This window comes from Salvia splendens, chromosome 4, assembly GCF_004379255.2.
Source record: "Salvia splendens isolate huo1 chromosome 4, SspV2, whole genome shotgun sequence".
In the NCBI taxonomy this organism is placed as follows: Eukaryota; Viridiplantae; Streptophyta; class Magnoliopsida; order Lamiales; family Lamiaceae; genus Salvia; species Salvia splendens.
Genome location: NC_056035.1, coordinates 40,588,912 through 40,703,190, shown reverse-complemented (window position 1 = coordinate 40,703,190; position 114,279 = coordinate 40,588,912). Strand labels below are relative to the sequence as shown.

Genomic DNA, 114,279 nt, shown 5'->3' with positions numbered 1-114,279 from the left:
CAATTATTTTTTACTAAATTGATACACGAAATGTAACTCAAAAATTTTCAGAAATTCATTTTATTTTATTTGTTCATATTGATTTAAATATAAATTTACATGGTATTAAGTAGAAATGAGGTGATATATCCTTGTCAAAGTGCTGCTCAAACCTTTATCAAACACGTACATAGATTTATGATTGTTCAGATTCTGTAAAGAACATTAAAATATAAAAAGCTTGAACATTAAAATTATTAATACAACCAACTACTTAATTAGAAGAACAACAGTCGCAGGTACCATGAATCCAGCCCAAAACTTTCAATTAAGTTAATTTGGGATCAATAGGTAATTAATTAATTATTATGACTAAAGTTTTTTGTTTTGACTTGCTAATGATTTTAAGTTAAGAGGTTAATATTTGTGAGTTGTATATAAACAAATTTATCTCATGATACTTTCACTGATAAATTTGAGAGAAATTAATTAATTATTGTCAAATATATAGATGCTATTGCATTGACCAATATCCGTGAATATTATTTTTGTTATATTACGTTAACATTATTATATATTCTTCGTCTTTTCTTTGATTAGATTGATCAAATGATTCTAATTCAATTTATAAAAACCCCACCTTCAAAAAGCTAATTCCCACTCTCCTAGTGTACCATAAAATAATAAGAATATACTCAGTAGATGAAATTAATACTAGGCACCATAATTTCGTTCATCGACTGAATCATAAAGTCCAAACTATACCTTTTAAATTGAGACTTTTAATTAATTAAGAAATATTCACTTTTTTGACCTCATCATTTCGATTTTTTAACAAGATAACCCGAAATAATGGATAATACAATGCAAAGATTATGAAAAAAAACTTTCAATTTTATTTCCTTTAATGTTTTCGGTATCTTGATACTACTAGTTAACCAATGATTTTTCATAAGGAAAAAAAAAACCTTTCAATTTTATTCCCATTAATGTTTTCGGTATCTTGATACTAGTTAACTAATGTTTTTTTTGTAATACTATTGTATTAGATTTTTGAATTTTGGTAGGATTTTTGATTTTTTGGATTTTTGGTATTGGACTTTCCAATTATATTTTTAATGCAAATTTAGATTTTTTGGATCGGACGAATTTCATAGTTCAAATTCCAGATTTTCGAACAATTCAGATCGGACCAGATTCATTTTTCATATAATTTCAAAATTTTGGATCAAATCAGATTTTTCAAAATCCGAATGTTCACTCCTACAATCTTTTAACCAACTGTTTTGATCGCTACGAAAACCGATGGTTTAAGGTTAGGCTCGTGACATCATGTCGCTATTCACGAGCCGGTTATAGGCCAACCTCTGGTATTATGCGACAGATTTCAGCCCCGATTGTCACAGTTCCAGAACTGTAAATAAAATAGAGATGATAGAATTTCTTTTTATAGAAATATATCATTTTGAGTGAAAAAATAAAGTAGTAGTAATAGTTACTACTACTTTTCATCACTTGGCAAAGCAATTTCCTAATCAATCACTAATCACATCTTAAAATCACTTCCTATCCACCTCCATTAGTTCACTAATACATTCCCCCTAAACTGAAAAAAAGAAACAAAAACTCCTACACACACATGTATATATCATATTTGAGAAACTCATCAAATATATCCACTGCAAAATATAATGGATGAAGAAGATGAACACGTTCAATTGAAGAAGAAGCCAACGTAGTTGATGGTAAATTTTTTCAGCTTAAGAGGGATATTCTTGATGATTGTGCTGACAATATCCCTCTTGATTCTACCGCCCGCTCATTCTTCCGCCACCGCCGTTGATAATCCTCCTCCTCCCCATCGCCATCATGGCGGCGCTCGTTTTCTTGGCCTTCGAGCACTGCCCGTTGCCTGATAAAAACGTTGCCGTATGAGAATATGTGAGTCAAAGTGATACGAGCATATTCCTAAATTATCTCCATATCTTATTAGTCATTTAGCATTGATTTATCTTATCTTTTCCATAGTTAGTTATTGATTTTCCATATCTTTTGCTTAGGATATTATTATATTTGATTTACTAGATTTTGGTAGGATATTATTGTATCCCCATATATTATAAATATGTGTAGGAGACCTTCATATTATTCATTGAAGAAATACAATTTATCCTTTTTTATCGTCTTTTACTTTTCTCTGCAATTTACTTTATCAAAAACTCTAGTTGAACGATAGTTGGCTGCTCGACGGGAGGATCCCGCGAACGAACCATCATCTTCTCCGCGATCTCACAGTTATCTCTCGATACGAGTTTACTCGTATCATCTGGTGCTTTCATTGAGAGCTCATCCTCTGTATTTCCGCCATCATGTCATACACCTACACTGACTACGTCCATCGCCAGTTCAATAGACCGTTCCTCTCGCCACTGCCCATGCCGAGCCCCACATCGTGTTGGTACCTCCAGAGCCAGAACGTGCAATTTGGATACTCCTATCCAGACCCGGCGCGCCCGATTCCAGCGCCTCTCATTAGTGTGCCAAGGCCCTCTTCGGTGTCCTACCCGCGACCCGAACCTGACCCACCAGACGGGCCTCTACTATACACCGTTGCACAGTCGCCTTACCAGCCCCTCCAGCCACCATCGCCTCCCTACCAACCGCCTCACAACAGTGTCGGCCATATGGAGCCTCTCGGCGTGGCACGTGATCCGGTGACGCCGAATTTGGAACCGAACCTACAGTGGGTTGCCTTGGTTTCACAGCTTGAGCACTTGACTGCAACTGTCGAGCAATTGGTTTCTCGGATGGATGCAAACAAACGTCGTTTGAGCGATTCACACGCTGCAATGCGTCCTCCACCAGACCCAGCGTTCAGCGTCCACCAGCCCCTCCGTTCAGCGTCGCACTACTCAGCTGCACCCTACACCGTGCAACCTCACATCAACTCCGACATCGCAGGCAGCCTGCAGCAGCCACCAATGCAAAACTCCCCGCTAGCTCCTCCGTGCAGCCCCAATATCAATGGAGATGAGGGCGACGGCGATGACCCACTCCCACTAGCCGTGATCTCTCAGTCGAGCGACTCCAATACTATTCCAACATCGGTCACTCATTTTGTACTTCTTGTTTTCCCCGGTTCTATAAAATTGAAGATTTCAAAGGGTGTGAAACGCGACTGCATTAGTTGTTCTCTCGGCAAGAGTAGAGTTCCACAGACATTTCACAATTTGGATGATATAGGTTTTAATGATGACGCGAATCCAATTGATGGTGATGTTGCAAGAACGAATCATCGACCAACATCGCTTGACGGTGATACACGGTGGATTTCTCCGTGCAAGGACACGCCGTGTTTGAGCATTCTGGGACGCGTGGACAAGCTTCCCATTTTAACGATGAATTTTGGCAACCACAATGGTCATCCTTTGATGATTTTTGATGGAGGTGATGAAGGGAGATGCTCTACTGTTCGGTGTGCGTTTGATCCGGGAGGAGATACCTCGCCAAAGCTTCTGGTCGCGACACTCTTCGTTTTGTCGTGGTTTCCACCTTGAGGACAAGGTGAATTTTAACCGTGGGGGAGTTGATACGAGCATATTCCTAAATTATCTCCATATCTTATTAGTCATTTAGCATTGATTTATCTTATCTTTTCCATAGTTAGTTATTGATTTTCCATATCTTTTGCTTAGGATATTATTATATTTGATTTACTAGATTTTGGTAGGATATTATTGTATCCCCATATATTATAAATATGTGTAGGAGACCTTCATATTATTCATTCAAGAAATATCAATTCAGTTTATCCTTTATCGTTACTTTATCTTTTATTGTACTTTATTTTCCGCAAGTTCATCTCGTCAAACCCTAATTGACCGAGAACCCTAGGCTGCTCGACGGGAGGATCCCGCGAACGAACCTAGCCCTTCTCCGGCGACTTCGCGCTGCCGGAACCGATACGAGTACCCTCGTATCACAAAGAGTACGTATATAGAGCGTTTGTTTCTATTTATTCGTTAATTTCATTACTCTTTTGTCGCTATTTCTTTTTTAAAATGTTGCTCGAGATTTCTTAATTTGTAAGACGTTCATCTCCAACCTATTAGTCGGAGTAGTATATATTTTATATGAGCACTGATTATCATTTAATCAACGTTTTATTAATTCATTTTGTTTTATATATTTATTTTGATTACGATACTGGAAAAGTTATTGATGTAATTAATTTTACGATAACATAAAATCGAAGCTAGAATAATTCATTTTATTTATGCCATCAAGTAAGTTGCATAAAATAATAGAACTGATCGATCTTTGTTTTTTTAAATAATTTGTAACATTAATGATATCGTTAACAATTTTAAAAACCATAAGACTATATAAAACAATAAATAACGTTAATATGGACTAAACATAAATAATGGTCATCAATGAAGTTTACATTTATGAAATGAATATAAGTTTTTATCTCTTACTCTATTTTCAAGTTTTCTCTTGAATGTTTTGTTCCACCATTTTAGGATATAGTATTTTTATTGTAGCCTTTAGGGCAGGTGCAATGTATCATCTTTTATATTATGCCCTAATTAGATCATTAAATTAATTAATTGCACTATTTTATGTAGATGCCATTTTCATTTTCATTAGTGTCGAAACCCTATTTGTCTCGCAGGTTGATGAAAATACCCTTTGTTATTGATGATTTTGTCTCTTGTCAAAGCCATGCAAGAATAAAAATTTAATCTGACGTTGATTTACTTAGAGGTCCCTACAATTTATTTAATTTTATTTAATTAGGTAATTGTAAAGATTTTTTTCCCAATATATCTTTATACTTTCATTTTTTATTTATATAGGCTAATTTCCAAAAAAGGTAATAAGTTTTGTAAAATTCAAGTCCGTGTGCAATTTTAAAAATTAGTAAGACAAATCATAAGATTTGGACTTGTTCAATTATTTCACGGTGATAAACCACATCCCTTACGCATAACATATTGTTGATGTTTTCCAATGAAACGACGTCATTTTTCTTATGAATAGACTACATCATTTAACTCATTGTAGGCGACGTCCACGTATGTTTCATCGACTATCATATCAGATATAATTTCACAAATTTTTGTAGTTGTAAGATAATTGTGAACAAAATCCAAAACTCCATGTTTTTTCCCATTGATTTTTAAATAAATGGACCGCAATTTGACCATGGCTTTCTAGCTAGCAATTTCCATTGTTTTTGTTTGTTATGAAATTCATATTTAACGGCTACATCCAAGTATGGTTTTTCTAATGTTTTTATGATCACAATTCTTGTATATTAGGTTGTTTTTGTGGACTTTTTTCAACGATAATGTTATGAAAAAAAATCTCAATAGTGTCATTGTCGCACAGAAACTATCGAATAAATTGGTAATCACTGATCTACATGATTAAGATATGAGGAATTAAATCATAAACTATAGCTAATTAAAAGTAAAAGAAAACAATAATTTGGATCACACGACATATTACAAGAATGAACAATTCTCCCATAATCAGTAAACCCTAACAAACATTTCATTAGGTCATCCACAATCCTCGTCATCGTCTCAAACGTTTTCGGCAAACACCGACAATCCAGCCAAAATTTGAGGTTCCATTCCATCCATATGGATAATTTTTTCAGATTAAAAAAAATGTCCTAATCGACATCCAATACTTTCAAATCTTGGAAACACGATTTCGATCGAAATTTTGTAGCAATAATATTAATTAAATCATTATCAAATAGACTAAAAATCAACTCCAATGTTCCAACTCTTGTAATATGTCCAAAATTAAAATCATGAAACAAAATAAATTAACAAGTGCTAAATAAAAGTCATAGATAAGATTATACACTATTAGATGCAGTCCAAAGACAAATTAAACTAACAACAAATAAATAAACGCCATACTTAAGATATAACTAAGAAATCAACTGATGTTATATGTTCAAAATCAAAGCGTGCACGAGCTAATGCCGCTTCACGATAAGCCAAAAAGTTCACTTTTTGAAGAGACGTATTATTAATATTATTGATTCTCCAAACTACAAGAAAAATTACAAACACGTGACAAATGCATCAATATATATGTACAGAAAGGTAGTGATAAAATACAAACTCATATATTGTATTAATTCTAAACTATGATCTGGATCGTTAAAAATATCAACAAATGATAAAATAGTAGCAACAGAAAATATCAACACAATGTCAACACAATATCAACCGTTGACACTGTGTTGACATTTCTGTTGCTACTATTTTGTCATCTGTTGACATTTTCTAACGGTCAGATCATAGTTTAGAGTTCGTACAATATTTAGAGTTTGCATTTGATCACATTCCTAGAAATAATAACAATTGAAATCGTGAAATTTGCTCCTCGGTTTTACCTGCTTTCTCATTTTCCGAAGTGTTAGCTTAGTTTAATTTCCAGTCGTTCTGTAGTTAAAGTTTCGATCTTTCTACTTTTCAAATGTTCGCTGTACTGTTCTAAGTTTTAGTATTAATCGAAGTTATTTCCGTTTTCATCCTCGTGTTTACTGTTTCAGTTTCAGTTTCGTTTTTGAGCACTTGACCCAATAGTTAAAATTCTCTTGATCAAGTAGTTAATTACTTTTCTGTTTAAGGTAAAATCAGTAGTTAAAACTCTCAAAATTAAAGTGTGGCAGCAGCCAACCCCCTGTTCACTACTCACACATGCGATACACTAGCTTCTATGTGGGATCGACCCCCAACTTGCTGCTTTAATGTTAAAGAAGTGCAAAATTGAGAGTTATAAATTAATCTTTGGCGGAGACAAGCGAGAGCGAGACCGCCTTGATCAAGTAGCAACGGAATTTGCTAACTGATCTACCCGGTTCAGTTATCTTCCATATAACTTGATCCACTCGTTCCGAACTCTCGTTCCCTGTCCTTCCAATTTGCGTGCGTCCAGTCGGAACTCTTTTATATTGCCATTATGAGATTTCAAGACTTGGTCGATCATTCTAGTGTATTTTTTCAATGTTCCTCTAAAGGAGTTATATGGTGGGAAATTGAGATGGGTGAGGTAGCTATGGAGATGTCGCCAAGAAGTTGAAAGTATGCAAGTCGCATTAGATTCGCGGAGGCTCAATCGAAAGATTATAGACATCATAATATCATTAGGCAATTGGCTGATCCTATCCCTGTGCGATTCAAATCACTCTATCAAATTCAACAAAATAATATTGTATAATTACAAGAAAAGGGATTAATTGAGTACAATATAATGTGTAATGCTTACCTCCCTTTCCGTCATAGCTTTCTATTGAATAAAAACACAATAATCAAAATATGCGAGATGAGAACGAGGATGATGAGATCTGAAACAGATTTTTGGTTAATTACTCATGTTTATAAGGTTATACGAAGATATCCTATTCCTATACTAATAAATTAAAACCAATCCTAATAACAATACGACTAAATAATAATAATAATAATAATAATAATAATAATAATAATAATAATAATAATAATAATAATAATATTATTATTATTATTATCACTTTATGCCTAAAATATATATATATCTTATATGGTAATAGAGAGAGATAGAATAAGTTGCCCTATATTATTATGAATTTATTTAAATAAAAAGTTAGGTCTTGTCATCTAATAATTTAATGAGTAAATGTCAAAACTGGTCCTGAACATATGTCCATTTTACGATTTTGGTCATATACTTTATCTTTTGAATTTTTGCATCCTGAACATTTCAATTCGGATCACAATTGGTCCTACACTAACAATTCCGTCAATTTTTAAACGGTTTTAACCCGATTTTGACCGATTTTGATGGTTTTAACAGTCACATTCGGGTTAAAACCGTTTAAAAGTGAAATAGATAAAGAGAAAGTAAAGTAGATGATGAAATTAAATAAAAATAACTAGGTGTTTTTTTAGTAAAAAAAAGAAGCGACTCAACTTAGTTGGGACATCCCAAAAAGAAAACTTAGTTGGGACGGAGGGAATAGCATATTGTGATTGAGAAGAGTTAGTGAAATGTAAAGTTCACTTACTAAAATAAAAGAGTAAAATGAGATCATTATATATGGATGAAGCGAAAAGGAAATAAAATTATAATTCTTCGCTGACAAAGGAAGTATGTATATATTGTGCAGCCCCTACCACAAATTTTTTCTGAGTCGTGGAGGTCTCAAGATTTTAGTCTGTGAAGATGAAGATGATAATAGAAGCGATGCTACTATTGATGTTGTTTACAAAGAAGTTTTTCAAAACTTATGAACTATTGGTTGGTTTGTTGTTGTTTTTTAATTTTTCTCTTTAATCTCTACTCAAATAACAGGTTCTTTATTTGTGTATCTTATTCTAACTAACTCATACTCTTTGATCATTAGTCATACTTCTCTTATTTGTCATTTATTTTACTCCACTTATATCATAAATTAAAATTGTATAAAATTGATTGCCGAATATGAAATATTTCATTTATAGTTGATGAGTAAATTCTTCATTTATTATAAACGTTTTAGTTATAATCACATTTATGTTTTTGTAATTCTTTATATTATTTTTAATTCTTAGTTTCTATATTTCATTAAAATTTATATTCATTATTTAAAAATCATATGCCCCGTGCATAGCACGGGTATAAATACTAGTTTAAATAAAAAGTTAGGTCTTGTCATCTAATAAATTAATGAGTAAATGTCAAAACTGGTCCTGAACATATGTCCATTTTACGATTTTGGTCATATATTTTATCTTTTGAATTTTTGCATCCTGAACATTTCAATTCGGATCACAATTGGTTCTACACTAACAATTCCGTCAATTTTTAACAGTTTTAACCCGATTTTGACTGATTTTGATGGTTTTAACAGTCTCATTCGGGTTAAAACCGTTTAAAATGGTCAGAATTGTTAGTGTATGACCAATTGTGATCCTAGTTGAAATGTTCAGAATGCAAAAATTCAAAAGATAAAGTATATGTCCAAAATCATAAAATGAGCATATGTTCAGGACCAGTTTTGTCCTTTACTCTAGATTAATACTACCAGTGTTGTTAAAATCGCGCCCCGAGAGCGCTTGGGTCGCGGGTCGCAAGGGTCGAGACCGACGTCGCCCCATTGTGGGTGGGTGGGTCGAGATTCAGGGGTCGCCGTCGGGGCGGCTGAGGCGGCTGGGTCGAGCGGCTGGGGCGAGCGACTGGAAGAAGAAGATCCTCGGCCATGGCTGCTCAGAAATGGGTCTGTGACTCTGTGAGAATGAAGAGAGAAGAAGGGATGGGAATGAAGAGAGAAGAAGGGGGGTTTACCGAGACAAGAAATTTTAAAAGTAAAGTAGGCAGAAGCTATAGCTAGGGCTTCTAGGACCTATAAAAGTTAATAATCATTTTCTTCCACCTTCATTTTTTAATATTAGTATTAATATTGGTTGTCAAGATTCTCTATTCTTTAAATATGATTAGTTCCTATTTAAATAAAAAAATACCTTTAATTACCAATCAAAATTACATTCAAATCTAATTAAATATATTGTGATGTTCTAATTAAATTAAATATATGTTCATTTTTATTTAACTATATAACTAATTTCTTAGAGAATTGCAGCTGCGCTTTATCTATTTGTTTAATTTAAAATTGCATTTTATAAATTACTATATTAATTTGAGAATTATAATTAAATTTATTAATTTTGCATCTAAATAGTTATAAATTTAGGTTTTAATTTGTAATTTATGATTTTTTGAATATGAGTGGAGATTAATTGATTTTCATTATTTATTATTATTATTATTATTATTATTATTATTATTATTATTATTATTATTATTATTGTTATCTAAAGTCTCTAAAAGATATTAATTTAAGACAATTGTTTCAATTATTTATTGTGTTATGACTTATGAATTGTTTTGATATTTTGATCATTTCTATTTTCCATTTTATCTATATTCACATGAATTGCATCTATATTTATATTATTTGATATATTATAAACATTAGAGCAATATATTTATTTTATTTAATATTAAAAGGCAAAAAAATTAACCTAGCTTTGTGGGTCTCTCGACCCCGTCGACTCGTCGACCCGCGACCCGAATTTTCACCTCATCGACCCGATGCGCCCCGCGACCCTAACAACACTGAATACTACTATAATTTTAGTTATTTATTACTATTATTATGTATAATCACATGTTTGGGGACCCAAATAACAAAAAGAAAAGAAAGGCCATGTTAATTTTACTCGGCCCGGCCTATCTTGGTTGTGAGTTTTTATGCTGTGGCTCTCTCTTATGTTCCAGTCCAGAAAATCATTTCCCTTTCCGCTTATGATAAGTGTTACTGAACATTAAACAATGGCATGATATGTATTTCTTCAAATAAATTATCTACAAAAAATTTCTACTTTCACAACGAAAATTCAAGGCAAAATCCCTTCTCCCTCTCAAATTCAGACATTTTAGCTGGCTTTATGTTCCAACAAAAAGAATCGACTATACCTGCATAGTTAGCTCTACTGAGAGAACTCAACCACTCTCTGTTAATCCGGTGCCGTTTTTCCCCTGCATCTCACGCTTACTCTTCGACTACTGCATCACGCGTCTCCCCAAGAGTGAAACGGGCAAACCTCCTGACTTTGATGTTCTCCCCAAGCGTAGCAACGGTTTGCTTCACCAAGTCCTTCACGAGCATCGTGTCATTCTTGATGTAGGCCTGCTCGAGAAGAGCCAGCTCTCCAAGCCTCTTCGCGATCCTTCCATCGACAATCTTCTCTCGTATGCTCTCGGGTTTGGACTGAAGATCTTCTCTCTGCATCTCCAGCTCCTTCTCTTTGGCGACAATGCTTTCTGGGACGTCCTCGACTGACACGTACTGCACCTGTGGGCAGGCTGCAACTTCCATCGCCAAATCTTCGACCAATTCTTTGAAGTTTTCACTCCTGCCCACAAAGTCGGTTTCACAGTTCACTTCAATCAGAACTCCAATGCGGGAGTCGTGAATGTAGGATCCGATTCTGCCTTCAGCAGCAATCCGGCTTGACTTTTTGTCGGCTGCTGCAAGCCCCTTCTTCCTCAGGTACTCGTGCGCCTTCTCAAGGTCTCCCCCTGTTTCTGAGAGAGCTTTCTTGCAGTCCATCATTCCAGCTCCAGTTTCCTCACGTAATTGTTTAACCAGCGCGGCTGAAACTGCAGCCTTCGGAGGCCTAAAAAAACACAGCAAGATCATTTGGAATTGAACCAAGTAGTCGTGGATTTCAAACCCGTATATTTTGAAAGATTAGATGATGACATGAATACCTAACAATTTTATCAAGACTATCGATATATATGCAGCAAGAACATATACTTACTCCTGTACAGTTTCTTTCGTCTCAGCAGCAGCAGGCTCCGGGTTTGTAGAAGTTGAAACTGGTTTAGCTGCAGTCTGGGCAGCAACCTCTGCAGCAAAGTCTTGGCTTCTCTTTTCTAAACCTTCTCCGAGGTTGTAGCGGATGAACCTCTTGACTTTTATATTCTCTCCGATCGTTGCGATGGTCTGCTTAACCCAGTCCTTCACCACTACCTTGTCATCCTTAATAAACGGCTGCTCCAGTAACGCAAGCTCTTCCAACCTCTTCTTTATTCGCCCCTCGACTATCTTGGACCTAATCTGCTCTGGCTTCGACAGCAGATCATCCTTCTGCATTTCTATCTCTTTCTCCTTATCAACAAACTCTTGTGACACATCTTCGGGGCTAAGATACTGTACTTGAGGGCATGCAGCGACTTGCATGGCCAAGTCCTCAACTAGTTCTTTGAAAATGTCGCCTCGAGCAACAAAATCCGTCTCACAGTTCACCTCTATCAGGACACCGATCCTGCTATCGTGGATGTATGAACCGATTCTTCCCTCAGCCGTGGCCCTACTGGATTTCTTATCAGCACTAGCTAAACCTTTCTTGCGGAGGTACTCGTAGGCCTTTTCAATGTCTCCTCCGGCCTCGGAAAGAGCTCTTTTGCAGTCCATCATTCCTGCGCCTGTTTCCTCCCGCAACTGCTTCACCAGAGCTGGTGGTACAGCAGCTGCATTGCAGCATAAGAAGATAAATTATTAGATCGAACTAGCAAGAAATTCACTGAAAGACGACCATGATATACAAGAAGAATGATTTGGCGACATGTTATATATACAAGAATAACTTAAAAAAGGAAGAAAACCTTACCTTTTACTGCGGCTTCTTTAGGAGAATCATTACTACTCTGTTCACTTGAACTTGAAGGATCTCCATTTGGCTGAGAATCACCAGAAGTTTGGTTTTCTACACCGTTCACAGCTATATCGGCTCCAAGATTGTCACTGATGGAGACAGGACTTTCTGCACGAAAAAAATAACAATTTAAACTTAGCATTGAGATGGAAAACATTTCCAGTCCATTGATCCAAAGTATGTAAGGAGTTGACTACATACCTGCAGGTTTGGCTTCAAGTTCCCCGGACTCAGTTTCCACACTTGAGCCGTCACTTCCCACAGAATCGATGGCAGCAGTAACTTCATTATCTTGTGTGACAGAAGAGCTGTCTGTTTCTTCACTTTTCTCTTCGACTTCTGCTTTTATATCATCAGCTGCGTTTGGTGTTTCTTCGTCGGTAACATCAGGTGTAGTCTGATGAGTTAATTCACCGGATAATTGCTGTTCCGTATCAGCTACCTCATCTTCAATAGTTACATCATCAACCATACTCTCTTTAGCTTCTTCAATAATCTGGGAAGAAATAACAGATTCTTCTCCAGATACCTCACCATCGTTGTCCTCTTTAGTTCCAGTTTGAGAAAGCTCGTCCGTTACTTGGTCTTCAGTATGTGAACTTCCATCATCTGCATCCTTCGCAATTTCCTCAGCTTCCTCAGGATCGATGGCTGCTGTAACTTCATTATCTTCTGTGGTGGAGGAGCTGTCTGTTTCTTCACTTTTCTCTTCAACTTCTGCTTTTATATCATCAGCTGTGTTTGGCATTTCTTTGTCAGTAACATCATCTGTACCCTTTGCAATTTCTTCTGCTTCCTCAACTTGCTGCTTCTCACTTTCCCTTTTGTCTAAAAAGGAAGCAATGGCTTCATTGCTACGGAAAGCTAGGACAAAAGGGTTAGTCGCTGTATGCATCGTACCATGGAGCTTAGAATCCACCTCCTTAACATCTTCATCCTTTTTCATGGTTAATGTTACCTTCCCCCTAGAAAGACGCAAAACCCGGACACTGACTTCTTGCCCTATTTCCAACGAAGTGACACCCATAATGGTCCCAAACCCCCCGTCGTTTTCCTCAGACTGAGGAAGAAATCCTTCCTCACCCTCAGGAAGAGAAATAAAAGCACCAGATCTAGTTAGATTTTTTACGGTTCCCTCCAGATCTTGGCCTTTGACAAACTTTGAGAACTTCTTTGGATCTTCTCTTCTCTGATCGGAATTTTGGCCAGTCCGTCTGGGAGGTCTGGATTTATCGCTGCCACCTGGAGATTCTCTTTGCTGTTGAGCCCTGCTGGAGTCATCTGCACGCATGCTCAAGGATATTCGGCCTGTTTCCAAGTTCGCCTCTACTAATCTCACTGTCACCTCTTGCCCAACAGAAACTACGCTAGCGACATCCTTCACATAGCTATCACTTAATTGAGAGACATGAATGAGCCCATCAGTAAAAGCGCCAAAATCAACGAAAGCACCAAATGGCTGGATTGATCTAACTTTTCCAGGAAAAGTTGCTCCTACAATAAGCTCCTCATATTTCACAGGCGGCATTTCACTCTTTCTAGCAGGTCTCGAACGTTGAGACTTAACAGGACTCGGTTCAGGTACAACAGATGACTCCCCAGTAGTTTCTGAAGACACATCTGCTTCCTCCACAGCAACATCTGTACCAGAAGCATATACCGCGAAAGTCTTCTGCTTGGGCTTAAGAACACACCCAATATGAAACTGGGGAAACAATCTGATCGATGTTGAGAGAGGCAACGCGTGTTTGTTGACATTCCGCAAGATGGTGCGTCTAGACAAGATGTTGCTTTTCTTTGTTGTGAAAGCAACAGCTTGAGTGAGTGAAATGTTTGTGGAGCTCGGCGTTAAAGAAGCCATTTTGCAGTGCACGAGGGAGTGATCACCTGTAAAAACACTCATTCTCCAAATTCATCACCTGGCACACCAGAAGTAGAGCATAAAAGACCGATACACTATCTCGACCGTTGATTAAAAATCGGCAGACAGATGAATCACCAGCACAGATATCAATCCAGATGCAATCAGATACACACATATCAATAGCAAGTAACATTCATATGCAAAGATGTGTATTAGCATAAGGAAAGCCTCTACTTTCTATATTCGAACCTGCAATAGCTTTGAGAAACTAGAATATTGCTACTGTGTGTTCAACATTGAGTGGCTTCACCACCTGCAATCATTTCCCCTCTTTTCCTATCTTAATAAACCCTAAACACAATAATCTCGAAGCAATCATACACATTCAGAAGGAAAGCCTCTAATTTCTGCATTCAAACATTATATTGATTTGAGAGACAAATAGAAGTTAGAACATCGTTACTCTATATACTCAACATTGAGTAGCTCCACCTAAAACCATTTCCCCTCTTTTCCTATCTTAATAAACCCTAAACACAATAATCCCGAAGCAATCATACACATTCAGAAGGAAAGCCTCTAATTTCTGCATTCAAACATGATATTGATTTGAGAGACAAATAGATGTTAGAACATCGTTATTCTATACACTCAACATTGAGTAGCTCCACCACCAACCATTTCCCCTCTTTTCCTATCAAAATAAACCCTAAACACAATAATCCTTCCACTAAACTCAAAGAATTCAAACAAAAACACAAATTAAAAGTAGCATAACTCACAATGACCAACACATTGAAAATTCATGTTGATGAAAACAGATAAGAATAAAGGTCCCCAAAATCTGGAACTCATATGCAGTAGTTCGAGCTTGAAAAAGCGAAAATTGTCTCTAAGCAATGATAATCATAGAACCAGGAACCAATAAACAATGAAGTGAAACGACAATGGACGGCATAGTGAGTGATGGCAAGAGGAATTACCCATATGCAAAAAGGCTTTCGTGAATTAAGCCCTCGAAACAGAACTGAAGGCAATACCGGTGGCTCCACACTGTTGTTATGATGCTGTGAAGATGGAAACTGGAATCGAAAGGTGAGGCTTAAAATCCTTATCTTCAAACTTTTTTTTTATCATCCTGTTTTTGTTTTTGTTTTTGTTTTATTTTTTCAACTCTCTCCATCTTAACAAAGTTGGTACTTAGGCATCTCCAAGCGGCCCAGCCACAAACTCCTCCTGCCAAATCATTAGCACTAAAAATCCTCCTGACACATCATCAGGACAAGCAAATATCCCAGCAATAGCCTGACCACATCACCCCTAATTATATAAAACAAATAATTGACAATCACACAAAATACGGAATTAAATTTACGACACAGATACGGGAAAATCCAATTATTTTATTTAAAATTTAAAAAAAGTACATTTAAAAAAATTACATAATTAAAAAAAACTAACGCCGTGCAATCCTCCGCGCCCACAACTCTTCAATTAAATCCTTTTGGAGTCGAATATGAGCATCCGTTTGGCGCATGTCGGCATGTGCTTGGAGGAGGTCGGCTTCATCGTGCGGGACCCCATTTCGTACGTTGGGGGCGGCTATGCCATAGCTTGGACCGGCTTCATTATCGTCGTTGGCCCAACTAGTCAGTCGTACACCTTCATCTTCGACAATCATGTTGTGCATGATAATACATGCGTACATTATATCAGCAATGCAGTCAATATGCCACAAACGCGTTGGACCCCTAATTGCAGCCCATCGAGACTGGAGCACACCAAATGCGCGCTCCACGTCCTTGCGCGCCGACTCCTGGCGTTCCGTAAAGTAGGCCTTCCTCTCATCCGATGCGCATCTGATCGTCTTCACAAAGACGGACCTTCTAGGGTATATCCCATCCGCCAAGTAGTAGCCCATATCATGCTGGGTCCCGTTGGCGACAAAACTGATGGCCGGACCGACGCCCTGGCACTGCTAGTTGAAAAGGGGCGACGAGTTGAGGACGTTGAGGTCGTTGTTCGACCCGACTATCCCAAAATACGCATGCCAAATCCATAGCCGGTAGTCAGCAACGGCCTCCAGGATCATTGTGGGATTCTTTCCCTTGTAGCCGGTTGTGTAGAACCCCTTCCAGGCAGCGGGACAGTTCTTCCACTCCCAATGCATACAATCTATGCTGCCTAACATACCCGGGAACCCATGCTTCTCCCCGTGCATCTGCATCAGATACTGGCAGTCTTCGCCAGTAGGGCTTCGAAGGTACTGATCACGGAAAATTTCAATCACGCCCTGACAGAAATACTTCATACATTCAAGGGCAGTCGGCTCACCGATGTGGAGGTACTCGTCCCACATGTCTCCCGCGCCTCCGTAGGCCAACTGCCTGATTACCGCAGTGCACTTTTGAATAGGTGTGTGGCCGGGTATGCCAGCCGCATCGTGCCTGAAGCGGAAATACAGATATCGTTGCTCCAAGGCGTTAACAATACGCATAAACAGGGCTCTGCTCATCCTAAGACGGCGTCTGAAATGGTTGTCGTTGAACCGCGGCTCCTGTGCGAAGTAGTCTGCGTATAGACGCTGATGTGCAGCTACGTGATCACGTTCAATCACTGTTCGGTGGACAACTGGTCGTGGTCGAGGTCGAGGTAACGCCGGCTGCAATGCCCTCTGCAGCAGCCGATCAATCTCACGGTTCGTATAGGCGTCTAACGTTTCGTTCATTCGACGATCGTACTCCTCATCATCCCCACCACTACTACCACCAACGTTGCTCATTTCCCGTTGTTGATCTTGTACAAAAATTAAGATAAAGAGAGTATTCGTTAAAACAAGTGGTGCGAATAAAAATGACATGCAAATCGCGTATATATAGTGTTTCGAAAATTAATAAAAAAACATTAAATTCGCTCGCCGATTGCTCGTCGGTCCTGAGCCTGCAATGGCGGCGAGCAGACCGGCGAGCGCATCGGCGAGCTCTCGCGAATCGGCCAGAGCTCGCCGATTTTTTTGCCGAAATGGCGCTCGCCGGTTCCAATGGTTCGGCGAGCGGACCGGCGAGCGCCGGAAATCGGCTAGCCGGCCCGCTCGCCGCCATTGGAGATGCTCTTAGGAAAATGTGTTATAAAATATTAAATGAAAGTAAAATTCATGTTATTATTCTCAATAATTTAAAAATCAACGCAGAGTTATAAATTTGGTTAAATTAACTATCAAACCATCTTTCTCTATTGTTTTATTAGTGTAAACAAATTTAAAAATTTATTTAAAGTTTTGCTAAATCACCAATTATTAAAAAAAAATAGAAGTTTGGCACACACTAATTAGCAACAATTAGGCCAAATATATTTAGAAAAAACAACAATCAGCGTGACAATATACAACGACTGGATTGTCTTATCAATAATTGATAATATGAAGTGAGGCTCGGTAGAAAATAATTTGTAGAAAGGTTCAACAAAATAAAACAGCAATATTTTTTATTTATGAGTACTTTAAAAAGAAAAATATCATTATTTTCTTTATATACACAGTATATATTAGTAATAATTATGTAACCAATGAGATGAGATTACAATTATTTAAGTAGGCTTAATCCGAGGAAAAAAAAACAAAATTGGGCCAAAGTCTAGGTTAATTTTCGTCATCGGTCTAACTAAGTATAAAACCAACATTGATCATGAATAAGCACAATAAATCCTAATTCATCATCTCAGAAGAAAATATAGTATCTCACAAGAAAATATATTATAATCATATTATGAAACATATCTCACAAAAAATTAATTTCCCATGATGAAATAATTTAATCACATAATTAGGAAATATGTATTTCACAAGGAAATAATATATCACAAGAAAATACTACTCCATATAAATTATTTTACAGTTACATATAATAATTTAATTTCATATTATGTTGTTTAACACTGGCATAATTAATTCACAATGTTTTTTCCTAACTACTTATTTATTTTCAGGCCTGAAATAATTTTGAGGATAATTTCCTTTGGAAATTGAAGAGTAAGAGAATTAACAAAGGTCCATCAAGAAAAAAAATGCTATTTTCGGGATGCTTTGTACAAAGAGCTGAATCATGGGACTTTCTTCTTTTAGTATGTTCTAGAAATATAGGTCGAAGAAGTCAGGGAGACATGAAACCGAGGAAAATCTTTGTTTACAATGCTATCTTAATTAATCTTAACTTTATCTTAATTAATCATATGATTAGATAGGTTCTATTACAGGTTATGCTCTCGAAAAGGAATATTTTGCCTGAATTGTGTTTAGAAAAACAAAATGAAAATATATGGTATTCAAACCTTAAAAAATTTAAATATAATAAAGATAGTTTTAAAAAGATTGAGATTTATTTACTTAAATAAAGTGATAATACACACAAATATGGATATAAACCCTTATAAAAGGGACGCACATACAATTGAAAGCCGGGCGCTGTTTTTGAACTTGTCAATTCTGCCTCAGCCGTAGCGACCTTGTATCTTCTGAGCTGTTTTTTTTTCACTTTTTCTTCATATCTTTTAGACTATTTTTTTAGACCGAGGGAGTATAGTAGTAGAATCCTATTTGTAAGTAGAAAAAAGTATTCCTTTGTTTTCACTCTAAAGTAAAAATTTGGCGTAGGTCAAGGGATTGAAAGACCAAACCATTTTCATCATGGGCGCGGGTGAGTATTGTGAATTCATATTTGTTGTTAGAGTGAACTTAAAAAACCGTCTCTGGACTATGGGTTTATCTCGTACATAGTGCCTGGACTAAGGCCATTAGCAGTGGGGCACCACGTCATCAGTTTTATCCTCCTACCCCAACCTGCAGTGGGGCGCCTTAAGGCGCGCCATATGCATTTTTTTAATATTTAAATAACTACAAAAATTATGAAAAAATTTCATTTCATTTATAAAAATTAATACATTACAATACGAATTAAAAAAAATACGCAAACTCAGCGACGGTGGTTACGGGCACACACTTCTTCAACCATGTCGTTCATGAGCTGAGCATGGTCTTGTTGGTTGCGCATTGAGGCATGTCTAACTAGAACCTCATTGAAGCCCGGCGGTAATCCTCTAGCGGGGGGCTCGGTCGCCGTGCTGGACGAACTAGATGCACTGTCATCTTCGTTCCAATCGGTGATGCTTCCGCCTTCATTCTCGACTATCATGTTGTGCATGATTATGCATGCATACATGACATCGGCGATGACTTCCTTGAACCAGAAACGAGCCGGCCCTTTCACAATTGCACACCGTGTTTGGAGCACACCGGCCCTTTCACAAATGCTCGCGCTGCATTTCCACAAAGCATGCCGCCATGGCCTCTTCAACGGCTGCATCTAAGGCTTCAGATGTCGAACTACTTGATTCCGAGGAACTAGAACTATTGGTGTCGTCGCCGGGGTTCATTTTCGTATGCGAGAGAGGTAGAATCGTGAGAGATGAGCCAAATGAGAGAGACGATATGTTCGTATGCATAAGTGAATGAGAAACGAGGTTTAAATAGGAAAATAAAAAACGCATGGCATCGTCCTCGACCATCGCCCGCCGATCCCATAGTGGGGCGGATGATGGCACGGACGATAGGCCATCGTCCGCGCTATACGCCGCGGACGATCTATCGGGCGTGTGCTTCGGCCGCGCCCGATGGCAGGCACCCACAATGGTGTCATCGTCCGCGCCCGAGGACGATGGGCGCCATCGGGCGCCCCATTGTGGGTGCCCAAAGGATTTATCTCGAAAATGGTCTGTTTGGCCTTTTTTCAGCCGAAAATATCCTTTTAGGGGTTTGGGCAATTCAGTCATTTTAAAAATTTAACTTTTCAGAGTGTCAGTTCATTAATGGAAGTGTGTCATAGATGTGTGACTTTTTATATTTCTCTCTCACATTCTCTCCTCTATGTCTCTTCCCTTCTTCTTCCTCTGCTTCCCTCTGTAAAAAGTGTGAAGAATGTGGAGAAGAGGAAGAATGTTGCAAGCGATTCTTATTTTCCTCTTTTATTTACTTCTTCGATTAATTTAATGGGAGGATTGGAATTGTTGAATGGAAATTTGAGGGATCAGCTTGGAATTGAATAGTAGTTATGGGAATTAAAAGAATGACGACGAAGACGAACAATGCAGGCGACAAGGTGGCTGGTTTATGGAATGGATTTCACGCGTCATGTTTTTGTTTTTTTATTACTATTAATTAATTTACTGACTCGTTTTTTTAATTATTCCTTAATTGCAATCTTGCGTGGATTTTCTTTGCCCACCATTCTTGGTCAAATCCAGAATTCTTTCATTTCTAAATTATAAAGGCAATCTCCAATAAATTGGGGGGGGGGGATTCTATACATTTTTATTGATTTTGAATCAATTGCTAATACCGTTTATAATGTTCTTTAGACCAGTGATTTAGAGAATCACTACTACCAATAAATATTTAGGCAGACATTCTTGAACAACCCATCTTCCTTAAATGACAACTAATATATTTCAATTGCACAAAAAACAATTGATATTTGAGGAAATTGAAAAGGTATGAATTTAGAATAACTACATTTGGTAAGCTACCCGAGATTTTAAATATCGGACTGTATATAATCAGCAATATCGTGAGTAATATACATTGGTATGAACGTGTTTTCGATAGGTAAAATTGTGTCTTTGATGTGGAGTGTGACTAGGTGCGACATATGAGGGAAGCAGAGGGAAGAGAGGAAGAAGGGAAGAGAGATAGAGGAGAGAAGGTGAGAGAGAGAAATATAAAAAGTCAAACATCTATCACACACTCCCATTAATTAGCCGACATCCTGAAAATTAAATTTTTGAAATGACCGAATTGCCTTAACCCCAAAAGGGTATTTTCGGCTGAAAAAAGACAAAAAAGACCATTTTCGAGATAAATCCTTAGTCCAGGGTTGTCTGGGGATATTTTTAAAGTCCAAAGACTATGAGCGAGATAAAACCCATAGTGGGACTGTTTTTGAAGTTCACCCTTGTTGTTAATATGCTGAAAAGGGCTTTCTTTTGAAATTATTTTGTGTGATTCCTTTAGAATCTGGATTAGGGCTCTCTCATAAGAAAGATGCCAACTTCGAACAATGGTACTCTGAGGTATGTATTATGTATTATGTAACATCAACTGATTTAATTCAAATATGGAACACCAAGTGATTTAGTTTTTGTGACATAATTTGGCAGGTTGTGGTTAAAGGAGAAATGATTGAATTCTATAACATTTCTGGGTGTTACATTCTGCGACCATGGGCAACGTCCATTTGGGAGATTATGCAAGTAATAAGTCTTACATACTACAACATCATGATATGACAAATCCTATTCTCTTAATTTTGTAGGAGTCGTGAAGGACATACTGCTTTTGCAACAAAGGAGGAAGCCGATGCAGACGTAATTAACTTTTCTTGTTTACTATACTATAATAATCAGACAAGTCTTGAAAATGATCTCTTCTTGTTTTCTACTCCTATTATTTAGGTTTAGGTGCTGGACATTTTGGAACTATATAGACGCGAGCATGCCACGTTTGCTAGTGGTCTTTATACGAGTACTGTCCTTGCTGTCCGACGAGATAATTCAGCTACAAGTGATATTCCCATGGCTGACTTGGTCGAGCAAGTTAAGCGATGCTCGATAACATCCAACAAAATCTCTTCGATGCTGCCAAGCGAAAACGAGATGCTTGCATCCAAATTGTAAATACCTGGGAAGAGTTTGCAGAAGCACTTTCCCAGAAGAAGATGATTTTGGCCCCATGGTGCAATAAGGAGGTACGTTGCTTTACTTTCAACGGAAGGTACTACTAATAGATGAACATTCGTTAACTGTTTTGCCTCGCCTCAGGAGGTGGAGAAGGATGTTATGACACGCACGAAGGGAGAAATGGGTGCGGCCAAGTCTCTATGTTCTCCACTCGAACAGCCTGCACTCCCCGAAGGTGCCATCTCATACAATTATATATCATAAGAGTATCCGCGTGATTATTGTCATTCATAGTCGAATGGTCAAACCCGATTTTTATAATATCGTATTGTTATGCAGGTACATTGTTGTTGTGCTTCGCATCTGGTGAGCCTGCTACAAAGTGGACCTACTGGGGAAGAAGATACTGATTTTGGAACAACTTCCGACTTAGCATGCGGTTTTTGTTTGATAAACATGAAAGCAATTTGGTTTTTTAGGTGATTAGTCATGAAAGAGTTAATTTGGTTTTTAGGTGATTAGTCATGAAAGAGTTAATTCGGTTAATTTTACCTTGGAATGATAAATATTCAATTTTGTGTTTTATTTTAGCAAGCATTTTGACGAATTAATTGAATAGTGTCATCGCCTAAAATTAATTGTGTTATCGCCTAAAATTATCAATATTAATGAGCACAATCATTTTCCTATTCAAATTCTTCAAAATTTACATGACAATGCTAATGCTCTGATAACCTTAAATAAGTGCTCAAATCTATGAAGTGTTACCTACATTATTCAATGATAAACAACACAGACCATGTGACATATTCCAGTTCAGAAAGTGAAAAAAAAAGAAGCATTAGATTGAAAGGCTGATATATAATCATCTACTGTTAGAATTAAGCTGATGATTTGATAACACTGTAATAACACTCCAACAAGCTGCAAAGTGATCTCAACAACTGAGAACAAATGCAACAACACAACTCTTATTTCATACCAAGACAGGAATTTGAGAGCGCTACATTTTTAAGAAAGTAATTGGGAGAAGCAAATTAAAGAGCCTGGAGGATATCATCCGCGCTAGAGACGGTGAACTCACCTCCTGACTCAATATTGGCAGCCTTAACCTTAAGATCCTCGACCAAAAGGGCGAACCTCCTGGACCGAATGCCGAGCCCCTTGTCACTGAGATCGAGCTCAACGCCGAGGGCCTTAGTGTAAGTTCTCGAGCCATCGGCCAGGAACTTGACATGCTTGTTGTCGGGGTAAGTCTTAGCCCAAGCCTTCATCACAAATGGATCATTCACTGCATACAAATAACAATGTATAAACATTCAACAGTCTAATTCAATGGAAGTTATAGGCAGGGAAACTAAACAACCTACACAGTTTATTGAAGATCAGAAATTTTTTGCATGAATGTAACAATCGTATGCATCGATCCAATTTCACCAAAAACCAAGCGTTCAATCACATTTTGTAAATGCTCATAATAGATTAGGAACGTATGCAATTAACAATTGAACATTTTAAGGGGAAAACAGTATTACTAATTGAAAATAACATAAATCTGTGCGTGAATGCAACTATACATAACCATCGATCGAATTTCACCCAAAGTTAAAGTGTTCGATCACAATTTGTAAATGCTCATGATAGATTAGGAACGAATGCAATTATCAACTGAGAATTTTAAGGGGAAAACAGTACTACTAATTGAAAATATCAGGAATTTGTGTATGAATGTGACTACATATATGCATTGATCTAATTTCACCAAAAAAAAAAGCTTTCAATCACATTTTGTAAATGTTCGCAATATAGCAGGAACAAATGCAATCAACAATTGGAAATTGGAATTCAAGTTGGTCTCGTATTCATCTATCAATATTAAATCTGTACAAAACCTTAACAGATTGATCCGATTATAAATTCAATTAAGCTAGATATGTTCGTGGAACTCAAACAACAAATAAACTCACTAATCAATTTTGCAGAAATTGCGAAAATTATATTAAACCACAGAAATTGAGCGATCTCATAAGGTTTCACCCAAAAATCAAGCGTTCAATCACATTTGGCAGAAATCGCAGAAATTAGATAAACTCTATGAATTGAATATCCTGCAAAATTGCGAGAATTGAGTAATCGGACATACCACTGACGCACAAGATTTCTTCGACGCCCTTGGATTTCAATTCATCCGCCTTCTCAATGAACCCCGGCACGTGCTTCATGCTGCAAACGCACACTCAAAATCACGACTCGATAGTAATCAAAATTTAAAATTGAAAGGAAAGTAAAAGAGATTTGAGTGTGGATTACCTGCAGGTGGGAGTGAAGGCGCCGGGAACGGCGAAAAGGACGACCTTCTTGCCGGCAGCGAGCGTGTGGACGGAGACGCTCTGGAGCTGATCCTGATCGTCGAAGTATGCGAGGGTACCATCGGGGATAACGTCACCTACTGCGATCGGCGCCATTGTTATCTACTGTGTTACTGATTTGAGAGAGTGAGTGTGGTGAGACTTGAGAGAATTAGGTGAATGGACGGGTATACGTACATGTAATATGTATGTGTATATATAGTATTTTGACTCTTTTGAAGAGGCGCGGACCTCAAATTTTCAGAAGTCGATTTGGAAATTGGTTTGGGGTCCGCTTGGCTGCAGCTGTGAATTGCGATATAGTCAACCACCTTGTTTCAGACGCCAATCATTTATTTTCCACGTAGCTTTGCCATCAATTTATTAATTACTAATTACAAATAGCCACGTGGACGAAGCCGCTGGGAAATTAACAGAAATGAATTATACTCTCCTCTTCGTTCCAATTTATTTATTTGTAACGTTCTTCACTTCTTCTTCTTAATATTATTATTCACTAATCACGGAGTTTATATTACTCCTAGTATTAATTATTTAATTCATTCGTTCACTTATTCTATTTTCTTTGTACTTATATCGATTTTTCAGTCTCCATATTATTTTAGATCGAAGGGAGTAAATTAGAAACAAAAAATAGTTAACAATCACCTAACGCATGTCACACAACGGATTCTATAAGTAAGAAACGAAAAATATCGGTAGAGATATTAATAATGCCCGAGGCCAAATGTCTCAGGTTCGAGGTTCGAGTCCTTCGCATCACGACCTTTAAATTTATGTTCATTTAACTATAAAAACAAACTAAAAATATATTTAGTACGGAGTACCTAATAATGAATTTAATATTGTTGCGATGAGCCGATGACACATTCATTTTCGGGGGAAATAGAAAGAACAATAATAAGATGCTTGAAATAATTAATGATTACCAAACCATTTAACGTAGTTGAAGATGATTTATTGTTGGGAGAATAGGAAAAGAAGAATAAATAAGAAGCATAACAATCATCGACACAAGAATTAAATTTAAAAAGAACTTCAAATTTAAATAAAAATCACGACCATGGTACGTGGAAAATTCTAATTTCAAAGAAAAACCATAGCTCTTAGAGGTAATATATCAATGTATAATAAATTTCTACAATCGCACAATATTTTCTTTTCTTCTCAAGTCGGCACAAACTCTATTAAAAGCCTTTACTACATAAACTCCCAAATTTCTATCGAGTGTGGACACTCTCCCACAAGATAAAGTGAAACTAGCTAATAATAATATAATTCGACTGTAGTTAATCACAGGACTAAATTGTAGTATATGATTCAACCTGCATAATATTCTCTCTACCCAACTAATAATATTCCTAAATTATTTTTGGTTTATCCCATTTCTCAGCAATATCTTAAAAGCGAGAATAGTAACATTTTATTTATTTTTGTTTGACCAAATTTGAATTCGCTTTGGTAGAATCTGACTAATCTTGCTCAACCAAGATTCTAGATTAAGGTTGAAAGTCATCTAACGGGTGTTGGGGCTTAAATCCGTGACCTCAAGGTCACCACGGTTCCCGCTATTGGGTGAGGAGTAACATTTTATTTAGTAGACTATAATTGAGTTATTATTAAGTTATAGAATTATAGTTGGCACATCGAAGAAAACGTTGAATGCGTAGACCCAGGCCGGCTTGGGTAGAATTTGCTCTCCTAGTTGCAATTTTCCAAGGGAAAACATAATTAAAAAATTTCTACCACGTATATTTATAAACTATATTAATAAATTCAGTTTATTAATAAACCCAATATGGGTTCATTATTGAGATACCGTATTTAATAGTGTATCGTAGTTGTCTTTATATATAAAATACTGTTCCTCATGAAAAAATATATATTAAAAATAAATCCAATTCATATGACGTGTTTTGTTATTATCGAATATTCACTTAGATATGAAAGTAAGTGATATTATCAAGTTACCACTGAAAAAAACGTTAATAACTTTTTTAATATAATTAAAGACGCTAATTTATGCTTATAAATATACTATCGATGCATAAAAAATGTCTTTATTGAATGTCTTTATTGTTAAAGTCTCAACTAAAATTAAAGGACTCAAATGGAAGCATCCTACAAAATCAAAAGATTAAATTAATTTGTCCTTAATTTAGGAACGCTTTCTTTTGCATTTGAAATTATTATTGTTTTTTAAAATTTTCCAACACAAGTAATTGCGTTTTGATTTTTATGTCCTTAAATGATGTTTTTTTTAGTGTACGTTTTTTTAACATTCTATTTAGCAGACAATAGTTGAGTTATTATAGATAGTATATTATTGTGCGTTTGAAGAATACGATGAAAAAATAAGCAAAAATTTAATTAATCCACCAAATTAAATGGTAGATTAATAACTACAATTATTTTTATATGTCCATTTATCATATAAATTACGCGACCCCTTAATTTGCTTTTTTTATTATGAACTTTTAATAAAATTATGATAATAATTGACCACGTTAATTCTTTCATCAGTCAACGTTTCAAAAAAAGTAAACGATATTAATCACATGCCGCCGTTAATTATCATCATTTGAAAAAGTAAACGACACTATAATATTAATATCATCAAGTAGTTTGTGTGCATATGGCTAATATATAGAAAAAAGAAATAAATATTGAAAGATAAAGTTCTCTTTTATTAAATTCTAATCACAGGTCCGAAAGTACTGACTTAGGTAGTTATTTTTTACTCAAATTAAATTGGGCCCATGTGAAAGTTCTCTTTAATTAAACTTTTTTATTTATTACTCATTTTATTTTACTTTTACCAATCGTTATTTAGTTTTTCTAAAATTCATATAGTTTGACTAATTATAAGATATTCAATATTCATATTATATTACAGTTTTGAAATGTTTTCATTGAAAAATGAGTATCTTGATAGATTATTTTATAAGTGCGGTAGTAGTATATGTTATTCTTTAAATTTCTCCTTTTTCATACAAATATTATTACAATAATAAAATGATTAGTGAAATACCGTTGAACACAAAAAACTGTGGAAAAGATCAGGATATCATTCGAAATTTCACAATCTAACCTATATTGTCACCACTTATACTGTATAGGACTTGTTCCCTGGTCCCTATATAATCACCCTTAGTAGTAACTAGTAGAAAATAAAAAAGGTTTAGGCCATAAATAATCTCTAAGTAGAGAAATATGTAGACAAGTCGTCTTTGGGTTTGGCCTCGTCGTCATCATCATGTATCACATTTGAATCCCAAACTTTCTCCTTCTCGAAGCACTTATAGAATCGGCTGCAGAGGATGAAATACATCAAATTGACGACGCTTAAGATGGTGAGGACCCAATAGTAATAGTCATAGTGCCCTTTGTTGACGTTATCCGCAACCCAGCTTTCACGGCCGCCTCTTCGAGAAACGGAATCCACTACGCTCACTATCACACTCCCGGCCAAATTCCCCACGGCCAGGCCTAGCGTGAAGAGTGCCACCGCAATGCTCCCCATGCTCTTTGGGAACTGCGAGTAATAGAGCTCGATTTGCCCTATGGCGTTAAGGGCCTCCGACAATCCAGTCAATGCATGCTGTGGCACTAGCCACATTGCGGTCATGTCCACCTGCAAATTAAAGATCGACAATTTCACTATCCATGCTCAAAAAAAATAGAGGCTGTATTTGTAAAACTCATGTAGAGTTTCACTATTATCATGCACGCCATGAAGAAATAGACATATTCCATTCGTCCACCAAAATAATCATTATTGGGTGCAGCACACGTTTTAATAAAATTGATTGGAATAGTGCTAAGTGAAGATATATAGAGTTTCATTTGAATGTAGTTACTCTAAATGGTAAGTGCCCAATGTAGTTTCATTTTATTGGGCCGATGCTGGCCCAATAAAAATTTGCTAAGTAGGAAATATTAGTGCATTGAAGTGTGATTCAATTTCAACCTAACCTGTTCTTTAGGGTTATTTTGGAGTCCCTGGCGGAGGGCTGCGGCCCTCCGCTTCCGCTCGACCAGGGCAGCAGTGGCGGTGGCGAGGCACGAGATGAAGAGACCAAGCCCAATGCGGGCCCTGACGCCAATGCCACGAGGGTTTTTCGTGTATTTGGAGAGACGAGGGACGATGGCCCGGTCGTAGAGGACGACCCACAAAGTGAGGGCGATGACGGCGAAGATGCCGAACGAGCCCGGGGGAATCTTGAAGTTTCCAGCTAGGGTTCGGTCGAGCGTGAAGGCTTGGATCACAGGGAAGGAGTGCTGGTTTATGAGCACTGCGATCATGATCCCGGCCGACCACACCGGGACCAAGTCGATGAGTGATTTCAGCACCTCCACCTGCATCACGGTGCAGAGCCTCCATGGATCCGATGGCGAGCCGTCTGGGTTCACCTCTTTCTCAGAGTTGATTATGACGCAGGCTTTGTTAAAGAAACTGATACAAACAAAATAGATAAATTCTCCATCTATAATATCATCATCTAGATATAGAAGAAAAATGCTATCCTTTTAATTTGATTTAAGTTTTAAGAGCGATCCTTAAGGTAGGGTAAATTTAGTACTAGTAAAAAGATAAAAACAAATAAATGTTATAATAACTGGAGTAATATATAATATGTGTAAGTGTGTGACAATGTGAGGAAATTTGAGGAGTATTACTTTCCCCCCTCCTAGTTATAAGTTAGACTCGTTCCTACTATCAACAACCCTAAGAAATTCAGCAATTATAATATTCATCTATATTTATTTTCTCTTGTTTATGAATTCTATTAAATGAAAAAGTTAGTAGGAGTACATAATTAAATCCTAAAAAAATTAGTTAGTAAATGACGTGCTCTTACACGAGCATGCGTGCAAGCACATAGTGCTCAATAACATGCAACACCAGTACGTACGTGCTTAAGATGATGATAAGAGCACGCAGCTGCAATTGCTCTAAAATTTAATCGGAGCACTTCGTATCAGATTCCCAAAAGGTAAAGAAATAAAAATGTAAATCCTTTAATTTGTTTGATCAAGATACCAAAGTGGATGATTCACTTAATTATTCCACTAGAAATTAGTAGTGTTATCAAAAGGTAACAATATGTATCGCCTTTAATCTCTTTAATCAAGCTACTTTGAGTGGAGGATTCACTAAATTACTCCACTTATCCACTAAAAATTAACAATAATTACTCACAAAAGTTAGACCTAATTAGCAAAACTCACCTGAGCCTTAGCGACGGCTCAACAAGCTTCGACCCCTTCAAGTGGTAATACTTACACTCCTCCCCACCGCGGTGGCGGCGCTTCCTCCACGCGGCCGCCACCACTTGGGCCAGGCCCGTCAACAGGCTCTTGTCGGGCCTGACCTTGACATAGAGCCTGGAGCCCAAGAAGAACATGACGCAGGCGAAGAGCATGAGGCCGACGGGGACCCCGAACCCGATGACCCAGCCGAACTCGTTCTGGATGTAGACGACGACAGTGAGGGCGACCATGAGGGAGACCCCGACCGAGGCGTAGTACCAGTTGAAGAAGGTCAGGAGGACCTTCTGGTTGTTGGGGTTTCCGGGGTCGTCGTACTGGTCGGCCCCGAAGGCCAGCGAGCAAGGCCTCACCCCGCCCGCCCCGAGGGATAGGAGGGCGAAGGCCGCGAAGAGGAAGGCGTATTGGCCCGCGTCCGGCTTCGCGCAGTTCCCGAGGCGGAGGTCGCATGGGGGAGGCCGGGCCGAGTGGATTATGGCGGTTAGCCATAGTACTATTAGACCCTACATGGATTATTAGCAATTTGGTAAGGTATATAAAACTGAAAATTAGTACTAGTATTTTTTTCATAATAATGTGATAAGACTGTCAAAACGTATAAACTCACTGTATTCGCAATAAAAATTGTATTTCCACTTGCAAGATTTGAACCAAGGTGATGCATTCAAATTTCACGATCAAGGGACTAAAAATGGTTATCGATTCACAATAATTAAGGATGTTACCAATTACCAGTTAATCTATAATATGGTTTAGTAAATAGGGGAGTGTTCATATCCATAACTGAAATTATGTCAAAATTCAAAGCAAATCACAGTCATTAGATCTTGTGATATAACCGTTAGATTAATGCCACGTGTCATCTAATAATGTAGATTGTGTAGTCTAATAATGTAGCTCGGCTAATAATGTAACACATATTTGTCTAATAATACAGATTGTGTAGTCTAATAATGTAGCTTGACTAATAATGTAACGCTTTTAGTGTAATAATGTAGCTCGTATATTATTATCACAACCATCCAATCTAAGGATCCAAGGGTTGAGATTTGCTTTAATTTTTGACAGGATTACACTAGTGCAACCCCCCTAAATATTAGTGTTATTGTTTTGTTTTTATATATTTATTTTGATTCTGATAACTTTAGAATTATCGTCTATATTATCCATTTAAAAAATTATAAAAAAAATCAAAATTGGATACCGATTGTCTTTAGAACTTCAAATAAATGAAGAGAATAACAAATCGAGCTTTAATTTTTTGATAGTATATAAAATTATTGATGTCATCAATAATAATATAAAAGTATTCAAACAAAATCAATAACGCTAACAGAGACTAAACTCGAGTACTGCTAGCTAGTGCTCGATCAAATAAGGCATGCAACATAATTATCTAAATATATGACAGAAAACAAAGATATGAAGTTCAGTACTTCTATAATCACCCTGAAAAAGTTTCACGGTTTATATAGAAAAGGAGAAAAAAACAAAAAAAAAGAGAAAGTTGTAAGAATAAAAAGGCATCACAAGTTTGGAATATTGTGCGTGTTCGATTTTCAAAAGAATAAAATGCTGTAGCTGACTTGGTATTCATTTTTCTAGCATAGGCAAAAGCTTTGGTTTGTTTGTTTGTTTGTTTGTTTTATGACCACACAAAATAAGATTAAAAGGTAAACAACAAAGTGTAGGGAGAAATATGCTGACCAAGAGAACAATGACCGTCCCAACAGAAATCACGAGGAATCGGCCGAAATAGGAGTCGGAGAGAAAAGCTCCGACCACCGGCATGAAGTTGGAGGTGGCGTTCCATATAAACAAAGCGTTTGTTCCTCCGGCCACGCTGAAATGATACGATCCAACCAAATATAGAATCATGTTTGGCATGAGACCATATGCTGCAATCTTCTCAAATGCTTCATTTGCTGCACATATCAATAAATTCATCAACCATCATCATGACATATCAAAACGTGAAGAAGGGTAGATAACTCATCTGTCCAATAACACTGGAGTTCGAGACAACAAGGGGTACATAAGAAACCATTATTGATCATCTTGGAAAAACACAACATATGGAGTATAATACAATTATCTAACTAGGACAACGAGTTTTCCTCGTCATAACAAAAATGCGATGGCCAAGAACTGCAAGGGCGGATACATATATTTGTTTTGATAACAAAATTTGATTGGAGCGGACTCAGAAATTTGTGATTATACGACGATTCATGCAAAATAACGAAAATTTGATGAAAAAGAATTTTTTAGCTTCATAATGTGAGAAGAATGATAAGTACTAAGTCATCGACTCAACTTGAAGATGTGATAAAACATCAAAGCATATACATAGTATAATTTATATGTGTATATTTATGTAGAAGTAGCAAAAATTGAAACATACCTATGATAAAAGGCATGGTGATGAGGCCTCCTTTACGCCTTTCACCCTTCTCAGCTACCTCTGAATTCTCCATTTTCAACTTCCCAACTCCAAAATAATTGCAGAAGAAGTGAAGAAGAAGAAGAAGAAGAAGAAGATAGTGCTTTGAAGTTGTGAGAAATAGTTCTTATAAATAATAATTGTGACTCTATCAACGAGGAAAAGTGGAATGATTTAGGGAACTAAACTCTGTTATGCTTGGATTTTGTGGGTAATTATAATTTCTTGGGCGGCTTAAATATGTCTTAATCAATAATCCTTTATTTTAATCGGATGAAAAAGTTAAATTATATTATTCCTAGCAAAAGTCCCACTATTGTTGTTGCTAATTATTTTGCACTTAATTAATAGACCACATCAAGAATTAAATAAGTTTTATTCCCATGTAAAAATACATAACCAAATGGAAGCTTCTAATTAGGAAATTATTTAGTGGATGGACATATGTAATAGTGACAATTATGGGAATAATAATTACCCACTAGAATTGGCCACACTGCCGATTAGATGGAAATGGAATCAAGTGTAGTTTAAATAACAAATTGATAATGATCAACCTAGTTATTGGGAGGATCGGATATGCATGTTTGAAAATATTTGATAATGCAATTGATTAATGGTAAATGTTAGGAAAAATCTATGTGCACCACCGGTAAAGTTTTAGGTACCAATCAAAAATGATATAATTGGGGGTGCAATAATAGTGGTAATCTAAACAAATTTGAGTTTGACCAAAGGTAACTCTATCCGCAAACTATGATTTAGTTTATTTATGAATGTGATATAACGTACTCTCTCCGTCTCCTAAATTATTCTTATATATTTTTTAGTATAAACCTCTCATAAAATTAGTCTATTTTTACTTTTAATTATTTTTATCTCTTATAATTAAGTAGGCTTCATTCTCTACAAATAAAACCGTAAATCTGTAATTACTTTTTCTTTCTTTTCCCCTTATATTATACCAATTTCAGATTAAAACTCACGTCGTCTCCAAAATTCCTAAGTCTATCTTGAGCCGAGTAGGTTGGAGTCCGGTTCAACTTAGGCCCACTACTAAAATGGGTTGGCTTAAGTATTTTATTAATTTGGACCCAACTTAGACCCACTTGATAAATTTGCTAGACGAAAATTATTTGATACTCCCTTCCTCCCACAATAAAAGTTACATTTTACGATTTTGATCCGTTCCATAATAAGAGTCATGTTTCACTTTTACCATAAATGGTAAGTAGGTCGCACATTCCACTAACCCATTTATCACATTTTATTATAAAAATAATGTTAAAAAAGGACCTCATATTCCACTAATTTTTTCAATCCACTATACTTTATATTTCTTAAAATCTGTGTTCACACAAAATGTGACTCTTATTGTGGGACGAATGATGTAATGTATGTTTTGAATTTTGCATGTAATTTTTAAATTATTTAACAAATATAATAAATTAAAAAATAGTTACTTTTGAATTATTAAACTAGTCTGTATTTATAAGATTATATATTTTAATTTTATTTCATAAATATATTATGTTGAATGATTCAATAAAATATATCTTATTGCAATTATTTTTTAGAAAATTTAATATAAAGAGAAATGTTGAAAACTACTCCTTCCGCCCCATAAAAGTAGTTTTTTTTTTCTATTTTAGCTCATCCCATAAAAATAGTCATCTTCCATTTTGGTTAGTTTTTTTCTTTTATGATATGTATGGACCACATACTCCACTAACAATAATTCAATTACATTTTTTTTAATCTCTCTCATACTTTACTATTTTTGCGTTAACACTCATCCCGTCTCAAAAGTCCCTATTTTTATTAGACGGAGGGAATGTAAATTAATACAAAAATATAGTATAAATATACCTAAAAACATATTAAAAGCATAACAAAATTAATTAAAATATAAAATTAGTAGTTGTGGGTCTCAATTTTGCTAATCCTGGGCTTTGGGCTTGGGTTTGAAAATGACCAAATTGGAGCATGTTTTAACCATGAGTCCAACTCAGACCTGCTCCATTTCAATGGTGAGACTGGTTGTGCTGGGCTAAGCATATCGCAGTTGACAACTCTAGTTAGAGTCGATGAATATGATCAGAGTAGTACTAAAGATAAATTTCAACTTAAATAATAAAACAAAGTCGAGTCAAGGTTTTACAAGATCAGTTACGTTTCGGTCAGTGCTCTCGAACTAACGTATAATCCGCAAGCATATATTGATTTTATTCTAGCCCGTAGAAACATTTCAACCCGGTTAGACACCAGTAAATTTGACGGGGTTGCAAGAACTAAATGGACAAAATTTGTAAAGAACTTGGTTGGAGATATATTTGTGTGTGATAAGAATGCTCCAAGAGAACGATTAGGCTGGAAAAGTGTGTTGTGTCAACTCTCAGGTTTTAGTCCACTGCTTTGTATGGGCGTTATGGTATCATCAAGTCACGTCAATATCTCGTGAAAGCTATTTCCTCCGTTTCTCAAATTTTGTCACAGTTTGACTTGACACGAGATTTAAGAAATGTAATGGAAAGTGGGTTGAAAAAGTTAGAAGAATGTGACTGAGAATAAGTTAGTAGAATGTGAGTTCCACTACAAAAAATGGTAAAAAGTGAAATATGACAAATTTTGTGAGACGGACGAAAATGTAAAATTGTGACAAAATTTCATGGACGGACAGAGGGAGTACAAACTTACCTAAGGCCAAAAGCCTTTATGTATTTTACCAATATCTATATAAAGATGTGTTGAATTTATTACATAAAGACATTGCTAGTCTTGTAAAAGTGGACGCTTATTCTTTCCAGCCTTAGAGCATCCGCAATAGAGGCGAGCGCACCGGCTCGTCGATTTTTGGCCCTCGCCGGTCCGCTCGCCGAACTATTGCAGCCGGCGAGCGCCAAATCGGCGAGAATTTCGGTGAGCGCACCCCGATTCCCGGGCGCTCCCCAATCAGCTCGCCCCTATTGCAGCCTCCCGATCGGCGAGCGACCGACGAGCGCAATTATGTTTTTTGTTTTTTTTTTTAAAATTTTCGAAAGTCTATATATACGCGATTTGAACTCCATTTTCATTCGCACCACTTATTTTAACGAGTACTATCTCTATCTTAATTTCTGTACAAGAGCAACAACGAGAAATTGATCTCAACAACGAGCCTACTCCAGGGACGAGCGGGTCTCAAACTCCCACGGTCCCCGTGGGAGGTGGATGGGGTCAGATGCCCGGGTACTACAACAACATATACCCTTGGCAGCAGATGATGCCCGGGATGGCATCCGGGGGTGGTATGCCGGGATGGCAGGGGATGCGGGGGGGGGGGGGGGGGGGGGGGGTCCGGCGATGCAGGGAGGGTCGGCGGTTCTGGGCGGGCAGGGGGTACCGGGGATGCATCCCGGGATGCTGATGATGCCGGGGTGGGCACCCGGGATGCAGATGACGTCGGGCTACCCAGGGATGCAGGGGACGCCGGGGTACCCGGGGATGCAGGGGACGCTGGGGGGGGGACAACGTCTATCGTCCCAGTCTTGATTTTGCTACTGCTGCTTCGCACACATCGACCCCAGCGGAGACGCAGTTCACTGGGTGTGATACTTTCTCCTTAGAGGAGTTGGGGATAGATCTCGGGGATGCGGACACTCCCGTTCAAATGGGAGGAGTAGGGCGGGGTCGGGGCACGACCAAGAAGAAGAAGGGGAAGAGGGTGGTCGGCGAGTCTTCGTAGCCGGCTGGTGACGACAGCCAGCCACGGTGGAAGTGGACGGATGCGGAGAAAGTCGAGCTGTCCAAGGCGTGGGTGAGTGTTTGCGATGACCCCCTCGGCTCGAACAATCAGAGGATCCTCAACTTGTGGGCTAAAATAACAGCAGCCTACAAGGCATTTTGCCCGAAAGGGAGGATACGCAGCGGGAAGGAGTGCCGGAAGGCGTGGGACCGAATCCGGTCTGGGGTCTTCCGATTTTCAGGGTTGTACACCACCGCCCTCCGAATGAAGTCCAGGGGCCAAACTGACGAGGACTGCAGGAGGGAGGCGGAGAAAGGTTCCCCGTGCCCGGGCTTTACAAGGACTTCACCTACTGGAACTGCTACGAGGTGCTAATGGATTCCGAGAAGTTTCGGGCAGGTGTCGATGCGGGCTAGCCGAAGAAGCGGCGCCTGAACTATTCAGGTGATTACGCCGGCGGTAGCAGCGGCGGTTCCCACGACCTCCCCGAAGATGCTCAGGAGACCCCGTCCCCTCCCGCGTTTACTCGCCGCACTCGCCCGGTTGGTCAAAGGCGGGCTCAACGCGAGCGCCAGAGGTCCCAGGAGGTCCAGCCGGCATCCCCCCTGGTGGCAGCTCGACAGCCGACCTCATCTTCTTGGCGTGTCAACAAGCGTGGGCTCAGATGATCAAGATCATAGATCAATGGAAGAATGCAACTAACCCCGAGGAGAAGAGTTTTTTTCACACCGTGCTCGTGAGTATGCGAGAGGATATGAATCCCGGCGCGACACAGGTGGGGGGCTCTGACCCTCAGATGCCGCAGATTTGGGGGTCCCGGATAGCGGCGACGACGGCGACGGCGACGAGGAGTGAGGCGGCGGCGGAGGCGGGGGGCTCGTGCGTGGATTAGGAGTTTTTTTAAAGTAATGTAATTTTTTTATTTGACTTTTTTTAATTAATGTACTTTTTAAAATTTTAATATTATTATTGAATTTTCCCGTATATGTGTCGTAAATTTAATTCCGTATTTTGTGTGATTGTTTAATTATTTGTTTTTAGTGCTGATGATGTGGCTGAGCTATGACTGAGCTATTACTTGTCCAGTTGCTTGTCCAATTGCTTGTTTTCAACCCTAACATTGTTTTCACATTTTCCTTTTGACTTTTTATTCTTTTTTGGTTCTCCCTTTCTCTTTAATTAAATTAATTATCATTGAGAATTTAATAAATTAATAAAATTAACTAAATTTTAAAATTTATTAGTACTACTTTACATAATAACAAGAATGAGATAAATAAGAGATACTATGATCGTGGATATTAAGATACGGTGGAAAGTGGTGTTTCGCCGAGGAATTAAGTGACAAGTAAAAAATGTTGAATATTGATGAATTGAATTGATCGTTGGCATATGTTGTGCCCCAAAATCTATCCACCTATTTTGGAGTCTTTTGTCCCTCTGAATTGACACTAAATTAGTTATTAAATTTTAATTTATTTATTTTATCATTCAAGATTTTAATTTATTTTTTTATAAATTTAAAATTTCAATTATTATAAGTACTTAATTTAGTATCGATATTTGACATGAACTAGTATATCTTGTCGTTCTACAAATTCAATGTGTGTAGATGGTCTACTTATAAAATTATATCTTAATTACAATAATAATCAGTTAAGTACCATAATAATTTGTTTAATTTGATATAATTTAATACAATTAAGTTGTGTTGCTCGATATATTTTAGTGCTCTTTATTAAAATATTAGGACTACTTGAATTACTTGTTATATTTGACGAGGCAGATCATTCCGATGGGCTTAAGCCAATTTGAAATAGCTAAAAATGATAACATCAACGTTTTGTAAAATGGGTCGTTTTTAGCATAGTGTGAAACGTTGTGTGGAAACACCCATAAAGTATTATAGAAAAATTACTGTTTCGAAATTTAAAATATTCATATCAAATAAATTTTATGTAGCCTCTTATACAACTCCTCCTTCCTTCCCCCCTAGCCAAAAAACTGAGGGTTTAAGTCAACACTCATATGGTCAATGTGGGGTGAGTTCATAATATAAATTTATTATAAATTCAAAATTCACAACTATTTACATTATTTTATTTTAAACACACTTACACTAACATATGGTAAAAATTAACACCAAATACCTAATAAATTTTGTCCACACAATTATTGACTTTTTCTTAAAAAAGTATCCATTATTAGCAAGATATAAAAAACGAAAGCGCTTGCATGTCGTCGTCATTTATGGATATCAATAATAGACTCTTCAAACGGTTCAAATTCAACATAACGCCTAACAAATCCAAGAGAAAATATTTGCAAAACCTCAATAATGATAACACCAACTTAATTCATATATACGAAAAATGGAAATATGATTAACATGTGGGGAATATATACAGAGAAAAATGACAAGCAACAAAAAGGTTGGGTCTTTGCCATGGGATTAAAAATAAGGATGAGAGAGGCATGTATAATTATTTTGTAAAAAATGATATATAGGAAAAGAAAGAAGGAATATAAAACATGTGGGTTGTATAAAGACAAGAAGCCATCCGACAAAGATTTTGGCAGAAGCTCATACATTATCATTTTTTATTAATTTAATAAATTCTTTATAGTTTTGAGGGCTGTTTGCTGTTAGTAATTAAATATTGGATAGTCAGAGAATGTTGGGAATAATTAAATCGAATTAATACGTCAAAAGTGTGAACAAAGATCTCGAAATCTTGATTTCAATTTCATTGTATGGTGCCTTTTCATAATTTTAAGGTGCGTATGGGGGAGTGTTTATTATATTAAAAATGCAATAAAATTAAGAAGTTATATGATTTGTCAATATTATTTTAGTAAATATTTATAAAAATAATGATACAATTTTATTATTTTAAAAATAATTTTACATATTTACCATCTCCACCAATCGAATTGAGATTAAGACTGTTAAATTCTTTTTCATCATTTTTTCTACAAAGAATATTTAGAGATTGAAAAACAAAAACCACCATTTACTATTTTATTTTGCAAAATCAAAATCTACAAAGAGTAACCATATATTCTCAGATTTTCATTTATATTAAGATAATGATTTTTATAAATCATAGTTTATGACGGTTCAATTAAAACCATAACAGAAGTTAGGTTTAAAAATAAAATAATTAAATAAACAATTCCGTTATTTGTAGTTAGCTTAAAACTATTCAATGAAGGTAACATCAATTTCGTCCTTAATATAATAAGCTGCGGTTGGTTGGATTTAGATTTTAGATACCAAAATAATACTATTAAATTTTGGCGAAGACAGGCGTAATTATTGTAAATTAATCGTGAAAACATTCTTGTGATGTTCTATATTAATTATATAAGAAATCTTCTTTGCACGTGAATATTGGTAGGCATCTAGAAAGAATAATTTTTTTGTCATTACATGAGGATAGATGATAAGATTAGAGGTTAATTTAAGTTAATTTTTGTGGATGACATAATATTAATTAAATTAATGGTGATCATAAGAAAAAAAAAAAAAAAAGCTTTGATGTATGCTTCATGCTTGTGATGTCTTGGGATTCCAAATTAAGCCCTAAATTATTTAATCGCTTGAAATTTGTGTAGTGCCGTCCTAGCCAGTTTGTCTTTGTCTATTGCAACTTCATTTTTTCAAGTTAAAAAGCCAAATTAGTATTTTATATAGGCTATTTAGTTTGTTAGTAAATGAAATAAATAAATATTCATCTTCATATAATTTAAGGTAAAACCCTATGCATGAGCTTCTATTGTGGTATCAAAACGGGTAATTTGAGTTGAAAAAATGACTGAGATACATAGAGTAGTAGAAATAAAATAAAAAAAAATATTTTTCTCTAGTTTTGTGCAACTTAGCCACAATCCTGTATATATTTATCAAATGGGATGATACATACGGTACCAAAAGTAAAAAATTCCCCAATTTTTAAAGTTCATTATCAATAAGATCTATTTTTGAAATGACTAAATTAATACGCTGCCAAATCTTAAATAAAGGTTAGGAAGTTACATGGGCCTAAATAAAATACTTCAATCTGATGAATTGATTAAACAAATTATGAAATTAACAACAAATTATTTTGGAGTTATGGACTATAGACAAAATAGTAGGTATCTAAATACGTTTAAATTTATGTTTAATCCCAATGCCAAACAACAAATATTCCTTTTGACAACAACGTCATCATTTTATTATGTCACTTATCTGTATATGTATGGTTTCTAATTTCTTTAGTCTTTAACTAAGGCTAAACTATTCCAACCTTAAGTCTAGATCTGAGTTTTGACACACCTAATTCATAATCAACTACTACATCCTAAAAGATACACATTCCAGTAATTTTTTTAACTTATAAATTAAATCTTGAAAAAAGTGGACTCCTAATAGCAGACAGACATGAAGTAATCGCATTGACTATGCATCCTATAATGGTACAATGTCGAACAATTTTCAAATTGTGAAATAAACACTAGCTATGTATAGCTTTTCAGCCAATTATGTCATGGTAATATGCTACCACATTTATTGATATGTGCAAATAATTGTGTATGAACATAAAAGTACTATGAATCTAATTACGTGGTAGTTTAATACACTACAACTATCATTGATCATATATACACATCAATATTCCACAAGTGAAGTGCAATAAAGTCATGTATGTATATATCAAGATATTTTATGTTTACCAAAATATGTTTCACAATTTCCCCAAAAATAAAGAGAAAAGGCTAAAGTAAAGAGAAAAGGACATTAAAGGAAGAAAGAATACATAAAAGGATACCCATAATAAAAGGAGGGGCCAAAAAGCAAGGTTACTAAGATAAAGCTTTTCAAAACATTTTACATCTTACATTTTTATTTTATTATTCATCTCAATATTCTCCATCATAAATTAATAATTATTGTTAAGGGAGCATGAGAAATAAACTCAAATAATCACAAATATTAATAATAAACACATGAATCGTATCTACGTTTGGGGCGATGTTAAATCAGAAATTTCACTTTATTTTTTAATATATCGAACAGTAATTAAAAGGATAACTAAATATAGGCAATATACCGATTGAGCCATAATTCTAGTAAGACTAAGACTCGTATTAGACCTAAAATACATGTGGCTCAGGGCTTAGTTCCTTAATCCCATAATCGTCGTTTGATTCACTTCATTTTCGGATTCACATTCCAACTAGGGCATGTATCACCACAAGTGATCACAAATATAGTAGAATAAACATGGAGTACCGTATAGCTTACAATGAGAAAAGTACTATCTATAAGCAACATATGGAGTTCAATCTATGGCTCGGGGCTTCGCTTGAACCCCTTGTGATTGTGGACTGATTCACTTCTTTTTAGACTTATTAGTATTTCATATTTTTTTGTTGAATATAAGTTGTTGTTAAGAATATTAGTATTCTGTCCCACATCGGTGATGTGACATAGCCTAGCTTAGTGTTTTGTACTATATATATGTGGCATGTGTTGAGTAATAAAATACACCAAATACATTACTACTTTCTCTACTATGTCTATTTACTTTTCCGCTTATATCTATATTTTACTGTTCTACATGGTATCAGAGCGGATTCGAATCCATCTCTAGAAAATTAGGGTTTCCACAAAAAAAAATGAAATTAGGGTTTCTGCCACTGCCTGCTCTTCCGTTCCTACTCTGATCTACTCTACCCGAAATTATGAGTGTTCTATTATTCTACTCCCCGTTCCTACTCTGATCTACTCTACCTGAAATTATGAGTGTTCTATTATTCTACTCCTCTACACCTCTACAGCTACTCTGCTACAACTGTCACTACTACCCTGCATCTACTACTTCTGCTCTACAGTTGCTACTCTGCTACAACTGTCACTGCCCTGCATCTGCTACTTCTGCTACAGTTGCTACAACTGCCATACAGGTGCTACTCCTGCTACTCTGCTACAGCTGATACTAACTACCATGCATCTGCTACTTTGCTACTACTGCTCTGCATCTGCTACTTCTGCCCTATAGCTGCTACTCTGCTACAGCTACTACTACTCTACCTTGCAGCTCTACTTATGCAACAGCTGCAACTACTACTGCCCTATAGTTTCGGCTACTACTATTGCTGCCGATGTTTGAGGAAAAACATTTTTGAGAACTTTGTACCAAGCTGGACAATATAGATGTTCCAGCTTGAGGGGGAGTGTTAAGAATATTAGTATTATGTCCCACATCGGTGATGTGACATAGCGTAGCTTAGTATTTTATACTATATATATGTGGCATGTGTTGAGTAATAAAATACACCAAATACACTACTACTTTCTCTACTATGTCTATTTACTTTTCCGCTTATATCTATATTTTACTGTTCTACAGTTGTAACAACTTTTGCACTACGAGATCAAAATTTACCACAAGCTCTCTCTCTCCTTTTTCTCTCTCTCTGGATTTGGCTTATACTTAATCAAGTAGAGAGAAGAAGCTAAAAAAGTCTGTACAACGGCTATTGTCAAGAGCTCGAAAGAAGAAGAAAAAAATGGGATAAAGTGAAAGTTAAAAGACAAAAATAAAAGGCCGATAGAGAAAGTAAAATAGACGAATTGGAGAGGAGAGTGCAAACTCATTTAAATCTTTGGGATCAGAGAAAGATTCAATTCATTTTTTTTTACTTTCGCTTCTCTTTAGTTAGAGTGAAAGAGATATGAATGAAGGGATTCTTCCGCTGCAGCAAATGGCCGCCCGCGGGTTGCAAAATCACACTGCGCCGCCGCTAACTGCTCCGCTCCCGCCGTGGCTTCCCTCTCAGGAATTTCCACAGTCATGGAGCCAACTAGTCTTGTAATCCCTCTCTCTCTCTCTTTGATGCATGGATGAAGATTGATCCAATATTTCATATTCATTTGTTGTTGATTTATACAATTTTAGTATTTTTATTCAAAACCCTTGTGAAAAATTAGGTTATTTATATAGTGACATGATGAATTATTTTGATTTGATTAAATGTGTAGAGGGTTTGGTGGAGAAGAGGATAAGGTAGATGGGATTGACCCGGCTGCGAGCTACGCATACGCCTCCGGAAATCTTGAATCCACGACGGCAAAATCTTCGAGCATGTGTCCTAACATGCCCGGTTTCTCTAACAAATCATCCGAGGTTAGATGTGCACCGGATAAACCTTGTTCAAAAATCAAAATATTATAGTTAGAGTTATTGGCGAACGCAGGAAATAATATTGACAGTGGTAAAACTCTATGTTTCTTAGTTTTTTTACTGTGTCCGCCCCATGGTTCGGGCAATAATTTTGTGACAAAATTATAGATCTACTTGTAAAAGTATGAAATTAGTTAAAAGTTGGATTTTTAATGTTCTATTGAAACTAATTTAGATTTTGATGAAGGGTGCTACCAAGAAATCGAAGATGAATCCAACAACTTCAGCTCAGTCTGGCATCAAGGTAACTCAAAATCAATTAATCAATTTTAATTTGAGGCACCCTGTTTAATTTTATTTTTGTTGGTAGCTTTTGTTTTTTGATAAACTTTTCGATTTAATGGAATAATAAAGTTGTCATTTTTTGGTTGTCGTTTCTCCATATATGCATATTCCCATTGCTTGTATTAAGCATATAGTCCCACACAGAAAAAGAAATATTTTTGAATGTGATGGTGAAATATTATTAATTCTATAACTTTATATTAATTGTATTGTTGCCTTTTTCTAAATTGAGATGTTGATTTATTTCTATTTTTTTGAAATAGGTGAGGAAAGAAAAACTGGGGGACAGGATTACAGCCCTTCACCAACTAGTGTCCCCATTCGGCAAGGTAAATAAATTCTCTGGACTAAATTGAAAAATTATTGAAATATTGTATCTAATTATTCATGATATAATAGATTGTTTCTAATGATAGAAGGATCATTCAATAGATTTTTGAATCCTCTTAAGTTCATTAGGTGCAAAGTGACAATGTATCACTCTTATGAATAGTAATACTAATTACATTATGAAAACCATTCATTTCTTTATATCATATAAATATGGGCAAATAAATTGCTGGAAAAAATGGTCAAATTTTGGTACATTAAAATTCAACCGAAAGAACCATTTATTTGCAACAAATATTCACATATGTCTAATAACTTTATGAAATTCACATAAATTTTTGTATATATATGGAGAGAGATAATTTGTGAATTTTGTATGTAAATTTGTAAATCGTGTTGCAGACTGACACAGCTTCTGTGTTGCTGGAAGCAATTGGATACATTAGATTCCTTCAACGTCAAATTGAGGTGATGTTTCCATGCTCTTAATTTCATGAAATTTGGTAAATGTTTTCCAAGAAAAAATATCACTTTATTCTCCCTTGAAATATGCAGGCATTAAGCATTCCGTACTTGGCCACCCACTCACAAAATGTAAGTCTTTTCATATTTAGATGCAAAATTTGACAATCTTGTATATTTCAAAAATCTTTCCTAGTATAATATTTGTATAAGCATTACTACTATATCATATTAATAGTTTTCCTTAATTTACATAGTAATATTAGTTTTTAAAAATGAAAACCTTTTCTATTTAGATTAATGAATCCAGTTGGTATATTATTGGTTCTTAGTATTATTTTAAATGTGGTTCTCATTTGGCTATACATACAAATAATTAGTTATACCCATAATTAATTGGAAATTAACTAAGTAAGGCTAATAAGTTATAATTCCAGGTTAAAAGGGAGAGTGGAAGTTGTCTTTTCCCTGAGGACCCTGGCCAGGTACCTTATATAATTATTTACTGCCTACATTTTTTTTAATTTAATCTTTTTCCGCAATATATAAAAAAAAATATTTGTAACCATTAATTTTATCCTTTTTATGATATCCACAGCTTCTGAATGAGAGCCAGAGGAAAAGGAAAGCTGTTTCTGAAGAGGTATACATATATTAGTAATATATACCAATACAATATTTTCTGATTAGCAAGGGCTTTTTATTAATTTAAATTGCGTGGTGTTAATTAGGAATGTGAAGAAGAGGTGAAGAAGGATTTGAAGAGTAGAGGTCTGTGCTTGGTTCCATTATCATGCACAGTTGATTTTGGGAGTGAGAATGGAGCTGATTATTGGGCTCCATCATTTGCTGGGAACTTTTAATAATTAATCATTGTAATATTGATTAACATGAACCTAGGTAAAATTAATGATGTGACATCACAGGCAGTCAGTCCAATTAAATTTCATGAGATTGACTGCTTATGATGATATCCATTTTTTAGTTCAGAGTAGGTGGGATATGTCATGTGTTGCAACCTTCAGTTAATTATTAACCACAATTTAAATTATCTTTATGTATTATGAGTATTATATTCAAAAGATATTCTTTAAATATTTAATAATTATAAGACAAATAATCATCTAAAAATTTGAACATCAATAAATAAACCTTCCTATAACTACTCGATTAGTACTAAACACATAGATTCATGTTGAAGTACTAAAATTTGATAAGTGTTACAGAACATTAAACAATAGGAGTATGTATTTCTTCCAAATAAATTATCTACAAAATTTTGTACTTTCACAACGAAAATTCTAGGCAAAATCCCTTCTCCCTCTCAAATTTAAACAAAAATAATCAAGTATGCCCAATACCTGCAGTGTAGGGATAGGTAGCTCTACTGAGAGAACTCAACCACGCTCTGTTAATCCGGTGCCTTTTCTCCCCCGCATCTCATGCCTGCTCTTCGACTACTGCATCACGCGTCTCCCCAAGAGTGAAACGGGCAAACCGCCTGACTTTGATGTTCTCCCCGAGCGTAGCAACGGTTTGCTTCACCAAGTCCTTCACGAGCATCGTGTCATTCTTAATGTAGGCCTGCTCGAGAAGAGCCAGCTCTCCGAGCCTCTTCGCGATCCTTCCATCGACAATCTTCTCTCGGATGCTCTCGGGCTTGGACTGAAGATCTTCTCTCTGCATCTCCAGCTCCTTCTCTTTGGCGACAATGCTTTCAGGGACGTCCTCAACTGACACGTACTGCACCTGCGGGCAGGCTGCAACTTGCATCGCCAGATCTTCGACCAATTCTTTGAAGCTTTCACTCCTGCCCACAAAGTCAGTTTCACAGTTCACTTCAATCAGAACTCCAATGCGGGAGTCATGAATGTAGGATCCGATTCTGCCTTCAGCAGCAATCCGGCTTGACTTTTTGTCGGCTGCTGCAAGGCCCTTCTTCCTCAGGTACTCGTGCGCCTTCTCAAGGTCTCCCCCCGTTTCCGAGAGAGCTTTTTTGCAGTCCATCATTCCAGCTCCAGTTTCCTCACGTAATTGTTTAACCAGCGAGGCTGAAACTGCAGCCTTTGGAGGCCTAAAAAAACACAGCAAGATCATTTGGAATTGAACCAAGTAGTCGTGGATTTCAAACTTGTAAAATTTGAAAGATTAGATGATGACATGAATACCTAACAATGTTATCATGACTAACAATAAATATGCAGCAAGATCATATACTTACTCCTGTACAGTTTCTTTCGTCTCAGTAGCAGCAGGCTCCGGGTTTGTAGAAGTTGAAACTGGTTTAGCTGCAGTCTGGGCAGCAACCTCTGCAGCAAAGTCTTGGCTTTTCTTTTCTAAACCTTCTCCGAGGTTGTAGCGGGTGAACCTCTTGACTTTTATATTCTCTCCGATCGTTGCAATGGTCTGCTTCACCCAGTCCTTCACCACTACCTTGTCATCCTTAATAAACGGCTGCTCCAGTAACGCAAGCTCTTCCAACCTCTTCTTTATTCGCCCCTCGACAATCTTGGACCTAATCTGCTCTGGCTTCGACAGCAGATCTTCCTTCTGCATTTCTATCTCTTTCTCCTTATCAACAAACTCTTGTGACACATCTTCGGGGCTAAGATACTGTACTTGAGGGCATGCAGCGACTTGCATGGCCAAGTCCTCAACTAGTTCTTTGAAAATGTCGCCTCGAGCAACAAAATCCGTCTCACAGTTCACCTCTATCAGGACACCGATCCTGCTATCGTGGATGTATGAACCGAATCTTCCCTCAGCCGTGGCCCTACTGGATTTCTTATCAGCACTAGCTAAACCTTTCTTGCGGAGGTACTCGTAGGCCTTTTCAATGTCTCCTCCGGCCTCAGAAAGAGCTCTTTTGCAGTCCATCATTCCTGCGCCTGTTTCCTCCCGCAACTGCTTCACCAGAGCTGGTGGTACAGCAGCTGCATTGCAGCATAAGAAGATAAATTATTAGATCGAACTAGCAAGAAATTCACTGAAAGACGACCATGATATACAAGAAGAATGATTTGGCGACATGTTATATATACAAGAATAACTAAAAAAAGGAAGAAAACCTGACCTTTTACTGTGGCTTCTTTAGGAGAATCATTACTACTCTGTTCACTTGAACTTGAGGCATCTCCATTTGGCTGAGAATCACCAGAAGTTTGGTTTTCTACACCGTTCACAGCTATATCGGCTCCAAGATTGTCACTGATGGTGACAGGACTTTCTGCACGAAAAAAATAACAATTTAAACTTAGCATTGAGATGGAAAACATTTCCAGTCCATTTTATCCAAAGTATGTAAGGAGTTGACTACATACCTGCAGGTTTGGCTTCAAGTTCCCCGGACTCAGTTTCCACACTTGAGCCGTCACTTCCCACAGAATCGATGGCAGCAGTAACTTCATTATCTTGTGTGACAGAAGAGCTGTCTGTTTCTTCACTTTTCTCTTCGACTTCTGCTTTTATATCATCAGCTGCGTTTGGTGTTTCTTCGTCAGTAACATCAGCTGTAGTCTGATTAGTTAATTCACCGGATAATTGCGGTTCCGTATCAGCTAACTCATCTTTAATAGTTTCATCATCAACCATACTCTGTTTAGTTTCTTCAACAATCTGGGAAGAAATAACAGATTCTTCTCCAGATACCTCACCATCGTTGTCCTCTTTAGTCTCAGTTTGAGAGAGTTCATCCGTTACTTGGTCTTCAGTGTATGAACTTCCATCATCTGCATCCTTTGCAATTTCCTCAGGATCGATGGCTGCAGTAACTTCATTATCTTCTGTGGCAGAGGAGCTGTCTATTTCTTCACTTTTCTCTTCGACTTCTGCTTTGATATTATCAGCTGTGTTTGGTGTTTCTTCGTCAGTAACATCATCTGTATCCTTTGTAATTTCCTCAGCTTCCTCAGGATCGATAGCTGCAGTAACTTCACTATCGTCCGTGGCGGAGGAGCTGTCTGTTTCTTCACTTTTCTCTTCGACTTCTGCTTTTATATCATCAGCTGTGTTTGGTGTTTCTTTGTCAGTAACATCATCTGTACCCTTTGCAATTTCTTCTTTTTCCTCAACTTGTTGCTTCTCACTTTCCCTTTCGTCTAAAAAGGAAGCAATGGCTTCATTGCTACGGAAAGCTAGGACAAAAGGGTTAGTCGCTGTATGCATCGTACCCTGGAGCTTAGAATCCACCTCCTTAACATCTTCATCCTTTTTCATGGTTAATGTTACCTTCCCTCTAGAAAGACGCAAAACCCGGACACTGACTTCTTGCCCTATTTCCAACGAAGTGACACCCATAATGGTCCCAAACCCCCCGTCGTTTTCCTCAGACTGAGGAAGAAATCCTTCCTCACCCTCAGGAAGAGAAATAAAAGCACCAGATCTAGTTAGATTTTTTACGGTTCCCTCCAGATCTTGGCCTTTGACGAACTTTGAGAACTTCTTTGGATCTTCTCTTCTCTGATCGGAATTTTGGCCAGTCCGTCTGGGAGGTCTGGATTTATCGCTGCCACCTGGAGATTCTCTTTGCTGTTGAGATCTGCTGGAGTTATCTGCACGCATGCTCAAGGATATTCGGCCTGTTTCCAAGTTCGCCTCTACTAATCTCACTGTCACCTCCTGCCCAACAGAAACTACGCTAGCAACATCCTTCACATAGCTATCACTTAATTGAGAGACATGAATGAGCCCATCAGTAAAAGCGCCAAAATCAACGAAAGCACCAAATGGCTGGATTGATCTAACTTTTCCAGGAAAAGTTGCTCCTACAATAAGCTCCTCATTCTTCACAGGCGGCATTTCACTCTTTCTAGCAGGCCTCGAACGTTGAGACTTAACAGGACTCGGTTCAGGTACAACAGATGACTCCCCAGTAGTTTCTGAAGACACATCTGCTTCCTCCACAGCAACATCTGTACCAGAAGCATATACCGCGAGAGTCTTCTGCTTGGGCTTAAGAACACACCCAATATGAAACTGGGGAAATAATCTGATCGATGTTGAGAGAGGCAACGCGTGTTTGTTGACATTCCGCAAGATGGTGCGTCTAGACAAGATGTTGCTTTTCTTTGTTGTGAAAGCAACAGCTTGAGTGAGTGAAATGTTTGTGGAGCTCGGCGTTAAAGAAGCCATTTTGCAGTGCACGAGGGAGAGATCACCAGTAAAAACACTCATTCTCCAAATTCATCACCTGGCACACCAGAAGTAGAGCATAAAAGACCGATACACTATCTCGACCGTTGATTAAAAATCGGCAGACAGATGAATCACCAGCACAGATATCAATCCAGATGCAATCAGATACACACATATCAATAGCAAGTAACATTCATATGCAAAGATGTGTATTAGCATAAGGAAAGCCTCTACTTTCTACATTCGAACCTGAAATAGCTTTGAGAAACTAGAATATTGCTACCGTGTTCAACATTGAGTGGCTTCACCACCTGCAATCATTTCCCCTCTTTTCCTATATAAATAAACCTTAAACACAATAATCCCGAAGCAATCATAAACATTCAGAAGGAAAGCCTCTAATTTCTGCATTGAATGATTGAAACATGATATTGATTTTAGAAACTAATAGAAGTTAGAACATGTTACTCTATACTCCACATTGTGTAGCTCCACCTACAACCATTTCCCCTCTTTTCCTATCAAAATTAACCCTAAACACAATAATCCTTCCACTAAACTCAAAGAAGTCAAACAAGAACACAAATTAAAATTCAAGTTGATGAAAACAGATAAGAATAACGGTCCCCAAAATCTGGAACTCATATGCAGTAGTTCGAGCTTGAGAAAAACGAAAATTGTCCCTGAGCAATGATAATCATAGAATCAGGAACACATAATCAATGAAGTGAAACGACAATTGACGGCATAGTAGAGTGATAGTAAGAGAATTACCCAAATGCAAAAGGGCTTTGGCGAATTAAGCCCTTGAAATTGAACTGAAGGCAAAATCAGTGGCTCCACACTGTTGTTATGATGCTGTGAAGATGGAAACTGGAGACGAAAGGTGAGGCTTAAAATCCTTATCTTCAATTTTTTTTTATCATCTTAACCATACTGTTTTTATTTTTTATTTTTATTTTTTATTTTTTATTTTTTCTATTATTTTCCCTTCATTCTTGTTTCTAATTTCATTTTTACTTGTACAAGAAAAAGTTGAGGCACGCGATGCATGCTCGGCACATTGGACATGGGACGGCTGATCACGCCGTGCTTGCATACTGTCATGTAAATTCATGAAGGCGCATCCTTCTCGACTAATTAGTGCAGCTCGTGTTGTATTTGTGGTAATCGTGCTGACCATAAAAGAATTTGAAAAATATTTTATTTAAAAGAAATCTGAAAAATCAATTTTAATTAAAATAATCTCTTTATTTGCTATTGAAAACGATAAAAAAAATATATTTAGCCCTCTTTCCCTCTAATTATTTAAATTGTAGTTGTTTTATTTTATTTCGAATACGTATTTTTTCAAAAGTTTTAATGATCTTCGTATTTTTCACTCATAGAAAAGAGTTTAACTAGAATAAATATGCACGATTCACGATTATAATGAATTAAGAAAAAAAATAGTAGTACTAATATTATCACCAAGTGGATCACCTCAACCATCTATTTGGACCTCAACAGTATGGGGATCTCTTTGGGCCGTTATTCCTAATAAGGGCTTGAAACCATATTGGGCCGACAAAGTTTTGTGGGCCGTATGTTGGATTCCTTATTTTCTAAAAACCGATCGCAACTCTATTCGTAGCCCTCATTTTACTCACCATCGTTATCCTATATTTAAAAATAGTACATAGAAATAATAAAGTAATAGTATATATTACTATGAAATACTAAATGATATAATCTTCTATCCTATACTATATTTGATTGTTTCAAATCTTATTTGATCTTTGTTCTTTAAGTTATTGCATTTTATAGAAGAAAAAAAAAGTTATACAGTCACATCATAAATCTTAAAGCTTCAAACGCTTGGTGCCTTTATGCTTTTTTTTTTTCATTCAAAAGTGGGAACATTTTAGAGCTTGAGAGGCATAGTTGCCACAATCTTCAAAAATTTTGTTTTCGATGCTATAAAAAACTGTATACTACTTTAAGATCACTTATAAACTCATTTGAACAATTAAGATATGATTATATATGTACTTCAATATCTTCCACAAGTACCAAAGTCACAAAAATAGAATCAAGTAATGAAGAAGACACCACAATCATTGTGGTAGGTATAATACGGTTGATCAATCTTCTAGAAGAATCTTGGATGTATGATTGTTTAATCAAAAGTTGGGAAACAATATAATGCGATCCTCTTCCCAATCTATTTTTTTGGGGGACCAATGTACTCACCATAACAAAGAATCTCCTAAGTATATGAGGATGTGAGGATGCAATCAACACACTTGTCGTCGTTGTCGTTCCGTTGTCGTCGTCTCCGTTGGGTGCTTACGGCTACCAGGGGCACCATGGAGTCATGGTGAGATTAGTTTGATTACAAATTAAACTAGGATTTAGATGAATTGAAATTAGTGTATGCATTTCTTATGGGTAATTAATTGCTCGAAAAATCATGAAATTCAGTCAAATTCAGGTATGTCTGGAAGACTGTAAAGTGAGCCAATGGGCGTCATCGGATAATTGTGAAGAAATCTAACGTTACAAACATTTTATCCCTCATTTTGTAGTCAACCTTGGCCTAATTAGATTCATATTTTCTTTTGAGGTTTTAACCATGGACATGATGATTAGTCCACACTTTGATAACTTTATTGTTGCTTTGTCTATCAAGAATTCAAGAAGTTTTTTCTCTCGACAATTCAAAAATCTCAACTATTTCATTTCTGTAAAATATAGGACTGAAAATTATAACTATATGCTTTGGTGATATTACATGTTGAGATGAAGTAATTAATTAGGAGGAAACTAATCCTGAATCACAACAATATTTTTTGTTTTAATACAATGGCTTTTGCTACTATTTTCAGATGGGGTTGCCAATTATAGATAGGGCAAATCATGCATATGGAGATTCCCAACCCACCAATGAAGCAAGGTAATTTGCATGAAGATTCTTGCTTCTTCTTCTTTTTTTCATGTATTGTAAATGTGATCTTATTCCAAAAGACAAATTACTTGCAAAACCATGAAGTTTTGTCAAAGTTCGGTTTGTCTCACAATTTTAACAATCAATCTGAAAAATCCATGAACTTTAACATTGTTTGATAACTATAGCAATGTCAAACTTCGTGATATTTTCAACTAGTTTTTAATGTTGCGAGATACTGTTGACTAAATTTCATGGTTTTCCGACACTGGTCATATTCCAAAACATTGGAATAATGGATAGTTCGATGAACAATTTTCTGATTCATTATCAATTTGTTTTGGCTTAAACTAAGATGGAATCATCATAGCAATGAAGGCTATGAAACTCAACATTTTGTTGAGCCCAACATGACTAGATCCTTCTTCGAACTGCCTGCTCAGGTATAACCATCAAAATCGAATTAAATTCAAATAAATTTTATACATAATTCTGATTATATATTTCACTATGTCTTGATTGATTTAGGGTTCCAACAATATGAACATGAGTAGTCAGAACTCAGACTCAAGTAGCTCACAAGAGATAGATTTGGAGCTCAAACTCTCATTGTGAAATGCTTCAACATTGTATATTTTATTACAGTTTGATAGAAGATTGCTATATATGTGAGTGCAATTGATAATGAAATGAAGTTTGTCAACTTTCTTCTCTAACTTTGGACTAATTTTTGGCTACGAGTCACATAAATACACCCTTTGAAATATACATAGTGGTTTTTGTACTTGCATAAATATATATATATATATATATATAAATATATATATATATATATATATATATATATATGTGTGTGTGTGTGTGTGTGTGTGTGTGTGTAATGCCTGGATAAGTGGATATATATCTTAGAAATGGAGTAAATTAAATACTGGATTATTGGATCACAAATTATTCTTAAATCTTATGTGTGTGTGTGTGTATATTCTCTTTGTTTCTTGGAGGACAAAAGAAGAAACAAAGATTATACTATACCTTATTTAATTCACACTGAAACTAGCATAAATTAATCCACAAGTTATTTCTGCTTATTTAGAAGTACTGTTTATTTTCCTTTTTCAATTTTCCAATACTACTACTATCCTTGCACGTTCTAGGATTATTTTTCTTTTTGCCATCACTCATGAAAAGCTATAATAAGCTTCTAGAAGATGGCAAATAACTTTGATTATATATAAGAGAAAGATTTACCTTGGATACAATGCCAATAATAATATTGAAATTTATATTATTTAATTATAAATAACTAATCCACACGTGTTTAAATAAAATGCAATAACTTAAAGAACCAATTTTGAATAACTTAAAGAAATAGGACATTTCCACAATTTTGAATTTCTTTAAATAATGAATTTAACTTATGTTTTGATTTTAAGAGAAATCTTATTAATGATATTGTGTAATATTGTGGTAGGGTCAAACGTGAAATGTCTAGCTCTATCAATACTTGAAAACCGTATCAATAATATAATATAATAAAAAATTTAGTCAAAGCTGAAATACATTTTCGATTTTACTAATCTTTTTCAATTATGGATATTAAATTAGTATTCGAATTTAATTTTAATTTTTTTTATTTTTCATTTTCGATCTAAAACAGAATCTATTCATCCAGCAGAAATCCTCAACAATACAGTGAGCCGATCGATCAATGGTGGGGAGAGATGTGGAGAAGATGGTGGCAGTAGGGCTCGTTTGGGGCGCCACTAACGCCCTCATGCGCAAAGGCGCAATCTTATGGGACCAAGCGCTCAAATCAGCGCCCCAAACAAACACGCCTCTGCTCCACAAGTGGCTCAAGCTCCTCTTGATTTGGCAGTACACTCTCCCATTCGTAGTAAATCTGTCGGCCTCGGCCACTTTCTTCGCAATATTGAGCGACTCGCCGATTTCTGTAGCTGTGCCCGTCACCAACGCCACTACTTTTGCTGCCACAGCTGTTTTCGGGATCATTCTCGGCGAAGAAACCCGCGTCGGGCTCGCGCTGTTTGGTACCTGTCTCATTGTATTAGGTGTATGTATTTCGATCATGTGATTATCTTTCGAGGATTTGGGCTGTTTTAATTGCCTTTTGGACTTGTGGAGTGGTGAATGCTACGCGTTTGTTGAAATGCTTGTGTGGGTATGAGAATTGGGGGTTTTGGATTAATAGTTAAAGAGCACTGCTATTGATTATTATATGGAAGTGCTACTGTGGGAGAATCCTGCTTGACGTTAATGCTGCTTGTATTTCCCAAATTTGCAGTTATTGAAGTACATAAATCTAGTCTAGCTAATTGATTGTGCATATTGTTTGCTTGTAGAATCTTATGATTAGGAGTGGATGCAGAAATTTGTTTTGATAATGGCTATATATTACTCCATTAGATTGGAGTTTGAATTTTGAGCCAATAATTTTCATTGTGACAAGCATAACGATTCACACAAAATGCAAAATTTCGACGATGTCCACCATTGCTTATGGTATCCCTCTACAGAGTGTGGATGAACTTATGTAATTGACTCAGAGTGATGTGAATACATGAAAATATGCTCTCTTGATTTGGCCCTCTTTTGGCGGTTGGAAGCACTGGATGAAAATGTCATTAGTGAGGGATATCAACATCTACATCAGGACATTACTGAGGGATGTGAATATCTACTTCATGTTGGATGATCATTCTTGGTACGTGTTGGAATTTAGGAACCAAATAACTTTGATTATTACATGGAAGTGCTAGTGTGGGAGAATCCAGATTGACTATAATGCTGCTTGCATTTCCCAAATTTGTAGTTATTGAACCACATAAGGCTAGTCTAGCTAATTGATTTTTACATTGTTTGCTGGCAGTATCGTATGGCATCCCTCGAAAGAGTGTGTCTGTGTGGATGAACTTATGTAATTGAAACATAGAATGATGTGAAATTGTGAAAATATGCTTTTTGCGCTCTTTATTTGGGGTTGAAAAACACTAGATGAACAGGAACTTAGTAAGGTACCGCATCTACTTCATGTTGTTGGACGATCATTCTTGGTATGTGTTAGAGTTTAGGATCCAAATAGCTATTGATCATTACTTGGAAGTGCTACTGCGGGAGAATCCGGCTTGACTTTAAAGCTGCTTGCATTTTCCCAAATTCGTAGTTTTGAACCACACATGCTAGTCTAGCCAATTAATTTTGTGTACTTTGTTTGCTGGTAGTACCTTATGGTATCCCACAATGGAGAATTATGTAGTTGAAGAATAGAATGATGTGAAAACATGAAAAAATGCTTTCTTGATTTGACCCTCTTCTTTTAGGGTTGAAAACACTAGATGATCAGGACAATTAGTGAGGATATTTTTTTCAACATCAACATTAGTAAGGGATACCAACATCTACTTCATGTTGGATGATCATTCTCGGTATGTGTTAGAGTTTAGGATCCAAATAACTATTGATTATTACATGGAAGTTCTAGTGTGGGAGTGATATCGATGAATAAATGAGGAACTGATGGCAGGATTGTTGGTCAGTAATTACTCCTTTCCTTCTTTTATTTAAGTAGAGTAATTTGTGATTTAAAGGTTCTGATTGATTATGGGAGGTATCCATAAACGGCCGAGATTGTTTTGCGGTTTCTCCCATAGACCTCTTTGGAGGATTGTTTTACTTCGAGTTTTTATTTCCCCCTCTCTTTTCGCTATTTTGTGTTTAACTGCCTTTACTCCATATCAGGTAGAATCCAGCTTGACTTTAGGACTGCTTGTTTTTCCCAAATTTGCTAGTCTGGCTAATTGATTTTGTTAGGTTTACTGTGTGTCAAATCACACCTAGAAAACGATATAGGAAACCAAATAGATATGCTTGTGATCACCTCTTCGTTGAGAACTGCATCAGAATTCAGAATTACCATTACCCGGCTAGAAAATCAGATCTTCCTTCGCCTTCGGTGTTTATCCAGAACTAGATTTGCTGTGCCATTTCTCTAAACTTCCACTGAATGTAAGAAATTATAGCTTGATCTGATAAATTTGCAGAGAACTAGGCATGGTGTTAAATTTATACACCATCCGTTGTGCATTATTAGAGTCGTATTTCATTTTTAGGACGTTCCATTAGAGCCATTTTTATATTTGGCAAAAAATAGCACATTTCTATTCACTTACTACTACTCTATTTCTCTCCCACTTTATTACATCCTCACTTAAACATGTGTGCACAAAAAAAATGCCTCTATTAATGAGGATTGAGGATAGTTTTAATTTAATTTGCTGGTAACAGATCAAGTCGGGTTGTTGTTTTTTCCAATTGGGATTATGAGGGTATACAAAATGTAGTGGATATTTTTAATTTTTTAAATTGGTTTGGACCCCAGCACATTAGAAACATCATTGAGAATGAAAGATAGAGCATATGTATGAACAAACGTTTTTCTCTCCCAAACCAATATATATCCCACACCAAACACTTTGAATAAATTGCAAAACCTTAAATACTAAGTAATATATTGCCACCAAGAAATTATGGAAACTCTCACTATCAAAATCCTTTACCAAAATGAATAAGAAAGCTCAAACGTAGTAAAACTAATAAGCAACATTGCAAACTTCTAGCGCCTATATAAAGACTAGACATAGACATCCCAAATGTTGAAGCATCACTAAATCAACTAAACACATCCAAGGAGAGATGGCCTCATTGCCCAACAAGTTGATAGCCCAGGTGGCATTCAAGGCTGCCGGCGACATCTTTCATCACCTCATGTGTTACAATCCTCGCCACCTCATCAACGCCACCCCTGACAAGATTCAGGACTGTAAAATGTATCAAGGTGACTTCGGAGTCAATGGCTCCGTGATCGAGTGGAGCTACAATGTTGGTAAGCTCGACTCTCACTTGACTCGTCTCATTTCTTCAATATACATTTATGGGAAAGTCTAAAACGAATAGATGCTATGTATGATGGGATACATAGAATATACATAAATATTTAATCTTGATCAAATTAGTACGGGTATATGTGATAGATGGGAAACCTCAGACGGCGAAGCAAGTGCTTCAAGACATCGACAAGGAGAAGAAGCAAATCTCGTGGAAGATGCTCGAGGGAGACCTCTGTGAGCTCTACAAGGACATGGTCATAACTGCCCATGTTGAGACCAAAAATGGCGTTGACTTTGTCACTTGGACTGTGGAGTACGAGCTCACTGCACCTGAAAATCCGCACCCGATGTCCTTCTTGAACTTCGTCATTGGTCTCGCAAAAGATATAGAGTCTCACATCTTTGGTTGATCGATCGATCGCCTAAGTGTTGAGACTTTGATCTCACCAACCTACCCACACAATAAATTAATAATGTTGTTCTCGATTTTAATAAGTCTATATATAATGTAATTGCAATAAGTGGCGGTTTGGTCAAAGTTCTATCGACTCAATTATGAATTAAGTATAATATTAATGCTACTATCATGTATGTGCCAACGTTCTTTTTAATAAATTTTACTCCTACTTACGCAAGAAAAATTAAGTTGTTGGACTTGAAATGGAATCTTATTGATATTTGAATCCGTAACTTTTTATAAATTTTCTTATATTGAAGAATCGCATCTGTTTTTCCAAGTAGACAAAGAAAGTGATGAATCCATCAAGTGTAAGCATATAACAATATCATTCTTCCAAAGAGAGTGTGAATATATATATTTTCTACTTGAGCATCAAAATTATGTCATTTTAACGTTCTCAACTAGTATATATTTTCTCCGAACCATCTATGGAAATGACAGCTGTAAGCTTAGCGGCTTTCTTTATGCATGTATCCGAGTGCTTAGCTGCTGAGCACGGCGCTACAGCGTGTTAAACATGATGTTCCGTTTCTCGCATACGTGCAAAGCATGTGAGGAAGGCACGAATGGGTGGCCTTCCTCAACTAAATATTTTTGCATGCATATAAAAACAAATTGTTGGAGATATAGACATTGATATTATAAGTGCTCAAAATTTATGTGTTTTCTATACAAGAAATGTCATTGTCTTAAGGTGTACACGCATATCAAGGATAAATTGCCGGAAAAACTATGAATATTGGTCAAAAATGGTGTATCCCACAATTTTGACAATAGGCCATAAAATTATAAGTTTTATTAATACTTTCTCTCAATTTTCCAATGGAGTCCAATTTAGGTGATATTGTATTTAAGTTGACATTGAAAAAATTCAACAAGAACAACATCAACCATTAATTTTATCATTTCTCTTAACTTACTTAGCAAATAACTCAAATACGCCACCAATTTTTGGAATGTGCGTGCACCTAATCAACACCATATTACAATTAGGAACTCAATTTTTTGTCATGGAAAAAATGAGAAAAATATTAAAATTTATAGTTTTAAGGCTTTTTTTTAAAAAATTACTAGAATATCATAATTTGACCAAAATTTATATTTTTTTCTGACTATTTATCCTATATATATAAACAATATGTGTGATGAAAGCTCAATAAATTCATGAATATTGATATGACCGAAATTGGGCCCGGCCCGATTTTTCAATTAGTGATTGAGGGTGGCCCCTTTCGAAGGAACAATAATTTACTCACTAAATATTTTATACTAGCTGATATGACCGAAATTGGGCCCGGCCCAATTTCTCAATAAGTGATTGGGGTGGCCCCTTATGAAGAAACAATAATTTATTCACTACATATTTTATAATACTATTCTTTATAATTAGTTTTGTAGAAGTTCATATACATCCAAATGATGAATCAAATCTCTCACAAAAAGAGTAAGAGTGAAAAATGGTAAAATTTTGCCCGTAGATGAAAATGTCGCATGTCTCAACTATTCGTCTTGAGTTTTGTATGCCTAGATCATGAGTCATGAATAATTTTTTATTTCAATTATATAGTCGTAATAATTTGTATGCCCAGTTGGCATTCAAGGCCGGTGGCAATGTGTTTCATCAGCTCGTGACTTTAAATCCCCGTCACTTCATCAAAGCCACCCCTAGGCATATCCCGGACTGTAAGTTGCATCAAGACGATAATGGAGTCAATGGCTCCGTTATCGAGTGGAGCTATACCGTTGGTAAGTTTAATTTCATTCGACTTTCTCTCATTTCTCGTGTTGCATCAAGGCAATTATGGAGTCAAATAGTCCATTCATGAACTCCAACATATGACATATTAAAATGAATTTGTGCTATGAATAATGGGATAAATGAAGTATATTATATTTAATTCAAATGTGTATGTGCATATATATATATGTGTCCGAGTCCTACGGGGTAAGACGCTTCACCTCCAACTGTTAGGTCGGGGGTCCGAGTCACATCGGAGGGTAGATGGGGAACCATCGTCGATCCCAAAAAAAAAAAAAAAAAAAAAAAAAAAATATATATATATATATATATGTGTGATAGATGACAAACCTCAGACGGCGAAACAAGTGCTTCAAGGCATCGACAAAAAGAAGAAGCAAATCTCGTGGAAGATGCTCGAAGGAGACCTTTGAGTGCTCTACAAGGACTTGGTCATAACGGCCCATGTCGAGACCAAAAATGGCGTCGACTTCATCACTTGGACTATAGACTACGAGCTCATCTCACCCGAAAATCCGCACCCAGTTTCCTTCTTGAACTTCTTTATTTGTCTCACTAAAGACTTGGAGTCTCACATCTATGGATGAACCATCGCCTAAGTGTTGGGACTTTGATCTCACCAACCTACCCACATAATAAATATTGTTGAGGTTATTAAGTCTATATATATTTCTTGAAACTGCAATAAGTGAGGGTTTGGTGAAGTTTATGACTATATATGTTCTCCACTCAAAATATATGAATTCTACTATCATGTTTGTGTCAATGTTCTTTTCAATACGGATTATATTTTACTTGAGCGTTATTAATATGATGTCGTTCTTCAAAAAATTAATGTGAAAATATATATTTTTCACTCGAGCATCAGAATAAAGCTCTTTTAATGTCTTACCTATATTCCATCATTGCATGTTTTAAAAATCTAATTATATTTAGCTTTTAGAAATTTATGTACATTCAAAGTGATGAGTCATATAAAATATTGAATCTAATCTCTCGATAAAAGTCTCATTTTTCATTTGAATACACATTAAATAAATAAACAAACACGTGCATTAATTTGACTAAATATTGATTCAAATAGATCGGCGAGAAACTGTACTTTTATTTCTTAGGATGTTTTCACTTTGATTGTTGGAAAAATTGAGATATAAGAAAAAACTTACCTTTTATATGTCTTTCTTTTTATCCTAATCTAAACAATGTTCTGTTTTTCTATCCGCTCATGAAAAAACAACAAATCCTTCATTACGTATTCCATAAATCTTCTTTGTATTTAGCTTTTAGGCCATGTTTTGTTGCAATGATTCTGTCTAGGAAACTAATCTAATTCCTTAAATTTTAAATTTCTATGTTTGTTTTGGTTTTTAATCAAACTAGGAAAGTAATCAGAATCCCGAGAATAAGGAAAGTTAGTACAACTTTCCAGGATTATGAATCCTAACTTTTCTTAGGTATTATTTTTCCCAGTTTTAGGATTCTTAAATCTTTAATGCAATATATTATTATTATTATTAATTATAATGTCTTAAAAATAATTTAAAATTATAAATCATACTTTATTTCAGTATAATAAATAACTATAATTAATATTATCATAATTATAACTATGTTATTATAATATTTATATATAATTGTTATTATCATAATAATAATTAATAATTTATTAAATAATTAAAAGATAATTATATAATATAAATTATATAATAATAAATATTAATTACTATTTTATAAATTACTAATTAATTAATAAAATCGTAGAGATATTTTAAAATTTATAAAATTTATTTAATTATAATATCTGTAAATACTATAATAATAATAATAATAATAATAATAATAATAATAATAATAATAATAATAATAGTAGTATCTATTATTGTAATATTTCATGTAACTATAATTATAATTGTGTTATTATATATTGTGATGGATGATCCATATTTGAACTATCCACTGTAATAATAAATATAATTATATAATTATTATTATTTGTAATTAATAATTTATTCAAAAATTTATTATTATTCTTCTTTATAAATAAAATAATTACAAGTACATTTTCCTAGGAATCATTTTCCTTGTCAACTTTACTTTCCTGCCTACCAAACATGGCCTTAGAAGTTTCTAAACATCCAAAATGATGAAACATACAAAATCAATCAAATAAATAAACATACACACGCATTATTTGACTAAATAGACTAGTGTTATTCATATAGATAAGAGATAAGAAATAATAGTGCACTAACCTTTTATATCATTCTTTTTTTTCATTCTAACCTATAAAAAAATCACCCTTTTTATCCCTTTTTTACTTCTAAGAGGGATAATATTATCCCTTATTAGACGGTAAATACTAAAAAGGATGAGAATTTTGTCATCACTTGTTTTTTTACAACCAAAGTGAACCCTCTTAATTTATTATTATGGGATAAATTATGTTTGATTATTTAAGTATATACCCTTACAAATTTAAATTCCTGTACTAGTATAAACTATTTTCTTGATAATAAAAAAACAGAGTTTTAATTTACCACTTTAAATTCTTGGATCCACCGGAAATATTCAATTTGCTTAAAATTAACTTGTCTTAAAATTGTCGACCTTACATTGACTTGAGGTTAATGTGACATTGCACATAGAGTAAGTATAAAATTTCATTTTATCTAATCCAATAAATTCAAGGGTAACTGTCTATAAAAGTCAAATCGAATTCTGATTTGCTTCACACTTTCAAAATTTAAATAAAGTTTCAAAAAAAATTCAATTGTCCAATTTGACAACAAAATTTCTTAGGTTGAAAAACTCATTGTTTTTTGTCATTCATGTCATCACATTAATACACAATTATGTTAGTATTATTCATGCATCACAAGTATTTTATTTATCATGTATGACGTCATCAACCTCGTCGGTTACAGAATATTGTTGTACTGTTAGGTACAAATCGTCAATGCACAGAAGTCCACCTACTCAATTACGCTCTCTCTCTCCAACTGTGTCTCGAGCATTTTTGGCAGCCCTCGTGAGCGAGGTACAACTCGTCAAAGCCCTCTCTCTTTTTCTCTCTTGTCATCTTCCGCCTCTACCCAACAATTACTCCTGTGTTTGTGGCTTTCCTTTGTCGTCACCGGAAATTCAATTGCCCTTTCCCAAGCCACGAATCCGAGGATTTCGGAATCGATTTATGATAAGTGAGATTGGATTTGGGGCGCTGATCTGATGGAAAGGATAGTCGGAGGCAAATACAAGCTCGGCCGTAAGATCGGAAGTGGATCATTTGGCGATATCTTTTTGGGTGAGATTTTTATGCATCTCAAATTTGATTCAAGGTTTCGTCTTTCACTATGCTGAATTCTTTTTTGCTACTTGTGTTTGTCCAGCTACGCATATAGACACGTTTGAGATTGTTGCAGTGAAGATCGTAAGTCTCTGCAACTGTTTCTTTGTTTGCTTGTTTTCCCTTTAAAAATGCTAAATTTGTTGAATGTTTGGATTTCTGTTTTTGGAAACCTGCATGCTGAAGTATGTGGTTCGTTTTTTATTCTTTTCTGAGCTGTTTGTTTTGTTAAGATTTGAATTTTTATTTAATTCTTTTGAGGTGCTTCTGGGCTCATTTTCTTAATAGGCAATTGCTAGAAAAACCAATCCTCAACTTTGAAAATTAGCCGGAAAAATCATAGAGTTAGGATTTGCTCACAATTATCACATGATTATATTTTTGGTGAAATTGTATCGGATATGGCAGCCGGATTCATAAAGAAAATAATATCGTTTGGTATCGGATTTTGGCATTTTGCCCTTTCTTATTTGTTGTAAATGTTTGAAGCAGCAATTGCTCGTTTGTCCATGTAGACTCTCATAGATATGATAAGTGAATGGCTGATTCAAATGTTTCTAATTTTGAGAACGATGATGATGGTGTACTGTGTAGCTGACTGCTGCTAACTGTCTTTTCTGCGTCTTTGCAGGAAAACAATAAGACCAAACACCCCCAACTTCTTTACGAGGCCAAGTTATATCGTTCCCTTCAAGGGGGAAGTACGTTAGCCTGCACATAGCTGTCATTTATGCATACATGTGTTTTGTGAATGATGATAGGAGCGAGGATTAGTTTGCTTGTGTGCTGCTTGGACGCCACATCTCTTAATTTGGAAACAAAAAGTTCCCATTTGGTTTATTTATTGCTTCGAAGAAATTTAATGTGCTTGACTTCACTTTATTTGCTTTAAAACCAAATGTAAGCCACAGCTTGACATGAGTCACTTGTGACTATCACTTTTAAATCATACTACTAGTTAGTACCGACCAGGAGAAACTTTAGGTCAAGTTTGCAACATCATCATAGGGCTTGTGTTATACCTGAGTGTGTCCATTCTAGAAATATGAATTAATTCAAAAATCAGGTTGTCATACTATGTTATCTATGAAAGCATACATATCACTTTCATGATGTATGAATATCGTTTTCCTTACTTAAGTTGGTCTTTCAAGTCTGTTAAATATATATAGTAACATATATCTCATTGCAGGTGGTGTTCCTGGCATAAAGTGGTCTGGTGTCAATGGAGATGAAAATGTTCTAGTCATTGATTTGCTGGGACCGAGCCTTGAGGACCTTTTTGTGTATTGTGGTAGGAAGTTCTCGTTGAAGACTGTGTTAATGTTGGCTGATCAGATGGTAACTACATACTGGGAAAATCGGTGTTCTTTGTTTTCTTCTTGTTTCCAACATTGAAGTTGTAATTCTTATCGTTTGTTCCATGTAGATAACCAGGATAGAATTTGTGCATTCTAAAGGCCTCCTTCATCGGGATGTCAAACCTGATAACTTTCTCATGGGCCTCGGTCGGAAAGCGAATCAGGTATAAGCATTTTTTTGTGCATGTAATGTTATTATCTCGTTGTATCAATAATCTTATTCTCTCGTTGTCCCTCCCAGGTTTATATTATTGATTTTGGTTTGGCAAAAAGGTATCGTGATTCGACATCAAACCGGCATATTCCCTATAGGTGCGGTCTTAATTGATACTGTTTCCCCACTTTGCAAGATTGAAAAAGCACACGAACTCAATTTGAAAATTTTGAAATTCTGTAATCTCTTTGCTTATCATGTTCGAATTTGCTTTTATAAAATATGTCTCTATGTATAGTGGCAACAATTCGCTGCAGGCCGTATGATGACTCATAAGTATCATGCTTTCCTTTCTTATTTGTACAGGGAGAATAAGAATTTGACGGGAACCGCACGGTATGCAAGTTGTAACACCCATCTTGGAATTGGTAAGTACAGACTGAGTTCCCTTTTTGTGGGGTCATTTGAGGATAAGAATGATAACTCTTGAATTGTGATATCTATGATAGATATTATGTAATCTGTCTTTTTCCATCATATCCTATCCTCCTTTTGTAGAGCAAAGCCGAAGGGATGATCTCGAGTCCCTTGGATACGTGCTTCTATATTTTTTGAGAGGAAGGTAAGCAAGTCCTTGTTCCATCTCCTTAATTCATTTTGACATTTTTGTTTTTTGAGTGTCAATTCTTTTCCGTTTTTAACCAACTGTAAATCTGTGGATAGCCTTCCTTGGCAGGGGTTAAAAGCTGCCACCAAGAAGCAAAAGTATGACAAGATTTGCGAGAAAAAATTATCAACTCCTATTGAGGTGGTTACATGAATAATTAACTCTCTCTTCTTTTCCTCGTGTCTTCAATGTTGTGGATTGTTACGCGATATTGAATTTTTTGTGAAGGTGCTGTGCAAGTCCCACCCCGTGGAATTCGCCTCCTATTTCCACTATTGCCATTCTTTGACGTTTGACCAGCGACCTGATTATGGATTTTTGAAACGGTTATTCCGTGAACTGTTTACTCGTGAAGGTGTAGGTCTAACCAAATAACATACTGCTCTCCAGTTGCTTTTCTATCTTCGAACTTGTTTTGTGCTGCCTCGTGCAGGTTGTGAGTTTGATTATGTGTTTGACTGGACTATCTTGAAGTATCAGCAGGCCCAAACAAGTAAAACGCAAAAAAGGGTATCGATTGTTCGTTCATCTTGTTTAGTAGCTTCCTAGTTGTTTGGCAAGTTCTGTGTATGCTGATGTGCATAGCACACTGGTGAACCAATCTCATATTACCATTTGTTACTTTTCACAGCCGATTGCCGGAGAAAGCAGTGAAGTGGCTCCAGTAGAAGCAGAAAAGCATCAAGGTTATTAACGATTGTGCTTTTTCATGTCAGTAGAAAAGTCTTGCCAACCAAAAATGTGTTCTTCACTTCTAACTCCAGTGGGACTAGAAAGTTGATATTGAATTACTTTTTACCGGCCAAAAAACAGAGTTATTAACTCTTCTTTACAAAAAAATGAGTTCATCTTTTTTGTCCTTTGAAGATGCAATATTTTTTTGTGCTATGCTCAAGTATAGTTTATGATGGTTACGTGGAATCTAAATTGAAGGACAAAAATACAGTAACATAAATAGAACTATTGTTATCTCTGAAAAATACTGAGAAGAAAAGCTGAGTCTGCATATCGCATTTGTTGGTCATAGGCAGTAATGCTCCTCTTCCATCCGATTTGGGTGACCGTATGAGGCCAAACAATACCGCTGCTAGTCCCGGTGTACGCTTGCAGTTCAAATCACCAACAAGTCGAAATGTCACTCATGGCAATCCCGTTGATAGAAATGTAAGTTATTATCATCTTGTTACGCAAGAGAATATTACTGATGTCTGTCTATTTGTTGATTGGTATTTGTATATCGCAGTTGTTTGATCCGTGTGATTTGCCTTCTTGCTTAGGTGTTCAGTAACACAAATGTGCCATCCACTTCGTTCTCCCATGCCGTTGTTGGAAAGGGAAATACCTCAAAACCTATATTACCTATGGAGGCAAATGAAAACCACGCTTCTTCAAGTAGTTGGATTTCTTCCTTACGCCGCATGTCTTCATCCAAGTGAATATGCGGACAACTTCAGGTTTGCTCCTGTTCCCTTTCTTTCTCATGCAGGGTGCCGAATTCTTTCATTACTAGAAGTTTAGTTCGGGATAATAGCAATTTAAATCTCGAAGTTTGGTTGAATTTGGTAAAAATCCCACAAAGTTTGAAAATGGAATATTAAATCATGAAGTTCTATTTTTTTTCCTTAATTGTCCCATGTGTAACAATGACATCTTTGGTAATGCTCGAAAAGATTTTATTTAGTTAGAATAAGTATTTTTTTTTCATCTCTTTTCCTTCCCTCTTTTTTATTGAAACAAACATCGTTTCGGGCATCACCAAAGATGTCATTTTGTACACGAAAAAGACAATTGAGAAAAATTGAAACTTTGTGATTTATTATTTTATTTTTCAACCTTACGAGACTGGCCATAATTTGACCAAATTTCGTAATATAAAGGACTATTATCCATTTTTAGTTAAATATGCTAACTAGTATTCCTATTGACCTATCCAGACCCACCACCTAGTGGTCAAAACTTGGAATGCCATTGTATTGGACTCACCTTTCTATTTCTATTTCTCAAATAAGCAAAATTTGCAAATTTCAGGATTTGATCCTTTTGAGCTATCTGTGCTGCCATGGTAGATGAAACATGTTGCTAAAGAGGCACTGCCTGTGGGCTGGTGCAAATTGACTATTTTCTCATTGGTGACAACTGATGGAGTTACCAAATCTTTGATGCTCATTGATTTTGTGAATGGTGTGTGTATAGTATACAAATGCAAGGCATTCAATATTTTTCTCGGTCATTCGTGTCGTGGTTTGTTAGCTGAAGTTTCTGTTTACGTATTCTGCCCGCCTGCGTAATCTCCCTTCTCTAACTAGTTCACAATCAAAGGGTTACTGGAGTCGACAAGCTACATATCAATTCTGCACTCCACGAGTCGAACCAATAAGCAGGAAACAGTGAAGAAGAGGTAAAAGGACGCCTTTGCTACTGGTTTCGTTTCGTCTTGAGGCACGAAAAAAGGGACATTTGGTGCAACAAAGGGAGAACTGAAACTTCTTTCGTTCAAATACGATAAGAAAATATATAAAAAATCATCACCCTTTATTAGGTTCTTAATAAGGGTTTTTTTGGTCTTCTAATTATGTTTAGAAAATATAGTTATAAAGTTTACACACTATAAGCAAACCAAACGAGCCTTTCAATTAAATAACTTTTTCCTCAGTAGTCGAAGTAGATTTTATTGGTGGGCTTCAACTGAATAACAAATCTTTCAACCATACAATTTGCTTGTGTTGAGTTTAGATATAAACCCATCGCCTCAAAATAGGAAAGCAAAAACTGGGTAAGAAAGTTCTACAACATAATAACGGTTTTTACTAATGCTCCCAAAATTTTCTTCAACCTGGAGAGATGTTGGACTAGATTCATTTCCAGAAAGCCAGGATAGGCCTTTCAAATCCCGATTTACTACCTGATAAGCTTGAAGTTATGTTCTCTACCGTACGGAATCCAATCTGCCGTCACAAAAAATCATTCAGAACTTTTTAGTTTATTTCCATACAAGTTTTTAAACAAAACTTCCAAAGCTAAAGATGGTTTACCTTGTCTAAAAGTATGTCTTGAAAATCTTCTGGAGGTATCTGAATGTTTCTATAATTGGCAGCAGTTGTCTGTTGAAATACAAGCTACTGTTACAAACTACTCAAGAAAGTTGCTCCTGGCCTTAATAGTGACACACAAGTAGATGAGAAATGAGCATACCTCAGAAACGAGACGATTTTTGTAATACGAGGTCCAAGGTTGAGGTTCCACAATGAAAACTCCACCCTGCCACAAGAGTAAAGCTGCCCATTGTTACACTTTGTCATGCTTTAACAAATAAACAAAAATCAACAAATGTAAATATACCGGTTGGAGAAGAGTCCACACTTTTGCAAATAGTTTTATTATGCCATCATCACCCCAGTTCAAATGTATCCATTTTGTCACACTTAAACTGCAAGAAGCAAATCAATTCTCATCAAGCACAAGCACAAAATGAAGTACATTATCTCATTTTAAAGATGAATTCACGGAACTCTAGTCAGTATTAACTGCCAACATTAATAAAGCTCAAAAATAATTGCAGTCTTCCCCAACAAATACAAAATTGACAAAAGCAGGCAAGCTAAATAGTTAGGCACATGATAAGAAATGCAGCAAGTGCTATTACCAAAGGATTGCATGGTAAAATTTATTTGCTGGTGGGTGCCAGTTCAGAACAAAATTCCCTTTCTCAAAAGACACTATTTTTTGCAAATCTTTTTTCGGCAAATGAGAGGAATCTCTGGTGTTCTCATCTACTGATTTAGTTGTACTATTCTGCAAGCCATGAACCGGTTCTACATTAGCTATCCCTGGAGTCTTCGAGGTCACTTTGAGAGTATTTGTCCTTATGATTTTCCTTAGAGTCCAATTAGCATCCTCAACTCGAGCTGAAAGTGATTAGCAACTATTATAAGAAAGGCTTCATCTATTTAGTCTCCACAGATTACCGTGATGTCAGTAGGTCTAGGCAATAAACAATATCTGAGGAAAATACAGAAGATCAATCTAAAAAACCAAATTAGGGCATGAGTTTCAATCACCCAATTTGAAAATTCTGAGATTCTTTTATTATATTTTAGCCTTTGGCTTTATATGAAGAAGTTTGCTTCTCATCAGAATAATGAACTAAAGCCACTCCTATAACAAATCAAAACCTTTAGTTCTCTTCTATTTGCAGGGACTAGAACTGACATACCATTATGAAAAAAATCCACCAGCGGCATAAAGCATGCTATACATTTTAGGATCAATTACAAAGCATGCAATATACATCTTTCCTATATATTATAATACTATATTATTGACATTTATGCATAGTGAGAAAGGGATGAGCAAAGATTTTCTATATCTGATGGATTGAAACTAAAAAGAAGGCTGGAACTTGATAGTCATAATGTCATTCAAACTTAAACATGTATTATAAGCTACACCAAAAACTAAACAATGAGTACAAGTGGTTCTGCTATCAACTCAAGAATCCATTAAATATTCTCAATTCAGTAAGAAGTTCAAAACTGTAATACAGGAATAGTTAGTTACCTCCATCAATATCAACACCAACAATGCTCTGGCATCCAAACTTTTTAGCTGTACAAGAACGATAAACTACAAAATCAAGGCTTGTAAAACAACGACAAGCACATCACCTAGAATTGACTGAAATTAACAAATAAAATAAAGAAGTTCCAAACTCCTCCACAGCTATAAGAAGTTGCATTCAGGAGTTATCACCTATGGATATAGTGACCAAGCCACTATTGCATCCAATGTCAAGGCAATCTTTGCCCTCAAACCATTCTCTTTTCATCACATTTAGTCTAGGATCTTCATCTAAATCCTGCCCAACCTGTAAACACCATCACCAACCAGTCAAACACCCCCCTCCCCACACTAATGGAAAAGCAATCGATAAATAAACATTTATCTGGGCCACATTCGATAGTCCCGCGCATCAATTCACTCATAATATGTTGATTGTGACCCTTCTACAGCAATCACTAGACATCCAGATTTTGCCCTACATATATTCCAATGCCGGAACTCAACAACAATGATAAACTAGAGAAAATTGAAAAGAGATACAGCACCGACCTAAAACAAATTTATAATCCCTAACGTCACAACCAAATATAAACAAAGCAATTGCAATTACATTGATAGCAACCTACAGATTAAAGAGAAAACAAAAAATAGGAGAGAGTATTACCCTATAGCCATAATAGTGTCTGTAATTTCCAAAGATGGCAATTTCTTTCCGATTTCTCTTCTTTGACGGTTGCTGTTGAGCTGCCGGCTCCGTTTCGTTTTGATCATGGCGTTTTTTCCTCTTTCCGCCCTTGCCGTTTTCGTTTACACGATTGTCGCTGTTTTCAGCTCCCATTGTTTAGAGGTAGACTATGAGAAAACAAAACTGAAATTGAGGGGTGAGAGGCTGACGCTAGGGTTTGTTGAATTGGGGTTGATTCAAGTGGAAGAGAAGCGTCAGCTGACTGAATTCTGGTGTTGTTTCAGTATGTAGGGAAATTTGATTTCTTTTAAAATAAATCGCGAGATACCGATTAGCGCCACATTATTTTTAAAACTGAAAATTAAATTAAATTATATTTGGCTAAATATGTGATGATGTGTAGGTCGATTTTAAATTTGATTATCTACTAGAATTTATTTGGCAATTTACTCTTTTAAATTAACAACCTCAAAACTAATAACAATATGAAATTTTCTTGGATTTTTTGAATGCCTGGTATTCAACTATACATACACGAATTTTGATATTTTATTCTAGTAACTTTTTTAATAATCCATATTTTTATGGGACAGAGAGAAGTAATATTTTTGTGGACCCCATAAATATCTTGGTGTACTGTTCCCCCATGTTCCCCCTACATATATATAAATAATTAAAACTAGGGGTGAGTATTCGGGTTTTTGTCCGGTACTTTGCCCAAATCGGATCGACCCAAAAAATCGAATTTAATATTCCTGTGTTTTTAAAAATAGCAATTATTTCCATTTTGGATCGTTTTTTAAAAATTGAAACTTTAGAATCTTTCTATTTTATAACATGGACTCACAATCCACTAACTCTACTTTCATTACTTTTTCTCTTCCCCTCTCTTACTTTACTCATTTTTTATCTCTCTTACTTTACCAATTTTTCTCACTTACTTTACCAATTGTGCCTTAAAACTCATGCCGTTTCAAATGTTTCTATTTTTTTTATACGGAGGGAGTATAAAATTCAAACCTAACCAAAATTGGAAAACCGAAAATCGAACTACAAAATCGAAATATTATGAGATTTTAAAAACAAAAAATAAATCGAAAATAAAAAACAACATATAAAAACCAAAAAATATAACACTCCATTTGTCTCTAAAAATTTGTCACTTATTTCCATTTTCGTCGGTCCCTAAAAACACCCCTCTCTCTCTGCAACAATCTCTCACTCTCACACTCTCTCTATCGTCCTCATTCGCACACACACGCAACCAAAAAAGCATGACATGGTTTTAGCGCCAACCCGCATGCACGACCCGACCTGCCCAGCCCAGGCCTGCTACGCCTATATGTAGTCGGCTTTGTGTCATTTCAGCTTTACACAACTGAAAAATGGAGCAAGCTCCTGCTGCTGCCGATCGAGCTGAACGCGTCGCCGCCGCCACAATGGACGGTAAAGTGTGCGCCTCCCTCGACATCACCACCCCACAAATATCTTCGGTGTTCCCCCATGTTCCTCCTACATATATATAAATAGTTAAATCTAGAAGTGAGTATTCAGGTTTCGGTCCAGTTTTTTTGCCCAAATCGGACCGACCCAAAAAACTGAATTTAGTAGTATAAAATTCAAACCGAACCGAAATCGGAAAACCGAAAAGCGAACTACAAAACCGAAATATTATGAGATTTTAAAAGCCCAAAAAATCAAAACCCAAAAAAAACATATAAAACCATAAAATATAACACTCCCTCTGTCATTTCAAATGTCCATATTTTTATGGGACGGAGAGAGTAATATTTTTGTGGACCCCACAAATATCTCTGGTGTTTCCCCATGTTCCCCTACATATATAAAAATAGTTAAAACTAGGGGTGAGTATTCGTGTTTTGGTCTAGTTTTTTTGTCCGAATCGGACCGACCGAAAATCGAACTACATAATCGAAATAGTATGAGATTTTAAAAACAAAAAAAAAATTGAAAACCAAAAAATATAACATTCCCTTTGCCCCTAAAAATTTGTCACTTATTTCTATTTTCGTACGTCCCCAAAAAGCGTGAACATGGGTTTGGGCCAACCCGCCCGCCCAACCCAAGCCTACGCCTATATATGGGCGCATTTGGTTTCATTTCCGCGTCAGACATGAAACAAAAAAAATGGAGCAACTTAATGCCGATCAAACTGAGGTCGTCGCTGCCGCTTCTATGTGAGTGTGCGCCGCCCTCACCAGAGCCGGTGCTGCTCTGCGCGTCCGTGAGGTGGATGTGGAGCATCGCCCTGGACCTCAATTTGAGGTGAAGCCCCCTGAAAATTCAAGGATGAAGCAGAACATCAAAGAGGGGCAGGGTTGTATAGGCATGGCTAGGTCGTCGATTTATTTGCTTTTATGTCAGTTTCACTCCATTTTCTTTAGTTTTACGTCGTTCAATATTACGTTCAGTTATCTCCTGTTTTGAGTAATTGCGTGTAGAAATGTTGTACTCCCTCTGTCCCGTGTTACTTGCACTATTTTCCTTTCTGGGCGTCCCAAGTTATTTGCACTCTTTCCATTTTCAGTAAAAATTATCACATACAGCCGCAATTGTTGACTTTGCTATACACTCATTCCTTAATCTCCGTGTCGAAAAGTAAATGTGCGAGTAGCCCGGGACGGAGGGAGTATTCAGGATCTATTGAGTAAATGTTCACTTTATTGCAATTAATGTATTCGGGATCTGTTTATCAACTTGTTTGTGTGGTTTTGAGAGAAGCTAGCCGTTGCAGTTCATGCAATGGCTGAGTCTAGAAGCATGAACGTTGTGGAAGATGAAATGGGAGATCCCAGATTAGGAAAAAACGATTCAACCAAAATGAACCAGAGAGGAACATGCAATGGCTGAGTCTAGAAAAATGATTCATGAGAGAGGAGGGGGTGCAGTTGGAGAACCGAAAGTGAGAAGTGGGTGAAGAAATAAAGGAAGTGTGAAAGTGTGTCCATGCAAACTACTGGAGCTCGGCTTCTGAGCTCGGAAATGAAGCTCGGCTTTGAGTCCGGTTGTGATCGAGTGGTGGAGCCTCGGCAGCTCCGAGAAGAGATCAAGAAATAAAGCTCGGCTTTGAGCTAGCCGAGAAAGGCAGTTCGGTTGATAACCGAGAAAGGCAGTTCGGTTGATAGCCGAGAAATGCAGTTCGGTTGCTAACCAAGAATGGCAGTTCGGTTGATAGCCGAGAAATGCAGTTCGGTTGCTAACCAAGAATGGCAGTTCGGTTTTAGCCGAGCAGCGGTTATAACTAACTTTGGGAAATAGAGTTAGTTGGATTTTATTTCTTGATTGCATCTTGTATAAATAGCTCGATAGAGCTCAGTAGTGAAAGACGCAGAACACAGATTACACACACAATTAGAAGAGAATTCTTGCACTAGCTAGCGTTTGCTTAGAGTGATAGATTGTGAGTGTGAAGTTCTTGTATTGAGAGTTCCATCAATAAGATTCCGGTCATCTTCTCCGTGGACGTAGGTGGATTATCACCGAACCACGTTATATCGTTTGCGTGCTTTATTTCCTCGTTCGTGCGTGTGTGAGATCGGCGGTATCACGACCCAACAAGTGGCGCCGTCTGTGGGAAGACTTCCACGATTTGCCGATTGATTGGTTTCTGGGTGAGTTCGTGTCTAGAGGTTCCGTTGTATAAGCTGATCTTGGCGATTGCCCACCGCTCGTTTTGAGAAATGTCTACAGCCAAGTTCGAGGTGGAAAAGTTCACCGGGAGAAACGATTTTGGGCTGTGGAGGCTGAAGATGAAGGCCATCTTGATGCAGCAAGGCCTATGGGATATCTTGAAGAATGAAGGTGACGCTAAAGAAGGCAAACCTGATGCTGATGAAAAGGAGAAGCAAAGGCTTCAAGATATGCAGTATAAGGCTTATAGCACCCTGATCTTGAACCTCACGGACAGGGTGCTAAGGGAAGTTTCCAAGGAGGAGACGGCTGCAGGAGTATGGGGGAAACTTGAGTCATTGTACATGACCAAGTCTCTGGCGAACCGGTTACATTTGAAGCAAAGGCTTCTTGCTTTCAAGTTTTCAGATGGGAAGAGCATTTCTGAACAGCTCGAGGAGTTTGGGAAATGCATAGATGATCTTGAGAATATCGATGAGGTCATTAAAGATGAGGATAAGGCATTGATGTTGCTCAATTCCCTGCCTAAAAGTTATGAGCACTTCAAGGATGCAGTGCTTCTTGGAAGAGAAACCAAGGTCACCTATGAAGAGATTCATTCTGCATTGAAGATGAAGGAATCGCAGAAGGCTAATAACAAACAAACTGATCCAGTGGCTGAGAGTCTGCATGTGAAAGATAATCAGAATAAAAGGGGTTCCAAGAAGAAGTTCCAGAAGAAGGAAGAAGGTGGAGTATGGAAGGAGAAGAGAAGCTGTCACTACTGTAAGAAACCGGGCCATTTAAAGAAGCATTGTTTTGCTTGGAAGAGGAAACAAGAGCAAGAAAAGGCTGGGAACATAGAGACTGCTGATCTGGCTCAGGATGTTGAAGATAATGAAGCTTTGAATATCCACTCAGGGGCCAAGATTGAAGAATGCTGGATCATGGATTCAGGGTGCTCCTTCCACATTTGCTCACACAAATCTTGGTTCCAAGAATTATCAGCTTGGGAAGGATCAGTGATGCTAGGAAATGATCAAGTGTGCAATGTCAAGGGCATTGGGAACATCAGATTGAGGATGAAGGATGGGAGTATGAAGACTCTCACAGAAGTCAGATTCATTCCTCAAATCAAGAGAAATTTAATATCTCTTGGAATGCTAGAGTCAAAAGGGTGCAGATTCAACTCTGGTGATGGGATCCTCACAGTAACAAAAGGCACCAGAATTGTAATGGAGGCCCAGAGAAAGAACAGCCTATACTATTTGCTGGGTGAAACCGTGGTTGATGCTGTGAATCTTGCCCAGACAGAAGACCTGCATCTATGGCATGCCAGGCTTGGACATGTGGGTGAGAAAGGCATAAGAGAGCTGGCTAAACAAGGAGTGATGAAGTTAAGTGCATCAGACAGCCTAAAGAAATGTGAATCTTGCATTCTAGGAAAGGCAAAGAAGCTGCCATTTTCTGGTGGGAAACACACTTCATCAGCCCCATTTGTGTATGCCCACAGTGACTTGTGGGGGCCATCCCAAACTGAATCCATAGGTGGAGGTAAGTATTTCATCTCCATCATAGATGATTACTCAAGAAAAGTGTGGATTTACATTCTAAGAGAGAAGTCCCAAGCTTTTGAAAAATTTAGAGAATGGCATGCTAGATATGAGAATGAAAAGGGCTCAGTGCTTAAATATCTAAGGACTGATAATGGCATGGAGTTTCTGTCTGCGGAGTTTGATAGTTTCTGTAAGGTGAAAGGGATAAGAAGGCATAGGACCGTGCCAAGAAATCCTCAACAGAACGGGCTGGCAGAAAGAATGAATAGGACATTGCTAGAAAGGGTGAGGTGCATGCTATTCTACTCTGGAATGCCAAAGAGATTCTGGGCAGAGGCTGTCTCTACTGCAGCTAATCTGATCAATAAGTGTCCATCATCTGCTATATCCAATGAGACCCCAGATCAAAGATGGTATGGAAGCCTAGGTGATTACTCAGCCTTGAAGGTGTTTGGGTGTGCTGCTTATGCACACATTAAGCAGAGTAAATTGGAGCCAAGGGCAAAGAAATGTGTGTTGTTGGGATACCAAGATGGGGTAAAAGGATACAGATTGTGGAATTTGGATAGAGAAGGCAGAAATATCATTGTGAGCAGAGATGTGACATTCAATGAAGAGGAGATGCCATTTAAAGATGATGGGAAGCCCTCTGGTGGTGGCAGTAGCTCTGAAATGCAAAACCTTGAGTTTGGTGGAGAATCTGCTGGAACAGACACTGATGAGGATGTTGTGATCACAGGAAATCAAGAGGAAGGTGGAGCAACTAGCTCTCAACATACTCAGAACACAGGTGAGCAGGAGTCACCAGTGCAGCAGGCTGCTGCAGCTCAAGGGGCCAGAAGAAATCCAAGAAGAAATGCAGGCCTACCTAGCAGATTCTCAGATTATGACATGAGCTTCTTTGCTCTATGTGTAGCAGAAGTACTCATGTTTTCAGAACCCTCAACCTATGAAGAAGCCATGAGTTGCAAGGAAAGTCAGAAATGGATCAAGGCCATGGAAGAAGAAATAGAGTCCTTGCTGAAAAATGGGACTTGGATTTTGGTGACTGATCCAGGGACTCAGAAGCTGATCAGTTGCAAATGGCTGTTTAAGAAGAAAGTAGAGGTGGGGGAAGTTGAAAGCATACGGTTTAAGGCAAGGCTGGTTGCTAGAGGATTCACACAAGTAGAGGGTATTGACTACACAGAGGTGTTCTCTCCAGTGGTGAAGCACACTTCCATTCGGATCTTATTGGCCATGACTGCTCATTTCAACTGGGAGCTGCATCAACTTGATGTGAAGACAGCATTTTTGCATGGAGATCTAGAGGAAACGATCTATATGATGCAGCCTAAGGGTTTTGAGAAGCCGGGAGAAGAAAAGAAAGTTTGCTTGTTAAAGAAAAGCCTATATGGGCTCAAGCAAAGCAGCCGGCAGTGGAACAAGAAGTTTCATGAGCAGATGGAATTGATGGCATTTGAGAGATCCAGTTTTGATAGCTGCGTGTATGTCAAGAGAAGTGGAAATCTAATACTGGCCTATCTACTGCTGTATGTGGATGATATTCTGCTGGCAGGATCAAGCAAAAGTGAGCTGCTGTCTGTCAAGGAGGAGTTGAAGCAGAGATTTGATATGAAAGATCTTGGGGAAGCCAAGAGAATCTTGGGTATGGATATTGTCAGGAACAGAAAGAAGAAAGAACTGAAATTGGTTCAGGCTGATTATATCAGAAAGGTGGTAGAAAAATACCAGGTAAGGAGTGAAAAGTCAGTATCCACTCCATTGGCTAGCTGCTTCAAACTCAGTAAAGAACAGATGCCAAAGACAGCTGAAGATAGAGAAGAGATGAGCAGGATACCCTATGCAAATATAGTGGGAAGTGTGATGTACTTGATGATATGTACAAGGCCGGATGTGGCTCATGCCATAAGCGTTGCAAGCAGATATATGGCTGATCCAGGTAGGGATCACTGGGCAGCACTAAAGTGGATTCTGAAATATCTGAAAGGGTCTGTCATGGTTGGCTTGAAGTTTGGTGGTGGAGTTTGGTCTGAGGAGAGGGAAGTCCTAGAAGGATTCTGTGACTCGGATTATGCGGCTAACTTAGACAACAGAAAGTCTCAGAGTGGTTACATCTTCACACTATATGGCACAGCAATCAGCTGGAAATCAAATTTGCAGTCTGTGGTTGCACTGTCCACAACCGAAGCTGAGTATATTTCTCTGACTGAGGCTGCAAAGGAAGGAAAATGGTTGCAAGGAATCTTGGAAGATTTAGGAATGAAGCTGGGAGCAGTGAAGATTAACTGTGACAGCAACTCGGCTATATGTTTAGCAAAACATCAAATGTTCCATGAGAGGTCGAAGCATATAGATGTGAGGAGACACTTCATCAGAGATGAGATTCAAAGTGGAAAGATCAATGTGGTGAAAGTTCCTACCGAAGAAAATGCATCAGACATGTTGACAAAATCTCTGCCAACTTCGAAATTCAAACATTGTTTGAAGTTGGTTGAGATTGTGGAGTGTTGAAGCTTGTAACAAGGATTGAGAAGGGAATCCAGATATTGATGGAGTTTTGCAAGGACAAGGTGGAGATTTGTGAAAGTGTGTCCATGCAAACTACTGGAGCTCGGCTTCTGAGCTCGGAAATGAAGCTCGGCTTTGAGTCCGGTTGTGATCGAGTGGTGGAGCCTCGGCAGCTCCGAGAAGAGATCAAGAAATAAAGCTCGGCTTTGAGCTAGCCGAGAAAGGCAGTTCGGTTGATAACCGAGAAAGGCAGTTCGGTTGATAGCCGAGAAATGCAGTTCGGTTGCTAACCAAGAATGGCAGTTCGGTTGATAGCCGAGAAATGCAGTTCGGTTGCTAACCAAGAATGGCAGTTCGGTTTTAGCCGAGCAGCGGTTATAACTAACTTTGGGAAATAGAGTTAGTTGGATTTTATTTCTTGATTGCATCTTGTATAAATAGCTCGATAGAGCTCAGTAGTGAAAGACGCAGAACACAGATTACACACACAATTAGAAGAGAATTCTTGCACTAGCTAGCGTTTGCTTAGAGTGATAGATTGTGAGTGTGAAGTTCTTGTATTGAGAGTTCCATCAATAAGATTCCGGTCATCTTCTCCGTGGACGTAGGTGGATTATCACCGAACCACGTTATATCGTTTGCGTGCTTTATTTCCTCGTTCGTGCGTGTGTGAGATCGGCGGTATCACGACCCAACAGGAAGGGCATAAATGGGTTTCATGATTTGCATTATCGATATTATTCTGGGGTGAACAGTGGAATATCGGCCGGCTGAGACAGGCTTTGGACAAAACGCAGGTTGTGAGTTAAATCTTCTTGCCTTTTCAAAGGTATCAACCATGTCCTAACGTATTCATTGGAAGCATCGGTGTAATGATTTTGATCGATCAATAATACAACGACATCTTCAATACATTTTCATCTTTCCTTGTCCTGCTTCACTTTCTATATTTGAAAATAAATCTCACTCTCATTAAAATATTCAACTACTTTTTTCACTATATTTACTCTACCTAACATTTCTCCATAAAATCTCGTGTCACTCAAGAATGTGGACATCTTGAGTGAGGCAGAGTAAACAATAATTAAGTATGGAAATAGAACCATTAATATTAATATACTTCAAATTTGAAACAGAATATTGGGCATTCACTAATTTTAATTAAAGTAGTTCAGATTTTACGTATCAAGAAATTATTTTACTTTTCATTTCTATAATTTTTTTGAAAAAAATATTTATCCACTCCGCCACTCTCGTTGGTCTGGGGGCGTGGAGAGGACAGCCCACTTCTATCACTTGGCAAAGTTACACGTGGGTGGACAGCACGTCCACGGCCCCATTTCGTCCCCGAGATGGAGCCGTGGGAAGGCGTTGTGGATGCCCTTATGACCCCCAAAACATGTATACGAGGAATCTAAACTTTTGGCCACACTGAAACTTTCTTGTTCCTACAAAACTCACAAGTTCCACACATGCTTTACAATAGATCATCACCACTTCAAGAAGCCTCTAATCCTTAAAATAAGGGAAGCTCTTTCAAGGTAAATGAACTATACACCAGTCTAAATTTACTAGAAAGAAAATTGTGAGATAGTGATTGAATCACCTAAGTGGACAGAGAAAATATATGACCAATTATTCAGCAATTTGCTAACAATATATTCTAATGATGGACAGGGAAATGAACTAGAATGCATCAAATATGGGGCTTTTTAATTTATCTGATTCTATACTATTGCCCGAGCAGCTGCTTAATCTACAAAACTGAACCTAATATATGTTTTACCATAACATATCATTTTGAGTCAAAGAACTTGGAAAGTAAAGTTTGGTGTACGGGTAGCTCACTCCAGCTCCTTGAGGAAATCAATGTTATCAACGAAAACCTGCAAAGATTCACAGGATCGTAATAACTACTTAAGTTAGTTGAAATACTAACAGGCAATTCCTCTAAAAGATAGATAAACTCTACGTGCTAAGGACAGTACCGTCTTCCAGCCATCAGGATCCAGGCATGCAGTAATCTTTGTGTTGATACCAGGTAAAGGACCGGGTTCTCTGGTAACTTTACCTCCGCATAGCTTAACTGCTTCAGCAGTTTTGTAAACATCATCTGTCCCTATTGCTATCTGCAAGATAGATATAGTCACTCAGATGTTACAATGTTGTCTTTTTTACTTATATAAGTTATAGCAGAAGATCAAGAATCAGAGGAAGAAAGAACCTGGGCATAAGCATTGCCTTTGTCATATTCAGTGACACCATAATTGTATGTCAACTCCATCACAGCATTTTTATCTTCAGGACCATACCCCAGCATTGCAATTGTATACTGAAAAGACGACAAACTCTACTGAGTACATTTCGTTGTCTAAGAGCAGGTTTTTAAGATGGAAACTGATGTGACATGATTCAGTATTGTAGTATATACCACCAGCTAGATCTAACGAGAAACACAATTTTTACCTTGTATTCAGGATTGTCCTTCTTGCGAAGAAGCTCCATGCCATAAGCCTACACAATAGTGGTTCGAAATTAAAATTTTTGCAGAGATGTCCACCCAAAATGAAACACCGATATATCAATCAAGAATCCATGAATTTGCATTAGAAGAAAAGACATAACATTCAAACCTTCTCATAGAATTCAATAGCACGATCAAGATCTCCTACTCTAAGCATAACTTGACATAATGGCTCGGGTGTGGGACCTCTCTCCAAAAGTTCAAACTTGTAGCCATCGGGATCTTCAATAAATGCTATCACTGTATTGCCACCTTTGACGGGCCCAGGTTCTCGTGATACTTTACCCCCTTTGGCTTTTATCAAATCTACAGTTTTTGATACCTGCACACCAAATGCTAGTAAATAGGAATTCTTGCACTCTTGAAAATAATTATGAAAAGAAGAGACACAGTGAAATTTTGAATATCTATGAGAATTCTCAAGAGAACAAAACCTTCATCGACATTGAATCTGCTTCGGACAAAAAGAAGTTACCTTACATGACAGTTTTGGTCGTTTAAAAGATAAAATAAATGGAAACAAATAAATGATTCTACTACACATAAAAAATGAGGTGCTAAAAATATCATTTAATTCCAAATTAATATGCAGCATGGTTAGATAAATTGTGTGAAAGCTTACATCCTCCACTGCAATCCCAAAATGGCCAAAACCACTGCCAATGTCATATTTGTCAACCCCATAGTCTGAAAACATCAACAGATAAAATATAAGTAAACAAAGCGAACAATATATAACAGTGTCAGTCTGTATAGATCCAAATTTCAAAGCTTTCATATCCAGACAAACAGTTCTGATCAGTAGAAGACTAATTCAGAAATAGTGGCAATTTCTTACTGTAAGTGAGTTCAATCACAAAGTGAGAATCTTCAGGCCCATATCCAAGAAATGCATTGGTGTATCTTTCTTCTGGTATATCTCGCTTTCGCAGCAGTTTCATCCCAAGACACTCTGTGTAAAATCTGTGGACACCATGTAAATATACAAAAATAATCTCTCGTTACGGAACCAGAAAGCCAAGAAGAACACACTATTAAATGCTACATAAAACAAATATACTTTATGGTCCTGTCCATGTCCCCCACACGGTAAACAACATGGAGCATTCTTCTCTTGTCCTGTTTAACCCACTCCAAAACATTTTCATGTGTAGTAGCTGTGCTGCTTGCTTGAGTAGCATTTCCTGCAACGGTTACTGATCTGCTACGTATATCTTCTTTGAACAGCTTAGATGTTCTAAGCCCAAAAGGTTGCAGCTGTGGAATTACTGGACAAATATAGAGATCGTGAGGTGAGAAATACTTTTTAATCAGTCACCAACACAAAACAGAGTTAAATCAGGATGGATTTCTGTTTAAAATATTCTCTTTCAAATAATATTATGGATAGCATACTGGTATCATGTGTAACAAACAAAGTTGAATGTAATTCTAATAAAACTAGATGAAGTAAACCTAGAATTCATGGCATGGATAGCAGAATTTAATTGTTTATGACAAACAAGACCATTAAAAGCAAAACTTCTGCCAATTTAGTAACCAAAAAAAGGAAAAAAAGCATGATTTCAAATTGTTCCATCACTACACTAGCTACCTAACGAATCATGTAGTAGTAGATAAACTTAGATCATTCTTTCTGTCTCTCCTAAACACGACAATAATCGTTTCTACACATAACCCGACCAATATTGTTTCTTACTTTCCTATCCGAAACTGCTCCTTCCAATTCAGCAATTGCACCAAACACACTATCTTCACTGTACATATTATCATCACTATCGCGTCTAACACACAGTTATTCATACAATTTCGGAGCACGAAAATGAGTCTCGTAATTACGCAATAATCGGTGATAAAAAAAATAGGGGTAGAGAATCGGGGAAACATACCACTGGATAGGTACAAGGATGAGACCCTGCGGCATAAATTGGGGGCGGATCGAGGAAGCGCGAAGCGAGAAGTGGCAGAGAGTTTCAAAGAGGTGAGGGAGGGTTTAATTGATAATGCCATTGGAACTATCCTCGCCATGTTTTGTGTATCTGCATTAGAGAGAATCATCATCTGTTATTTATAGTATTGTTATTATTTTATTTTTATATACTAGCTATAATTTACGAATTCATTTATAAATCATCTACACAATAAATTTCATTGTTAGATTCGCTTATTAAAAATTCTAGAAAAGTATTTTAAAATTTCAAATCATTTATAACATTGGATAAGTGAAAGAAATAAAAATAATTTATTAATAGCAATTTTTTGATGACGTCACTATTATTTTTTCGACAATACCAACTCACCGGATTTATTTTAAGTTTCTGTCTCTTCTCCTCTATTAATAGCAATTTAGTGAACTCTTCTAATCTTTTTTTGTTTTTGTATCTTTTCCTCTTTTAATCTTCTCCTCTTTTAAGTTTTGTGGGAATTGATTGAGTTTTATAGATCTTAGGCTATCCACAATAGGAATAGCCCAGCAATAGTCCAGCCATAGCCTAGCCATTGCCACATCATCAGCACTAAAAATCCTCCTGCCACATCATAAATAGCCCAGCCATAGCCTAGCCACATCATAAATAGCTCAGCCACATCAATAGCCACATCACTAATAACAATTATATAAAATGACATAATTAACAATCACACAATATACGGAATTTAATTTACGAGACATATACGGGAAACATTAATAATACTATTAAAAATTTAAAAAGTACAATAATTTAAAAACATTACAATAATTAAAAAAAAGTACAATAATTAAACAAAAAGTACAATAATTCACTCCTCGTCGCCGTCGTCGTCTCCTCCGTCGCTGTCGCCACCATCGCCGTCGCCTCTACTCCCGGCAGCTTCCCTCCGTGCCGCCTCCAAATCCTCCTGCATGCTCAGGAGCAATGTTTGAAGCAAACTCTTCTCCACGGGGTCCACCGCCTCCCGCCATTCGGCCATCGTCTTGACCATCTGAGCGCGCGTTTGTTGACGCGCAAAGAATTTGAGATCCGCTGTGGATTGGCCAAGGGGGGATGCCGACTGGACCTCCTGTGAACCCCCGGCGACCCCCCTCGCCTCCCGTTGAGCCCGCCTGTGCCCAACCGGGCGAGTACGGCGAGCAAACGAACGAGGGGTCGGGACCTCATGGGCCGTCTCAGGGAGGTCGTGGGAACCACCGCTACTGCCGCTGAAATCACCGGAATAGTTCAGCCGTTGCTTCTTCGGCCAGCCAGAGTCGACACCTACTCGGAACTTCTCGGAGTCGTTCAGCACAAGATAGCAGTTCCAGTAGGTGATGTCCTTGTACACCCCCTTCAGGGGGAAGGCTTTCTCCGCTATCCTCCTGCAGTCGTCCTCAGTTTGCCCACTGCTCATCATGCGGAGGGCGTTGGTGTACAAGCCCGAAAATCGAGAGACCGCAACCCTGATTCGGTCCCACGCCTTCCGGCAATCCTCCCCATTGCGTGGCCTCTCCTCCGGGCAAAACCTCTGGTAGGCTGCTGCTATCTTGCCCCACAAGTTGACGATCCTCTGGTTGTTCGAAACGAGAGGATCGTCGCAAACACTCACCCACGTCTTGGACAGCGCGACGTTCTCCGCGTCCGTCCACCTCCTCCGTACCGAGTTGTCGTCCTCACCCGGCTGCGAGGACTCACCGACCCTTTTCCCCTTGCCTTTCTTCTTTGGGGCGCCCCGACCCCGCTCTACACCCCCCGTTTGAACAGGAGCATCCGGAACACCGGAAAGATCTAACCCCAACTCATCGAAGGAGAAAGTGTCAAACTGGGCCGGAGGCGCAGCCTCCGTTGGCGTCGATGTGTGCGACGAACCAGTCGAAAAATCAATACTGGGGCGATAGACGTCCCCCGGCGTCCCCTGTGTCGCGGGCGTCCCCTGCGTCGCCGGTACCCCCCGGGCATCATCTGCATGCCGGGTGCCCACCCCTGCATCTGGACACTGGGTGCCCACCCCGACATCGCCGGAAACGCCCCCGGCGGACTCCCCCCGCTGCCATCCCGGGCATCATCTGCTGCCACGGGTACATGTTGTAGTATGGGTGCATCTGACTCCATCCACCTCCCACGGGGATCGGGGGAGTTTGAGACGCGCTACTCCCTGAAGTAGGCTCGTTGTTGAGATCCATTTACCGTTGTTGATCTTGTATAGAAATTTAGATAGAGAGAGTACTCGTTAATACAAGTGGTGCGAATGAAAATGACAGGCAAGTCGCGTATATATAGTGTTTCGGAAAAAAAAAATTAATAATAAAAATTCGCGCTAGGCGGTGCGCTAGGCGATCCGGACGCTGCAATAGCGTCTAGCGGATCGCCTAGCGCCGCGGAACCGCCGAGCGCTAGGCGGTTGCAATAGATCGCCTAGCGCACCGCCTAGCGTCGGCGCTCGGCTAGGCGGTGCGCTAGGCGCTATTGTGGATGCTCTTACTATCAAATCATGCACAATAAAAATTGATTTTGTTGGAAAATGTGGTTTTTTAGTTTACCAATTATGAAATGGTTGAAGTTGATAGTATCCTCACTTGCCTTTAATTCACGGATTTGAGCATGTTGGTTTTCTGGGATTACAAAAGATACAACCGGGGATAATACAATCCAAATGACGGAATACAAATGAAAACTGAACTGAAATTACAACTGAAAATCGAAACAACTAAACCGTGAATTTTGTTAGCCGAGTCGAGGTGTTCTCTTTCCGCAAGACGAGATACTCCTCGGTAGTGCCCTTCGGATTGGCGTTTCGTCCCCAAAGATAAAACGGCTACGTCTCTGGTGAAGCAGCACCGCAATCAACAGAGCTCCGGCGAACTGGATAGAGGAGAGGGCAGAGCTTTCGACAAAAAAACAATACAGAGAGAGGGAGAAAGCTTATGCTGTTATGCTTGTGAATATTATATCTAATGCAGTGGAATGGCTAGCCTATTTATAGGTCAAGCCACCATGCAGGGTCAACCAAGCCATGAAGGCTCATCATGGCAGATTCGTAACCGTCGGCGGTTACAAGCGTGTGGCAGGAGTGTGCCTTTCGCGTGTGGAGCGTGTGGTTTTCTCACGTGGCAGCTTTGACTGTGCCACGCTTGACGATGTGTCAAGCCACTTGGATTGCTGACTCAGCGGTGGTCTAAAAAGATTACTACGGGTCCAGACCCGAGCCCAAAGACCAATTGCCAAGTCTAAGTCCAAGATCGAGACCCGGGCCCGCGACCACAGGCTCGGGCGAGCGGCGGCGGCGCGCGTGTGCGCGCTTGTGGGCTCTTTCACCCATCTTGGTCCACTATAATTATTAAGTAACATAAAGTCACTTAATTTAAACACATTAAAAGATGTGTCACCTCTCCAATGTGGGATAATTAACACTAGTTAATTATTCCCTAAGCTCAAACTCCAAGCTTTAATTAAAAAGCTAATTATGTCCAACTTTAATCCACTATTTCTCACTCACCGGAAATCGGATTTGAGAAAGTGAATATACTACATTTATCTACGTAAAATGTAGATCGACGTTATATCATTTAATTTCACAAAATTAGATGTCTCGTCACATTTATTATTTGGTCAAAATCCATTGACCGGGTATATTTATTCCATGATTTCTACAGAGCAAGACAAATCTTCAGAAAATTTCTTTCAATATTGTAGTAAACACGTTTATCATAATTTAAAACCAAACAAACCTATTCATCAACCCATTCATTAAGAAATGATCTATGAAAGGAAAGTAACGATTCATATAAATTTCAACCGTTTCACAATCGGAAACTTTAATGTGACAATTAAACCCATATTTTCCAACAAAATCAAACTCTTACCATGCATGACTTGATAGTAAAGTCCATAAAACCCAATCCAATCCTCACCAAAACTCAAAACAAATCAAATCCATTCAAAGCCCCAAAACAACACATCCACACTCCAAAAATGAAGCTTTATTTGTTCATTGCCACATTTCAACTAGGGCTTGCCATTTCATGCATCGTCGTCGCTGCAGAGTCCTCCACCATTTCTAATGCCGGAACTTACCAGGTCTTTACATTTTGCTAATTAATTATATTTAACGAAATGTGATGAAATAATAATGCAGATCAAGCAATGGTGTGTGGTGGCACCGGGCGCGAGTGACCAGAAGCTGCAAGCTTTTTTGAACACCGCGTGCAGTCAGCTAGTGAATTGCAAAGCAATAAGGCCAGGCGGTTCGTGCTATAAACCGGATACGTTGGCGAATCACGCATCATTCATTCTCAATCTAAGCTATCGCCGTTTCGGCCAGTGTGACACAGCCGTTGGCATATTTTCTATTGACGATCCTTGTAAGTTTTTATTTTAATTTTTATAATTTCTAGTGTATTTGGTTTAATTGGATTTTTTTTGTTGCAGCATTTGGCAGATGTCAATATCCATAAGTGAGCTCAAAGCACTTTGTTTTTGCACAAGGGAAGAAGGGCTTGTTTTTAGTTTTAGCAATAATAAAAATATCATGAATAAGTGAAATGAGATTGAATTTTTATTTATCATGTTGATTTTCCTCTCCTAAATCCAAATCATACCATATTTAACATTGTCAATTGCTGATCACAAAAGAAAATAATCAATACAAAATCAACGTATATTAGCAACAAAATCCAAGGGAGTATAATAAAGTTCATGTAGCCAATATATGTTGTATTAACAACATTTCGATTTCTTGTATGCTCTACAACATTCTACAAGCTACATTATATGCAATTAATATCATAATCACTCTTATTAAAATTCTAATTGATACATTATGTTTCTTTAGTTAATTCAAGAAAACATTATACTCTCTTATCTCAATAAATACGATTCTTTTTTTCTTTCTGAAGTTAAAAATGACTCATTCCAAAAGAATTGAACATTTTAAGCCAATGCCAATAAAAGTCTACTATGTTGATTATAAGGAAGGAGTTTTGTGCATGTCATTGATAGAAAAACTCGCGCAATCCTCTTATCATGCCATTAATAATTTTCCCTCTCCAAATTATTACTAGTATTAACTAGGAGTGGGCAAGGTAAATCAAATTGAGCAACATATGATGGCATGAACATGAAATAGCAAGTACAAATGAGAATATTTGGAAACATTATAAACTAAAATTTGACTTTCTAAACAATTATCTATTGGAGCTGAAATACGAAATATAAAAGACTAAGTAGTACTACAAGAGAAAAAGGGATTTCTCTTCCAATAAGTGCTTACTCCAAGCACATGTATGCATCGCCCCAAGCCTACCCACGTTAAAATTCTTGCACTCGCATATAAAATAAGAGAGAGAATAAACTAAATGTATATCGTTCCAAATTAATTCCATGTATTAGTACCTTACCCTACAATTTAATATTCATTCAAATCCATACATGAAAGCAAAGGCACTTTTTGATGCTAAATCAAATCCATTTATTAAAAGCAAGTAAGGATATATATCAACTTCAACCATTTCACAACCGGCAAAATCAATTTAATGTGATACACCCACATTTTCAAATAATAGCAAACTTTCATTATGCATGATTAGATGGTAAGGTCTATAAAACCCAATCAATTCTCAACTTCAATCAACACCAAAACTTAAAACAAATTGAATCAAACCCTCACGTACAACACATCCACTCCAAAGATGAAGCTTTCGTTGTTCATTGCCATGTTTCAACTAGGGCTTGTCGTTTCATGTGTGTCCTCCGCCATTTCTCATGCCGGAATTCACCAGGTATTTTCAGTTAATTCAATAACTAGTAAACCAGATCAAGAAATATATTCTAATGAAATGTGATGAAATAATACTAATACAGAGCAAGCAATGGTGTGTGGTGGCACCGGGCGCAGGAGACCAGCAGATGCAAGCTTTTTTGAACACCGCGTGTAGTCAGCTAGTCGACTGCAAAGAGATAAGGCCAGGTGGTTCGTGCTATCAACCGAACACATTGCAGAATCATGCATCATACATTCTTAACCTAAGCTATCGTCGTAACGGCCAGTGTGACAAAGCCGTTGGCATATTTTCAGTCAATGATCCTTGTAAGTTTTTTATTCATAGTATTTAATAATTAATATACCTTTACTACCAGGTTTAATTTTTATTTTTTTCTTGCAGCATTTGGCAAATGTCAATATTCATAAGCGAGCTCGATGGAGTAGTTAATGTACTCTGCAAAAAAGAACTTGTTTTTATTTTTGCAATGATTTGGAATTAATTAATAAGTGAAATGAAGTTGAATGATCATATATTGTGTTTATGTTCCTCCCTAACTCCATATTATAGCATGTTTAGCATTGTCAATAGTTGATAACTCTACAAAAACTGCAAGTGTTTTATGAAGTTACATATTATATCTATCATAATTAGTTATTTTGCTCATACTTAGTGATGCATAGTAACAAAAAGATTAGAAGAGTTCACTAAATCTAAATGAATGACGTTACCAATTTTTTTATACAAGTTTAAGTTTTAAACAACAAGGTGCATGTATGTCACTAGTATGGTTGACGTGGTAGTTCAATCCCCGGCCCATCTGAATGTAGCAAATCATTTAGCGCCCTGACTTTAGGAATGAGTAATTAGTCGTCTAGCTGTCGAATATAAGAGATATTTTGGAAAACCAAAAAAAAGAACAAGTTATGTTAACTCAAAAGTGAAAAATATGTGCTGATATTGGTAATACTATTGCACATATTAGTTCAAAAAATGCATATAAGGGAGCATATGGATAATTGTAGAAACTAAAAAACATATGGATACTCTGTCCGCCATTATTTATCATTAGTTTCTTTTTTAGTCTGTCTTACTTACTATTTTTTATAATGAACCATATATTCCATTAATTTATCTTCACTCACATGTTATTATAAAACTAATTTATAAAAGTAGAACTCACATTATACTAACTTTTTCAATCGACTCTCCATTACATTTCTTAAAACTTATGTCGAGTCAAAGTGTGTCAATTAATAGCGGACAGAAGAAGTAATAAAATGAGTTAATGGAATATGAATCAATAGTCACAAAATATAATAAAAATGAAATGGATAGATGACAAAAATCTGAAAATAATAATAAGATATTTAGTGACAGATAAATAGAGTACTTATAATACTAAGATTAATATTTGATCTTAGTTATGAATTAACAATTTATTCATATTTAAATACAACTATATCTATATTCTTAGAGTAGCCATATAAAATGATAACCATTGTCAAATTCCCAAACACATAAGTACAAATTTGGATTCTTCTCCACACAAGATAACTATTGTCATAAACCATGAAGATCACATCATTCCTCTTCCTCTTCCTCTTCCTCCGAACCAACGCCCAAAACCCCTCCGACGCCGCCCAACGATCCACTTCCGACGCCATCAGCAACTTCCAACCCAGCCTCGCCGTCGTCATCTCCATGCTCGCCGTCATGTTCTCCCTCACTCTCTTCATCCTCCTCTACGCCAAGCTCTGCCACCACCCCTCCACCACCACCACCACCACCGCCGCAGCCGCAGCCCTCCCCCTCTCCGCCCCCGGCCTCGAAAAATCCCTCATCGAATCCCTTCCCTTCTTCCGCTTCTCCTCCCTCCTCGGCTCCCGTGCGGGCCTGGAATGCGCCGTCTGCCTCGCCAAATTCGACGACGCGGACGTCCTCCGCCTCCTCCCCAAATGCAACCACGCCTTCCACATCGCCTGCATCGACCAGTGGCTCGAGAAAAACTCCACCTGCCCCCTCTGCCGCCGCCACGTCACCGCCGGCGACCTCTCCGCCAGTCTCCGATTCCTGCAGAATCCGGCGCCTGCCCCGGATTCCAATCTCGAGCTCTACGTGGAGAGAGAGGAGAGCCGCCATGGATCCTCCAGATTCTGCATTGACGAGGAGGAGGAAGAGACGCCGATGCATAGATTGAACCACAAGATTGTGGTGCTGAAGAGCCGGTGGAGCAACGTGAGCTCCTCGGACATCATGCTGCTCAACTCGGCGGAGGGGGAGGAGAGAAAATTAGGGCTTGAATCGGGCTCGCGAAATCCTGATGAAAAGAGATCCATGTCGGAAATCGTGGTTCATCCAAGATTCCATGAAGAAGTTAATGTGAGGGAGGAGACAAGGAGAAGGATTTGGCTCCCGATTGCAAGAAAAACAGTGGAGTGGTTTGCAAGTAGAGAGATAAGATCATCTCCACAGCCTCAACAATTCAGGTCATCATAATTTACCACCACTATATATACATGAAGATTCTCCTAGGATATGTTGTTTTAGTTTTACTGTTTGTTTCTCACATAAGATATACGTACCATTTTTTACATGAAAGAGTCAACGGAACCTCCAAATACATTAGCATTTTTATTTGTTAAATAGTGTTAGGCATAGCTGATTATAAAGTGGAGTATTTTCTTTTTAAGTTTATGAGACATGCATGAGAGTTTTTATATTCATTGGATAATATACTTACTTTGTCTAGCACAAACATAGTCTTACCTTCTTTTCAGTATGAATATTAACAAATGTTAGTTGAAAAAGTTAATAGAATGAATCTTAATTTTATACTATTAATTAGTATAAACTATGAAATATGAAAGTGATGAAATAAAACTACTATTGACAAACAAATCAAATTGCAAAATGATAGACTTCTGCTAGCGGACATAGGAACTACGTATCATTTATACAACGTCGTCCCCGGATTGGATGACACAACATGCTCAAGTATGTTGCTCATCGCCTTGTAGCTCTTGCGACCACAGCGTTGAGCACGTATGTTGTTGATGATCTAATATGAATGAAAAGACAAATTAAGAGTAAGAACAAATATTCAACTATTCAATAAATAAATATAGCTTGCTGTCAAAGAAGTTGCGTGTTAATATTCCTAATCGTGATGAAGTGATGCGAAATCACAACCTAACCCTAAATTATCTATTCCCTTGAATGCATTTGTCAAAAATATAAATGCCCAAAATAATTCAATAAGGACACGTCTTGTCCATGTTAGCTAATAATGTAATTATATGATTATTTTTGCTTTACTCGCCTTGATTAGAATCATTGGCAAGTGTTAATGCAAATTATATTGATTCTAGTTTCCGTGTCTAGTATTTAATTTTTTTTGAAAACTATATTTTGAAAATGCTTCTTCATCTACTTAATTAAATAATTTATTCAATTTAAGTTGAAAAAGTTAAAAATATTAGTAATAAGATTATTTTCATTTACATTTATATGATTTGTTTATTTTTTTAATTTAATAATTAATTTGGCTAGGAAAATGGGTATAACTAATTTTCTCATTTATTTAATTCGAAATTTTGGCTTGATAAAGAAAAGAAAAAGAAGTTGGAAATTGGAATGGTTGGCGTCCCGACTTAACCAAAAAAATAAATGGTCGCATTCAACTTCATACCTCTTCATTTATTACGAGTAATTTAAAAAATAAAATAACGATGATGATGTATGTGAATTGACTCTAATTATTTTCGTGGAAAAGCTTATCAGAAACAAATAAAATACATGAAGAGGTTTGATTTTTTTTAATTTAATTAGCTGACTCGTTCAATTGCAACTTTACATCATATCCAAATTCACCAATTATATTCTTCCATTCAGGAGCTAGTGGTGGAGTTGATATTTGAGGTCAAAAGTCTTAAACGATCCAAATTTATAAAGAGACAATTGATTTCACGTAACTTAAATTCGCAGCCACGAAATATTAATATATATTATAAATATTTATAATAATAGGACCCCAACTTTTTTCCGATATTTTCCTATGTTCTATTAGTTATTTTATATGTTCGATATGCATGTCAGTCTCAAGCGTCATAAAATATAAGTTTCAAAGCACAAATTGCGGTTTTATTGAACCCTATGTCATAATTACTCTTGGTTACATTGATGTTATAAATATAATAGCTAGTGTGAAAATACGAGACTCGACAATGCACGCATTTCCTACATACCAATTGTACATGGAAAAAAATTTAGATTGGTTTATTTAACTTAACTTATTCCAAAAGGTTTTGTTATTTGATCCTCTGCTGTATATACAAAATAAAATAAATAACATTAAACATTAATATATAGTACATATTGAACTAAAACATAATAAAATAAATAATTTCGAACTATATAAGAGTGTTGCACTTAAATTAATGATGCACACAAGTCACAACATAACATTTCTCCCTCCAAATGAACATGCGACACTACAATCCAAATTTTAAAGATTTCATCACAAAATAATTCTCATCATTCACAATAAAATTTCTCTAACATTCACCTTAACTCTCTCTCCATTTCCTCTCTAATCAAACCTTAACCTCGTCAAGATTCAACCGCCTTCCCAACTGGTCGAGACCAGCCTCCAAATCCCCCAACTTAATAGTCAAATGCTCATCACCCTAGGCCTCAAAACTAAGCCTAGAATCAAGACTCTCCCTCGCATTGTTGAGCATATGATCCACCAAACCCCCATTCATCCTACTCCTCATCGTCTCAGTTACGACAAATAGGGCAATTGTGTAATCGACAAACGAAAAGAACGTAAAGATGACACAGAATTTACGTGGTTCACCAACGTTGTGTTGGCTACGTCCACGGGCAAGAACGGAGAACAAATTGTATTATGACTGCAGTTACACATTTCAGATCTAGGATCACATAATTATGTGCTCTACTCACATATAAATAGACACACATGAGATCCTATCCTAATTCGGAAACATAATCATATCCCAATTAGGAAACATGATTTGAACAGATTCAAGGCATACTAACAAATCTCCACCTTGACTTGAATTATCTCTTGCAGGTGCATCATTACAATGCCAGACGAACAAATTTCTCCATTCTTGCCTCAAATTTGCCCTAGTCCGAAAACCAAACTTCTCCTTTCTTGCCTCAGATTTTCCCTAGTCCGAAAACCAGGCACTCCCAGTGAATTTGTCGACCTTCACGTTCCGAGCAGACATCTTGATCGATTACCATAGAAACCCTAACAGATGCGAAATTCAAAACCCTAGTCCGAAAACCATGCTCTGATACTAGTTTGTTATGACAAATAGGGCAATTGAGTAATCGACAAACAAAAAGAACGTAAAGATGACACAGAATTTACGTGGTTCACCAACGTTGTGTTGGCTACGTCCGCGGGCAAGAACGGAGAACAAATTGTATTATGACTGCAGTTACAGATTTCAGATCTAAGATCACAGAATTATGTGCTCTACTCACATATAAATAGGCAACATGAGATCCGATCCTAATTCGGAAACATAATCCTATCCCAATTAGGAAACATAATCTGAACAGATTCAAGGCATGCTAACAGTCTCGCTCGTCTTCCTATCTATAACCTAAGCAACAGATTCCACGCCGTAGCAAGAACCGAGCCTAAACCTGAACAGCCGGCTCCTCTCGTCCTGATTGCTCATCTTGATCATCACCATCTCCGCGAGCTCCCTGCAGCTGAAATCATCGAACTGGAAGAAGTGCGTCATGCGCCTGCAGAAGCCCGCGTTGGATGGGAAGACGCGCCTCATGGGCTCCGTGTAGCCTGCGAAGATCATGAGGAGGTCGCAGTCCTCCAACACTGACATGATCTCTTCGAGAGCTTCCACGCCGTATTCGATGGAGCTTCCGGAGTCTGTGGGGGTTAGGCGGTATGCTTCGTCCACGAACAATATCCCACCCATCGCCTCTTCGATCTACATATTCACATAAAATATCATAAAATTTGGTCGAATTCTAATATGTCCACCAACGTTAAATTAAAAAATGGTCAAGTTTTGCATTGTTTTCAATTATCACATTCACACGGTAAAATATTTTCTCAATTTGATGATGTATCTAAGTAGGTTCTAAGTGTGTTGCCAATTGTCAAAGATTCTGAATATAAAGATTTAGTAGAACCCAAATTTCGGCCGTCACATTAATTAGATACTATTTCAATCAAATCAAAGTATGTCAGACAATAGTAGACTTCAAGAATTTTCCAATCGATTATTAAAGTTGCATCATAATTTTACTAAATTTCATGATTTTCGTGTGATTTTCCTTGTAACAAATCCACAAGATTTCTAGCATCATATGTACGTAGAGAGTTATCTAAGTTATGTACCAATAACATAATCATTACCAATTCGATGTAAACAGACAAGTACCTTTTTCCTCGTCTTGGGACCGGTTTGTCCAAGAAATTCCCCAACCAAATCCGATCGTTGCACCTCGGTTACTTTGTCCGAAGACAGAACCCCTAAAGAGCAGAGTAGTTTTCCTAGGATTCTTGCAACTGTAGTCTTGCCCGTGCCAGGGTTCCCGAGGAAAGCCATGTGAGGGGCTTTCCTCGGCCCGAGGTCTACGCCCATAGCGCGACGCTTCTCGGCCAAGAGCATCCCCTTAGCCCATTTCCGAAGCTGCGCCTTCAGCTCGTCTAAGCCTAAGATCTTCGATAGCTCGAAGTTGAATTCATTCATCTTCCCCTTCATTCCACACTCGCCATAGTCCTTTGGCTCTTCCACAATTTGGCAGAGTAGCCTCAGTTCATCGTATTCGACTCCGGATGGAAGATAGTTGAATGGAATCATCCCTTCCTGCCCACAAAGTCCCTAACATTGATCATTCATGTAATGAAAGAAACATCATGTATGAATAAAAAGATAAAAAGATAACATACATCATCTTCTGCTGAGAAATCAGCGTTGTATTCATACAGCGTCTTGACAACCGAGTTGTTGCCGGACGTCAGCGCGTAACCAACCGCGAGAGTCATCGAGTTATGATTCGACAAATTCACCGGTTAGTCATAAATATACAGGGGGCATAAAACCATGAATTTTAGTCAAATTCTAGTCTATCCCGCAACTTTGAAAAACGACGCGAAAAGTCATGAAATTTTTGTAGGAAAAACATGTAACATGTGGGAAATTAGAAAGGTCTCAAAACCTTTCATTTCCTAAGTCTTTTGGCTTTTCAACGTCCATGTGTTTATAAGGTGCCTTAAACCCGAGACCTCTCGTGTGGCCACTCCTAGCCTATAAATAGGCTTGTTTTGAGAGATGGAACACAACACAACCTACAATCATTCTCTCTTCTCTCATAGCTCAAGCACTCTAGTTCGCATCTTAGGAGCATTGCATTGCTCGGTTCTCGCCTTCAATTCAAGTTCGCCGGAGCCTACGAGTTTGAGGTGCTTCAACTCGATAGGAGGAAAGTCGTTTCATCTTTGGGGACATTACGCCAATCCGTGAGCACTAGCCGGGGCGTATTTCGTCTTGCGGAGAGAGGGTCACCTCGACTCGACTTGAAGAAGACAATAGTTTGCATCTTGTTCCTTTAATTGTATCTACTTTATTATATTTACCTTCCAGTTTTGTTCTTTTGTAATAGCAAGAGTTTTCCCGTGTAAAGGCTACAATATTTCTAACAATCGCAAGACGAAATATTATACTCTTGTTGATGTCGACCGATGCCGGAGGAAACATGAAATTCAAAGCTGGAATAAAGCAACGAACGGTCGCAATGTCGATGCGCTATGGAGTGGTTAATTCCTTGAGATCTATTCTCTTGAGAATGATGTTTATCGTTTGTCTTTTGACAAGCAAGACCAATTTAGATTTGGTAGTAGTAATTGGGATGCATGGGTTGATGAATATGCCAATGCACATTTGGTTCAATATAATTGTGTACTTATTGTTGGAAACAATACTGTACAAATTATTTGAACGTGTTGTTATAAACAACAAAGATCACGAGGTGATCGCAATGGTCTCCGACGTGGACCATGGTAATAATCCAAATGAATGGTTTGTTGATACGGGTGCCACATGTCATGTGTGCTCAGAGAGAAGCGTTTTTTCTACTTACAAATCTGTTGGAGGTAGAAAAGTACGTATGGGTAACCAAGCCTCCTCCGAGGTGGTTGGTGTGGGTAATGTGTTCCTAAAATTAGGATCCGGAAAGGTTCTTACCCTCAAGGATGTGCTGCATGTCCCAGACATCCGAAATAATTTGGTGTCAGGCTCACTTCTAGTAAATCATGGATTTTCACTAGAATTTGAGTGTGAAAAGGTTATATTGACCAAGTATGAAAAGTTCATAGGTGAAGGTCACCTAGTGAATGGGCTTTTTGAGCTGAATGCTACGGTCATTCACCGTGGAAAAGGATTAAGAAATAAGGAAGATGATACATCCTCTTATTTGCTTGAGTGCTCTGATTTATGGCATAAAAGATTGGGACATGTAAATCTAAATGCTATAAAAAGATTAGTAAATCTTAATATACTAAAAGTAGATAAGTTTAACTCACAAGAAAAATGTGAAGTCTGTGTTGAAGCAAAATGACCAAGCTACCGTTTCGCTCGGTAGAACGGAGCACAAAACCTCTAGAGTTAATCCATACAGACGTATGTGATTTAAAATTTGTGCAAACTAGAGGTGGTAAAAAGTACTTCATCACATTTATAGATGATTGCACAAGGTATTGTTACCTTTACTTATTAAGAAGTAAAGATGAGGCAATTGAAGCGTTTAAAGACTTCAAAAATGAAGCCGAAAATCAACTTAATTGTCGAATTAAGTGTGTTCGAAGTGATAGAGGTGGTGAGTATGTAGCTCCGTTTGCAGAATTATGTCATGCAAGTGGTATAATTCACCAAACCACAGCTCCATATTCTCCTCAATCAAATGGTGTTGCTGAACGCAAAAATCGAACACTAAAAGAGATGATGAATGCCTTGTTGATTAATTCAGGATTACCCCAGAACATGTGAGGGGAGGCTGTGTTAACAGCGAATCATATCCTGAATAAAATTCCACTAAAAAATAGGGATGTGACTCCTTATGAGTTGTGGAAAGGGAAGAAACCTTCATATTCATACCTCAAAGTGTGGGGGTGTTTAGCGAAGGTAGAAGTGCCACCTCCGAAACAAGTTGCAATAGGCCCTAAAACAGTCGATTGCATCTTTATTGGCCATGCACTTAATAGTAGTGCCTATCGTTTCCTAGTCCATAAGTCAGTTGTGCCTGGCGTGGCTGAAGGAACAACGATTGAGTCAAGGAATGCTATATTCTTTGAGAATGTATACCCTTGCAAGAGTCAAGAGGATCGTTCTAGTGAAAGAATGATGGATGAATCCACTAGTTCTAATCCTCCAAAAAGGACGAGGTCAAGTCCTGAGGATGTTGAACCAAGACGTGGTAAAAGAGTTAAAGTTGCTAAAACATTTGGTCCTGACTTCATAACTTTTATGTTGGATGACGAACCAAAGTCATTGGCGGAAGCTCTGTCTGGCCCAGACGCGGCGTGGTGGCAAGAAGCTATCAACAGTGAATTGAATCCATCATGAGAAATAACACTTGGGTGTTAGTAGACTTGCCTGAAGGCTGTAAGCCTTTAGGGTGCAAGTGGATTCTGAAAAGGAAATATAAGCCCGATGGTACTATAGATAAGTACAAAGCTCGCCTAGTTGTCCAAGGCTTTAAGCAGAAAGAAGGGTATGACTTTTTTGATACCTATTCACCTGTTACGAGAATCACTTCCATTCGGGTGCTTCTAGCGATTGCTGCTTTGCACAATCTTGAGATTCACCAAATGGATGTGAAAACTGCGTTTCTGAATGGTGATCTGGAAGAAGAAATATATATGGAACAACCCGAAGGGTTTGTTGTGCCTGGGCAAGAGCGTAAAGTATGCAAACTGGTAAAGTCATTATATGGGTTGAAGCAAGCACCATTACAATGGCATTTGAAATTTGACAACGTGATGTTGGCAAATGGATTCACTATTAATGAGTGTGATAAGTGTGTTTACATTAAGAACACAGATAACGGGTTTGTTATTGTGTGTCTGTATGTTGATGATATGTTGATAATGGGCAGCGATAGTGCCATTATTAACGAGACAAAAAACATGTTGAAAAGAAATTTCGATATGAAAGATATGGGTCTAGCTGATGTGATTCTCGGAATCAAAATATTGAGGACTAATGAGGGAATTGCCTTAACGCAATCTCATTATGTTGAGAAGATGCTTAAGAAATTCAACTCATTTGATTGTAAGCCAGCAAAGACTCCTTTGGAGCTCAATGTCCATCTAAGCAAGAATATGGGTGATTCCGTTGCTCAAGAAGAGTATGCAAAGGTCATAGGAAGTTTGATGTTTATCACAAACTGTACTCGACCTGATCTTGCTTGTCCTGTAAACATGTTGAGCCGATTTACGAGCAACCCAAGCAAGGAACATTGGAAAGCTCTGTGTAGAGTTTTGAGATACTTGAAGTATACTATTAACTTTGGGTTGCATTACACAAGATATCCCCAAGTACTTGAAGGGTACTGTGACGCAAATTGGATCTCTGATTCAAAAGACTCATTTTCGACAAGTGGGTATGTGTTCACTGTGGGGGGTGGTGTTGTCTCGTGGAAATCAACGAAACAGACGTGTATTGCTCGTTCCACCATGGAATCTGAGTTTATCGCTTTGGATAAAGCAGGGGAAGAAGCCGAGTGGCTTAGAAACTTCCTAGAAGATATTCCATGTTGGAAGAAGCCAGTGCCCGCAGTATTGATACACTGTGATAGCAAAGCAGCTATAGGTAGAGCACAAAGTTGCTTTTATAATGGTAAGTCTCGACATATTCGTCGACGACATAATACCGTAAGGCAGTTGATCACAAGTGGCATTATCTCAGTTGACTATGTAAAGTCAGTGGATAACTTAGCGGATCCGTTAACAAAAGGTTTAAACCGTGATCAAATGCAAAAATTGCTAAAAGGAATGGGACTGAAAACCACATCTTAAAAGATGAGTATAGTGGTAACCCAACCATACGATTGGAGATCCCATGGGATTGGTTCAATGGGAAAACGAAGCTATACAAATCTAGCTGTAACACTCAGAAGATTTTAATCTTCGCCCATTCTTTAGAAAGCATTGAGTGTTGTAACCTGCACGTGGTAAGAGACTAAGTCTTTTGACTTTTAATGATTCTTGAAATCTCAAGGAGATGCAGTATGGCAGGATACTCATGAAAGAATCACCTATATAAGTGAGAAGTGAGGCCGCTTCGTGAGAGTAAGTCACTTATGAATTCCAAAGAGGTGTTCCACGGCCGAAACGGACACAAACGTGAGAACTGATGGAGTTGAGACTATATTGTGTTGATACTATTGACTAGGCATACACTAAGGAGGAATAGTTCAAGGCATCGCGTCCACTAGCCCGCCGGTATGTCCGATAGTATTGACTATGGAAGGTTCAAAACCACAAGTTACCTCTCCAAATACAGTATTGTTTCTCGAGAACTGAGCAAAGAGTCTGCATACATGCATTTGTGTCTGGTGTTGGTTTGAGCTTGCAGCGCTCTAACCAATGTGGGGGATTGTAGGAAAAACATGTAACATGTGGGAAATTAGAAAGGTCTCAAAACCTTTCATTTCCTAAGTCTTTTGGCTTTTCAACGTCCATGTGTTTATGAGGTGCCTTAAACCCGAGACCTCTCGTGTGGCCACTCCTAGCCTATAAATAGGCTTGTTTTGAGAGATGGAACACAACACAACCTACAATCATTCTCTCTTCTCTCATAGCTCAAGCACTCTAGTTCGCATCTTAGGAGCATTGCATTGCTCGGTTCTCGCCTTCAATTCAAGTTCGCCGGAGCCTACGAGTTTGAGGTGCTTCAACTCGATAGGAGGAAAGTCGTTTCATCTTTGGGGACATTACGCCAATCCGTGAGCACTAGCCGGGGCGTATTTCGTCTTGCGGAGAGAGGGTCACCTCGACTCGACTTGAAGAAGACAATAGTTTGCATCTTGTTCCTTTTATTGTATCTACTTTATTATATTTACCTTCCAGTTTTGTTCTTTTGTAATAGCAAGAGTTTTCCCGTGTAAAGGCTACAATATTTCTAACAATTTTGATTTGTTCGCAGCTATGCTAGAGTGAAGTGTTTGATTAAATTAATTGTATCTGATATGTCAGATGAGAAATCATACATGGGTGTCACCACTTGTGAGCAAACCATGTAGTCTAATCACACATAATATGGCATCGTTTGGTTGAAAAGCATCAATAATAGTATTACGCATATGTAGGCGACTGAAATTTTCTAGGTTGGGTAACTGCAGACAAATCCAAATTTCATGATTTTCGGTTGTGGGATGAACCTGAATTTGACCAAATTTTATGAATTTTCAGCCAAATATGATGAGGTAGGTGATGTACATTGGTTCTGGCTTCGATGTTGGCTCCGTGTTGAAGAAGTGTCGCGACAGCGTCGTTGAATCCATTCTTGGCTGCCTCGTGCAAAGGGGTCTCTCTGTACTGAGGTGCAGAAACGTAAGAATCAAACGACGTGCATGATCATCTGTGTTTTAAGACAAGAAGAAGATAAGGTTTGATCATAAACGTACGACGTTGTTGGCTTCTAACTCAAGCGTCACTGATCCTCTCCACTCCAACAAATAATTCAGTATATCAATTCTATTGTGACCAGCGGCAACGTGGAATGGCGATCGAATCAACTGGATCAAACAAAATTATAATTATTCATCGCAAAGTCAATTGGTGATAGGAGGGGGTTATGTACGATCCAAATACAAGAATGTAGTACATGTTAGATTGTACAATCCAATTTAGTAATAAGAGGAGTGACTCAGTAGTTACCTCTTCTACAATACAACTCACACGTGAATATCTCAAAAGTTTGTACTATTTGTTCATTTTTGAACAGAATCACTCATGCCTTGTCATCAGTACCGACATCACATTTGACTCGAACATGTGGACCGACTTTGTTCATCCCTTTTTACTTTACATTGATCCTTTATTATTCTCTATCACACGTGATTCCAGCTTCCAAAAATTTCATTATTAATTACATCACTTATATAAGAGAATTTTACTTTCTCATCATGAATCATGGTTGTATGTCTCAAATTGGTATATATAAGTTTAGAAAATTGTGTTTCAACATGTACAAATACAATAATATATAGAGATGGAGTGTGACTAGAAGAAGAAAAAAACATACAAAAATGTTCCTTTGGTTTAGAGAAGAAGGATCTTGGGTGATTAGCCTCTGCACGCCGGTGAGATCTCCGGACTCCACGCAAGCATGAATGCTAACTACCGGGGACGCCATTGACGACGACAATATAGCCGGCGTGGGATTTGTATTTCCTCCACCACCGGCGGCGGAAGATGGCTTTGTCTTAGCCTTATACTTGTCCTGAATCCTCATGCTAATTACTTGTTGTATTACTTTGTATATCAAAAAACAGCAATATACAAAGAAAATATATTTAGGAGAATAATTAGTGAAGGCCTTTGGATCTGTGGGTCGATACTTCTCCTATGGCAAAATGTCAACTTCATATAATTATTATTAGTACAAGTTTTACAGCCTAGACTTTGCCCACCACCATTAATGAAGTCAATATCTGATTTATGTATGTGCAAATTATAGGTAATTAACCAATAATTTAATCCAACTTACATCGTGATGATTGGCAAATTCATTTTGATTCACCATCGCTTCTTTATGTGTGTGTGTGTGTGTTGCATTTGTGATATTTTATATAATTTGATTCATTTTGATGACTGAAATGTGTAACATATCAAATAGATTTTGTCTAAGGTAAAAAGACTTCCAAAGCTCAAAAAAAGATCTAGTGTAATTGTGTAGTTTAATTAATTACTACTCATATTTTCAAAAAATGCAACAAGAGGCAAGAACAAGAACCTTGGCCTTGTCTCCCTAATCAAGATCCAACCGCGCCAACTGGTCGAGACCGGCCTCCAAATCGAGATTATCTTTCGCATTGTTGAGCATATGATCCGCCACACCCCCGTTCATCTTATTCCTCACCTTCTCGCTCGTCCTCCTCTCTATAACCGAAGCAACCGCTTCAACGCTGCAGCATGAACCGAGCTTAAACCCGAACAGCCGGCTCCTCTTTTCCCGCGTGCTCCCTGCAGCTGAGATTGTCGAACTGGAAGAAGAACGCCACGCGCCTGCAAAAGCCCTCGTTGGAAGAGAAGACGCGCTTCATGGGCTCCGGGTAGCCGCAAAGATCACGAGGAGATCTTCATCCTCCATCGCTGACATTATCTCCTCCAAAGCCTCCAACCCGAATTCAATGTGCTTGCCGGAAGTTGTTGGTGCTAGACGGTATGCTTCGTCTACGAACAAAATCCCGCCCTTTGCCTCTATAATCTACAATTTTTGGAGTTGTTGTTTAGTGTATTAAGTAAAACGACAAAATATAGTTAGATTGTATTAATAGAGAGAACATGGTAAATAAAATATTAATAATGATGGTTTAGTTTTCTTTAAAAAATACTATATAAATGCGATATTTTTAGTGGGATGGATTAAAAAAAAGAAAAGAGAGGATGATAGTTGAATGTATTAATTATGGTTTAGTATTCTTTACAAAAATATAAATGCCATATTTTTAGTGGGACGAATTAAAAAAGAATGGCTAAGAATGGTTGAGGTATATTACCTTATTCCTAGTCTTTGGGCCAGTGTGGCCGATATATTGGCCGACCAAATCCGTTCGCTGCACCTCGATTACTTTGTCGGAAGACAGAATCCCGCATTTTTCCTAGGATTCTTGCAACGGTAGTCTTGCCTGTGCCGGGGTTTCCCAGAAACGCCATGTGGGGGAGTTTTCTTCGGCCAAGGCCTATGCCTATGGCGCGGCGCTTCTCGTCCATGAACATGCCCTTGGTCCATTTTCGAAGCTGCGCCTTGAGCTCCTCTAACCCTACTATCGTCGATAGCTCCAAATCAAAATCATTTGATCTCTCTTTAGCCATTTAATTTTGATATACCTATAGAAATTAGTCTTTTTTCCATTTTTGGTAACATGACCATCAATTAAAATCTAAATAGTTTCAAGTTCCAATATTAAGAACTGAAGAAACTCGACTTAGACAAATTACCCATTAATAATCCGATCAAGTAAACAAATAAAAAAAATGGATTTCAGAGATTATGAACTAAATTATCTTTGTACTTGAAAACAAATCAAGATCAAAATGAATCAATCAAGCAAACAATCGATTTCATAGATTATGAATTGAACTAAGCGATTCATTATGCACAAATCAAAAAACTGAGCTATTGAAGTAAAACGCATTGAAATCAAATAACAAAAACATACTAGTATAATTAATGAGATAAATTAGAATAGAAATAAATGTCACCAGAAATTCAAAGTCGACGAAGATTCAATTCCTTCTCCAAGTTTTGTGAAGAAAAAATATCATCTCTCTCTCCCCTACTAATCCTAGCCGCCAAGAATAAGTTTTGTGAAGTAAATATATTATGCAAAACAATCTACTTGATGATTGCGCGAATTTTTGACAGTAGTAAAGGCTGGTAGAAAATAAAGACTACGATACAAAGAATTTACGTGGTTCGATTTACTGAAGTAAATCTACGTCCACGGGAAGAAGGGAGGGCAAGATTGTATTGCTTGATCTGGGATTACAGCTTACAACACAGACTTGCTATATGATATTTTATCTCTAGAGAGCTTAACCTTTTTCTATCTGATCTAAGTCCTATTTATACATCGAACTAGGATCGTGGTTTGCAGCCCCACTAACAAGATCGTGGGTGAGCAATAACTGCTCAATAACTGCTTCATACCACTAAATAGATCGTGGGTATAGCGGAGGTCGTGGAGGCCTTTCATGAGTCCACTAACTCCTAGTTCGGTCGAATGCTGAGACCGAACTGCTGGACTTTACCGATCAGCTCTTGCCGATCTGAAAGTAGAGCTTGACTGGTCGGCTTTTACCGAGCTGTAGGCTGAGTCCGAACTCTTTGGTAGTGCCGAACTCTTTGGTGCCGAACAGATACTCTTTCTTGGGCTCTGGGCTGATGGGCCGTCACTGTTATTGGGCTTGCCATTAGGGTTTAGTTCGTACCCCATCACTACCCCCCCCGAAAAGCGAAGTGAATCACTTCGGCGAGGTGAGTCACTTCGGCATTCTGGATAATGGTAAGGGGGAGGCTGACGTCAGGGGACGTGCCTTGCGCGTGCCTGCATTAAATGCGACAGTAAAATCCGGCCGTTGAATCCTGAAAAGGTGGGATTCGAAACAGCGCAACGATCTCGAAATCTTTCCCGAATCTGATAAATATGCTCTTTCTTCCTCATTTGAACACCTTTGCTGTTGCGTCTTCTATACTCTCTCTTTCTCGAGAAATTTTCTTCCGCTTTCAAGAGCTTCTTCAGACTTTCTTCACCTTCAAAAAGTAAGAAAAATGTCTTCTTCTTCTTCTTCGGAGTCGGGTAGCGGTAGGAGAGGCGGTAAGGGGTCTTCTGGCCGGAAAGAGTCCGGGGAGAAGACCGTAGAGTATTTCCATAGTATTTTGAGTAAGGATACTGTGGTATCCCTACCCGAAAAATACTTTTTTCCTGGGGGGAGGGCGGTGGTACCTGACGGTGATCATAGGGCTGACTCCCCGCCGGAGGGTTACGCCACCGTGTACGAGGCCTGCTTAGAATGCGGGCTTCGTTTCCCCCTCCCTTCTGCCTTTATAGATTTACTAGATTTTTTTCAGCTTCCTTTAGGCCAGGTGACTCCGAACTCTTGGAGGCACTTGTCGGCCTTCGCTGCCGAACTCCGTAGGTTAGGAAGGGATTTGTCTTTGAAGGCGATCCTTAAATTCTTTCAATTTAAGAGGAAGGGGTCTTGGTTTTACTTGATCCCTGTACAGCCCTTTAGGGCCTTTTGTAAAACGAAGTGGCCGAAGTGGCAAAACCGCTTCTTCTATTATAATAGGACCGCGGCTCCTAGTTTTCCCTGGAGAGGGCCGAAGTCCGTTATCCGTCATCCTCGGCCTGAACCGTTGGACGAGCTCGATGGCGAGCTCAACAAGATTCCCATAGTTAGGAAACAATACACGGAGTCTGAGCTCGTCAAGGGCGACGTCGTGTTCGACATCTCGTCTTCGGACGAAGAGGCCGAGGGTGAGGATTTCTCTTTATCTTTATGCTCTACTGCTTTAACGAAGAAAATCTGACTTTGCTTTCTTGCTTTTTGGCAGTGTACATGCTGAATAAGGCTGTCCGAAAGTCCTCCGAGCTTGTGGAGCCGGAGAGGCAGAGAGCCCCTCGCTCGGCGTCTGAAGCCGAGAAGAATCCGAAGAGGCAAAAAACCTCTTCTTCGGATCCGAAAGTGCCGGAGTCGTGTTCGGCTAAAGGGAAGGGGAAATTTCATGAGTCCCCAAGAGTGCCGGGGAAAGACCTGGTCATCTCCGAGGTGGTTGCAGACATCCCGGAACACGTCCCTGAGCCTTTTCAATGGCCGACGAATTTTGTGGAGGTAAGCTTTCTGACTTGGCTTCTTTTCCACATTTTTTGATGGCCATTCTGTTGAGTTTTTTTCTTGTTCATCTTCAGAGAGCCAAGCTCGTCTCCGTGGAGCTCTCCAAAGCATCCCACGACTACGAGGAGATGCAGAAGGAGTTGCATCTTGCTCGTAGTCTGGCCGAACAGGCTGAGGCCAAATTTGAGAGGGCCCGAGCTGCTAGGATCTCGGCTCAGGATGAAGCCCGGTCAGCCAAAAACCAGCTCATCATCCTGCAAGAGCAGACGAAGCACCGGGAGGCTCAGAAGGAGGCTGCCGCCGTGGCTGCCCAGGGGGAGGCTCTCCGTGTTTACACGGAGAAACTCTTTTTGAGCAGCCAGTTCTCGGCCTTTGTCGGTAGTCTGGTAAGGCTAATTACCGATAAGGGCGAGCAGGGGGCCGACGTCGTGCTGCCTCTGTACAGCCGTGAGATAGCAGCTCGGCTTCAGAATCTGCCGCTCCTTGAGGAGCTCGCTTCATCCTCGGTCCTGCTTTCTGCAGACCGAGTCCGGAGTTGTCGAGCTGATCGGGACGAGAACCTGGAGGCTATCTTTGCCTCCGTGGGACTCGTTTCACCCGCTTCGACTTACAACGGAGAGGGTGAGGCCGAGTCGCTGGAGCTGGAGGCCGAAGTCGAGCGGGCCGGGCATCCGGAGAAGGAAGCCGATCAGGAGGCGGAGGCGAGGCCGGCAGGATGCGAGGCCGAGGCTGAGGTAGCTCAGGAGAAAGAAGCTGAACCAGACCAAGGAGCCGGAGACGAAGCTGGCGGAGTATGATTTCGTCTCCCTTCTCTTAGTCTAGTTTCTTCCTTGTAAAATGGCCTTGAAGCCCTCCTAGTGTAAAAATTTTCCTTGTGAATGAAAAATTCTCCACACTTGTCTTCGTATAGCTTTTCGTACTCGCCTTTATTCCTGTTGTACTTTACTATCTGCTCGGTACAGCTGCCGAACTAATATAGCTGCTTTGTACTCAAGGAGATGGAGATACTTCACTGGAAACGGCTGTACTCTTCGGCTTTAGACGAAGCTGAGAAAAGAGCTGTAGCCGATCAGACGAAGAATGACGAGCTTCTGGCTCGTTTAGTGAAGCTGGAGGCCGATAATAAGGACTTAGAGTCCGATAAGAAGGATCTGGAGGCCGAGCTGAATACGACCATTGCTGAGAGGACTGCGTACGAGGATTACATCCGTGTGCGCGGGGGAGTGACCATATCAGATGTTCAGAGTCGAGTTGACGAACTGTGGGAGGAATATCATGTACTCCGGAGGAACAATGCGCTGGAGAGCTCGGCTTGCCAACAAGTTGTGAAATCATTGCGGCGCTGGGCTTCTCGGTACAACATTGTTCTTTCTCGGCGCCCCTCCATAGAAAGATTCCTTCGGCATATCGTGGCAACAGATGCTCGCACTCCAGATCAAACCTCTGGTTCCCTTGTTCAAAATCCTACTCCCAGTCAACAACGAACTCCGGAACAGCCGGAAACGTCAAGACGAGAACGGGCTCAGGAGCAACCGGAATCGTCAAGACAGGGACGGACTGAAATTCGCCGAGGAGTTGTGACTATGAGCGAGCAAGATCAGCAGATGCTTATTGCAGAGACTCTTCATCGCCGAGGTGTTAGGACTTCTCGGGCTCGGGGAAGAGGCATTGGGTCGAGGATAGCATCTCGTCGACCTGCTTATTCTTCATCTGCTCGGAACAACCGAACTCGGTTTCCAGAGGATTTTGCAGATAGGTGGCTTAACTTCAGCAACCCTGGACAGTAGAATAGTCCTTTGTAATAGCGTAACGCCATTTTGTAGGGTAGCGGAGTTGTATGCCGAACAAGATTTGAAAAATGAAATTTTGTTTTCGCTTCTAACACTGTATTTACAGCTTAGCGAAAAAATTTCATCGTACTTGTCCTCTGTCTTATGAAGTAAACTTCTTTGACCGGACTTGGTCCTTGGTCTTATGAAGTAAACTTCTTTGACCGGACTCGTCTTTGGTCTGATGAAATAAACATCTTTGACCGAACTCGTCTTTGGTCTGATGAAATAAACATCTTTGACCGGACTCATCTTTGGTCTGATGAAATAAACATCTATGACCGGACTCGTCTTTGGTCTGATGAAATAAACATCTTTGACCGGACTCGTCTTTGGTCTGATGAAATAAACATCTTTGACCGGACTCGTCTTTGGTCTGATGAAATAAACATCTTTGACCGGACTTGGTTTGTGTTCTAATTTGGCGATTTTAGTCGCCGGGATCGAACTTTCCCTTGTCCTAATTCGGCGAGTTTTATCGCGTGGATCGGACTTTCCCAGTTAACCGAAGTGGTCTTATGCAGTAAACCTCTTTGACTAGACATGGTCGTCCCCGGTCTTATGAGGTAAACTTCTTTGACCGAACTTGGTCGTCCTAATTCGGCGAGGTTTATCGCGTGGATCGGACTTTCCCTTATTGCAGTTCGTTTCAGACGAAGTGCTTATTTCTTAAGCCGAATTGTGGTCTTGTATCCTCCTGAGAAGCTTGGACTCACAATCGTTGGCTTATTGCAGTTCGTTTCAGACGAAGTGCTTGTTAAGCTGAATTGCGGTCTTGTATCCTCCTTGGAAGCTTGGACTCACAATCGTTGGCTTATTGCAGTTCGTTTCAGACGGACTGCTTGTTAAGCTGAATTGTGGTCTTATATCCTCCTTAGAAGCTTGGACTCACAATAGTCTTTAATAATCGATCTAAAAAGGGGATCAGTCTTTAAAGAACGATATACCTTGGTACCATTTGTAAGAGACGACAAGCACATAGAGACAAAACACAGAGAAAAAATGACAAAGATGAAAGAAAAAAACTTTAAACTTTTTATAAAACGACAAGTAAAAGGTACAAGTAAAAACAAACAAATAAAAACATGTACCCCTATGACCGAACTAGACACAAGACAGACTGACCGGACCTTGTCTCTTACAAGTGGAACTTCTTGAGGTTGGAGACGTGCCATGTTCGGGGTATTTGTTCTCCTGACATGTGAGTCAATTTATAAGACCCTTTGCCGAGGACTTCTGACACCCGATACGGACCCTCCCATGTGGGCTCGAGTTTGCCCAGCTTTTCTGCTCGGCTTACTTCGTTGTTTCTCAAGACGAGATCTCCCACTTGAAATTGAAGCTTTTTCACCCTTTGGTTATAATACCGGGCTACTTGCTCCTTATACTTGGCTGCTTTTATGCACGCCAATTCTCTTCTTTCTTCGGCGAGATCTAGTTCTGCTCTCAGTCCGTCGTCATTCATTTCTGAGGAGAAATTTAGAGTTCGGGGACTGGGTACGCCGATCTCCACCGGAATTACGGCTTCAGTGCCGTACACCAGACTATACGGAGTTTCACCGTTGGAGGTTTTGGGCGTAGTTCGGTAGGACCATAGGACTTGAGGGAGATTTTCTACCCATTGTCCTTTGGCTTGTTCTAACCGAGCTTTTAACCCTTTCACCAGAATCCGGTTCGTTACTTCCGTTTGTCCGTTTGCTTGGGGATGGGAGACCGAAGTGAACCGCTGTTGAATGTTCAGCTCTTGGCACCAATTCTTGAACGTCTTGTCGGTGAACTGAGTCCCGTTATCCGAGATGAGGATGTGGGGTATGCCAAATCGGCACACTATGTTCTTCCAGACGAAGTCCAATGCCTTTGAGCTCGTTATCGTGGCTAATGGTTCAGCCTCCACCCACTTCGTGAAGTAGTCCACGGCAACGATAAGGAATTTCATTTGCCGAGGAGCTTGAGGAAGTGGTCCCACTATGTCTATGCCCCATTGCATGAAAGGCCAAGGGCTTTGCATAGTGTATAGATCGGTCTGCGGCATCCTTGGGACATTTGCATGAATTTGGCACTTCGTACACTTCTTGACGAGCTGCACTGCCTCTTGTACCATGGTTGGCCAATAATATCCCCATCTCAGAACTTTTTTAGCTAAAGCTCTGGCTCCGATGTGGCTACCGCACGATCCTTCATGAACTTCTCTGAGGATGTAGTCCGTCTCTTCTGGTCCTACGCACCGCAATAGCGGCTGGAGGTAAGACTTTCTAAAGAGGACTCCTTCATGAAGTTCGTACCGAAGTGCTCGGCACGTGATCTTCCGAGCTTCTCTCTTATCCTCGGGCAATTGTCCTTGATCCAGATACTGCAAGATCGGCGTCATCCAGTTCGGCGAGCTGGATACTGAATGTACCTCGGCTTCATCAATGCTTCGATGCATTAATTCTTCCGCCTTTGAGCTCGGATCTGAGGCCAACTTACTTAAGGTATCTGCTCGGCTATTTTCCGCTCTGGGAATGCGGATTATCCGAAAATAGGAGAAACTTCGGCTGATGCTTTGCGCTTTGTCCAAATACTTCTTCATTCTCTCGTCACGAGCTTCACTTGTACCCAACATGTGATTTACTATTACTTGTGAATCACAATGGACTTTGAGAGATTTGACGAGCAGACTTTGCGCTAACTGGAGTCCGGCCAGGAGGGCTTCGTACTCGGCTTCATTATTAGTAGTGGGGAATAGGAACCGAAGTGAGTAGGTTACCTCGTGTCCGTCGGGAGCGACAAGTAAAATACCAGCTCCACTTCCCATCTTGTTTGAAGCTCCATCTACGAATCCGCTCCAGCAGTCCGGCGGCTCTACTTCGGATTCCAAGGGCTGTGCTAGTTCGGCATTGGCAGAATTCTTCTGTTCGGCAATTACAGGAATTGCTTGATCGAACTTTGCTTCTGCAAGAAAATCTGCCAAGGCTTGTCCCTTGATGGCTTTCCGAGGTATATATTCAATTGTGTGCTCTCCCAACTCTATAGCCCACTTGGCGATTCTGCCTGATGCTTCTGGTTTGGTCAACACTTGCCGAAGTGGCAGATCAGTTAAGACGCATACCTTGTGAGCATAGAAGTATGGCCGCAGTCTCCTTGCTGCATTTACTAATGCCAGAGCAATCTTTTCCAGAGGTTGATACCTGGTTTCTGGACCTCTTAATGCTCGGCTTGTAAAGTAGATGGGAAGCTGCTTTAGGCCTTCTTCTCGTACAAGCACCGCGCTGATGGTTTGATCCGATGCCGCTAAGTATAAGAATATTACTTCGGCTTCGGTTGGAGCAGAGAGAATAGGAAGCTCGGCTAGATAACTTTTGAGTTCGTCAAAGGCCTTTTTCTGCTCGGCTCCCCACTCGAACTTTGGTGCCTTTTTCAACACCTTGAAGAACGGCAGTTGCTTTTTCGGCTGCTTGGGAAAGGAATCGATTCAGTGCGGCTAGACATCCGGTTAGCCTTTGCACGTCATGTATGGACTTCGGCATTGCCATGTTCTGAACGACTTGAACTTTTGAGGGGTTTGCCTTGAGTCCGTCCTTTGAAACCCAACAACCCAGAAACTTTCCCGAATCTACCAAAAAGGTACACTTTTGGGGATTAAGTTTGAGGTTGGCTTTCTTGAGCACGTTGAGGGTGGACTTGAGGTTGTGCTCGTACTCCGAAGTGCTTTTGCTTTTGACGACTATATCGTCAACATACACTTCGACCTCCTTTCCAATCAGGTGCCGAAAAAGCTTGTCTACCATCCTTTGATAAGTGGCTCCGGCATTCTTTAAACCGAATGGCATCTTTTTATAAGCGAAAATGCCGAAATCAGTAATGAAGGCCGTTTTTGAAGCGTCAATCTCATCCATTAAAACTTGATGGTATCCTTTGTACAGATCAAGAAAACAAAAAATTTCAAAGCCTATCAAAGCTTCTACTTTTTTATCTATGTTCGGAAGGGGATAGCAATCTTTGGGACAGTGCTTATTTAGATCGGTGAAATCTATGCACATCCGCCATCCTCCTTCCTTTTTCTTGATCATGACAGGATTGGCCACCCACGAAGGATACTTCACTTCGAATAACACATCCGCCTTCAATAATTGACGGACTTCGTCATGGATGACTTGACTTCGTTCTGCCGCAAAGAGTCTTTGCTTCTGTTTTATCGGCCGGACTGAAGGATCAATATTTAACCGATGAGTGATTACCTCGGGGGGCACTCCGGTCATGTCCAACGGAGACCATGCAAAGACGTCTTTATACTCCTTGAGGAGCTGGATGGTTTTTTCCCGAAGTAGGGGCGTTCCCGCGAAGCCGATCTTAACCGTTCTGGATGGATCGTCTTCGTACAGCTGAACTGTCATCGAGTTCGGCTCCGGTATGACTTCGGTCATCGCCTCTGACTCCGGCTGCTGTGATTGCTATGCTTGGTGGTGCCGATCTGACTGCTCGGCACTTCTAAGCGCAATTTGCAGACATTCCTTTGCTCTCTTTTGGTCACCTCGGATGACCGCTATCCCTCCTTTAGTAGGGATCTTGATGGTGAGGTGATAGGTGGAGCAAACGGCCCGAACTGTGTTGAGCCAGTCTCTTCCCAGGATGACGTTGTACGGGGACCGAGCTTTCACCACGAAAAACTCAATCATCGTACTGGAGCTAGTAGGCGCTTTCCCCACCGTGATCGGAAGGCTGATAATACCTTCAGGGCGGGTGTCCTCCTGGGTGAAGCTCTTCAGGGGAAGCGGAGCCGGACTGAGCCGAGCTGGGTCCACTTCTAGTTTGTCGAAGCACTCTTTAAAAAGAATGCTAACCGACGCTCCTGTATCCACAAACACCCTGTGGATTAGTTTGTTTGCCACTCCGGCTTGGATGACAATGGCGTCTTGGTGAGGAGAGATGGCCGGGACGGGATCAGCAGCCGAGAACGTAATCACTTCGTCCTGCTTCAGCCTTTTATGCGTTGGCTCCTCTCGATTGGAGCCTCTGCGTTCTGACTTTAGGGACGACTTGGTCTTCCCGGCAGGGAGCGCGTCAATAGTCTGGATTACTCCATCATATTGCGGCTCGTCATCGTCTTCGGGATCCGGCTGCCTTTTCGGATCCTGAGGAGCGCAGTTCGCACCACTCTGCTTTTTATTCTTCTTTGGCTGCTTGCTTCGGTATTTTTTCAATGTCCCTGCCTTCACAAGAACATCGATACCTGCAGCCAAGTTTCTGCACTCCTCAGTATCGTGACCGTGGTCTTGATGGTAGGAGCAGTAACTATCCTGTGGTCGGCGCGCGGCTGATTTCGTCATCCGCTTTGGCTTTTCGAATAGGTCAGAGTGCAGTTCGAAAATTTCTGCTCTCGGCTTGTTCAGCGGTACGAACTGAGCGGGCGGCTTCTCGGGATTGAGACGAGGTCCCAATCTGTCTTGCACCGGAGCCCTTTGAATTCTTTCAAATGGAGTCCGGCGAGGATGCCCCTGATCGCTATGATCGGGCTTCCTTCTGTCTCCTCGGGTCGATGAGCTGTCTAACGACCGTTTGCGACGGTCTGCCTCATCGGCCCGGGAGTACTGGTCCGCAATGTCCCACATTTCCTGAGCTGTCTGCGGACCGCACTCAACGAGCTTCCTGTAGAGAGCTCCGGGCAGGATTCCATTTTGGAATGCCGAAATGACAAGCAGATCGTTGAGATCGTCTACTTGCAGGCATTCCTTGTGGAATCTTGTCATAAAGTCGCTGATTTTTTCGTCGCGACCTTGACGAATGGAAAGCAGCTGAGCCGAAGTGATTCGGGCTTCCGCTTTCTGAAAGAACCTCCTGTGGAAGGCATCCATTAGATCTCGGTAAGATCTGATGCTGCCCCGGGGGAGGCTATCGAACCACCTTCTCGCGTTCCCGATGAGCAGCTCGGGAAACAGCTTGCACATGTGGACCTCGTTGAGACCCTGGTTCGCCATGTTATATTGATAGCGCCCCAAGAAATCGTGAGGGTCCACGAGCCCGTCGTAAGTCATCGACGGAGTTCGGTAGTTCTGTGGTAGGGGAGTTCGGGTGATGTCGTCCGAGAACGGAGTCTTCAGTGCTCCGTACACGGCGAATCCGATATCTCGTCGGTATGGAGGAGATTGAGTTCTCCTGTGATTCCGGTACCGAGGAGGAACTGGAACATGTGGGGGACGGGGATTCTTTCTCCTGGGAGATGCGACACTACTGCGGTAGTGACTTTCTTGTGCGGAGGGAGAAGGAGAATCCGCCGTTTTCGTCTCCGGCTGCTTTTGGCTTTTTCGCAGGAAGGTTAAGAATTCCTCCTGCTTCGCCTCCAAAAACTGCTTGACAGCCTCATTCAAATCGGGCTGCTGGGAAGACTCAGTGGGACGATTTTTGGAGCGGCTTGTTCCTTCGCCATGAGAACTGGTGGTGGATTTATCCCTAGGCTGTTTTCCAGACCTGTGGGATGGATTGGCTTCCTCCTGGTTCTCACGGGCAGGAATACGGGTACTCTGCGATCTGGTATGCATTTTTTGGGTGGAAAAAATGGATCAAAAATTCGCTTTATCACAAATTTTGTTCTCTGTTTCCCACAGACGGCGCCAGTGATGATTGCGCGAATTTTTGACAGTAGTAAAGGCTGGTAGAAAATAAAGACTACGATACAAAGAATTTACGTGGTTCGATTTACTGAAGTAAATCTACGTCCACGGGAAGAAGGGAGGGCAAGATTGTATTGCTTGATCTGGGATTACAGCTTACAACACAGACTTGCTATATGATATTTTATCTCTAGAGAGCTTAACCTTTTTCTATCTGATCTAAGTCCTATTTATACATCGAACTAGGATCGTGGTTTGCAGCCCCACTAACAAGATCGTGGGTGAGCAATAACTGCTCAATAACTGCTTCATACCACTAAATAGATCGTGGGTATAGCGGAGGTCGTGGAGGCCTTTCATGAGTCCACTAACTCCTAGTTCGGTC

At 38.4% G+C, this 114,279-nt stretch overlaps 13 protein-coding genes and 1 pseudogene across 17 annotated transcripts; 6 read left to right on the top strand and 8 right to left on the bottom strand.

Moving 5' to 3' along the window:
- Positions 1-10,355: 10,355 nt before the first annotated feature.
- LOC121800101 (polyprotein of EF-Ts, chloroplastic-like) lies at positions 10,356-15,257 on the bottom strand. Its single transcript, XM_042199666.1, has 5 exons — positions 15,102-15,257; positions 12,456-14,173; positions 12,210-12,362; positions 11,358-12,069; positions 10,356-11,210 (listed from the first exon to the last, which is right to left on the bottom strand). The coding sequence occupies exons 2-5, from the start codon at positions 14,155-14,157 to the stop codon at positions 10,583-10,585; spliced, it is 3,195 nt and encodes a 1,064-aa protein (XP_042055600.1). The 5' UTR covers positions 14,158-14,173; positions 15,102-15,257; the 3' UTR covers positions 10,356-10,582.
- A 7,427-nt stretch (positions 15,258-22,684) lies between these two features.
- LOC121801648 (peroxiredoxin-2-like) lies at positions 22,685-24,380 on the bottom strand. Its single transcript, XM_042201186.1, has 3 exons — positions 24,154-24,380; positions 23,987-24,066; positions 22,685-23,134 (listed from the first exon to the last, which is right to left on the bottom strand). The coding sequence occupies exons 1-3, from the start codon at positions 24,306-24,308 to the stop codon at positions 22,881-22,883; spliced, it is 489 nt and encodes a 162-aa protein (XP_042057120.1). The 5' UTR covers positions 24,309-24,380; the 3' UTR covers positions 22,685-22,880.
- Positions 24,381-27,260: 2,880 nt separating this feature from the next.
- Positions 27,261-32,112, bottom strand: LOC121798076 (protein NRT1/ PTR FAMILY 1.2-like). Its single transcript, XM_042196905.1, has 5 exons — positions 31,888-32,112; positions 31,191-31,408; positions 29,445-29,986; positions 28,188-28,668; positions 27,261-27,846 (listed from the first exon to the last, which is right to left on the bottom strand). Exons 1-5 carry the CDS (start codon positions 31,958-31,960, stop codon positions 27,412-27,414), a joined length of 1,749 nt encoding a protein of 582 aa, XP_042052839.1. The 5' UTR covers positions 31,961-32,112; the 3' UTR covers positions 27,261-27,411.
- Positions 32,113-42,155: 10,043 nt separating this feature from the next.
- On the top strand, positions 42,156-45,010 carry LOC121800099 (transcription factor bHLH68-like). 2 transcript variants are annotated; one of them, XM_042199663.1, is made up of 9 exons: positions 42,156-42,510; positions 42,681-42,825; positions 43,058-43,126; positions 43,431-43,496; positions 43,900-43,965; positions 44,053-44,091; positions 44,397-44,444; positions 44,558-44,602; positions 44,691-45,010. In XM_042199663.1, the coding sequence occupies exons 1-9, from the start codon at positions 42,374-42,376 to the stop codon at positions 44,820-44,822; spliced, it is 747 nt and encodes a 248-aa protein (XP_042055597.1). In that variant the 5' UTR covers positions 42,156-42,373; the 3' UTR covers positions 44,823-45,010. The 2 variants fall into 2 exon arrangements, with proteins under 2 accessions (XP_042055597.1, XP_042055598.1); XM_042199664.1 differs by having other exon boundaries at positions 42,158-42,510; positions 43,070-43,126.
- A 179-nt stretch (positions 45,011-45,189) lies between these two features.
- On the bottom strand, positions 45,190-49,994 carry LOC121800098 (polyprotein of EF-Ts, chloroplastic-like). 2 transcript variants are annotated; one of them, XM_042199660.1, is made up of 6 exons: positions 49,867-49,994; positions 49,342-49,775; positions 47,280-49,147; positions 47,033-47,185; positions 46,181-46,892; positions 45,190-46,033 (listed from the first exon to the last, which is right to left on the bottom strand). In XM_042199660.1, the coding sequence occupies exons 3-6, from the start codon at positions 49,129-49,131 to the stop codon at positions 45,400-45,402; spliced, it is 3,351 nt and encodes a 1,116-aa protein (XP_042055594.1). In that variant the 5' UTR covers positions 49,132-49,147; positions 49,342-49,775; positions 49,867-49,994; the 3' UTR covers positions 45,190-45,399. The 2 variants fall into 2 exon arrangements, with proteins under 2 accessions (XP_042055594.1, XP_042055595.1); XM_042199661.1 differs by lacking the exon at positions 49,342-49,775.
- Positions 49,995-53,651: 3,657 nt separating this feature from the next.
- Positions 53,652-54,351, top strand: LOC121798926 (transmembrane protein 234 homolog). Its single transcript, XM_042198197.1, has one exon. It carries the CDS (start codon positions 53,727-53,729, stop codon positions 54,108-54,110), a length of 384 nt encoding a protein of 127 aa, XP_042054131.1. The 5' UTR covers positions 53,652-53,726; the 3' UTR covers positions 54,111-54,351.
- Positions 54,352-56,678: 2,327 nt separating this feature from the next.
- LOC121799507 (MLP-like protein 31) lies at positions 56,679-57,506 on the top strand. The gene is made up of 2 exons (XM_042198900.1): positions 56,679-56,918; positions 57,067-57,506. Exons 1-2 carry the CDS (start codon positions 56,729-56,731, stop codon positions 57,330-57,332), a joined length of 456 nt encoding a protein of 151 aa, XP_042054834.1. The 5' UTR covers positions 56,679-56,728; the 3' UTR covers positions 57,333-57,506.
- A 4,608-nt stretch (positions 57,507-62,114) lies between these two features.
- LOC121800095 (casein kinase 1-like protein 3) lies at positions 62,115-66,896 on the top strand. The gene is made up of 15 exons (XM_042199656.1): positions 62,115-62,442; positions 62,528-62,568; positions 63,116-63,185; positions 63,677-63,825; positions 63,914-64,009; positions 64,087-64,157; positions 64,366-64,427; positions 64,558-64,621; positions 64,723-64,807; positions 64,895-65,021; positions 65,100-65,176; positions 65,298-65,352; positions 65,694-65,830; positions 65,944-66,120; positions 66,695-66,896. Exons 1-14 carry the CDS (start codon positions 62,367-62,369, stop codon positions 66,100-66,102), a joined length of 1,269 nt encoding a protein of 422 aa, XP_042055590.1. The 5' UTR covers positions 62,115-62,366; the 3' UTR covers positions 66,103-66,120; positions 66,695-66,896.
- A 380-nt stretch (positions 66,897-67,276) lies between these two features.
- LOC121800096 (probable RNA methyltransferase At5g51130) lies at positions 67,277-70,210 on the bottom strand. Of its 2 annotated transcripts, none has more exons than XM_042199657.1 (8): positions 69,891-70,210; positions 69,416-69,530; positions 69,224-69,289; positions 68,310-68,571; positions 68,006-68,093; positions 67,859-67,924; positions 67,699-67,767; positions 67,277-67,611 (listed from the first exon to the last, which is right to left on the bottom strand). In XM_042199657.1, the coding sequence occupies exons 1-8, from the start codon at positions 70,062-70,064 to the stop codon at positions 67,522-67,524; spliced, it is 930 nt and encodes a 309-aa protein (XP_042055591.1). In that variant the 5' UTR covers positions 70,065-70,210; the 3' UTR covers positions 67,277-67,521. The 2 variants fall into 2 exon arrangements, with proteins under 2 accessions (XP_042055591.1, XP_042055592.1); XM_042199658.1 differs by having other exon boundaries at positions 69,224-69,271.
- An 8,981-nt stretch (positions 70,211-79,191) lies between these two features.
- LOC121801644 (probable lactoylglutathione lyase, chloroplastic) lies at positions 79,192-82,184 on the bottom strand. The gene is made up of 9 exons (XM_042201178.1): positions 82,022-82,184; positions 81,193-81,400; positions 80,971-81,095; positions 80,755-80,819; positions 80,242-80,454; positions 80,075-80,122; positions 79,833-79,940; positions 79,597-79,737; positions 79,192-79,494 (listed from the first exon to the last, which is right to left on the bottom strand). The coding sequence occupies exons 1-9, from the start codon at positions 82,158-82,160 to the stop codon at positions 79,453-79,455; spliced, it is 1,089 nt and encodes a 362-aa protein (XP_042057112.1). The 5' UTR covers positions 82,161-82,184; the 3' UTR covers positions 79,192-79,452.
- Positions 82,185-86,028: 3,844 nt separating this feature from the next.
- LOC121800533 (glucan endo-1,3-beta-glucosidase-like) lies at positions 86,029-88,367 on the top strand. Of its 2 annotated transcripts, none has more exons than XM_042200091.1 (3): positions 86,029-86,161; positions 87,944-88,169; positions 88,246-88,367. In XM_042200091.1, exons 1-3 carry the CDS (start codon positions 86,057-86,059, stop codon positions 88,269-88,271), a joined length of 357 nt encoding a protein of 118 aa, XP_042056025.1. In that variant the 5' UTR covers positions 86,029-86,056; the 3' UTR covers positions 88,272-88,367. The 2 variants fall into 2 exon arrangements, with proteins under 2 accessions (XP_042056025.1, XP_042056026.1); XM_042200092.1 differs by lacking the exon at positions 86,029-86,161 and adding an exon at positions 87,745-87,861.
- Positions 88,368-89,362: 995 nt separating this feature from the next.
- Positions 89,363-90,536, top strand: LOC121800203 (E3 ubiquitin-protein ligase ATL42-like). Its single transcript, XM_042199791.1, has one exon. It carries the CDS (start codon positions 89,416-89,418, stop codon positions 90,340-90,342), a length of 927 nt encoding a protein of 308 aa, XP_042055725.1. The 5' UTR covers positions 89,363-89,415; the 3' UTR covers positions 90,343-90,536.
- A 2,759-nt stretch (positions 90,537-93,295) lies between these two features.
- On the bottom strand, positions 93,296-101,369 carry LOC121801141. The gene is made up of 6 exons (XM_042200592.1): positions 101,160-101,369; positions 100,540-100,650; positions 100,332-100,450; positions 94,805-94,895; positions 94,293-94,721; positions 93,296-93,836 (listed from the first exon to the last, which is right to left on the bottom strand). The coding sequence occupies exons 1-6, from the start codon at positions 101,367-101,369 to the stop codon at positions 93,486-93,488; spliced, it is 1,311 nt and encodes a 436-aa protein (XP_042056526.1). The 3' UTR covers positions 93,296-93,485.
- A 516-nt stretch (positions 101,370-101,885) lies between these two features.
- On the bottom strand, positions 101,886-102,952 carry LOC121801140 (annotated as a pseudogene).
- Between the last annotated feature and the right edge of the window lie 11,327 nt (positions 102,953-114,279).

Excerpts from the sequence above, each read along its gene's own strand:
- LOC121800101 (XM_042199666.1), bottom strand. The coding sequence starts at position 14,157 with ATGAGTGTTTTTACAGGTGATCACTCCCTCGTGCACTGCAAAATGGCT. Across the intron at positions 12,070-12,209 it reads TAAAGAAGCCGCAGTAAAAG|CTGCTGTACCACCAGCTCTG; the intron begins GTAAGGTTTTCT and ends GCTGCAATGCAG. Across the intron at positions 11,211-11,357 it reads ACGAAAGAAACTGTACAGGA|GCCTCCGAAGGCTGCAGTTT; the intron begins GTAAGTATATGT and ends GTGTTTTTTTAG.
- LOC121801648 (XM_042201186.1), bottom strand. The coding sequence starts at position 24,308 with ATGGCGCCGATCGCAGTAGGTGACGTTATCCCCGATGGTACCCTCGCA. Across the intron at positions 24,067-24,153 it reads GCCTTCACTCCCACCTGCAG|CATGAAGCACGTGCCGGGGT; the intron begins GTAATCCACACT and ends GTGCGTTTGCAG. Across the intron at positions 23,135-23,986 it reads AGAAATCTTGTGCGTCAGTG|TGAATGATCCATTTGTGATG; the intron begins GTATGTCCGATT and ends ATTTGTATGCAG.
- LOC121798076 (XM_042196905.1), bottom strand. The coding sequence starts at position 31,960 with ATGGAGAATTCAGAGGTAGCTGAGAAGGGTGAAAGGCGTAAAGGAGGC. Across the intron at positions 31,409-31,887 it reads CACCATGCCTTTTATCATAG|CAAATGAAGCATTTGAGAAG; the intron begins GTATGTTTCAAT and ends TGATATGTGCAG. Across the intron at positions 27,847-28,187 it reads AAAATAACCCTAAAGAACAG|GTGGACATGACCGCAATGTG; the intron begins GTTAGGTTGAAA and ends TTTAATTTGCAG.
- LOC121800099 (XM_042199663.1), top strand. The coding sequence starts at position 42,374 with ATGAATGAAGGGATTCTTCCGCTGCAGCAAATGGCCGCCCGCGGGTTG. Across the intron at positions 42,511-42,680 it reads TCATGGAGCCAACTAGTCTT|AGGGTTTGGTGGAGAAGAGG; the intron begins GTAATCCCTCTC and ends TTAAATGTGTAG. Across the intron at positions 44,603-44,690 it reads GGAAAGCTGTTTCTGAAGAG|GAATGTGAAGAAGAGGTGAA; the intron begins GTATACATATAT and ends GGTGTTAATTAG.
- LOC121800098 (XM_042199660.1), bottom strand. The coding sequence starts at position 49,131 with ATGAGTGTTTTTACTGGTGATCTCTCCCTCGTGCACTGCAAAATGGCT. Across the intron at positions 46,893-47,032 it reads TAAAGAAGCCACAGTAAAAG|CTGCTGTACCACCAGCTCTG; the intron begins GTCAGGTTTTCT and ends GCTGCAATGCAG. Across the intron at positions 46,034-46,180 it reads ACGAAAGAAACTGTACAGGA|GCCTCCAAAGGCTGCAGTTT; the intron begins GTAAGTATATGA and ends GTGTTTTTTTAG.
- LOC121798926 (XM_042198197.1), top strand. The coding sequence starts at position 53,727 with ATGGTGGGGAGAGATGTGGAGAAGATGGTGGCAGTAGGGCTCGTTTGG.
- LOC121799507 (XM_042198900.1), top strand. The coding sequence starts at position 56,729 with ATGGCCTCATTGCCCAACAAGTTGATAGCCCAGGTGGCATTCAAGGCT. Across the intron at positions 56,919-57,066 it reads CGAGTGGAGCTACAATGTTG|ATGGGAAACCTCAGACGGCG; the intron begins GTAAGCTCGACT and ends TATATGTGATAG.
- LOC121800095 (XM_042199656.1), top strand. The coding sequence starts at position 62,367 with ATGGAAAGGATAGTCGGAGGCAAATACAAGCTCGGCCGTAAGATCGGA. Across the intron at positions 63,826-63,913 it reads TAATGTTGGCTGATCAGATG|ATAACCAGGATAGAATTTGT; the intron begins GTAACTACATAC and ends TGTTCCATGTAG. Across the intron at positions 65,831-65,943 it reads GCAATCCCGTTGATAGAAAT|GTGTTCAGTAACACAAATGT; the intron begins GTAAGTTATTAT and ends CTTCTTGCTTAG.
- LOC121800096 (XM_042199657.1), bottom strand. The coding sequence starts at position 70,064 with ATGGGAGCTGAAAACAGCGACAATCGTGTAAACGAAAACGGCAAGGGC. Across the intron at positions 69,290-69,415 it reads CTTGGTCACTATATCCATAG|TTTATCGTTCTTGTACAGCT; the intron begins GTGATAACTCCT and ends TTGATTTTGTAG. Across the intron at positions 67,925-68,005 it reads TGTGGACTCTTCTCCAACCG|GGTGGAGTTTTCATTGTGGA; the intron begins GTATATTTACAT and ends CTCTTGTGGCAG.
- LOC121801644 (XM_042201178.1), bottom strand. The coding sequence starts at position 82,160 with ATGGCGAGGATAGTTCCAATGGCATTATCAATTAAACCCTCCCTCACC. Across the intron at positions 79,941-80,074 it reads AGGACAATCCTGAATACAAG|TATACAATTGCAATGCTGGG; the intron begins GTAAAAATTGTG and ends TCGTCTTTTCAG. Across the intron at positions 79,495-79,596 it reads ATCCTGATGGCTGGAAGACG|GTTTTCGTTGATAACATTGA; the intron begins GTACTGTCCTTA and ends GAATCTTTGCAG.
- LOC121800533 (XM_042200091.1), top strand. The coding sequence starts at position 86,057 with ATGAAGCTTTATTTGTTCATTGCCACATTTCAACTAGGGCTTGCCATT. Across the intron at positions 86,162-87,943 it reads CTAATGCCGGAACTTACCAG|AGCAAGCAATGGTGTGTGGT; the intron begins GTCTTTACATTT and ends ATACTAATACAG. Across the intron at positions 88,170-88,245 it reads ATTTTCAGTCAATGATCCTT|CATTTGGCAAATGTCAATAT; the intron begins GTAAGTTTTTTA and ends TTTTTCTTGCAG.
- LOC121800203 (XM_042199791.1), top strand. The coding sequence starts at position 89,416 with ATGAAGATCACATCATTCCTCTTCCTCTTCCTCTTCCTCCGAACCAAC.
- LOC121801141 (XM_042200592.1), bottom strand. The coding sequence starts at position 101,369 with ATGAGGATTCAGGACAAGTATAAGGCTAAGACAAAGCCATCTTCCGCC. Across the intron at positions 100,451-100,539 it reads AGTTAGAAGCCAACAACGTC|TACAGAGAGACCCCTTTGCA; the intron begins GTACGTTTATGA and ends TCTGCACCTCAG. Across the intron at positions 94,722-94,804 it reads ATTTCTCAGCAGAAGATGAT|GAAGGGATGATTCCATTCAA; the intron begins GTATGTTATCTT and ends CTTTGTGGGCAG.